Source organism: Mytilus galloprovincialis, chromosome 9, assembly GCF_965363235.1.
Source record: "Mytilus galloprovincialis chromosome 9, xbMytGall1.hap1.1, whole genome shotgun sequence".
NCBI classification, from domain to species: Eukaryota; Metazoa; Mollusca; class Bivalvia; order Mytilida; family Mytilidae; genus Mytilus; species Mytilus galloprovincialis.
In genome coordinates this window covers 61164206-61289148 of record NC_134846.1, presented here as the reverse complement: position 1 = coordinate 61289148, position 124943 = coordinate 61164206, and the positions used below count along the sequence as shown (strand labels likewise).

General features: G+C 32.7%; 5 protein-coding genes and 1 long non-coding RNA gene across 7 annotated transcripts; 4 read left to right on the top strand and 2 right to left on the bottom strand.

Moving 5' to 3' along the window:
• Nucleotides 1-4799: 4799 nt before the first annotated feature.
• Nucleotides 4800-10633, top strand: LOC143045526 (carboxylesterase 5A-like). Of its 2 annotated transcripts, none has more exons than XM_076218093.1 (3): nt 4800-4831; nt 8008-9508; nt 10242-10633. In XM_076218093.1, the coding sequence occupies exons 2-3, from the start codon at nt 8019-8021 to the stop codon at nt 10483-10485; spliced, it is 1734 nt and encodes a 577-aa protein (XP_076074208.1). In that variant the 5' UTR covers nt 4800-4831; nt 8008-8018; the 3' UTR covers nt 10486-10633. The 2 variants fall into 2 exon arrangements, with proteins under 2 accessions (XP_076074208.1, XP_076074209.1); XM_076218094.1 differs by lacking the exon at nt 4800-4831 and adding an exon at nt 5178-5283.
• A 13678-nt stretch (nt 10634-24311) lies between these two features.
• Nucleotides 24312-45570, bottom strand: LOC143045525 (tetratricopeptide repeat protein 38-like). Its single transcript, XM_076218092.1, has 14 exons — nt 45479-45570; nt 41938-42015; nt 40999-41080; nt 40067-40238; nt 39494-39667; nt 38737-38812; nt 36070-36189; nt 35258-35317; nt 29650-29688; nt 28595-28676; nt 28081-28246; nt 27104-27266; nt 26523-26596; nt 24312-24838 (listed from the first exon to the last, which is right to left on the bottom strand). The coding sequence occupies exons 1-14, from the start codon at nt 45506-45508 to the stop codon at nt 24757-24759; spliced, it is 1398 nt and encodes a 465-aa protein (XP_076074207.1). The 5' UTR covers nt 45509-45570; the 3' UTR covers nt 24312-24756.
• A 10191-nt stretch (nt 45571-55761) lies between these two features.
• LOC143047003 (monocarboxylate transporter 14-like) lies at nt 55762-60375 on the top strand. The gene is made up of 4 exons (XM_076220009.1): nt 55762-55901; nt 57656-57923; nt 58755-59422; nt 60080-60375. The coding sequence occupies exons 1-4, from the start codon at nt 55838-55840 to the stop codon at nt 60250-60252; spliced, it is 1173 nt and encodes a 390-aa protein (XP_076076124.1). The 5' UTR covers nt 55762-55837; the 3' UTR covers nt 60253-60375.
• A 5347-nt stretch (nt 60376-65722) lies between these two features.
• On the top strand, nt 65723-71482 carry LOC143047002 (uncharacterized). Its single transcript, XR_012969356.1, has 5 exons — nt 65723-65848; nt 67036-67323; nt 68942-69004; nt 69443-69518; nt 71072-71482. It is a non-coding gene; the product is annotated as an uncharacterized LOC143047002 (long non-coding RNA).
• Nucleotides 71483-72162: 680 nt separating this feature from the next.
• On the top strand, nt 72163-93737 carry LOC143045524 (uncharacterized). The gene is made up of 3 exons (XM_076218089.1): nt 72163-72752; nt 85529-85668; nt 92251-93737. The coding sequence occupies exons 1-3, from the start codon at nt 72698-72700 to the stop codon at nt 92482-92484; spliced, it is 429 nt and encodes a 142-aa protein (XP_076074204.1). The 5' UTR covers nt 72163-72697; the 3' UTR covers nt 92485-93737.
• A 9592-nt stretch (nt 93738-103329) lies between these two features.
• LOC143045523 (sulfotransferase 1B1-like) lies at nt 103330-113315 on the bottom strand. Its single transcript, XM_076218088.1, has 6 exons — nt 113145-113315; nt 109660-109829; nt 107261-107587; nt 105901-106001; nt 105457-105637; nt 103330-104826 (listed from the first exon to the last, which is right to left on the bottom strand). Exons 2-6 carry the CDS (start codon nt 109826-109828, stop codon nt 104699-104701), a joined length of 906 nt encoding a protein of 301 aa, XP_076074203.1. The 5' UTR covers nt 109829; nt 113145-113315; the 3' UTR covers nt 103330-104698.
• Between the last annotated feature and the right edge of the window lie 11628 nt (nt 113316-124943).

Genomic DNA, 124943 nt, shown 5'->3' with positions numbered 1-124943 from the left:
TTGTGTTTGAAATTACTTTGATTGTGCCTTTGTAAATTAATTTATGTCCTTGTATATATCTTTATTCTCAATATGCATAATACAATGTATATTATATACATATTTATATATTTGAACAATTAGGATAAAAAATATTCAAGGTCCTGAAAATAAACTAATGTATATATATGTAAAAACTAAGTGGCATGAATGCGATGTACATTACATACCAGTCAACAAAAGTAAGTTTGAATTCCAATTTACTAAAAATATAATAAATAGGAAAACACTGTTAAATTATTTAAAAATCAGTTGCAAAGTGAATGCATATCGATTAACAGGATCTGACAACATTGGAAGTAGAAAAAATACCGTGTTATTTAGCACAGCACATGCAGGGGTCAAATTTATTTTGCAGAAATTATGGTCGGCACTTGCTTTCGAAGATGAGAATAAAGTATTCAAATATCTGCATTGCCATTCAAAATTTTAAGCAGATCATTTTTAAAGTCATATGAAACGAGTGAGTGGTGGAAAAACATGTTTATCCAATTCTTAAACCAATGCATGTATATATCATAAACTAAGTCCTCTGTGCACGATTTTCTCATTTTTACGCAAATATATCGTATACTATAGTAATCGTCAATTTTTTTTCTCTCTGTCTGTTAGGATTAAAAAAATATGGCTGCTCATAAAATGCCGTGTTTTGAAGCCGAAGTTTACCGATTGTCACCTTATAGTAAACAAATAACAAAAGGCATGGGTATTTAGCACGTGTTTAACATGTACAATCAGATACTTGTTTATTTTATGACAGATCCATGCGTATTCACTGGGGTAAAGCTGATGACCGTAACTGCATTCACGGTCATCCCAAGATGTCGGACGAAAAATTAGGTCAGTTTCTGTATTGTCTGTTAAAGTGTTTCTATATCATTTTCTTTACAAATCATACATTGAAACGATGTAAATTTATAAAAGAATCACTCGGAAATCACTAATTACTTCTGAGAAATGTGCATGAAACGAGAAATTCGATTTGAAAAAATCGCCAAGATGACCGTAAATCACAATCGAGATGACCGTAACAGAATCAGCGATTCATAACAAGGCTGACCGTAACTGCTTTTAAGATGACCGTAATTTGTAAATGATGACCGTAACTTTTAAAGGATGACCCTCAATTCTAAGAAATATCCGTATGTATATAACTATCTTTTTGTATCAAATGATTAATCGTGTTGGTATACACATATTAATATGAGAGTTTTATCCTATAGGTAGAAGAAAATAAGACGTGCTTCAAATGCAAAGATTACCATATGTATCTTTTTTACAGTAGAGTGTTTAATTTTAAAAATGAATTTGCCAAAAGCCATGCAAATGAACAGGAAGGGAAAACATGCTACAAAAGCGCGATAAAATGACACCTTACAAGCATAATGAAAAAAAAAAATGCGGTGCACAGTTCAACTGCTCGACATAAGATTTTTTTTTTGTTTCTGGGATTCCTTTTAATGACATATAATAAATACACATTTTTAAAAATGTCAAAAAAAATGCATGTACACCCATTGATATTATATCGTCTTTCATTTTGTCGTGCAAATAAAATAACAGAAATATTTTGAAGATATCATTCGAATAAACTAGTGAAGTTGAGCTCCAGCAAAGTAGATTCTTAAAAAAGTATTGTACGAAAAGCGTATCACAAGGCGGAACGTTGTCAATTTGTATATACAATGTATACAGAAATGTTATTCATACAGTCAGGATTCTACTTCTTCAAAATTATCTCCCCATTACGCCAGTTCATGCTCACAATCGTAGAAATGGAAGCCAATGTAGGGATGACGCTCTTCCAATTTTGCTCTTGAAAACTGATAAATTTATCCACATAGCACCATTACGATCGATCGTTATATGTCAGTTATATTTTAAAAGACAAATGTATCTACTAGCTAATGAGCATTAGTTAATGATCTTGTCTGCATTGATTCAACTTAAAAATATTGTCTGTTCGGATGTCAGATGGAATTTTTGAAAATTCTTAAGCATTTAAAAAAATTCTAATTAAATATTTCGTGGAAGGGCAGACTAAACACTTTTAGTAGTTGAAGATTATAAACCCTAGTTATCACACACAAGAAAATCATATTTTTTTCGAAGATATCCATTTTCATCATCCAAATTAAAAGACTGTCGTCAAGTACTTTTAGAAAAAAATAGCTATTCGAACACACCTACTCTGTTTTTGTGATTCATTAGATAGGTATCTCACTTGACCCATATATTTCATCTTTTCGTAAGTCATTTTTTTACGTTATAAAGTCAACCTGTAGCTTTGATATATAATTATGATAGAATCTGAAGCGAGATGCTATATAAAATACTCTTGCTTTGTACGTTTTAAAGACAAAATATACACCCAAACATGCCCTAACATAAAAAGGTGCACTCGATTTTTCTCTTTTCGATACAATCGTTACCTGTTTTGGGGAATTTTTTCTTGATTCACATAATGGAAGGGCAGACACGAAAATTTCTGAACTATAAGATTGTTATGTTCTCCGTCCGTGATAAAAAAAAATCGGAGGTTATGCATTTTTTACATCCAACTAATATAGATACTATATATAAAAAAGATGTGGTATTATTGCCAATGAGACAACTATCCAGAAAAGACCAAAATGACACAAACATTAACAATTATAGGTAACCATAAGGCCTTCAACAATGAGCAAAGCCCATTCCGCATAGTCAGCTATAAAAGGCCCCGATAAGAACCATGTCGTCGACTTGATATCTTATTGTTTTGCATTACTATGTAATAGTTACATTGAAAACTTATGCAAATGGTGTTTTTAAAATAAGAAAATTGTCGTTTTATTTGTTTCTATTAACTTTTTAGAATTTTGTTACTATATCAAACATTACAGTTAACATTTATCGCTTTCTCGATACACACAGAGCTTCGATTATTTTGTTCTATTTCAAAAGTGTTTCCGCCTGCATATACCATGACAAATTAAGATTTTAATCTGCTTCCTCTGGGACCATACACATGGGCTCGATTACCAAATATTCGTATGTATTATTAATGTTTTTAATGCTCCATTTATTGGCATTATGTTTTTCTGGTCTGTGCGTACGTTCGTCCGTTCGTCTGTTTGTTTGTCCAGCTTCAAGTTAAATAAAATTGAAACTTAGTACACATTTTCCCTATAGTATGATCTTTTTAATTCTAAAGCCAAATTACAGTTTTATCCCTTTTTCATAGTCCACTAAACATAGAAAATGATAGTGTAGATGAGGTATCCGTGTACTAGGGACACATTCATGTTTCTTCAAATTTTCGTCGTATCGTTGTCAATTTGTGTTAAAATTTTAACGTCGATATCAATAAATATTTCATTGTTTACGAGAAATATGCAATTTACTATCATTGTTATAAATCCTAAATATGGCCAATTATATTATAGTTTAAAAAAGGAAATTTATGAAACATATTTATATCCGCTAACCGTGCCCCTATTGAGATCGACAAACTCAACAAAAAAGCTTTGAATACAATACGGATATTTCTTAGAATTGATGGTCATCCTATAAAAGTTACGGTCGTCCTATATAAATTACAGTCATCCTTTACAAGTTACGGTCATCTTTTTACCAATCACGGTCATCCTGGTTTTATGTTACGGTCATCTTGAAAATATTTTGATTATGATTTACGGTCATCTTAACGATTTTTTCAAATCGAATTTCCCGTTTCATGCACATTTCTCGGAAGTAATTAGTGATTTTCGAGTGATTCTTTTATAAATTTACATCGTTTCAATGTATGATTTGTAAAGAAAATGATATAGAAACACTTAAACAGACAATACAGAAACTGACCTAATTTTTCATCCGACATCTTGGGATGACCGTGAATGCAGTTACGGTCATCAGCTTTAACCCAGTGGTATTGCGATCACTGGATTTTTACGAGGAGGGTTTCGCTCAGGTCACTATGCATACGGAAAATAAAAATAAGTTAGTTTTTTGTAAATGTGGACAAATTAAAGAATTTTCCTCAGAAAAACGGTATATGTACATAAGTTGTATAATGAAAACTATCCATTTAGTTATAAAAAACATATGTATATTTTTTTTTAATTTGAGGTTTCTTATGACTTTATGTCTTAAGTAATATCGATTTTTTTTTGATTTTTTGGGTGAATATAAGATTATTGAAATAACAAAAATTGCATAAAAAATATTTTAAAATCGCGAATTTGGTTTAACTGTAATGATCAATGATTGTGTGAAGAAAACAACAGTTACACTGTCAATATAAGACCAATTGGGCAATTATTTACTTTGCTACAGTGTACATACAATTTCATTATATACGGGAAATACAATGCCTTGTATCATTTCTTTTGTTGACAAATTTAGTTTATTTATAAGCTGATGATATTTTATAACGAACAATTATAATTTTTAGATTCATATATTATGTTCCGAAATTAGATCTAATGGATATACGAAAACAAAAGATAGTAATTTTCTCCTAGCTATAACAATTTTGTTTACTAGAATCATTGCCCCCGTTTTGTTGATGAGGGTGCATTGTATGTAAGGAAGGTTTTAGATAAATGTCGATGTTTTATTTCGCTCAATATACACAGATCTATCTATCTATCAGCGGAATCCTTATTGAATAAAAATTGTCTTGCTTAATAAACCTTTTATTCGCATTATATAAGTTTAATTGCTAACATTTATTCTGATTTAACCCTCACAGAACCCCCAACTATTAATATAGTATAATAGATAAGTGTGTGGTGGTGTGTAAATAAAAACTGTAAGTATATTTTATAGTCTCCCGGCAAAAATATTATAATGTTAGGCCTTTTAAATTGACTGTATCCAAAATATGTGCGGTAGCTTAATTAACTTAAAAGTGTTACAATTAGCTTAAGGGGTATGTGTATTGCTATTCAAAAAGATACTCTTGCATCTTTAGGTTAACAAACTAACGTGATGCACCTTGTTGGATGTTTTAAACCAATGCCTTTTGTTTTCAAATGTCGGTCCACACAAATTTTCACATCCTTTATAGATTGAAATGATTTGAGAAACACGGAAAAAAAAAAATTTTCACATCAAGTAAAAAGGAGCATATATGCTTTTTATAAGAAAGATACGATGGAAGGACACTTTTTATACAAATAGGAATGCTTTAAATGTCAGCAATATATAGCCTTTCGAATTACGGATTTCTAGTAGCATTTTGTAATTGATAAACCGTTGCTTGTGAGTATAAATAGTGCAGTTTAGACATAACACACACTAATGTAATACTTAGAAGTAACTATATATATATATTATTAACCTTTTCAACCGAATCTAATGGATCGCAACATCAACGTTCATTAAAACTGAATTTGTATATAAATCAGAAAGAAAAAATCTTAAGATTTATTTTTTTTAAACATTTTTTGTAAACATGAATATGATTGACAATGTTTCAAAACGTTATGATTAGAGAGGTAATTCACGAAACCCTTTAAATAACCAGTATTCCATAAAAATGAATAACTAAACAACTTTGAAATTAAAATTGATGCAGGATATTGTTATAATTATACCTCCCAAAATGTCTTTAAAGTTTATAAAACGGATTTAACAATGTTTTAAAACTGGATTCGTGCCATTTAACAATTAGATAATGATAGTGTTTCATCCAACAAAATAAACGCGAACAAACACTTTATATATAGAATATAATAATATGTTAAAGATACTTGTTAAATAACAAAACCATACAGGAAGTGACATATGACACAATCGTCAAACCTGCCACTTTAAACAAAAAGGTACAGATATATTATAATACATGACTATTATTCTTTTTAATTCTTCATACATGTACACATATATAAAAAAAATCGACCAGAAGCGTCAGAGTGCAAGAAGCATATACAATTGGAAAGGTCTCTTTACACCAGGTTACATATTTGAAAAAAAAACAGTGTATAAATACAAATTTTCGGCTGTTATCTGCTCTTTGATCGAGTTGTCTCTTTGACATATTCCCCATTTCCATTCTCAACTTCAGATAATAAACTACAAATATCTATTAAGAAAGACAGACGAAAACCACAAAACTTGATGTACAAGAAAGATATCTAAAAAGCAATTTCAACGTTACCGATTTAAAGAGGACAACTAGCAACTAATATTTCACCTATCAGCACACATTATGTTCTTTTTATAATAATTTTTTACAGAACTGAATCAGAAACCAGAAGGACAGTCAATATTATGTTGCATTATACATTGTAAAATGTCGTTTTAAATAAACATTTTTAACTAAACCTACAATGTAAAGGGGTCATGTCAAAACAAGCAATATGGCATGTATGGGTGATAGACATGCAAAAATAAACATAAGTGGAACCAAAGTGATTTTCACTAAAAATCAGACAAGAAAACATGCTTACATTTGTCGCAAAAAAAATATGCTGCTCGTTACACCCAATAATTAAAAACAATAAAAATTCCTAAATATCTTTAACATGATGCATAGAAAAGAATAGAAAGAATATCTTTATATATTTTTGTAAGACCTAATCCTTTATTTGCGATGCAATCCTTATGTGACCGTCACTCTAATGTGTGCTAATGTAGAAAGAAATTCTGTTTATCCAGACTGTAGTTTAAACATGTTTATTTCTAGTGGATTGGGAAACAAGTTTTTGCAATTTATATTAATCCCTTTCCACTTTGCGGATGCGAGTGCTGCCTTGTAGCGGCATTAGCCTTCTCTTTTTCGAAATCTACTAAGTTGTCTTTAATGTGCAAGAGATATGGCTCTCTCTTAACACGGGTCAGTCATTTACCGTCCCCTTCCGATGGACTATCATCGTTTCCTCAAGACCATACTCGCAAATGGTGCCAAGGGAGAGCCGAAAATAAGACTGTAGCTTTATCACATTCACATTTTGTATGCATAAATATTGAAATATCAAACATAAAAACAAATACAACAGTACTGGCAGTAGTGGTCAACATTTTACAATTCAATTGCCGCATTTGGTAGGGACATTTAAGGTTATTTCGTTTTTCAATGCATACAATATATAGTGTTGCTGCTTAACCTTTCAAGATATCACAAAAATAAATGCAAACTCCGAGGAAAATTCAAAATGAAATTCCCTTAATCAAATGGCAAAATCTAAACTTCAAACACAGCAAACAAACGGACAACAACTGTCATATTGCTGACTTAGTACAGGAACAGAGAACTAAAAAGATATATTTCAAATGCAAAGGCACACAATATGCAAACAATAATTTAAAAATGCAATCGAGTTGAGATGACCAATGATAATCTGTTTATCGCTATTTTACCTATGACGACGTTGCCAATTTCATGTCAATTTACTTAGCAACGTCACGTGCCTCCTTAGTTTCTAGCGATAATTTTCCATCTCAAGCGAGTAGCATGATATGAAAAATTATCACAAAAAAAAGATCAAAGGAAAAATGCACAAAATAGCGATAGTTCATATAATCGTATATCAGATTATTTGGCATTATCATATTTTGAACAATTTGCTTTCTCCATAAATATTTATGAATTAGTCGATATATAGTTATCAAAGGTACAAGAATTATAATTTAGTACGCCAGACGCGCATTTCGTCTATATACGACTCATCAGTGACGCTCATATAAAAAATATTTATAAAGCCAAACAAGTACAAAGTTGAAGAGCATTGAGGATCCAAAATTCTAAAAAGTTGTGCTAAATACGGCAAGGTAATCTATGCCTGGGATAAGAAAATATTATTAGGGTGAATTAAAATCCAAATATTTTTGTTGTTCCGACCTCATACTAACCGACTGTTTCAATACTATATTGACCTGGGAACATGTTTCACAACTTCATTTAGCATGACTTCTAACATTATATACACCAAACACAAATATGATGTAATGATTGTTTATTTCTTTTAAATTTATACTTTTCAGAAGAAATCAACATGAGACTGATATTAGTGATATTTACTGTGAATATTTATTATTGTTTAGTTACCTGCGAACAAACCACATTAAAAACAAAACTTGGGAATATAACTGGTGTAGAAAGAAATATTTTAGATAACAAACTTTTGGAATTTCGCAAAATTCCATATGCCAAAGCTCCAGTGGGCGATTTGCGATTTGAAAAACCAGTGCCTTATGGGTCGTGGACAAGCCCATTAGACGCAACCACATATAGCCCATCTTGTTATCAGGTATTACCGGCAAATGTGAAGAATGTTTTGGCAAACAAAATCGTAACTGAAGATTGTTTATTTCTTAACATTTACGTTCCCTTTACAATTACTCCTAAGACCCCAAAATCTGTGATGGTATGGATTCACGGAGGTGGATACTCTACTGGCCAAGCGGCTCTATATGACGCAGGACGGTTTGCTACAACTGGAGATGTAATTGTTGTTACTATCAATTATCGTCTAAACGTGTTTGGATTTTTAAGTACTACCGATTTAAATGGAAACTACGGAATATGGGATCAGATTTTAGCAATTCAGTGGGTTAAAAACAATATTGAATCATTTGGTGGATATAGCGATTCTATTACGATTTTTGGCGAGTCCGCAGGAGCATTCAGTGTTGGACTCTTATCGATCGCTTCACTAAATGACGGACTATTCCAAAGAGCCATAATGCAAAGTGGTGTAGCCATCTCCCCCTACTCCATGGGCAAAAAAGCCAACTCTTCCCTAGTTTCGCAATTTTTAAATTGTACACATAATGAAGAGAATTTAGTCAGCTGTTTGAAGAAGAAAACATCGTCTGAACTGTATGAAGGATTGCTGAAGTCTAAGTTTAAACAGCAAGCTATATTAGAAATCCAATTTGCTCCAGTTGTCGACGGAGAACTGTTTCTTGACGACCCACTTAAACTTTTAAATGATGTTGATTCTCCAGCATCTAAGTTTTATAGGTCATTAGATGTCATAATAGGCACAACAAGTGGCGAGTCATCACTTTTTGTTTTTACGCTTCAAGAACTTCAGAAACTACTTCGTTTCAATATATCAGACGGAATTCCTACACTTGTTCTTACAAACTTACTTGCACCACAAATCGCTAATGCATTCTTCAATGGCAATCCTAAAGTCATCGCTGCTATTATGGAGCAATATGGTCAATCAAATGATAGAATGAGACAAACCTTTGACATTCTTGATCTGTTTACAGATTTGCTGTTTTTTGTACCGGCTGTACATTCTTTACTGTTACATGATCCAAACAATGCCAAGAAAAGTCGCCAGTTTCAGTATATTTTCCATGGCCTACCATCCTTTCCCTTGTTTGGACCACTCCCACCTTGGTTCAACAGATCTGAACATGCAGCTGACACTACGTATCAATTTGGCAATAGTTTTGTGTCTCTCCCAACTCTGGACACTGATCTATCAAACAAATTCATTAAGTACTGGACAAACTTTGCAAAAACTGGGTAAGTTCGTCATGTTGAAGTGTATATCAATTGTGCATGTACATGTACATTTTCATGATTAAGTGTTATCTATTAGACATGAACATATACAGTCCGTTTAGTATAAATAGCTCTTTAAATCAACAAGAAATAATATGTCCATAGAAATCATTTGTTTTGGATCATCTTATATAAATATAAGAAGATGTGGTGTCCGATTGCCAACAGAAAACTCTTCCCAAGAGACCAATAGACAAAGAAATTATCATGCAACTATAGGTTACTATACGGCCTTCAACAATGATCAAAGCATATACCGCATAGTTCATATGTTGTCTTCTTTATTTTACACAAAACATACGTTTATCATATCGCATTTTGATATGAAATGTATCTGCATGAGGAATTGTATATTGTATTGCGATTTCATCAATATGTTTGTCACTCGTTAAAACAACACACTTATGATATTAATATCAGTCATCATTTCACATTATTTTGAAAGAAATTTGGAAATACAGTCCCAAAGCTTTAGCTATTGGCAAGCTTTTTAAAATCAGACTCAGAAGAAATAAAAGAGGGAACAAAAGCTTACAAACTGACAATATACCCGAAAGGTCGAAATTTGTAATCGTTTGTCTACTTACTTTTTCATGAATACATATATATAAATAAAAATAATCATTACAAGCAGGTAAAAAAACATTTTGTGCCCTAAATTGGTTGAAGTTTTGATTATTCTTTCTTATTTCAGAGATGTAAATGACGCAGACCTACCAATGTGGAAAGAGTATGATGCCATTAAAGCACATTACATTAATTTAGATGCCAATATTACTCCAGGTCAGCATTTGTTCCAGGATCGTGTTAAGTTTTGGTTAAATGATATCCAACAAATTCATAACCCAACATCGAGTGGAACATGTCTAAGGCAAATTACCATTGGATGGCATATATTTGTTTCATTCATGTTTAGTTCTGTATTCTTCTACTTTTAAGAATTTTTTATTGCTTTGGTATTTATCATAGACTGAAGTTTCATGCTGTATTACCTAACTTAACAATGATTTTAAAGAGGTTTTGTTATAAGGGAAAATGATCGGTAGTTCGATTAAATACTTCAGAATAAATGTAAGAAATCGGTAAGTTCGTATACTTTTTAAATTTAACAAAAGACAGCAAGACCAAGTAAATTACTCGGTGTTCCCAATTAAAAGGAAGTAGTTGCCACGACGAAGACGACTAGGAAGAAGAAGAAACTTTTACGATGTAATCTATTTACCTCCTTTGAGTTGAATGTATTGTATGATTAATCAGATTTATATAACTATATATATATATATATATATATATATATGTCGCATGTCTCTGTCTTGTAGCAACAAGTAAAAAAACTCGTATCTCTCTAAAAATGTAGTATTTTATGCATGCTGTAAATAATGCAACTTCTTTTACTTGTGATTATTGTTCTTTAAAATTCAACCGTGCATGAATTTTCTGCTTTGTTATGATTTTCTAATTTGGTACAGGTTAAAACCATTTTTAAGCAATATTTTGTACATGTTACAACTTGTATTTTAACATTATAACATATTTTACCATATAGCTTACAAAATTGCAAAAAAGGGGTGAAAGGTACTAGAGGGACAGTCAAACTCATAGATTGAAAAAAAATGACAACGCCATGGCTAAGATATAAAAAGACAAACAGGCAAGCTCAACATGCAGACTTCTTATACGTTCAGGTATTTCACATCCAATTTTTTATGGAAATATTCTTTATAAAGCACAAAGCTGTCAGTATTCACCTTAAAAACTAACAAAACCTTTGAATAGACTTATTAAGAAGGGATATAGTTACGATACTGTTGTCAGGTTATTAAAGATTGCATATTTTGGCGTTAATATTGATTCACTTATGGGGTCTTTGCATCGGAACTAAACACATTTATTCAAAAACCAGTTGTTGGCATGACACGGGTTATGTTCTTCTCATATATGGTATGATGGTATGATACTAAAACCCTAACGGGAAGGATTGTGCCTGATGTTCATATGATGAAATCATAATCTTTCAGTCAGTTTAATTGAAGTCTGGAGCTGGCATGTCAGTTAACTGCTAGTAGTCTGTTGTTATTTATGTATTATTGTCATTTTGTTTATTTTCTTTGGTTACATCTTCTGACATCAGACACTGACTTCTCTTGAACTGAATTTTAATGTGCGTATTGTTATGCGTTTACTTTTCTACATTGGCTAGGGGAGGGTTGAGATCTCACAAACATGTTTAACCCCGCCGCATTTTTGCGCCTGTCCCAAGTCCCAATTTGGAAATTAGTATGGCGTTCATTATCACTGAACTAGTATATATTTGTTTAGGGGCCAGCTGAAGGACGCCTCGAGGTGCGGGAATTTCTCGCTACATTGAAGACCTGTTGGTGACCTTCTGCTGTTGTTTTTTCCTATGGTCGGGTTGTTGTCCCTTTGGCACATTCCCCATTTCCATTCTCAATTTTAAATAATAGTACAGAAAACACAACACAGAAAACTAAAGACTAAGCAACACGAACCCCACCAAAAACTGGGGGTAATCTCAGGTGCTCCGGAAGGGTTTAAGCAGATCTTGGTCCTCATGTGGCACCCGTCCTGTTGCATGCTTATGTTATTTCAAATCCGGTAAATTGTCTAATTCGGTAGGTCACATTCGTGAAAAGGGAAGGGTATCGTAGTAACAACATAAGGAACACATCCGATATCACCTGTGAAACGGTTATTCCATAACGGTAAACCAACTCGTGATGGCGTCCGTAAAATTGACGAAGGGATGACTTTAACTACACCATTTGGAACTCTTGGTTTAATAGCTTCCTTGTGAGCAGCAATCCTCTATCAAGGAAATCATGATAGGAAATACAAACCGGGTAATATCTAATCAATTGGGAGATAAAAACTCCGTATGAAGGCACTGCTGGAATGTTGCTACATAGAAATGAAAATTTCACAATTGGGAAGCTGAAATCATCCCTTTTGTCTCTAAGTTTTGTTTTCAACCGGTCCTCATCGTCAATTTCTAGATGCATCTTGTACACGACATAGAATATATTCAAAACAGTGTAGCTGTGGCCATTGATTGACAACCTTAAATTATCCCATTGACTGGGGTGGGGTCACAAAAGGTTCTCAACACCTAAATAAAGAAATTAGAAAAACTAATCAGGAATAACACGATGTTTTGATTTATATCAATAATATAAATCAAAACATAAAGTTATTCCTGATTAATTTTTCGAACTATTTTAATATTAAAGGCGTTAAGAACCTTTGGTGACCCCACAGTTTAAATTCTATAATAAGTAAGTAGTGAGCAGTTTTCGTTACAGACACACGTTCACCTAATCTGCCCCAGTCAATGGGATAATTTAAGGTTGTCAATCAATGGCCACAGCTATACTGTTTTGAATATGATTGTATTTATATTTATTTATAAACATAGACTAAGTAAATACAGGCTCATTTTATTGTGTTTTTCTTCTTAAATTTTGCTTGTTTTTCATATTCACTGACGGAAACAGAAAAAAACTTACACCAATTCGAACCAATCGGTCGTCAAGAACACTTGGAAATGATCATGTTTTAGAATCTATTCCCGAAACAATTCTTACCTTTTAGATATATAGCTCTTCAATTATTTGTGTTCTTTTACATCCTTGGCTTTCAAAAAAAACAGGCTTTAAGCGTAACTGATGAAGGTAAATCCAGACAAGCACTTCAACACATATGATTTATAACGAGTTGTTTTCAATTTTCACTAATTTTTAATTACAAATTTGTAACTGATGTTTATATTAATGTTTTTTTTTTACTCTTCGTAAGAATTCAGCATCTGTCAAATTTTTCCATACAACGGGGACACCACGCTTAATCTATCACAAGAGTTAAGTGACGTTGGTCTATAATTGCTGTTAATTCTAAACTAGAGGCTCTCAAGAGCCTGTGTCGCTCACCTTGGTGCATATTAAACAATGGACACAGATAAATTCATGACAAAATTGTGTTTTGGTGATCGTGATGTGTTTGTAGATCTTACTTTACTGAACATTCTTGTTGCTACAATTATCTCTATCTATAATGAACTTGGCCCAGTAATTACAGTGGAAAATATTTTCTAAAAATTTATGAAAATTGTTAAAAGATTACTATAAAGGACAATAACTCCTTAAGGGATCAACTGACAGTTTTGGTCATGTTGACTTATTTGTAGATCTTACTTTGCTGAACATTATTGCTGTATACAGTTTATCTCTATCTATAATAATATTCAAGATAATAACCAAAAACTGCAAAATTTCCTTAAAATTACTTATTCTGGGGCAGCAACCCAACAACGGTTTGTCTGTTTTGTCTGAAAATTTCAGGGCAGATAGATCTTGACCTAATAAACAATTTTACCCCGTCAGATTTGCTCTAAATGCTTTGGTTTCAGAGATATAAGCCAAAATCTACATTTAACCCTATGTTCTATTTTTAGCCATGGCGGCCATCTTGGTTGGTTGGCCGTGTCACCGGACACATTTTTTAAACCAGATACCCCAATGATGATTGTGGCCATGTTTGGTTAAATTTGGCCCAGTAGTTTCAAAGGAGAAGATTTTTGTAAAAGTTTACAGACGCCGGACGACGGACGATGGACGCCGGACGACGGACGCCAAGTGATGAGAAAAGCTCACTTGACCTTTCAGGTCAGGTGACCTTAAAAGTAGAAGATGTGGTAAGATTACTAAGGAAACAACTCTTCACAAGAGACCATATGAAATAGATGTTAAAACAACTGTAGGCCAACGTAATGCTTTGTTAACTTTTTCATGAATTAGGATGTACGTGTTCCTTATCTAATAGCTGTTAGCTTTAACTTCAATTGGTTGTTCTTAGAGTTGAGTAGTAAAATTTCGCAATTATGAATTAATCTACCGGCCTTCCCATCAGGTCTATGCCACCAAAAATTTCCAAAAGTTTGTAACAGCAAATTTTTAGCAAAGAAATCGGTTTTGTTTTCATGCCAGTACTGGCTACTGGCCTAGTGATACCCTCAGAACACATCAGAGGTATCGACCCGGTAATACTAATACCATTAACAGTACCAATATTTCTGCACCAAATGCGAGTGAATATCGTTTGGTTTGATAGCTATACGGAAAAACTAATAAACAAAATATGGGTCCAAAGAGTTATGATAACATAATCATTATACGATATTTACTAAGACTGTATATTTTTTGTTCACCATAGAATACTATATATATTCTTTATTCTCATACCGTGAATGCATAACATCGGTACAGAGATAACAAATACTAGAAATGTTTGAAAGAAACTGTAAATAGTAAGTTTTGATTAACAAAATGATAACTAAAATGATGAGAGGATACTAGTATATGGACAATTAGTGCACGTCTTTGGAAATAGTATCCACCGTAGAAATTCAGTGTTTTCTATCCAGCAGCCCACTTTCTCTATCAATTGAATTATTGCAGTTTTTCCAACAAATATATGTTTGAAAACAAATCAACACCTAATGGTCAACTAAAACTGTTGCGCAGAAACATATTTTCAACGTTTCAATAACAGATAAGTAAGAAATTATGACAAAAGCCTGCAGTTAGTGTTTGCTTATCACTGTTAGAGCTGTCAAACAAAATAAACCAACAGTAGTTTACCAATGTTCAAATCTCGAAAGCTTTAGTGTCTCCTGCTACAATGCATATGCATGCTGTGTATCCACACTCAGTAAAACTTTACAACTAAGAATAGGACACAATCGATTACAAAAAAGATCCAACGACAATACTGGTATTTGAAAATATATGTATATATCGCGTATGAGTTGACTTATGAAGTGTCAATTTCAGTCGGTTTTCCTCTTTTCTCTGTACTAGCATTTTTGATATAAGGAACATCACCTGTTAATGAAGTCATTTAAACGCGACTGAGATATGATAATGCAATACGATGGAACAGAGGCTATGTAACTGTTGAAAAATAATGGAAAGTTGACTATTGGAAAATTGAAATCATCATGTTTGTCATGTTTGTAAAACTATGAATTCCTCATATATCATACATCAAGTATAATCTAGGGGCTGAAATGTCCTCTCCTTTTCTGTTATGTTTCTTCTATTGATATACTTGAACTAGTGGGAAAATATCATGGTAACAAAGGTATTGATAATTAAACAAAATGCGAAAAAAAAGTCAATAGATAAAAAATATGAAGATTAAACCGAAAGGGTTAAGAAAATCTCCTATGTAAACTTTTGATACCAGCTGTTTAAGATAGTGAACCATTTTAATCTCATCACGCTGTACTTGTTGTCCATTTTGAGAAATAAAATTAAAATATAACAAAAACGAAGGTAATGCTATTTTAAATGATGACAATCAATAACAAATGTAAATAATCAATAAAGCAATACATATCGTAAAAGTTCACAATCACATATAAGTTTAAAATAAGACTTAGCATTTCGTTTTATTTAAATTCGATTGTTTAGCCGGTATCAAAATAAGTCTCCTTGGGATCAATAACATTATCGTTACCAATCTCACTACTCCAGATGCATATTTCGACAATAGTAATGATAAGGGACAAATATTTGAAAATTCTAAATGATTAAAAACAAATGAATAGTTTATATCACGTAAAATAATTGAATTAAATTGGATTAAAAAATTACAGACAGTCTACCCTCTCGGTCTTAATGATAATATCATGGGAATTGGTAATATATCTAGAACCGATTCCGTTAACATTTTGGATATAGTTTCTAAAACTGTTCGTAAAAATCGTTCTCACGGTCGTAGAACAAATCGCAATCAAAGAAAATTTCGGACCAATCATACCAATATTTCGGACCTAATTTCTATTTCAAAAAACAACGGCAGACATTATCTGTTAACAAAACTCTGTTCATTACCGGTTAATAAGTTAAATAAAATTTTGGAGGATTGCAACACAATTTCATATAGCAGTCCTAAGTATGAAATTGTTCAAATTATTATGGCATATTGTTATTCTAAACTTTTTCCCAAAATTGATCGCCCTGAAGATCATAAAAAAACATTTTATTAAAATAGAGTATGTCAATAAAGGTTTTGATTTTGTAAATATTGCCGGTATGTTTAACGACCATTCTGTTAAAGAACAAATTCCTGGATATTTTGACAATACTGAGCTACCTCTTATTTGTTATATTATAAGAAATCTACCCGGAAATTTGTGGTTAATTATAGTCAACTGTGTAAAGATGTTAATATCAGTGAAAATACACCTACTTCATGTAATTGTAGTACCTCCGAATATATTTATGGACGCATTTCCCATGTTATAACAGGAGATCTTAACATCGTTCAAGACCGAGAGTTAAAATCATTCCTTAGTAAAGGACCTAAATATCGTCCCCCGTCAATTATTAATTGGAATGAGTGTCGTAATATCATCCACGACTCACTCCATACTTACTGTATGAAATGGATAAAACGGGAAAAAGCTGACAAAAAATCTTTGGACTCTTTTTTTAATTCAGTAATGAAGATAGTTGATATACGTATTCAACATTTTAAAGAACATTTTACTATTGAATGAATGAATCTTTATTGCAAAGCATAGACATGCTATGGCAAAATTAACAACATATATTACATAATATAAAACATGAATAGACAACAGAGAACAATAGTAAAATACAATGACATATAAATTAAGTTATGAGGCTATATGAGATCGAATATTCCATGCAGCTTTTACATAATTACATAATTTGATCGTGAGAGACTTACTAGAAGCTTGTAATAAATTTAATAGTTTGATATTATTAGGCCAATGACAATAGTACTTTGGTAAAAATTGTGTTCGTACAGATCTATAAGATGGACAAACAAGAACAAAATGGTATTCATCTTCAATAACACACATTTTACAACATTCACATAAACGATTTTCTCTAGGAATATTATTATAACGGCCAACTTCAATATTTAACTTTAATGTTCCACTACGTAACTTTGTTAACAGATTAACATTATTGCTATAAGACAGATATTTTTCGATATAAAAAGTTAATTTAAATGAACTATAAAAAGACAGTTTCCTACATTCCTGAATAGTAGTTGACCAATTCTGCAAGTATTGATCTTTAATACGAGTTTTAATGTTATTTATACAAATTGTGCTAGCATCTTGGTTTAGCCACAAATAATTTAAACCAAGATCATATAACATATCACGAATATTTGAGGCCCAGTTTACATAACCATTGATAGCATCGTCATACAAGAGTTTATACACATCGTATACAACTTTTGGTTTATTTGTAATAATATGTAACCAATATTTCAATATATTTTGTTTTCTAACAATAAAAAGAGGTAAATGGCCAAGTTCGCCATATAAAAAGCATGTTGGTACATTTCGACCCAATTTTAACACAAATCTACAAAAACGATTATGGATAAGTTCGATATCTTTAGCACGATGGAAACCCCATATTTCTGATGCATAGCCTAAAATGGATCCGACCATACTGTCGAAAAGAAACATCTGTTCTTCTGGAGTGATGAAGAATTGTTTGAGAGAGTTCATTAAAGATGACATGGCTCTAGATCCTTGTTGTGCTAAACGTTTCTGAGTATGTAAAAACTTTCCGTTGTAATGTAATAATACACCAAGGTACACATATGAATTAACAACTTGCAGTTCCTTATTATCATAGAAAAAATGAGTGTCTACTGGTCTAAATCCATTTCATAATACCACTACTTTGGTTTTATCAGCGTTTACTTCGATATTCCATTTATTGCAGTAAAGTAAAAGTTTATCAAATAAGTGTTGCAGAACAGTCGGTGTTTTTCCAAATAAAACGGTGTCGTCAGCAAAAAGTATTAGATATATAAGGATTCCATTCAAAGATATGACATCTTCGTTTACATCAGTAGAGATATCTTGAATAATGTCATTTATAAAAAAATAAGAAAAGTAACGGAGATAAGGGCTCGCCTTGTTTTACACCAATATGATTGTCAAAAGCCTCTGATAGTACTCCACCAGACCGCACACGTAAACGCACAGATGAATAAATAGAATTAACCATTGATACGAATTTACTGCTAACTCCAGATTTGAGTAGTTTGTATATCAAAATTCTTCTGTCCACCTTATCAAACGCCCTTCGGAAGTCTACGAAACCACAATATAATTTTAATTTATGTTGAAGAGTATGTGAAATAATTCCATGCAGAGTAAATATAGCGTCAACAGTCGAACGTCCTGGTTGGAATCCAAATTGGTTGTCTATAAGATTATTTTCGTCCTGGGACCACGATAACAAACGGTCAGTTAGAATACTTGTAAACAACTTCGAAAGGATGCTCACTAATATTATAGGTCTATAGTTTATCGGATTTGTAAGATCACCACTTTTAGGAACAGGAATAACAAGGCATTCAGTCCAATTTTCTGGATATATTCCGATAGCAAAGATCGAGTTGAACAAACTTTTTAAAATAGGTGCGAAAAAGGAAGGACATGACGAAAACATCTCACCTACAATTTCATCGTTACCAGCACTTTTACCAGATTTGAGTCTCTTTAGTGCTTTAATAATTTCGTCTTCCGAAATGTCTGTATCTAGTAATTCTATATTTACACCATCAAAATAACTGTTATTTAAAAGATCTAACACTGCATCAGATAGCTCGGGTGGGTTCATACCAAGAACATTTTCAAAATAATTTAACATTTCATCGTTGTCCACTACACACTTTGATTTGTTTTTTGGCTTTAAGGTTGACCAAAATTTCTTCGGATTGGTTTTTGCAATACTGCAAAGTTCCAGACCTTTTTTCCTCTTATAGTTGTATTGGGCTTTTCGCTTCACTTTATTAAAATCATTTCTAGCAATCACGAATTCACTCCTGTTCGAATCCGTTTGGTGACGTTGAAAAAAGTTTCTCGTGACATGAAATCTTTTTCGGGCGTTTTTGCAATTGTCATCGAACCATTCATTATTAGGACGATTTTTACGATCTATGTTTTTATGGGTAGAAACTGAGTGTCCAAACACTTTGAAAGCGCTGTCGTAAATAATTTGAGTTATCTCTCTTACGGCGTTATGTATATCGACATCTGAAATAATATTATTCACAACTGACAATAGTTTTTCTCTATGAGGTTGTAACATTTTGTGCATATTCATCATTTTTATTTGTTTCCCATTTAATGTAATTGCGTGTTGTAGTATTTGTTCTCTTTTGACATATAGTGGAAAAGTTAAGTTCAAATAATAAAGGCATATGATCTGAGAACTCATTCATTTCTAGAACTTCAAAGTCACTAATAATACCAAAATCGTTCGGAGACACTAGAAGATAATCGTTGACACTCGTCCCTTTACTGTTACAAAACGTGAATTTACCATTCGTATCGCTTCCGAGTCTACCGTTAGCTACAGTTAATCCCGTGTTATAGCACACCTGTAATAATTTAGGTCCAAAGGTGTTTACAACTTTATCCATTGAGCATCGATCAGAAATAATGGGGTTTTCAAAATGATTTACACTCGTTACAAATTTATCTAATTGATCATTATACAAAACGTCACTCACTTCACCAATGCGACTATTAAAATCTCCGCATATTAATACAATGCCCTTTTTACTATAATCTAAAACAATACTTTCAATAATCTCATGAAAATCAATATCACAAATATTATAATATTTCGATTTCTCGTGTGGAATGTAAGAAAAACAAACAAAGACATCTTTAGTTGTATTGAAAAATGTGTTCTCAAATTTTAAAAGCAAAATACCATGGTTGATTTCTTTTTCAACAGAAATACCTTTACATAAGTGTTGTTTACAATATACAGCTAAACCACCTTCATTTCTGGTACCAATATTTTTATTTCTACAAAGACAAGTAATTTTTTCAAACCCTTCAATGTTTATAAAGTTATTTTCTTGTAACCATGTTTCACTAAATAATAAGATGTTATACTTGTCTATTAGATTTAAAAAGTTATTATCATTATAAACTGATGTAAGGCCATTGATATTCCAACATAAACATTTTAATGTCTCAGAAAGTTCCCTGGAAATGTCCTATGGTTTATATTCTTTACCACCAACAAATATGCGGTCTTTAACAAAATACGCCTTTATCTCTTGTTCGCGCAACTCCTTAAGTAAGGGTAGTTTTTCCTTCCTCCGTATCTGGATTTCTTTAGGCAATTGTTCCGAGACGCCAAATTTCGAATTTTTCAGATTTTTTGCGTTTTTCTTAACCAAATCTCTACTTTCAAATGTTGAGAATTTCACTAAAATTGGACGTGTTTTTTCACCCTTTTTGCCTAATCGGTGGGCATCTGAAATAACCACTTTCGTAGCAGCACCGTCTATTTTCATGTTAAGTTCACAGAACCTGTCAATAATTTCAGAACAAATTTCCTCCTCAGTTTCTTTAATATTATAAAAGACTAAGTTATTTTGCATCGACTTCATTTGGATATCAATCAATTCGTCTTTAAGTTTGCTATTTTCCTTCTTCATGTTGTCGACGGACACACTTATTTCGTCTACAGAATTTTTTTCCCACTTACAGATTTCATTTGCTTCGATACTTTATCAAGTTCGGTCTTAAAAGATCCAACTTTATCAAAATTGTTACTAATAAGCTGCGTCGATTTTTCAACTTGCTCCAAACGGCCATCCATTTCTTTGGCATTAACTTCTAGTTTTACAACCTTGGCATTTAAAGAAGTAACTAAGGAGCCTACTTTTTCAAGTTTATCAAGTTTATTTTCAAATGTATCCATTCTCTGAAATAACTCATCAACCCAGACTGGACGTTGTTGGGATGTGTATTGCATGACTGGCGATGAATGTTGTACCTGTTGCATAGGATATATTGTACCGGAGTTCGGAGTAGAGCATAGCTGTTGATTTTGAAGTTGAAACATCGGGTTAGGACTAGGCGAGTACATGAAGTTTGTATCTTGAGTAAAACGTTGCTGGTTCATATTGTTCATTAAACTTGGGTTGTCAAATGAAGGACATGTGTGATTGTTTACATTCGTTATGTCACCTGTGTACAGCTCACCTTTGTTTACATTTGTCGAACTGAGTATGTCTTTCTTTTTACTTTTCTTTCTGGATGGCTTTTTTTCTTTTAAGTCATTTACAATACTATTGTCACTACTATTGCTTCTGTTTGACCTTCTTCTTACTCCCCTTCTAGGCATGTTTCAACACGTAAACTAGAAATTTCATTCTCATTACTATTTCACTACTGACCACTGTCCGCCATGTTTATATTTTACAATAACCACAAAAAACCCATTTCTCGTTTCAAACATAAACTAAAAGAACTAGCCAAGAAATTTGTTTTTGTCTCGGCCGATAAAGCTGCTAATAATATTATTATTGTTTGACGTAAATTTTACATTGAGGTTCTGAAAAAAGAAATCACCAATTCACCAACATTCCAACTGACTCCATTTTCCAAACGACATCTGTAACAAACATAAACTTTTAGCTACCGCTTTACAAGCAGAACCAAATACAATGAAAGTCCCAACTATGCACTGGCTATGCACTGGCTTCCGAAGCTACACAAAACACCTTACAAATATAGATTTATTTCGTCTTCAAGCCATTGTTCCACTACTAAATTGTCTATTCTTCTTACCAGCACACTTGGTACAATTAAAAACCTGATAATAAATTGTTCAAATAAGGCCTTCGAAAATAGTGGAATTAATTACTTTTGGAGTGTCAAGAACTCGTTGGAAGTACTTGATAAATTGCATGCTTATATTGGTGATTTTGAATCTGTTCAAAGTTTTTATTTTTCTACCCTGTATACCACATTGCCTCACATTCTCATTAAGAAAAAATCCACACACCTAATTAAATGGGCATTTAAAAAGTCAGAATGTGAATATATATGTTCAAACTCTTTTAGGTCATTTTTTAGTAGCAATAAACAAAAAAAACTATGTCAATTGGACATGCTTTGATACTATATATGCCCTTGAATTTTTACTAGATAACATTTTTGTTCGCTTTGGGGATTCCGTATATCGTCAGATTATCGGAATTCCAATGGGGACTAACTGTGCACCACTTATTGCGGACCTGTTTTTGTATTGCTATGAGTTACAATTTATGACAAAAATAAGCAAAGAACCATCGAAACAACATCTGATAAACAAATTTAATAATACTTTTAGATATTTGGATGATATTTTGGCTCTCAATAATGACGACTTCAGTATGTATATTAAAGAAATTTATCCTGTTAAACTTACTTTAAATAAAGCTAATACTAACAATGACCACTGCCCTTTCCTCGATCTTGATATCTATATCATTAACGGAAAGCTGAATACTAAAATTTATGATAAAAGAGATTATTTTTCATTTCCTATCGTTAATTATCCATTTTTAGATGGTGACGTTCCCTTGTCACCATCTTACGGTGTTTATATATCTCAACTTGTACGATTCGCTCGTGTATGTAACAATGTTTTAGATTTTAACGAGAGAAATTTATGTATTACTGAAAAGTTATTACACCAGGGTTTTCGATATCACAAACTAGTCAAAACATTTACTAAATTTTATCATCGGTAAAAGGACATCATTCGTAAATATAGCTCAACATGCAGACTTCTTATACGTTCAGGTATTTCACATCCAATTTTTTATGGAAATATTCTTTATAAAGCACAAAGCTGTCAGTATTCACCTCAAAAACTAACAAAACCTTTGAATAGACTTATTAAGAAGGGATATAGTTACGATACTGTTGTCAGGTCATTAAAGATTGCATATTTTGGCGTTAATATTGATTCACTTATAGGGTCTTTGCATCGGAACTAAACACATTTATTCAAAAACCAGTTGTTGGCATGACACGGGTTATGATCTTCTCATATATGTTATGATGGTATGATACTAAACCCCTAACGGGAAGGATTGTGCCTGATGTTCATATGATGAAATCATAATCTTTCAGTCAGTTTAATTGAAGTCTGGAGCTGGCATGTCAGTTAACTGCTAGTAGTCTGTTGTTATTTATGTATTATTGTCATTTTGTTTATTTTCTTTGGTTACATCTTCTGACATCAGACTAGGACATCTCTTGAACTGAATTTTAATGTGCGTATTGTTATGCGTTTACTTTTCTACATTGGCTAGAGGTATAGGGGAGGGTTGAGATCTCACAAACATGTTTAACCCCGCCGCATTTTTGCGCCTGTCCCAAGTCAGGAGCCTCTGGCCTTTGTTAGTCTTGTATTATTTTTAATTTTAGTTTCTTGTGTACAATTTGGAAATTAGTATGGCGTTCATTATCACTGAACTAGTATATATTTGTTTAGGGGCCAGCTGAAGGACGCCTCCGGGTGCGGGAAATTCTCGCTACATTGAAGACCTGTTGGTGACCTTCTGTTGTTGTTTTTTTCTATGGTCGGGTTGTTGTCTCTTTGGCATATTACCCATTTCCATTCTCAATTTTATAAACCAAAAAGTACAAAGAGTATAATTCAGACCCGCAAAAGAAATTAAAGCCACTTGCGTTATCTCTCATTCAATGATAAAGTATTAAAATAAGATTGATATATTAAGAAATATTGATTTAAAGCAACAGTTATTTACTGATACATTTGATAATAAAACATTACAAGACGAAAAAACCATAGAATATTTTTTTTAGCATATCAGTTTCACATCGATACAAGTTTGTCGGCCTGAACGAACATAAAACGAATAGCGATTACTAGACGGTTTATTTCTTAGAAATGGTCGATATACTAACATTTTATTTTCATAAATTGCTGAATTAATTTCAAAATAGAATATTGAAAGACATTTTGTTTCAAATAGGAATCACACAGTTTATCATCCTTCTTGCATCATTTTTACAGTACGGTACCACCTCTGTATTCGATCTTCCACCGTCTCATTTTGTCGGAGGAGTATTATTTCTTGCATGGACATCTGATGTTACTGACAGGTAATCACATTAACTTCTATCGTTTTTTTAGAACTCGAGTAAGCGTCCTGCTGTTACAAAATGTTATTGGAACACGCGTTCACTAAAAAAATGAGAACCCATATCGTATCATACTAGTTATTCATGATTTGTCAATGCAAATAGAGGAAATTGTAGTTAAATTCCCTTGTTCAATTCTGTTGTATTATTTCTTATCCTTTTAAACTGTAACAAGTTTTGCAATTAATCGATCGGTAAGGGGAGAATTCTCTTTGAGGCTTTTCCTTTCATATATCAACATCCTAAAATAAAAACGTCATATTTTATACCAATACCAATAATAATGTTTTTGTTTTTTTTTTTATCATTTGTGAATCTGACTGCTTTTTGTATATATTTTTCAAATTATAGTCGTTATTGTTGTAACATTTTGGTTTTTTTAGATCAAAAGGAAAAAGATTGATCAGCCATATTTTTTAAACCCTGGAATACGAATATCAAAAAGATTTTTCGAATAACATCTTCAGATGTTCATGAGACATTATTATTTACATTTTCGAATTTTGTCTTACACATATGCATTTGGATTTCAAACTTCTTGCAAAAGCTTTACCTAAAAGAATGGTTTGCTGCAAAATGTATGTTATATATATATATATATATATGATGTTTAGACGAGTTGTATATATATACCAATTTTTCGATAGGATTTGATTGATATCTAATTTACTCACTAAACCACGTGTAAAATTGCAATTTTACGTCAAATACAATGCAAGTGAGTTATGTCTTGTTTGTAACATCAAAATGACATCAGTTTCATATGTGCCCTTTCTGCGCTATAATGTACAGGTTGTATCAACTTGTTCAGTTATCAAAGAAATGAACTGTCATCTTATCATGATTACTCCTTTTTGACAATTGCAGCAATATTTGCTAGACTAAACGTAGCACCTGAAATCATCTCCAGTTTATGGTTTGGTTCGTATTGCTGATATTTTTTATTTTAATTGGTGTTTTATATACGATTGAGACCTTTGTTTCCGTTTTTCTAGGGGTTATTGCATGTCGTTGTCAGTAGATATCAATAAGACGATGTGGTATGAGTGCTAATAAGACAACTTTCCATCCCAGTCATGCCGTATATAATTTTCTTACGTCAGACACGCGAATCAATGAATGTGTTTGTAGATAGATGTTTTTGTGTTCTGTTAAATTGTTCCTTTTAAAAATGTTACACGATGATGTCTGCTGTACCCATATTTTGACTATATTATTTATTATGTCCGTTTAGTTCACGCATCATTGTAAATATAACGGAATTTGATGAGACTGTCAACAAAGTGAGAGGGTTAGCTTTATAAAACCAGGTTTAATCCACCATTTTCTACGTTTCAAAATGCCTGTACCCAGTCAGGAATATGACAGTTCTTGTCTATTCGTTTTTTATGTGTTTTGTCATTTGATTTTGCCATGTTATTATGGACTTTCGGATTAGATTTTCCTCTGAGTTCAGTATTTTTGTGATTTTACTTTTATTTCACAATGTGTAACAAGTAAAGTTAGTTTGTTTCGACTTATAACTATGGATTTATGAATTTTCCTTTGTCATTTATTCTTACATTCATTTATATCGATGATATTTATGTGCCTAAATATAAAAATAAAAATATAAAATGCGAAACATTCACTGTCCTGTGTTCAGTATATTTGTGATTTGACCTTTTTCAGAATATACTTTGATTTCACATGACAATAAGGCTTATTTTTATTAATCATGTCTTGCCATTTTATGAGCGTTATTCCTAAAAGTAATTTGAGCTGATATCATCTCAATGGTTGTCTCTATTTTTTGACAACTTGTCTAAACTTGGGACTTTTGACAGCTTCTATTAAGGAGACTTGTTTGTAATTTTATCTTAAAGAGGACTGTATTATTTACAATCATTGGTTCATAAGCTTTTTCATTATCAACAAAACACATACTTTGCTAAATTTACGTGTCTCTTTTCTTCAGATTTTAATGCAGCTTGAATCAAAAACAAATTAATCACATCTCTCTGCAAAAGTAACAAGGAAAAAAGATCGTTAATTCATTTGGTATTAGCCATAAACATATAATGGAATCAATCAAATTAGTTATATTTATACCTTCCCTCTTAAAAAAACAATATTATACAATTTTTTTAATTCAAATTGTTGAATTTGAGAAACAAATTTGATCTGACAGAACCATATTTTCACTAAATAAACTGTATATTTACATGTTTTTTCATTCGTTATGTTATTTTGATTTCAAAAGTGTAAAAGGAGGTTTTTTGCAGTTAAAGCAAATTTTGTATTTTTTCAAGATCAACTGAGACAACGCCTTAGGCTATCCGACGAATCATTTGTACGTTGTATGAAAAATGAAATTAGTTATCAAAAGAAAGAATGTTTCCTAGTAGCTATAATTTTAATTGACTACTCCAATATAACTGTCAATCTTCTTTATATACAGAAACAGAGTTGACCACGACAAACCAGAAACCACAACGTTTGTTCATGTATCCAAAATGAATTATTACCTGAGCATTACTACCACCTAGGTTGACGATCTGATATCGTTTAGGATAAATGATATCCACAGCCTTGTCGAACTGTCCATCTTCAAATGCAATGAGTGCTTCACATAAATCTGAACCAACAGATTTCATACTCTCATATGTACATGTATTGCCTTTAGCATCACTGTGAAAAAGGATGTTATTTTAAAATATGTTGGTGAAAAATCTTTGTAATGATACAGATGAATTATAAATTTACAATAAAGGTTATAAAGGAAACCATAAAGATTACTTTTTTTTAACACGGCTTTGATATTAATCGCCTCTCTTTTCACAAGAATGTAGATATAATACAATAATACAATGATTTTGAAATAGCAAGTTTAATGACAACTTATACACACGAGCTGTATCAAACACACCATACAATAATTTGAATTTAAAAGAAGTAGTTAAAATCTAGACATGGTTATAAAACATATATGGTATCGATTGACAAACGTATGACACGTTTCTCTTGAATTAATTCAATCATCAAAGCTTATGCATTTAACGAAGTAAAAGCTGTAATCGTAGCTTGTATGTCTGACACCTGAAATTATCGATAGTTTCTTATATGGGTACACGGTCATATATGTTTAAATTGTTATATAAAAAATACAGTTACTTTTTTATAATGGATCTCGTTTCAGGTTTGGTTAGAGAAAACCGTCATTCAGTTTTGATACTATCCTTTAAAAACAAGTTGGCTTTCCAGCTTTAAAGAGTCCACCGTTATATTACCATATACTTTGTTAGGTGCTAGTCAGCGTACAACGACGTTTTGACGAAAGAAGACAAAAATCTGTACACGACTCTACCTTCACCAAAAGCTTTCCGTTTGATACAATATTTCGTGTTTTAATAAGGTATTTGTCAAATGGAAAGAAATATATGTAATTAAGTGAAGCTTTTTGACGAAGTCCTTAATTTGATTAGTAATCTAAATAGATCGTTACCTTAAAAACTCTCTAATAGAATCAGTTAGCCTTTTTGCTGAATCTCTGTCGTTTGCCCCAAGACATGCCATCATATAACAGGTATCAAGAAATCCAAGTGCATGATCGTCGTAATGAAAAGCACAAAGTGAATTGACGTCTTTGAATTTCTCAATTACAGGTACACCTAGTGGATAGTTATAGATAAATGAATAAAAAATACCCCTTCGTTATCAAGTTATGGAAGAAATAACTTTATAATGACCAAAGCGTACAGATGACAGCCTTTCATTTGAATAAAACATGTAAGCATTTAATGCTGCATAACGTGTGAATATCTAAAACAAAAATATCACTAATATTGCATAAAATGTTTGAAAATCGAATAAAAAATATCGTTACTGGTTAGAAAATTGGTGTTGAACTTCACAGTATGAAACATTTCACCAACCTTTTAATGTTTAAGAAAAGGACCGTTTTACGAGTAATTTTCACGTTTCGCTTCGAATACTCAATTTATTTTATGTATTTATACCTTCAAGTCTTAGTCTGTATAAGTATGATACGGAATTAGCAATCTCCGAGGTTGATTTTGATTTGAACGCTCTTCTTCCAATCTAAAAACAAATTTTTATCCATAATTTCGTATTCAGTATAGTATTCTTAAAAAGACTAAAGTTAAGTTTTTAAAGTCATCATTTGCGTAATGTTGAAGTTCTACTATAAAACACAGAATGTGTACCAAAAAAGAGATTTCTTTCTAATGTATTCACAATTTGTCTAAGCTGTGTTGATTAAGAGCTTGGCACATAGTCATGATAATGTAGTCACTTATATAAAAATGTGAAAAAGACAAATACTCCAAAATGTCGTGAATGTAAGCAACCAGAAGTCAACAAATATATGACCTTCATCAATGAACTATTAAGGTTCCCAATTATTCATAATGCACAACAATTAAAAACAATAAAAAAAAATAAAAATGAAACAGAAATGATTTTCAAAAGACAACCATTAAATTGTCAGCACCTGACATGGGACTATTACAAAGAGGATGTGGCTGGTTTTAATACGTATGCGAGTGTTAAACCATCCCCCTTGCATATAGTGTTGAAACGGCAAAACGAAAGAACAAACGGTATAATAAGAAATGGCTGATTCAACATATCTGCATGATGCACAAAACAACTAACACTAAGACAAACGATACCAATTAATTATTAAAAAGAAATTTGGCGTGTACTGGGAGAAATAAAACTTGACCTTGTGCACTGCCAAGCAAATTGTATCGGTAGCATGTTGGACCATAATTTTTCATAACATATAGACTTTTATAAGTTTTTTCCTATCTAATAAGGAACATTTGTGTTTATTTACAAATTTGTTTTCCTCTTTTTTCATTCCTATATTCTTATTTCTATGATTTTTATACTTTCTTTTCTACATGAAATTGTCACTGCAATGCTTTAACACGTCTCATTGGGTTCATGTTTAGCCTTTAGTTTATTATATGCACTATGTAACACAGGTGGAACTTTTAAAATGTTAAACAAAATATAACAAAAGTTCAATTCTGTAAATTTCCATTACCTCTTTTTCAAAGAGTCCAAGTGCTTCATCAAATTCTCCCTGAAAATACAAACGTTATATGCTTAATATGTAGCATTTTAAATGATAATGTACGGTCAGATAAAAGAATTGTTGCATGTCGTCATTCTCAAAATAGTATATGAATATTTGAATGATTTAGCACATATGACCAAAAAAAACATGAAAAAAAAGTTAAATAAAAGAAGTTGCCTTTGCCGGAGATGAAAAAAGTCTAAATTGATCAAAGGAGAATTTACGAATCAAAAGGTTTGTTAAAAATCATGTCATTACCGAAGTACTGATTACGGACATGAAGTTGATAATTCTTTCGGGGGGGGGGGGGGACTAGCAGTGCACGATTAGCTGTACTGACCAAGTGCACGAGAATGAAATACCAATAATATAGTGTTATTAACTGGCTGTTTCTGTACCAGTGCCAATACAGAAACAGCCAGTTCATAACATTTTTATTAAATAATCCAACTTTTTCAATACAGACTTGTTCTGAATGCTGTATTACATACACCAAATGTGAATATAGGGCCAATATTTCCAATACGGACTGGCAATGATGTGAAAGAGGGACGAAAGATACCGAAGGGACAGTCAAACTCATAAATCGAAAATAAACTGACAATGCCATGGCTAAAAAAGAAAAAGACAAACAGACAAACAATAGTACACATGCCACAACATAGAAAACTAAAGAATAATCAACACGAACCCCACCAAAAACTAGGGATGATCTCGGATTACCGGAAGGGTAAGCAGATCCTGCTCCACATATGGCACCCGTCGTGTTGCTTATGTGATGACAAATCCGGTAAATAGTATAATTCGGTAGGTCACATTCAGGAAAGGCAAGGGGATTGTAGTTACGACGTAAGGAACATATCCGATATCATTTGTGAAACGGTTATTCCATAACGGTCAACCAATTCGTGATGGCGTCCGTAAAAAAACTTCACCATTTGGAATTTTTGGTTTAATAGCTTCCTTGTGAGCAGCAACACTCTATCAAGAAATCATGATAGGACTTGCAAGCACGGGAATATCATATAGGGCCAATATTTCCAATACGGACTGGCAATGAATCCTGAATTACATGCACAATATATGTTTAAATGTAATTCAGAATTCATTGCCAGTCCGTATTGGAAATATTGGACCGGGCCGAAAAGCAATATAGATCATGTGATTTATATGACCAGGACGACGTCACCAGTATGACACATGCCGTGTTGGTAGTATTAGGGCTCTTTTAATCGTATTATTCAATAATACTATGTTATAAATTTGGTACGTTAGACGCAGTTTTTCTTTATTTGCAATAAAATATTTAAGTAGTTACACATTACAGACTTTCAATTTGTTTGTTTTGAGCGTTCCTGATAGGGATCGTTCAAGAATGAATAGTGCTTCAGGCGCAGCAGATTTATAAAGGGTTATTTTCATTATGGAGTGGTTCTACGTCCACAACAGATGAGCAGTAGTTATCTACAACCACTGTTTGGGCAATGTCCTTTAATAACAGTTTAAACGAATACTATTGAAACAATTTGAGACCAAAACGGTCATTTTTATCTTAACGTCAAATGAAAAAGCTAAATATAAAATGAGTAAATCTTCTTTTAGACTTTCGGTCAGCTTTCAGTCTTATCACCGTGGTTAACTAAGTACTGTGCGTACAATTCGGCTGCAGATTTTTTAGTGCCGTTCATACAATTTGCCTGCAGTAAATTCATTACTATTCAGTAGTTTTTTTAGTCAATTTTTATACTAGTTTGGCTTAATAAATATTTTGATATGAGCGTCACTGATGAGTCTTATGTAGACGAAACGCGCGTCTGGCGTACTAAAATATTATCCTGGTACATATATAATATGTGGTATGAGTGCCAATGACACAACTCTCCATCCAAGTCACAACCAAATGTACAGATAAATAGTAACTACATAGTGATTATATAAAACAGATCTTAATTGAGCTGTTCGGATCAAAACGACCGTTTCAGATCAAAATTTGAATTACTAGTGTAAAATTTATGGTTTAGTTGCTTCTATCTAGGACATTTTGTAGATTCAATATTAATGATAAACATTTCAAGCTAAAACTTCGTGTTTTTATGGTTTGTTGCTTTGACAGATATAATACAATGTTTCTAAGTTTCGTTAATAACGACTTTTTCTATTGGAAGCATTTGAAATGGTTGAAGGTTTTCAGATTCTTGTTTTTACCACCTGAAACCTCACATGAACTGTTAATATGGTCATGATTATAACTGAACCGTTTACAAATTTCTGAATTTTAAGTAAAAAGGATTTTCCTTTGTGGCATTTGAAAAAACCTTATAGATTTTTGGTTTCACAATGCTCTTCAACCTTTTGTATTTTTTTATTCGAGGCCACTGGTGAGTCTTCGGTATACGAAATGCGCGTTTGAAGTTCAAAATTGCAATCCTGGTATTACTCTATTTATCTCACTTGACTGGGCGGAGTTTAACGGATTCGCTCACAATAAACTAGTCCATCAATAGATAGGTGTTTTAGGATAAATTCATCAATGAAGTGTCCAGTCGTTGTTTTGTAAATTCCTTTGATGACACTGATAGGTGATTAGAAATCAGTAATGATTATAACGGCAATCATCCTTATCACACACATCTTCAAATAGACTGTCCTTATGCAAATTAAAACATAAGCTCCGCCCGATCAGTTGAAATAACATTGGTAAAGCTAGGTTCACACTGCCGATCAGATCAACTCGATGATCCCGATTGTTCAAATTTCCACGACCAAGCGGGACCAAATTCTTGATTGGTCCTGTTTACGACTTCTACCCGACTGCTATCAGACTGTACACCCGACCACTAATTGAATGCATATTCGATAATTCCGACCAATTCACGATCTCTACAGATCTTTACTCGACTAGCTAGACCAAATAAACTATACTCGATCTCAGCCTGATCTCGGACAGACTAGATCGACTTGATCGTATAGGGGTCGTAGGGATAGTCGGGCATTGGTCGGTTTAGTATTAAATTTCAGTATAAAAACATCTGTTTTTTTTTTTTTTACATCACTCGTTGCAACGGAGGAGTCATTAATTACCCTTGTCCGTCCTTGAGTACGTATACATACGTCCCAACAATAATTTTATTTTGCCTCAACCAAGTTTTATTAAACGCAATACCATAAAACACAGATCAAGTGCGAATTTGGGTGGTGTAACTTTTACTATTCTTGAGTAATGACTCTTCATAACGTTATATGCAAGTTGGGGCATTATCTGTGTCCAATGGACACGTTCCCCGTTTATTTGGTTAGATTCAGTAATACACAGAAGGTCTGAGTAAAATTTTACATTTAAAATATCTGCATGGAAATAAAGCAGTTGGATAGTTTGGCAAGGTAGTTAAGGCTCAGATAGACAGGTTAATAGCTGTGACGGAACTTGAAGAGAGCGTAGAAAACAAACAAAACGGGATAGACAGCCAAGGGTGCCGAAAAATCTAGATGATGCAGTGGCTGACAAGGCGACCACTGTGTGTGCAGTATAAATAGTAATCACAAAAATACTGAACTCCAAGGATAATTTAAAACGGAAAGTCAAATGGCAAAATCAAAAGTATGAGAGACTTGGAGGAGCTGAACAAAGAGGACCCCAATGGGTATAAAAACTTCTTGAAAGTGGAGAAGGACGCTGATTTGTTAAAGGAGTTTTACTGCTCTTTTCTTCAAAATGAGATTTGTCACTGGATAAGTACTGATGTTAGATAGCAATATACAAAAATATTACAATCCCCCTTTCCTTGCTTTCTTACAAATTAAGTGTACTGTTTGTGTCATAAATGTGCATTGGATGTAATCAGTATTTTCCATAAATCTGATACTCAGTAGTTGAATGGTTCAAAATATATATTTTAGGTGTATCCATGGTAATAACCTGCCTTTTTACTAATAATATTGCAAAAGGGGGCAAATAAAAACCATTTGTTGTTCGTCTCATTTTTTTTTAATAAAATCGTATCAAAAACTGTATGAAAAAAGTGTTTATAAACATTCGACCGTTACGGTGACATATGATTGGGTCAAGATCCCTAATGCGCCTCGAAATGAGGAACTCAAAAGTCATGTGTAAACAAAAAAATCTCTGTGTAGTGATATTGGACATGTTTCTATTTTTTACAAATGACTGAGCTTAACCATTTGTGGTGATTAGGAAAGTAGAGGAACATAGAATAAATGTGTAAAAACTATGGAGCTATTAATGTGCTCAAAGTATATAAATTTTCGAAAAACTTATTGTGTTAAAAAAGGGATTTTTTTTACCACAAGGAGCTGCATCACGAAAGGATGTTCGGGGTATGCTTATTTACGGGAAAAGTTATCTCACTTCGTACCCCGAAAATTTAACCACATATGTGAAAATGTCACAGCTATCATACATATCCAAGTTTACGATATGGACTGAGGTACAGGAAAAACGTTACCATTACCGCCTATAACTATGTAAAAACAATTAAAGATATTGGCCCAGTTGTTAATTTCTGTGTCATTTGGTATGCTGTGGAGAGTTGTCTCATTGGTAATTATATCACATCTTCTTATTTTTATACTAAAAACATTTGTGGACATATGGAAAATACGGACAGTCAAACAAAAATAGCCCGTTAAACAGCTAAAATATAATATTGATGTTCTTAAAAACTAACTTTGAAGACTAAATTAGTCATCAGCTGTCTAATAATGAATTTTAATGCACAAGTTCTTTCATATTTTGAAAAATCCTCTGGGGATAAAATGCAGAATCTACTTGTCGGCTTTCGTTTTTCGCTATGGCTGTGTCGGTTTGACCTTTGGGTTTGATTATTCCTTTGGTATCTTTGTTCTCTTTTTTTGAAATCTTACACCTCCTTGCAAAAGTACAGACGCGTACTGTACATGGAGGAGTTGGTGTACAGCTATAAATAAATAGTGACAATATATTTTTGCAGAAGCAAAGTTATAAGAGTTAATCAGAGCTGCACACATGTCTAGAGAATCGTGTAGCGGTCATGTATACTCGTGAATGGCCGAGTAGAGATCGAAGAGTGGTCGAATGTGGTCGCGTAGAGATCGGGTATTGATCGATTTGATCTGGGATGAAAAAAATATAGAAGTCACAGTGATCTTGAAGCAATCGGGAATTGGTCGAGTTAATCTTGACCACATATCGTACAGGTTATCGTTGATCGGGAAATGATCGGGTATAAGTCGAGCATAGATCGAAATGATCGAGTACTGATGATCGGTAAACTATTTGTAATCCGACCAAACTAGATCTATTCACGATCCTTTTCCGATCAATTCGATCGCTACTCGACGTATTCACGATCTCTTCTCGAGTGACTGGCTTCTCGATCCTTACTCGAATGTTTTTGACATGTCAAAAACTCTCGGGTAGAAAGTCAGATCGATGACGACCAAGGTAGACCACCTCGAACATTGTTGTCGATTCAGACAGACCAGTCTCCCGATCGCTTAATTTGTCTTGATCGAGCTTGATCGAGTTGGTCTGATCAGCAGTGTGAACCTAGCTAATATATATGAAAAGTTTACTTACCTTTTCTATGTAGAAAAGACCATAGTGCCAATAATTGTGACATGAAGTCATTCCACAAACCTGTAAAGAGAATTAATATGTTAGGAACACACATGAAACTTATATGTATATGTACCAAATGACATGACTGTGTTTGATTCCAGATGTACCCGAATTTAACTCCCTAAACTGTATATTGACCTTATCATGTTGGATTTGACTCCTAACTTTAAATGATCAATTACGAAATTATATATAATCTGTCAAAACGAGTAAAATTAATTAAGTTTGATTAAGCTTGATGCGTCTGTTATAATAATGTATGGATATATGACACTAGTTAACACCTGGGTCAACAATCAATTGAAGGTGTATTGATGATGTACAAAGAGCTGGGGAGTCTGCTATTTTACATTTGATTATTTTGAATCGAACTATTGACCTAACAGATGAACAAAAATACAGACAACAGCCTTCAAAACACTATACAGTAAGCAAATTAGGATTGGTAACATGAACCAAATCAAACAACCACGATGATCTCACATTACTTTGGAGAATGCATGTTATCCCTGCTCCACATGTTGCATAGTAGGGGAGAAAGTAAACCGCAGAAACTATAGAACTTGATATTATTCCTAATAATAACATGTATTTTTGTAAATTACCGGTTTTATTTTCTGATAGATTATTCGATAATCATTTAATTCTCTTTAATCGACTATTCGATTTCATGATAATAAATTAAATACTCCACAAAAATTATTTCGTTTGATCGGCGAACCAAAGTCGAAATTATAACTTTGGTTTTTTTTGGGGTTCTTTATATTTACCTTCCAATCATTTTCTGTCCTGGACATAAATTTAATGCCTTCATCATATGTTCCTGTCATCTCGTACACATGGGCCATAGCATGAGTAGCCCATGCATCATGTCTGTTTATTTCTAGCGCCTTAAAGTAGAATAATCATTGAAAAAATGAAAACATCTGCATTTTGCAAATGAATAGAAAGATGCGACAGTAGTTAACTGATGTTGAAAACTCGTAAATAAATCGTAGACTATCTTGACCCAGAGAAAACCCTTAAAATAATCGCATAAACTCTTATCAGGGAAACTATGTAGCGTCGACAAGTTTAGCGTCTTCCATACATGCGTCGTTGGCATTTCTGTCCATACTTTGTTAAAAATATCACAACAGGAGTAAAACAATTGGTTAGTTGGTGGTTTGAGATTAAAACATATTGTATAGGTCATCCAATTCCTACATGATGGTGATCGTAGAACTTGAGGAGTGTCAGATTTCAGCCGTTTTGGAAATGAACAAAATCTGCAACAGCAGATAACACGATGCTTAACTTCACTTAATATGAATAAAAGTTATAATCAAAGGAAAAGAATAACTTATTAATTATGAATTCAGGGCCGTAACTACATTGAGGCAAATGAGGCAAATGCCTCATGTTTTAAATTTCAAAAAAAAAAAATAAAACAAAAGATTGTCTTCATATGATTGTCTTTATATCAAATTGTTTTCACTGAAAGTGTCTTGCAAGAAGCAAGTTCACTTCACTCTCTGATGTCGCCCCTGCATATGTTTCGTAATCCATGTTTCTATTTTACTTTTGGTTCTCAGAGTTGGTGGTCTATTGTTTGAACTTCTGTGTCCCAGGTTTGTCTTTTGTTCATTTATTGTCCTACATAATGACTAGTCTGAGTGTTGATTTTCATTTGTAAACGTGTCACACTGTGTAATGTTGCCTGTCCATCGATGTCCAGGCATTATGCGAGAATATTTTAAGAATATACGATGCTACTGGACACAGAAAAAAGTGGTCGTTTCTGCATGGAGAATTGAATTGATATCAAAGAATACGAAACTGCCTTTCTTGTATATAAAACCATACCCAATTTTTCTTATATAAAAAAGAGGATGTGGTATGATTGCCAATGAGACAACTATCCACAAAAGACCAAAATGACACAGACATTAACAACTATAGGTCACCGTACGGCCTTCAACAATGAGCAAAGCCCATATCGCATAGTCAGCTATAAAAGGCCCCGATAAGACAATGTAAAACAATTCAAACGAGAAAACTGACGGCCTTATTTATGTAAAAAATGAAAGAAAAACAAATATGTAACACATACACAAACGACAACCACTGAATTACAGGCTCCTGACTTGGGACAGGCACATACATACATAATGTGGCGGGGTTAAACATGTTAGCGGGATCCCAACCCTCCCCCTAACCTGGGACAGTGGTATAACAGTACAACATAAGAACGACACTATAAAAATCAGTTGAAAAAGGCTTAACTCATCAGATGGACAAAAATACAAGTGGACGTGGCCCGATACTTATACATCCCGACACAAAAAGACACAATGAACAGATCTGAGAGTACTCGCAGTTATCTGACAGCTAGTTCAAAGCCACTAACAACTAATAAAAAAATCATGCAACTAAGACTAAACTATCAATCCGTACACATCCAACATCCAATGGATTTAGTATGGATTGCAAAATTAGGTATTTTAAATTATATTATTATAAATATAGAAAATTGAATATCTTAAATCAACAAAAAAATAAAAATAAAGTAACTGTATCGTATACCCAAGCGCCTGTGGATAAAACTAGATAGCTGACATGGTTTAAATTAAAGTAAGACCACCAATTTCCCGGTATCAAATCATTTGTTGAAAAAAACATCAATGTATTGCCATATGACCTTTTACATTCAAGGATTAAATTTGCATTAAGTCGTGTTCAGACTTTAACAGAAAATAAAGGAATATGAAGTACACGTGCACGGGAGCTATTCGCACACAATGTCAATGTATAGAAAAAAATACAAATGATCAATGGTCAAAGTTTTTATTCTTGTTCTTCATCTTGATAGTTGCTGGAGGGTCTTCAATAATGAAAGAATCATAAAAACCGTAAAACAAGGTCATGATATGGTCCCTATAGTGTCGACTAGAGAAGTACTAGTATTTAACGTATATTACTGCACTAATGACTGTCACTATATTTAAATATAGTCATAAAAAGTCAGCACAATACAAGACAATAACAGACAGACAGATCCGGTATTAATGATTATGAGAATTACGATTTTTGCTTTATCCTACATATCGGTCTTTTAATGTTTTGAATTTCCCTAAAACTTTAAAGTCTTAAATAACAATGAATCTATGTTTTTGCTTTGAGACCAGAATATTGTTGAAAAAAAAGCTAAAAATGATTTGCGTTTCTATGTAAGAAAGAGTCCGGGAAACGCTCAGAATGCACGATTTTGCGTTATTTTTCTCAGAGCTTCTGTGGGCCTTAAGCGGCCCCAGACCCCTCGCCAAAAAATTTTTCGCCTAGCTACGCTCGGCAAATATATTTTGCCTCAGTATTACAAGGGGCTAGTTACGGCCCTGGAATTGCTTAATAAAGGGTGTTTTAATATTAGGTGTGATAATATTCAAGTATCTAATTACCCTTTCGGCTTGTTTCTTTGCTTCATTATACAAACACGTTTCCTCAAGTCCAAATGCATGCATTCCTAATAGGTATCTATTAAAACATTATATATAAACTCTGCAAATATTTGAATGACTATATCAATGTAATTCTTGATTACATACATTTGATTTTTTTTGTGAATATTATTTTTTTGGGCAAAATATATGACCATGAATGCTAACTGTACGTTTCTATAATCATTTAACATATTTTTACTGTTACCAATATGACGAGCAAAATCAAAGACGAGCAAAGATTGCTTAAGTGTTGTATACTTTTGATAAACTTAATATATATTTTTTTTAATAGTAGTGTTTTCATTATCAAAAAAGAAATATTGTATTTTAGATGTATATTTCTTATTGGTGAATTTAACATTTTTGATCAAGCACTCTGTACTAAAATAATATTAGACAAAAGAAAGTCAAATGATATCTTCTAGTTTCCTGAAAAATTCTTATGTTCGAAAATACTTTTATTTTTATGTTATCTCATGGAATAACCAATTTTGGTTAATCTAAACAAAATAATAGTTCTGTTTACACTTCGAAAACTAAACATATTGGACTACAACATTCTCCCTATCTGTACATGAATATTCTTCTTATGATTTACATTCATCACAAACATTCAAACCAAAACCATTTTCTTTACAAATTAATGTAGACAAGTAAAGTGGGTGAAGAATAGATTAAAAAAGATATAAATTAATAATACGAATCTATGTCCTACCCATAAAGAGGCATAGATCGGTTCCAGAATGGTAGAATACGTGCGATGGAATCTCTCATTTGATGATGATGTGATAAACAGTAATAACCATCATGAGCAAACTTTACAGCCAACATATCTGTAGGATGTTCCATTAATATGTCTTCCCATACCTCACATGCTTTTTTCAGTTCACTGAAATATAAAAACATGGTGACTATCACGTGGTCACTATACCTCCATGTTAGATTTGTTAATGTTTTCTTATTCTCTTGATTTTAATTATTATTTTTCTGGTTGTTAACATATACGTATTTTGTTTAGTATCACCAACTTTTGTCTGATTTTTTTACTTTTTACTTTATGAGCGGAGACAAACCTTAATTCAAAGTAATATCAAAGCAATAAAATAACTTCATCAATTACTAGTATTGTTTATATGATATTTAGATTGTGATATTTCTTTACAAATTCTTTACTTCATTGTACGTTCAATGCATTTGTATTATGAATTTAAACTGTCAGCTTCAAATTTAATATGAAAACATCGAAATAGTCTTCCAAGAACAGTTTTAACGCATGAAAAGTAATAACCCTTCTGCCCAGAGATTAACTGCCGAAACATGCTTCTTCTCTCTTGTGGTTATATGTTGTTTTGTAGCTTTGTCAACCATGCATATTATATCTTCTCTTAATTCTTCATTAGCGTAAATGTTTTTACACAGGCTAGATAATTCTAATCCGTTCTTCATTACATAACCTAAAACTACAAGCAGAATCCGAAAAATGTTGAATATTTAGATATTAGAATTGTCATATATTATTCGATTGATATTATTTAATGTCCAACTCTGGAATAGTTGCAAATTTTTAGATTGGTGTATTGGTGTTTAAGTCCAAATCTTAAAACAAATGACTACGCAGCAGAAGTTGAATAAACGTATTTTCACTTTTGGCATTTAGCTGTATTTTGCCTCCGAATGACCTTCCATCGCCTCCGAATAACCTTCTGAAGTCAAACAACAATCACTTTTTAGTTGTGACGTCAAATGTTTTGAATTATGATGTCAAAGCTTACAAGAACCTGTGTGATTTTTTTTGTAATGGCGGACAATTTGGATACAATTGTAAAGACGTCTTTTGGTCCATTTACTCCCAAGTCGTGTACTGCACATGTTAGTATAAGTTTGGTGATGAGTCAATGGCATATTGTAAAATATGGTCATTGTAAAAATACAAGATTCGCATTGTTCTCCTACTTTTACTATTATTATACTAATTTTGTGTATACATGATAGAATATAAATAACAAGTTTTTTTCTATTTCTATTACATATGGTTCTGTTATCATCATTACTGCTTTTTTTGTTTGTTTTAGTTTTTGTTTTGTGTGACACGTTGTATGAATTTGTTGCTGTTTTTGCGTTCACTTGTACTCTACTTAACTTGGAAATATTCACCAAATTCTACCATTTGAATCAATTTTATCATTGTTGATTATTAACTTTAAGTTTATAAATATTTACCGAAATCTGGGTCTGCCTCAATCATTTTATTAATACTATTATCGATGCCGCCTACTGAGTCTTCTTCGTACCATCCGACATACTAAATAATAATATATAATAGACCATGTCTCAAATGTTGCGGTAATATATTACTTGCACTACTAGAACCCTTACAACGAGTGTCTCGCGGCAAATGCCAATCAAATTCCTCCTACCCAAAAGCTCTGATTCCGTATCCTAGTACTTTGACCTCATGAATATGTCAATTAGCATATGGCAATGTCGAAATATAAATAACAATCTAAAATAGCTATTTCAGCAGTTTTTTGCAAGTTTTGTAATTTTTTTGAAATGTTTGAAGTGTAAAAGCTGTAAGACAAAATTCAAAGATTAAAATATAGATATCTGTGTGACTAATATCTAGTGAAGATCGACATGAGGTCATTAGATAAGTTTGGGATAAATTCTAGTCGAACCTTTAATTTTCAAGAAGATAAGGTACCAAACGTTTCCTTTAAAAATGTCCCGTACCAAGTCAGGAATATGGCCATTGTTATATTATAGTTCGTTTCTGTGTGTGTTACATTTTAACGTTGCGTCGTTTGTTTTCTCTTATTTTTTAGTGTAAATTCACATTGCGATAAGATGTGTCACGGTACTTGTCTATCCCAAATTCATGTATTTGGTTTTGATGTTATATTTGTTATTCTCGTGGGATTTTTTCTGATGCTTGATCCGTTTCTGTGTGTGTTACATTGTAGTGTTGTGTCGTTGTTCTCCTCTTATATTTAATGCGTTTCCCTCAGTTTTAGTGTGTTACCCGATTTTGTTTTTTGTCCATGGATTTATGAGTTTGAACAACGGTACTCTACTGTTGCCTTTATTTAGAAGATAAAATTCGAATGAAGTATAGATACAAATATAGCATTTATTATATGAGTGACCCCTATATCTTACCTGAGTTAACACAGCATCGAACTGTTTACTGGCTTCATCGCTAGTAGTTGTCAATGGGATATTTAAGTCTGACCAATCCTTAAAAATGCATAAACATCTTTTGTTGATTACATACTATAACAATTTACGGAAACAAGTTATTTCCAGAAAATTATCTTATAAAATATATGGAAAACCATAAATATCAAAGCTAATAGTGAATTAAATGACACTGCACAGATAAAACGTGGTAACTTTGAACATGTTTATTCAATGTATGATCAAACAACAGAGAACAACCGTAGATAATTATGGAGAATGCAGCAATCAAAACCATTTTCCACTAAACGCAGACAACAAAATGATGAAAATAAAAAAGAAAGACAAAGCCCACTGCATATAAAATTATTAAAAACTGAGAAAGTTCGTTACCAGTCTAAAACCAGCGAAGATCCTCGAATTGTCCAGAAGAGTATGCGGTTCATGTGTAACTAATGGCACTCATGGCTTTAACAGCATAATGCTTCCTTCTAGTGAGACGTCAAATCAAATTTAGAAATTGCATAGACAAGGAGAACAAGAGGAATTATAGCCTCGCCAGGTTGACAATGTCCTTGGTTATTCTATGACAGGTATTTTATGACAGTAGAGCCAATCATGATGGCGTCCGTAAAACCTCAGAAGAGATGAGCTTAATCTTTACCATCATATGTGAATAAAATACCAATATATGCTAATCAAAATATGCTGTTGTAAAACTTGGGGAAATAATTCAAAATATATGTCTCTCGTGCACTATAAACTACATGCATTAATAGTAACTCAGTAAACATTTAATCAAAGTACTGAAGTACTGAACATCAGATGACTGCAAGTTCTTGTGGATGGTCAACAGCACTTGTCACAGAAAAAGATCACACCTATATACCTGAAGCTGAGGTTAATGTACAAATATATATTTTTTTTCTGAGACAAGTTCGTGCGTGGATGATGAATAAATGACAGAAAATTCATTCGCACCGTAATAACTTTTATATTGTAATGATACGATTCAGTATACACTGACTGTTTTGTTGTTATATATTATATTAATATAAAAGTTACATATATATATATATGTTTCATCCATTTGTATATATAAATATCTATTTTACTATTCTAATAATAGTGCAGTGCAAGTGCATGGTGGACACTCTTCTGTAAAAATTCGATTTTTCTAAAAGATTGGATATTAGTAGGCATTCATATTTTCCCGCAAAAACAATAACAGAGTTATCGGTCCTTGCCGATATTGTCGCAAAACGTTCTTGAGATATTTTTCCGCATGCTTTAACATAATTTTTCGGTACGTGTGCATAGATATATATAAGTCTAAATTGAAAACTACTTTCAAACCTAATTGCGTTGGATAAAAACCGAATTTTTTATACGGGTGCATGTTAAACAAATTTCGTTGTAGAAGGGTCTAAATACAGCACAAACAACATTTTCCAAAAGACCAAAAAAGTGAAAAAGTATATTTTAACAAAACGCATTTGACTAACAGGTCGGACAACTGATGTTCTTAAACCCTGCTGATTGCCATTGGCGATTGCCAAATAAATTGATCACAAGATGTAACATTATCTTAATACTAATTCAATACTAAACAGAAAACAATAAACTTGCTGCAAAGATGTTATACCACAAACATGGGGTGCAAAAGATTTGTACACAGGTTCCGGTTTCGACAATAAATGTCTCTTCAGTGATGTTAGGGATCGAAACGGTAGTTATATATATTAAGTGCCTAGAAAATCAACCAAACGATGTTAGAGTAGATTTGATTCGTAACTTCCTCCCCAGCGGGGGCTTGAACCTGTACTTCTAACTTCTACGACAACGCCGCCTAGCATTGCGCAGAACCCTTATCCCCTCCTCAAACTATAGCTTATAAAATAATAAGCTTTCGTTTCGGGAGGAATTAAACAAGGATCTCTGATACAATACACGAAGTATCCTTTTTGTGTACAGAAATGATAATCTATTCATCTCTTAAGTGTTATTACAGGATGCTAATCTGTATATATAAATAGAAGTCTATAAAAAGGACCAACCAGCAAATTTACTATGTACCGGGTCGTCTAGAATAGACGATACTATGCAGATAAGGAAAAAATTATATCAATCTAAAAATTTGCACAACGGTACTGATATAAGATGTTATTATACGAAAATGTTGTTATTAAATCATGTTGACAAATATTTCGGCTCAACAAATGGCCTTCCTCAGTGTCAAAAGTTTTAACAATACTGATACATAATGTATAAGTTGTAAAAATAGATCAGTAATAAAACACAGTTAAGTTATATATATATATATATATAAATCTTACGACAAAACATTTTCATATTATTTATTTATGTTCTAAACAAAAATATCTTAATCAGTATTCATTGAAGAGATGTATTTACAACAAACGATAAGGGATGTTAGTTTACACTAGTTAATATTCGTGTATTTATCATGTTTATAGATCGGTTACAAACCCAAAACGAAAGTTACGTGTGCAAATCTAGGCGATTGCAATACATCGAAATGCCATCACGGTCATATCGATGTAAAAATGCATTCAATGTAAAAGGTTCATAGCTTTTTTTTTAAATATGTAATTGTTCAAGAATGTAATGTCATTTTCCTTTAATATGTATGTGACAAGAAGACAATATAGGTAATGTCATTCTATTTTTTATTCTCAATAGTTGTTAAGAGAAGATTGTTTAGAGATATCCATCATAAAGTTTTCTTTAATTTATGAAATTAGCTTAGCCCTTGTGAATTCCTAAGAAGAAAGGGATTTTTACAAAATATTCTGCTTGAAGATGGTCATTTTAACATTTTTCTGCAATTCTGAAAACATTTTATATTATCAATATGGTTAAATAGAAAAACTCATTTTTTGTTTAATGTCCAACACTTCCCTTAATACAAAATAATAAAAGAAAATGAGAAATTTACGATGGGAAAACTAAGTTACGCACAGTTCAAAACCAACTTCGGCATATTGTAGACATCTGTCCATTGTTAATTAATTGCGCACATACTTTACTGGTCGATTTTTGTTTTTGTTTTTTTTTTTTTTTTTTTTTTCATATGAATCAGAATTCATATAAACCTTCCCAATAACATTTGTCCAAAAAAAAACTTGCAAATTTTTTAATTTCGCTTCCAGATATATTGTCCTGTCACTCAAGAATCCACTTTTTAGCGAGTGCTTGAATCTCATATATGCATATGTAAGGCGTAATCGTTGTAAAAACACAACATACGAACTACATATATCTGTAAAATCAGTTGAACACTAACATTAAAATAATAGACACAAAGTACCGATAGCGTTCCAATTTGTTTTACTTGTTTTGTGATTTACGAGAAATACTCCGAACACACCAATCCTAGTGAAGCAACTTACCAACATTTATGTTTATCAAACTTTAAGTTTACTATTGATACGAATGTACCATTAAAATCATTGAATATTTATGAAATGTTATTTTGATTTTCAAATGCTATATGTTTTACCTTACAAGCTCTCCAGTTCGTGTGCATCATTCCAGTTATTCTGATGTAAAGAAAAAGTATTAAACAGGATATATTATCTTACAGTTAAATAAATACTATCAAATGCATATATATATATATATACATATCGAATATATCCTTCATATTTCGACCAATAGTTTTCTACGTCTTTATTTTATCATGATTCAAAAATTCACGTGTCTACAGAAAGGTAAGGAGTGAAATTTTAGCTTCCTGTTATATAATTGTTTGTTTTTATTTTTGTTGGTGAATTATAATTCATGTTTATTTAACAATGCGTTTTATCCCATATTAAATGTTGTTAATATTTTTCCTATTTTATCTGATTCAATATTTGAAATTTTACTTTACATATAATTACGTTAAAATTAGCTCTATGAAAAGTATAATGTTATTATATGTGAGTGACAAGTACTTTAAAGAACTGAATGCTTCTTTTTTGTAAATGTTTTTGGTTGTAAATGAGTTGACCGAGGTCCATTTTATTCGCAACCCTATAAAATTACCAAAAAATCATAAAAGGAGCATTCAATTCTTACAATTACATTCTTTTGCTAGGATAATGAAAGTATGATTTCTCAAGTTCAAGTTTTTCTTTTATGTCCCTGTAAACTTTATTGTGGAAGTTCGTGTTATCATGAAAGTTACATATCATTTTGAAATGTGAAATGAAAGTTAATTTGAGATGACGCGAGTTTGCTGTTCGCCTTGGTTCATCAAAATAACGTATTAAAATGAAACATACAGATACATATACAGATTCAATATGTTATTAAAGTTTCGCCACTTGTATAGCATAAAACATTCAAATACACATATAAAACATACATTCACTGTTATATAAAATTATGATATAAGGGCATATAATTTGGTGTTGATGGGCATTGGCTGATGTTATAATTATTTTTAGAGACCTTTTTACATTACGCAGACATATATCTGTCGTTAAACAGCTCTAGATGTATTTTGTTTTTGTCATTTTTGTCGCTAGGTTGCTTTTAAAACATTTCACTTATCAAACTTCTCCTAGATCTCTAATATTGCTAAATGAAATGCCGAAAACAGATTTTAAAATTATATTTAAATTTCTACAGAACGAAATCTCCTTAAAAATGTCACCAAAATAATTCTGCAAACCATTGACGATTCTAAGAACTAGAAACAATTTTGGCAAAAATGCAGAAATACAAAATTTAAAAAAAATAATATTCAAAGGAGAAATTAGATAGTAAAAGTTAAAAACCTCCACCATTATTTTGTTTATACCCAAATTACATGGACCACAGCACTAAACAAGTAAGTGTGGTACTAAGCCACCATAACAGTAAGCTAAATGTGCACATTTTAAGTGGAAATTCTGTCTAGGTTTCTTTATATTGAATATTAGAATGAACTTTTCCCCCCTATATGTTTTTCATAATATTTAGTCTAATCCTAGTTACACAGGCATCTAGATAGACATGCTTAAAAAGATAAATTTTCATAGATACACAAATTCAATTTTGAACTTTGACAGTGTTTGTAGAAACCTCATCAAGAACAGGATATTACATCCTATTTTTTACAGTAATGGTGTTTGAGCCCGTTAACTTATATGCTTTCCTTAGAATAACACATTCTTAGAGGCTATCAAGTTAATTCATATTCGTTTATAAAAAAAAATTATGATACTGCATCCTGCTGATATAAAGTACTAAATTTTAGCATTGCGCAATGTCATACTGTTTATATATAAATAAGGAGATGGGGTATGCTTGTCAATGAGACAGCTATCCACCATAGTTCAAATGAAGTAGATATAAGCAATTATATACAAGCGTACGACCTTCAACAGTGAGAAAAACTCATACCTAATGGTTGGCTATAAAAGGCAGATACATGAAAAGTACGAAATAATTCAATTGAGAAAATTAACGGCCTAAACTATAACAAAACAATTTCCAAAAAACAAATATGACAGACATGAAAAAAACTGAACTTCATGCTCCTAACTTGGGATATGCACAACATCACTCTTAAAGATCAAGGCATTGTTGAACACATACCGTTGTGTTTAACCCCGCCATATTTTACCGGTATATGTGCCTATCCGAAGCCAGGAGCCTGTATTTCAGTGATTGTCGGTCGTTGCTGTCTGGTATATTTGTTTTGGTTTATTGTTTTGTCATAAATAAGGATGTTTTTTTCTCTATATTTTGAATCGTTTCATATCTTGTCATGTCGGGCCTTTTGTATGTGACTATAGGGTATATATTTTGCTCATTATTGAAGAACTTACGGTAGCTCAAATCTGCCTCGTTTCGGACACTGTTGTGTTTTTTTGTCATTGACAATCAAACAACCTCTCCTTATTTTATAAAATTTATAGAACACTTTTCATTAATTTTGATTCATTGTTTCACCTTATATATTATAACATGATAGTAAGTTCTGAAATGCATGTATGTACCTACATAAAAACAAAATTTTCCGCACATTTAATTTGAAGACCATTCATTGCCTGTATAATGATGACTATCATTAATTTAAGATACATCTCACACGGATGTATCATGTCTAAGTAATTGACAATAAAGATGACTTGCTCCGTTTTTCCTAGAAAGCTACCAGGATTTTGTATAATTCACATTTATCATAATAATTAAGTATGTATGTTCGTGTATTCAATTTAATGACTCTTTTCTCGGAATCATAATTATTTGATTATAATAACAACACGTTTTTAATCTATTAACTTATTAATTAATCACTGACATTTTTTCGTTACAATTTGATGGATGGCATGCGTTTAAATAATGTATATCTATACTATTAAACGAGAAGACCTCATTTTGTGTGTCGCTTCTCTTCCTTCCACAATAAATCAATCGTCATGCCTCTGTGTCCTATAGGTAACATGCATAGATTAGTCGCATTTGTCATCCATTCTTACGATTATTCAGATTGAGTTATTTTGGGAGAAAAACGTCAAAAAAGGAGTCCGGATATGATTCCGTCATCAGACTGACTTTTAGTGATAGATAAGATTTAAAAAAAAACATGCACAAATACAACCAATCGTATGATAGATCATAACAAAAAATGAAAATAAATAAGCCGGTCAGAGCGTTCTCCATATCATGGTGTGTAGATCGCAAAGCCCACAACTATTATACCTCCTTATAGAGGACAATTATTTTTCGCGTTTAGGGAATGACCATTTGATATTCTGGGGGGGGGGGGGGGGGGGGGGGGGGCAGGAGGATTTTGAAAATAATTAACTCAGCCTTGATAATCACAAAAATAAATGGGTTGTTCTGTGGTAGTTTGAAAATAAATTACCTGACTTGCAATGTATTGAAAATAAATAACTCAGCAGGTCTAATCGAAAGTATGAGATGGCACCACATTCTTCATAAATTCATCTTCCCCCCCCCAAAAAAAAATCTGGAAACTCTTCCCAATTTTTTTTAATAATAAAAGTATACATATTATTTAAATTTACTTAAAATGTCTGAAAATTGTTTTCGTGTAACTTGAAGTACAATTGTCTCAGGAAACCTTACCTCACTTTTATTTTAACAGGGCCGTAACTACACATTGAGGCAAATGCCTCATGTAGGAAATTTCAAAACCAACCGTTCGTCTTCATATCAAATTGCGTTTATGGCGAGTGCCTTGCAAGAAGCAAGACGAGTTCTGTTTTCCCTCAGACGTAGTCCTGATTTTTCGGGATCAATGCTTCTTATTTATTTGTCTTTTGGTCATTGATTGCCATTCCTTTTGTAATCTAGTAATTTTGTTATGAACTTGGTCATGAGTTTTAAAAAAAAACAGCAGCCACAGACTCAACTATATGAATCCCATTTTTGCTTTATCATGCACATTGGTCTTTTGAAGTTGTCCTTAGAAACTTAAGTTTTACACTGAATTTATACATTTTGCTTTGAGACCAAAATATTGTCAAAAAATTATTAAAATAAATTTTCAGATTAAGAAAGGTTCTTCAGAACACCCAGAAAGCATGATTTTGTATCATTTGTTCTATAGCTCCTTGGGCCTTCAGTGGCTCCAAAACCCTTAAAAAAAATTTGCCTCGCTCCGCTCGTCCAAATATGTAACAGTTTGCCTAAACTTTTAAAACATGCTAGTTACAACCAAACTTTAATATTACAATGTATGTATGCATGCAATACATGCACATGCAGTGGGGAATATAAAAGATACATTTCGGCAGAGGATGATGATTAATTCTGATTAAATGGTACATAATGACTTGATTATACATGTATTAAATCATTTAAAAAATTGTATGTTTTCGAATATCATAAATATAGTTGTGAAAATGAATAGAATCAGTCCCTTGCTTTAAGGAAAATGAAAAATCTTGCTTCAATAGTGCAGAAAATGAATAATCTGTCCTCTTAGTTTACAAAAATAAATAACCGATCAAAAACAAATCCTCCTGCACCCCCCCCCCCCCCCCAGAATATCAAATGGTCGTCCCCTTATCTACATGTAAACTACGATTATACTACTTTAATATATAGTCTAAGAGACTCTCTGTCTACTGTTTTCTTTGAAATGTTTACTATTTAAGGGTCATACCAGTTGCATATCACACGGATACAAGAATCACAACTATTATACCCCCTTGGAGAGGACAATTATTTTTCGCGTTTATCTACATGTAAACTACGATTATACTACTTTAATATATAGAGACTCTCTGTATTCTGTCAGGGTCTTTCTATGTTAGTAAAGAAAGTCCCTGATTCTGTCTACTGTTTTCTTTGAAATGTTTACTATTTAAGGGGTCATTTCATGGTGTTTAGATCGCAAGAATCACAACTATTATACCTCCTTAGAGAGGACAATTATTTTTCTCGTTTATCTACATGTAAACTACGATTATACTACTTTAATATATAGAGACTCTCTGTATTCTGTCAGGGTCTTTCTATGTTAGTAAAGAAAGTCCCTGATTCTGTCCACTGTTTTCTTTGAATCATACCACTTGCATAAATAAGTACAAGCTCAACTTAATCTAAAACTACCTCGACCAAAAACTTTAACCTGAAGCGGGACAAACGGACGGACGGACGGGCAAACGAACGAACGAACGCACGGATGCACAGACTAGAAATCAAAATGCCCATAAGTGGGGCATACAAATTTATTGTTGAAAGGGAAAATAGTGATTTGGCAAAAAGGAAAGTAAGGTAGAGATTAGAGGAAGGCATGACCTTTTCGGGGGCGACGGAATCGGGTGTTTTTAAGCTCCTGATTTTGGGATTGATCCTTACGTGATCCGGGAATATATTTCTAGATTTCGGGATTTCGGGATATGAAGTTTCATCTCGGGATTTCATGGTTATAAGCCCGGGATTTCGGGATCAGGACCCCTCCGACCACCCCTCAAATTAGCCTTAGTCGGTCTTGGTCATTTATACAAGATTCATATCCTACCATTGGCATGTTAAAAAGGCTCTCAAAAGAAAAAGCACTGATGGATTGACCTAGAAGCTTATTTTATTAGACTAATAATGGTCTATATATAAGCAGTTACATTTATTTCATGTTTGAAACGGTGCAAATTTTTAATTTGATTTAACTTTTACCAAAAGAAGCCTTGTAGCAAAGGAGAAGAATAATTGTGGTCTGAGGCCAGAAACACGAAATAATTGAATTTAACAGAAAGGAAACAAATATCGGACTTTGGAAAAAGGGAGTCGGTCTTAATCATTTATACAAGATTCATATCCTACCATTGGCATGTTAATAAGGTTCTCAAAAGAAAATGCGCTGATTGATTGTCCTAGAAGCATATTTTATTAGACTAATAATGGTCTATATATAAGCAGTTACATTTATTTCATGTTTGAAGCGGTGCAAATTTTTAATTTAATTTGACTTTTACCAAAAGATGCATTGTAGCAAAAGAGAAGAATAATTGTTGTCTGAGTCCAGAAACACGAAAGACAAGTAAACAAATATGGGAATTTGGAAAAAGGGAGAGGGCTTTTGATACCTTTTCTGAAATTCTCCATACATAATATCTTTTACAAAAAATCATCCTACAACAGTTCACAAGCTGTATATGCCCGCAGGTGTGTTCTAGTATAATATATGTGTAGATAAAATATATTAACCATTGAATTAAGTTTGTTTAACCTCAGTTACCCAAGAAATGTATCATCAGCTAGAGTGACACAGTTTTCACATATAAACAAACCTTATTGTGAAATATTAGAACACTTTTCGCCGATTTTGCTTCATAATATAATGTAAATAATCTAACTTAAAAAGTCAACAAATATTTATGTTATTTTGAAGAGTTCATTTAAAATATAATTTATGATCAATATAAGGAGCGACAAACAGATAATACTTATCGGTCATAAATTTTCTTACGTAAAGGCAAATGTTCTTACTAAGCTAGCTATGTTAACCCCTCTAAACAAACAAATGAAGAAATTCCATTTCAGTTGCATTGTTTAAATTTTTCCTCATGTTATAGCCTTTCTTGGGACTTGATTTCTTTATTGTGTTTTATGGTTTTTAGCAATTTAAAACTGTTTTCAGAGTAAATTTTTTAAATAACCTTTAATTTTCATTTGACAATTTTGATACCGCTGGTGTTTTCTCATTATCGCTGGGGCAAAAATAATCACGAATATAATGCCTACCCATGTTAAAACTACAATAAAGACGTATAGCTTGCATCAATTATTTCTTAAAGGAATGACTGTAATATTTTTTCTGTCTAGGAAGTAATAACATACAAAATTTGGTGCACACTGAATATTGCGCGTAGCGTGTTATTTAACAGTCTGAACCACATTTTTTTTTATGTTATTTCGAATAGACAGAAAAAAATATTACAGTCATTTCTTACAATTTTAAAATTCTAAATTCCATTTAAACCGTAGAAAACCATGAAAAAATGTTGATGACGTCACGGCCACATGACTTAATTATGTATATGGGTTGATAACAAAAGAACGTAAGCCAAGCAGAAGACGCGTTGCATCCAAAATTAAATTATTGATTAATAACAGAAAGGATACTATGCTCACGAACTTTATAGGATGATAAAGTAAATGACGGAAATAAACAGCTGATGACAAAAAGGATGCGAGACCCAAAATTATTACGACAGTCACGATGATGATATAATTAACTTTTACAAACTTTTAAAGACATTAAATCATAAATGTGTTACATATATATATGTCAAATATAAAAAAAAACATATATAATTTCTTTGCTGTACTTTTAAATATTCATTTTAATGGGGGTTGAATTAAATTAATCTACACATAAATTCATCATCTGAAGATGATGACGATACTAAAATAATTATCAAAGGTATTAGGATTATAATTTAGTACACCAGACGCGCGTTTCCTTTTCATAAGACTCATCAGAAACGCTCTGATCAAAATGGTTATAAAGCCGAACAAATACAAAGTTAAAGAGCATTAGGGACCCAAAATTCCAAAAAGTTGTGCCAAATACGGCTAAAGAAATCTATTCCTTGGATAAGAAAATTCTTAGTTTTTTTTTTTAAATTCAAAGTTTTGTAACAGGAAATTTTTAAACAAATGACCATATCATTAATATTCATGTCAACACCGAAGTACTGACTACTGGGCTGGTGATACCCTCGGGGTTGAAACGTCCACCAGCAGTGACATCGACCCAGTAGTGTTAATTGTTGTCAAAGGTACCAGGATTATAATTTAGTACGCCAGATTCGCGTTTCGTCTGCATAAGACTCACCAGTGACGCTCAGATCAAAATAGTTATAAAGCCAAACAAATACAAATTAAAAGAGCATTGAGGACCCCAAATTCCCAAAAGTTGTGCCAAATACGGCTAAGGTAATCTATTCCTCGAATAAGAAAATCCTTAGTTTTTCAAAAAATTCAAAGTTTTGTAACAGGATTTTTTTAAAAGAAATGACCATATATTAATTGATATTCATGTCAACACCGAAGTACTGACTACTGGGATGGTGAAAAACACTGGACTGACGTCATTTCCGGACAGTATTTCCTAGGCATTCAGTATAGCATACAAACAATGCACTTATATCTATCTCATATTAAACGAAATTATCAACAAACCCTTACACCTGTTTATCGGTGTGTCAATAATATACATTGTTTATACTTGTTTGTTTGTTTGTTTTTATTTTAACCTTTACCTCAGTACAGTTCTTTTAAAGCAATAATATTTTGATGTTATTCAGAAAATGTCGTCCGATAAGATTTATAGTTAAAATTTTACAAGAAACCAGATAAAAGAGTGACGAAAGATACCAAAGGGACAGTCAAACTCAGAAATCTAAAATAAACTGACAACGCCATGGCTAAAATGAAAAAGACAAACAGACAAACAATATTACACATGACACCAACATAGAAAACTGAGGAATAAACAACACGAACTAATCATTGCCACAAACATTGATAAAACTTTAAAACAACATGAATCAAGACCAATGAATTAAAAACACAACTTGATGTTGCTGTATATAACCAAAAATTTGTATGGTAAGATTTTGCCATAACTATCCTTGATAACAAAGAAATAACACGACGGGTGAGGTATACGGTGCAGGAAATGCTTACTCTTCCGGAGTACCTGATTTCACTCCCGGTTTTTAGTGGAGTTCGTGTTGTTTCTTATTTATTATTTATAATTGTTGATGTAAATGTCCTTTGGTTTTGTGAGTCTTTGTTTATTCCTTGGTTTTGATTGTTATTGTCTTACATTTTGGTTCAACTAAATTATAAACATTTACTATCCAGATATGACGATAACTGACGTTCGAAAAATGCCAACAAAGGAGGTTTCTACAATTCCAGATGTTTCAATCGCACATACAGGATCTGGGCCATCATCGAAAGCAGAAAGAGAAAAACTAAAAAACGATCTAACATTGGAAATAAATCCTTTCGACGAGACATCAGATGGAGGCTGGGGATGGTTCATTGTGGTCAGCAGTATGATAATCCATTTTATTGTTGGTTTGTATTTAAATTTAACGATATTATACCCTAGAGCAAAAAAAGTATATTCGTTAACTGTAATGTGGGTAATTTATTTAAACAATTTGTTTAACATTTGACAACATTTTATTTGCATAAAATATAGAAATATTTATTGTATATGATTGACAACTTTTTGAAAAAAATGTAAAAGTATACGAAGTAAATAGAATCATATTCAAAACAGTGTAGCTGTGGCCATTGATTGACAACCTTAAATTATCCCATTGACCGGGGCAGATTATGTGAACGTTTGTCTGTAACAACCGCTGCCCACTATGTACTTGTTAAAGGCACTTAAATTGTGGGGTCACAAAAGGTTCTCAACACCTAAATAAAGAAATTAGAAAAACTAATCAGGAATAACACGATGTTTTGATTTATATCAATAATATAAATCAAAACATAAAGTTATTCCTGATTAATTTTTCGAACTATTTTAATATTAAAGGCGTTAAGAACCTTTGGTGACCCCACAGTTTAAATTCTATAATAAGTAAGTAGTGAGCAGTTTTCGTTACAGACACACATTCACCTAATCTGCGCTAGTCAATGGGATAATTTAAGGTTGTCAATCAATGGCCACAGCTACACTGTTTTGAATATGATTCTACCAATATTCATACTTTTCATCATTTATTTTTATTCCAGCTGGTTTAAACAGGGCAGCAGGAATATTATACTTGCGGTTTGAAGAGAAATTCAACAAACCTGCTTCAATCACAGCTTGGGTTACTTCATTGTCAGTCAGTTTGACTTTGGCAGGAGGCAAGTACTTCACAAATACTTTAAGAATTATGTCTTCATGCATAGCTTTTATTCCTTTTCCAGGTTTGGCTATACTTTTTTTTTTCGTTTATATATGCTTACCAAACATAAAGAGGGAAGATGCCAAAGGAACAATCAAAATTTATAAATTGAAGAAAAATAACTTCCGATCAATAAACGAAAAGAAAAATGCAAGCCAATAAAAAATAAAGTCTACCAAACGCTTCCCAAAAAACTTAAGCGGATGTAATGTCAGGTGGGTCGGAAAGGCCAACACATCCTGCTTGGAGAGTATCGCAACTATAAAAACTCGCAATCCTATATCTGATACATATATCTATATGCATGTTTCGCATTTGTGTCCATACTTTAAAAAATGTCAATGGTAGTTGGACGCAATAGTTTCTGGATAATGAAAGTGATGAGTTGTATCTGATCATTTTCTTTTGCAGGTCCTGTTGCATCTGTATTATGTAACAGATTTTCCTACAGATGGGTTGTTGTAGCAGGTGGTATTGTTTTAGCTGTATCCATGGTGATATCGGCACTCTCTCCAAACTTGTACGTTTTGTTTGTCAGCTATGGGGTTATTGGAGGTATCATGTATAATAAATTATTTTAATTATACGATAGAGAACACACTCATATTTTTTTTTAATTTTTACTATCATGTATAAATCTCAAAAGAAGTTTTTTGGGTACCCCATGCCCAACCATGAAATTAAGAGAATTTGAAAAAAAAAATTTAATCCATTATTTTGACATTGTCACGGGAAGCACGTGCAGTCACTGCGGTTGTATTATATACAGATATTTTCATATTAAATGTAATACTGGGGTGCCTTTCGTTTGTTGTACGTAAGTCGATCTTTTATTTCCCAATTAAATCCTACACTCACGACAGCACGTACAATGTACTTCTTGAGACACCACCTAAACGATAGAAAGATAAAGGAAAGTTTTAATGAAATTCGTAATTGCATGGTTATACATATATCATATAAAGAGGCAAAAGATACCAAAGTGACATTATTTTTTAAACTTGTGAGTTTGAATGTCACAAACTCACAAGTTTAAAAAATAATTCTTTCGTGTCATGCTCTTACTCCTTTTAACATGGGTAGGCATTGTCTTTGTTTATATCTTAGCGAGGTGTTAAATGTTCACAAATATAATGCCGACACATGTTAAAATGAGAATAGAGCATGACATGATAGAATTATTTCGGTTCTAACAGGACAATTTTGAACAATTGTACTTTGAATCGGACCTATAGTACACACTCGAAACGCATCCATTTTGATTTAATGAACAAAACACATAAAACAAGAATGTGTCCCAAGTACACGGATGCCCCATCCGCACTATCATTTTCTATGTTCAGTGGACCGTGAAAACGGGGTAAAAACTCTAATTTGGCATTAAAATTAGATGGATCATATCATAGAGAACATGTGTACTAAGTTTCAAATTGATTGGACTTAAACTTCATCAAAAACTACCTCGACCAAAAACTTTAACCTGAAGCGGGACAGACGGACAGACGGACAGACGAACAGACGAACGAACGAATGGAAGAACGAACAGACGGACGCACAGGCCAGATAACATAATGTCCATAAATGGGGCATACAATCCAACAGTTTGACGATTAAAAAAAATTCACAGTCACATTTCACTTACTTTTAGAATGATTTTATTTAATTTCCAAGCGAGCAACACCAACACAAATGTCCATGTTGATCTCCGACTTTGTTCAAAATTCAACTGACGTTGCAATTCTAATTGTGACTAGCTTCAATCACGCGCAGCCCATGTTTTATTGCAATAAGAACATGTATTTGTATCCAAAGCCAAAGAAGAACGTCAAATTAGAAAAGAAAATAAACTGACATAGCCATGGCCAAAAAAGAAAATAACAAAAAGTACACTAAACACAACACAGAAAACCATATACTGGGCTTCATATTTGACACCCAGTAAACCAACTCGTGATGACGTCCGTAAAATTTAAGAAGGGATCATTTCCAACTTCGAATGCTTCGTTTTGTAATTTTGTAGTGCTGTAAAATGGTTGATCGCACATTTTTGTCGAAAGCGTGTCATACAAAATGTGTTTCGGTGGTCAACGCTTTTACTCCCCGATAAAATACCAGAAAGAAGCATTAAACTCTAGCTTAAATGAAATATGAATTGCATGCATGGTAAATAGTATAGATTAAATTTTTTGAAGATTTTTAGAGATACTACAAATTCATGAAGTTGGAAAAGTATAAAGAAAAAAATCGAATGAGGTTAAAACAAATAATTCAGACGATCTATATTAAACGCAGTGTTTTACTTTTTTCAGGTATCGGTAAGACTTTGGCTTACGGACCGGGTGTGGTTATCGTAGGTATGTATTTCAGTAGAAGACGCGGCATAGCAGTTGGTCTGGGTACTTCCGGTGTGGCACTAGGTGCCTTTGCTGTGCCAACTTTGGTTGAGTTCTCATTTTCAGAATACGGATATTTTGGAGCTTTTATAATCATGACAGGAATTGCTTTACAGTTGGTTGTGTGTGGATTTCTATTGCGCCCATTATCATTACACAAACAGATTACGGAATATGATAGAAGGTTTGTCTATTATATTTATACCATTTATAAAAACAACTTCAACCAAGTCACGTGTTAATGTTAAAGAATAATTTACGTACAAGTCATATTTACAATTTGACATATTCGAGTACTCTCAGATCTGGACTCTGTGTCTTTTGTGTTTTTGCTAGTTTTATTTTTTATAGTTTGTTCTTATGTTGTAGATGTCCCAAGTAAGTAATAGACAAATCATAATAACAAACGTATATTGAAGGAATAACACGAACTCTCATCATTGTAAATATAACGGAATTTGATGAGACTGTCATCAAAGTGAGAGGGTTAGCGCTATAAAACCAGGTTTAATCCACCATTTTCAACATTTGAAAATGCCTGTACCAAGTCAGGAATATGACAGTTCTTGTCCATTTGTTTTTTATGCGTTTTGTTATTTGATTTAGCCATGTGATTATGGACTTTCCGAATTGATTTTCCTCTGAGTTCAGTATTTTTGTGATTTTACATTTTTCTCATAGGAGAAAGCGCTGGAGCGTCGACAGGGCCGTTGTCTACTGCTATGAACGAATCACCTGCTATGCGAATTCACAATCAGTCAAAATGTCAAAATCGGGAAAAAAGACACAAAAAGTCAAAACTAACGACAAAAGTTAACCAAGTTAAATGTATTGATTATATGTGACATATTTTTTATTGGTTATATTGATTGATTGGTATTTGCTCTACGCCGCATGAGCGCAAAAAAGGCTGTATCGCTTCGAGAGCTTATTCTATTCGAAGATATATTACTTATAACGTCTGCACGTGCGATTGAAATGAAATCGGGTAATATCAATTATTTTTATTTTGTAGAAAACTACAAATATTGAAGTGGAATGAGGATAATAAAAGTCTCGTATGTTTGGCTAAGTCACAAGAACATTCTCAACCGTTACCAACGGATACAGTACACAGACCTAGTAAAATAATTGTTAAGGATAGTAACCGTTTTGCTAAAGCCAGTCTGAAAGTCGATGAGAAAAATAAAGAAACAAAACAAAATGGAAAGTTTTGTGACTTTTCTCTCTTAAGAAATAATCGTTTCAGTAGTTTATGCGCAGCAGTTGTGCTTTTTAACGTTTCTTACCAGTCCAGCATGATATTTCTTCCCGCACTTTCAGTAAAATTGGGAATCGATGAGTTTGAATCGTTTCCGGTTGTAGTTGTCGGTATTTGTGACGGCCTTGGGAGAATCATATCAGGATTTCTGTTTGACCGCAAGTGCATAAAGCCTATAAGATGCTATATTTACAATGCAGCGCTATTCTGTTTGGGAGTTACGACAATGTTTATCCCGTTGGTTCGAAATACCACACAATTCGGTATAGTATGTGCTATACTTGGATTGTTCCTTGGAAACGGTGTATCTCAGCAGTCAGTTGTTATTGTTGATATCCTAGGAGAAGAAAACTTATCTTGTGGTTTTGGAATACTAATACTGTTTCAAGGAATAGGAACATTTATAGGTCCTCCTTTGTCTGGTACGTATATACAAGGCAAGGTTATAGGTAAAATAAATAGCTTCAAATAAACAGCTGATAACAAGGAAACAATCAAATTCAAATATCAAAGTAATGATGGAAACAACATTAATAACTATATTCAAATCTCCTTCAATAAAAAGGCCGACAACTAGTATAACAACAACAACAACAACAATAACAATACACCTCTCACCCTCAATAACAAGGCCATCGACACCCACATTAATGTAACAAGTATATGCACACGAAACAGTCGTTCCATCTTTTAAAGAATGAAGTTTTGAAAGCTACAAAATATGAAGCATTGTGAGCGTAAATATCCCAAAAGGACTTGGAATGACACAACCATATTGATGAATTTCGTCTGTGGGAGTTTCACTCTTTGGTTTAAGTTTGATTACTAGAAGTAGAATAATTATACTACTTCTTTTACTTTTAATTACAGTATTGTGTAATATTAACAAATGTTCTTTAGAGTAATAGTTAAAATAATCTTCATTTTCTTCATCCATCTAAATGTATGTCCCTTTTGGTACCTTATCATCCTGAATTTATGCAGGAAACAAACTTATTTTAATTTCATAATTTTCAAATTTATAATTTTTTCCATACGTTACCATGAAACCTAAACTACACTCAACTTTCTCTTTGTAGGTTTACTAAAGGATATAAATGGATCGTACGATTATGCCTTTTATTTAGGTGGTGTATGTGCTATCTTTGGTGCAGCTATTTTTATGGGAGCCAATATAGTGCATTATGAATTAGAGAAAAATATGTACACTATAGATTCAAAAGACCAGTTGAAAAAACAAACACGCTTTTAATTGTCATAAAAAAAAGATCTTTAAGAAATTGGAAGAAGAAAATTGAAATGTTTCTAATGTATTTATTATTTATTGAAAATATCCATTGTTACTTTTTAATTCAAGGAGTAAAAGATCATACACAAGTCTTTTCTTTTGTGTTTATATTTTTAAATTCTTGGGATTCATGTCGTTTTTGGATTTGTTTTTTTTTTTTTTTTTGGGGGGGGGGTCGAGGTGTTGAGTTGCTACATATTACTTACAAATACTTACGTGCTTTGCTACAGAAACTTCCAGAACCATTTTGCAAAATGTAAGAAAACATGGACTTACATCATTTTACAAAGTGGTGAGTGGTCTGAAGTTATATCTGTAATTCATGCTGAGTAAATCACCGATGGAATATTCATAAACACATTTCTTACATAATTTCAGCCTTACATTGTGCAATTTCATTTTTGAGTTTTATGTGGCATTACATGTACACAAAAAGGATAGACGTGTCATATCTGCAGCTATTAACTGGATTTCGATAAAACTTTCATAGAACCCGTTTTACATAATATAATGGCTATTGTGCACTCCTTTTATCCGCATGTTTTGTGGTATTTCATAAAGCAAATGTTGGCTTGTCATATCGATGTACCAAATGGGAGTGGACGAAGGTTTATATTTGTGACCTCTATTCAGTTTCCAGTTATTTTTGCGACGTTAGTATCGCTATAAACTTCCTTTTTTTCTGTTTCATGTAAATTAATAACTCCTTGTACATATGTACTCGTTCTCCGAGAAATGCAAGTACGTCGGTATTTCGAAATGTATTATTTCAACTTTATAATACACAAATGAATACTTTTTTTTTTATTTTTGATAAAAAAAAAACACTTAAAAATAAGCGATTTCATAAATTTGTAATTTAAAACTTTATTCAAAAGTGACACTGATCTATTGTATCATTAAATATCAGTGTTGTCAAATCGTACACTTTTGCATAACCGGTTACTCGGATAATCGTTCGACCGATTAACCGGTTAACCGGTATAGTTTAAATTGGGGTTTGAAAGCATTATTATTAGTACCCTACATAAAGATTTAAGATGTGGTATGAGTGTCAATTTGACAACCTTTCATCCAAGTCATAAATTTACGCTTTTAGAATTAAATATTGTCCTTTGGCATTATAAGGCTTGTCTTTGAGGATTCCTTGCGAAGTTTGACTTTTAATAATCAAATACACCGTATCAACTCAGTCGGAAACCCGGTTGAAATAGATCAAAAGAATACAAACTCTTTGTTAGAGAAGGCGATAAATGTGTACAGTATTGTTTACTATAGTGACAAAAATTTTAAAAGTTAATAGAAACAAACAAAATTACAATTTTCTTCTCAATTACGAGGTGTTTTATTTTAAAAACACCATTTGCATAGGTTTTCAATTTATCTAGTACATAGTTAAGCAGAACAATTAGATTTCAAGTCGACGACATGGGTATCTTTCAAGTTGGATGAAGAAAATGCATAACCTCCCGATTTTTTTGAAAAAATTACCACGAACGGAAAACATACCAATCTATTAGTTCAAAAATTTTCGTGTCTGCCCTTCCATTATATGACTCAAGAAAAAATTCTAAAAAATGGGTAACAATTGTATCGAAAAGAGAAAATCGAGTGCACCTTTTTATGTTAGGGCGTGTTTGAGTTGAATATTTTGTCTTGATATCGTACAAAGTAAGATTATTTCATACATCGTCTCGCTTCAGATTCTATTATTTTTATATATCAAAGCTACAAATTGACATTATAACACAAACAAATAACAGTACTAAAGATGAAATATATGGGTCAAGTGAAATACCTATCTAATGAGTCACAAAAACAGAGAAGGTGTGTTCGAATAGCTATTTTTTTACTGAAAGTACTTGACGACAGTCTTTCAAGTTGGATGATGAAAATGCATATCTTTGAAAAAATATATTTTTTTGTGTGTGAAAACTAGGGTTTATAGTCTTTATACACTTAAACAAATCTAGTCTGCCCTTCCACGAAATTTTTAATTAGAATTTTTTTAAATGTTTATGAATTTTCGAAAATTCCACCTGACAACCGATCAGACAAGAGTTTTAAGTTGAATCTATGCAAACAATATCATTAACTGATGCTCATTAGCTAGTTGATACATTTGTCTTTTAAAATACAACTGACATATAAGGATCGTAATGGTGCAATGTGGATAAATTTATCGATTCCATGAGCAAAATTGGTAGCGCGTCATCCCTACAATGGCTTCCATTTCTACGATTGTGAAAATGAACTGGCGTAATGGGGAGATAATTCTGACGAAGTAGAATCCTGACTGAACTATTAAAGCGTCTGTACCAACTTCAGATTGAAAAATAAAAAAAAAAACTTCTTGATATCGTACAATTGAATAAGTCTGAAACCGATTATTCTTTCCTTTTCTCTTGTTGTCTCCGATAATAATTAGGAGTGTTTCAATTTGAAATGATTAATTATAAAAAAGAAGATGAAGTATGATTGCCAATGAGACAATTCTCCACAACAGACCAAAATGACACAGAAATTAACAACTATAAGTCACCGTACGACCTTTTGCTTTGCTTTGTTTGCTTGTTTCTTTAAGCATGTTACTCGTACTATCACGTATACATTGAGTACATTTACATTGGTTTGCATTTCACAATTTTTGAGTTAGCACTTCGTTTAAAGTAAGACTAAGCCTTGCACGACGGAGACTGCACATTTAGATGTAGGTCTACACAATATTAGATCAAAAACGAACTAATGAAGTAAATCGTAAAATTTAATCGCATTACTGATTTAAAGTTACTGTTAAAAAAACATGTATAATAATTATGTTTAAGATCCTGCCCCGAGCTGAGAGACAAGTTCTAATTCATTTTATGTTTTTTGGATTAACAATAGCAATCAATATACTGGACAATTGATCTGTCTAACGACGACAAATTCATTTGTAAATAAAACATAACTTTTTAATGATTTCAAAACAAATTTATATCGAATCTACCAATATTGAAAAAAGTCCTGTTAACCGTTTAGCGATTTTGGTATTCGGTATTCGGTCGTTCGACCGGTTAACCGGTTAACCGTTGACAACACTATTAAATATCCATAAACAAATTAAAATAAGATTTAACCTAGAAAACATTTCGGTTAAATGGTGAACAAATTTAATATTTGGTATTCGGGTGTTTATTTATCATTGTTGTCTCTTATAGTAATGTTGCATACTATTCTAAACTTTCCTCTATATCATAACGATGGTCAAGTGTATAAAAAAAATATAAACTTAATGCAATTGAAAGCTAAAAGGTCACAACTTGCTATTACGAGTATTGAAAAAGAAAATGGTATGGCTTGCACCAAGATTAATTAGACAAGAAAGTGAATATCTACACACTGGCTGGTGATTGTAAGGTTTACAACAGTTTTATGTTCCAGGTTCTATGTTTTGATGCGATTGGACATCTAAAGGCCTTCACAAGAGCCACCATAAGTATTTTATTTCACAGTTGAATCACACGCATATAAAGCTTTGTTTTTAAAACTCTTCATTTGTAATATATAACTTTAACACTAAACAAGGATGTTAAATTAACCGAATTAACAACTGACAACATTACAAGTAGATTAAAACATAATTAAATATACATTGCTATATGTGTACAGTTATGAGTTTTCATGATCCCAAGGCTATCGATACTGTAAATTTGTGTTTTGGGAAATAAACAAGGTCATGCGATTCTCAGACTGTTAGTGTGAATCATTTTGCTGCACTTTTTTCAAGAGATAAAATAAAATAAAGCAATGCAATTCTACCTTTTGTCGTTTTGAAAAATATTAGTTTGTATAAAATAAATCACATAAATTGTTCATTTGAACGAAAATTTTACTAGTGGTAAATAAATTGCATTCCTGCATTAAATTTTCTATAACACGCTGAAATTTCCAGTAATAGGAAATTTTACCCAGTTTCTATAGTTTGTTTTTTCTTCAAGAAATTAAATGTTGAACACCACTGATTCCGGTAATCTATGGAAAATGCATTGCAAATATCTTGTTATAAACTTAATATATTATAGATTTACATGTGATTCAAATTGAATTGTCTCCCCTTTACTAGAAAATAAAATCAACTGATAAAAAATTGTTAATCACAAATGTACGGAAGCCGGTAAGTGTTTTATTTTCAGTCGTTTCAACGAATCAAAATAAAACTGCACTAATCGGCTTCCGTACATATGCAGTAGATGTGTGTCAGGTAGGTTTGTTTAACTTTTTTCGCGGAGAGTTTTTGCAATATTGCATCTATATGAATTACCAAGTATTATAGGTGTCAGTGTATGTAAATATGCTATCTTTAATAAGTTAGAGACATAGAGACAGTTGCTTGTTGAGATAGACTCATCTCAATTTCCAATTACTAACTATTGATTCTAATTCATTATGTAAGAAATAGAGTATATAACTCTATATGAAAATGGATTTATAATGCTAATTTGCTTTTAATGAACAATATTGGCGTATTATCCATGACAATTATGTTCGAAAAGAAATTGAGATGACGATATAGAAAACACATGATGGCTTTCTAAAGCTATTACCTCCCTGTCCTGACTGTGAGACATAATGGATCTTGTAATTCATATCGTCAACAAGAAAATAAACGACACTGACATCAAATACTCTTAAAATAATATACACAAACAAGGATAACAGGAAAGGCAATTAAAACTGACAATACAACAGATCCAATTTACCACAAGCATACGACTCTGCAAAATAGAAGAACAAATATTACCTCAACGAACAACTTGGTACAGGCTCACAATAATGTATGATAATCGTAATTGTTACGCTAGCATAACCCTCTCCTTTTGCATATGTCGAACATACGTTGTAAATGAAGCACACAATAAATCTCCTGTATATTCCAGCGACAATCAGAAAGACTACTTACTTATTCAGGGAAGAAAAGATGGCACACACAAGTTAGGGTCTAAATGTGCTTGTTCATAAATCAGGCACTTGGTATTCTCTTTTGAATTGTTTAGCATTTTGTCAAGTCGGGGGTTTTTAAGGCTCATCGTTAAATGTCGTATTGTTGTTTACAGCTAAGCGTCAATTGATCTCTTGACTGGTGGATATTCATACCAATTCATTCCTGATATGTGAAAATGTTATACAATTTAAACGAAAAAAACGATGAATTTGACAGAAAACATCCAACGTCACGACAACAACTGAATGATAGACTTCTCACCTGGGACAGGCACATAAAAAATGTGACGGAGTCAGTTAACATGACTGTGAGCAATCGACCCTCTCCAAATTAGGCTATCGACAATGATGTAAATGTACACTTAAGTACATGCTGGATTATAAAGACACTTAAGACTTGTAAAACTTTTGGTATTAATAAAATTCACAATAAACAATATATAATCATTTCCTTCTTATAAATCCTGAAATCCGGGAATAATGAAGTAAATGTTAAAAACAACGAAAATGCGTTTGGATGTGGTAGGAAATATTGTTGTGTTGTTTATTTTAAACAATCGCTTTGCTTCTGGACATGGTAAGTCATTAAAAAAAAACATTACGCGTTCGTAATCTCTGTGAAGATTTTGAAATATTGTTATTTGTTTTTACTTGTGTAAAAATAGTTTGTTGTTGATATTTTTTTTTTGCTATATACAAAGCATACTAGACATATAAATGTATACATTATTTATAAATATATTTTAAATCTCTAAAACCAGTCGTAAAATTCATAACCACCAAGGGTGGCAGGGGAATCGACATATGGTCACTTGGTCTTCTTCCGACAGGCAGTAAAACGCTTGCCAAAGTTGGATGTCCGTTTGGCTGTGCGGGATGTATCAAGTACACAGCCACGTCCGGTCAGAATGAGGACGTTTAATCTGATGCCTCGTGTAAAGAGAGTGTTACGCTCTTATTCTTAACAATTTGAGAACCCATGCAACAATTCTTTGAGGGTCCGTAGGTGGCCTGTTGCAAGGCAAAATATCTGTCCCTATCTAATATACCCTCATTTTTCTGTTGCAGTTCAAATTTTCCCGACCATCATACGAGATCTACCTATTGAATTTAATCTTAATTTGTACTCGTCCTAAACATGCATGAAATATTTGACACTGGACGTTAAGCAACCAACAATCAATCAATCAATCAATCAATAAATTCCATAAAACTAGACATTTATGATTTTGGGGTAGTTGCCGTTTAAGACGCCATATATCACACGTGGTTAAATTGTTACTCGGTGTCTTCATCACAGGCACTTGTCTCAGAAAAAAAATTCCTATATATATACCTTAATATAGGGGGAAAAAATTCTGAGACAAGTGCCTGTGGTCTTCATAATAAATATTTGGAAACTACAAATCTGAAAAAAGTAACACAATATTTCATGTCCAGTACGTCCAGTGATTGATCGTATAAAAATAATAAGGTGAGATCCGTAAGATAAGAAAAACATTCTTTTCAACGACTTTTGTCAAATCGAAACAAAACAAAATACCACAAGTACTGCTTATACTGCTTCAGATAGATATGCATTTGGTTTTCATTACCACTATACCATTGTTTTACTGATTACATTTCCATTTTAAGATTTGTACTAAAACAAACATCGCTTCATACATTTTATAGTACATCCCTAAAAAATTTGCTCAATGTTTTCCATACTTCAATGCTTACTTTTAAATATAATTTCCGGTACATTTTTTATTTCACTTCCAGATGCATCATATGCCATTATATGTGAAGACAGCACATCAGCCTTAGCATGTAACGTGAATCACACGATTCACATAGTGTCGGCCATGTTTGGTAGATCAATGCTATCAGTGTGCTCGGACAATGAAACAGAACTTTGTCAGACACCAGATGCACTTCATATAGTACAAGCGTTATGTGAGGGAAAACTCCAGTGTCGTATACCTGCAATCAAAGCCTTATTTGGAGATTCGTGTGGAAACATAACGAGCTACGTCGAAGTATCCTACAAATGTCAATTTATAAAAAATAGTAAGTACCAGTTGTGAACTTTCAGTCTGATTTTAAGGGGGTGTTGTACAAAATTCAAGGCATGTAAATAAGTATACTGTTCTTATAAGGTTAGAAAACAAACTTCTCATAGGTAGTACAAGAAATAAAAGTTTTGGCCCAAAAATCAAATTTATTTCAAAACTGTCTTGTATGAAGAATAAAAGGTTCAAAAAATGTGTTTTGCTTTAGAAATACTGATTGCAGACATGCAATAAATTAAAAGATACAGATAAAAGCCAAACAAAAAAATAAGAAAGCAACGGGTAATGACAAAATTGTAAATGAATATACCAAAAAAGTCAATGGGTGATACTGATTTTAAACTAAGAGATTGGAACTAGAAAAATTTGAAAATTAAGACTCTTAATGTATCAAGAGTCGTGCAGAGAAATAGTTTTAAAGTTTTTTTCTGAGGAGTCAAAAAACATAGTCTATTCCCATCATCACTACAACCACGTCAAGCACAAAACTTGTATTCTATATCCTTTGCTGTGAATTCAATGTTTATAAAAAATAAAAAGTAGAATAGGGTGGTGTATTACTTTTGTAGGACTGTGTTTGTTTCTTTGTTTTCCTTGTTGATATATTTGTTTGTTTTTATAATTATTAATAGTGTAACGCAATGTTGACTGGTGTACCCTTATTTTTTACGTTTTTGTTCACACATTGCTATCAATATAATGGAGTTGTATGCAACTGTAGTACACAAGAGAAGGGTTTAGCTAGCTATAATACCAGGTTAAATTCACAATATGTAAAAGACTGTACCAAGGCAGGAATATGGCAGCTGTTTTTTATTCGTTTGATGTGTTTGAGCTTTTGATTTTGCCATGTGCTTAGGGACTTACCGTTTAGAATTTTCTTCGGAGATCGGTATGTTTGTTGTTTTACTGTTCATGAGCATAAAGGCTAAAGGGACAGCACAGTTATCGACTTAAAAAAATATTTCCTCTTTTAAATAGAATTTATATCAATAAAAAAAACAATTGAAATTGACAATTGTGGAGCAATGAAAACGACTAATTCCAGTTCTTTAAAGAATTATACATAATAGAATGAAATTCAAAACAGTGTGGCTGTGGCCATTGATTGACACATTAAATTCATCCTTTGACTGGGACAATTTACGTGAACGTTTGTCTGTAACGACCACTGTTCACGACGTACCTACAAGAGACATTTAAACTGTGGGGTCACCAAAGGTTTCTTAACGCCTTTAATTATAAAATAATTCGAAAAATTAATCAGGAATAACCATTATGTTTTGATTTATATAATTGATATAAATCAAAACATCGTGTTATTTCTGATCAATTTTTCTAATTACTTTATTAAGGTGTTGAGAACCTTTGGTGGCCCCATAGTATAAGTGTCTTTAAAAAGTACATAGTGAGCAGTGGTCGTTACATACAAACGTTCACCTAAATTGTCCCAGTCAATGGATGAATTTAATGTGTCAATCAATGGCCACAGCCACACTGTTTTGAATTTCATTCTAATACTAAAAGTTCACTGCAAGTTTATCGAATCATTGACATTTAAAATTATGATATATAAAAGTACATGCATCTTTATGATTTTTAACTTTTTTTTACAGATACGGTCTCAGATTTTATCTTAACAAACAACAAAGCTGTAACTATAGGTTCTTCAAATAATTGTAAGTAACTTAAACACAATACAATTGCATGTCCTTCTTCTACACGGGTTTGTGTATGCTGATAATTGCTATATCCAAGGTTTTGGACGTGTGTATTATAACGAAACAAAGCTGAGGATTCCAAGACAATTTTCAAAACAGAAAGTATAATGAAATAATGTCAGAACAATATAAATCAGGTGTGCACACACATAAGTGTTTCTAGTAGTTTGATTATAATGTTGTTCTGTTTCTTTTCCCGCCTTTTTCGCTACTTGTGTTTTTAAAAGCAAAATATGTCTTAGAACCATTATTTAATTCAGTAGCTGCGTTATAAGTACCAATGTAAAGTAATTCAACCTTTGGAATGTTTTACTCAAAACAAATCACAAACAATGATCAGTACAGAATTTATAAACAAAATGCTATATATTGTTTTTTTTTTTTTTTTTGTTTCAGTGGTTATAGCCGTCGGTATCCTTGCAACTCTCTTCACTGTAGCAACACTAACTCTTGCGATGATTGGAATTAAAGTGTAAGTATACAAACATATATCAATCATTTGTGTTTTACAAATTAAATGAAAGTTGTTAAAGAAATTAAATGCATTTTGTTTATTGTTTTCAAAATGAGTTTCATTTGTAGCGTTTTTTGTCGTTCCGTGTGGTGTAATGTAAATAAGCAAAGAAAAATAATTTAGTTATTTTTAAACAAAGATACCTACCATCATTTGTTGAATTGCCATTTAATATTTCTCATTTTAACAGTATTTTTATGTAAGTTTTTTTTTATGCTAAATTGATTTATAGTTATAATTCTTTGTCATTGGAAAAAAAGATAAATACTGTTGAAAGTCAAGACCAAAGAATATTTATTTCAATAATGTTATATTATTTTGTCTATTTACAGTTGGAAGAGGTAAGTCGGATAAAAATTCGCTAATCGCGTTCATACACTCTTCATTTTTCTATTCGAATTGATTCGTATTATCCAATTCGCATTAGAAATGCGTTTTTGTTATTACGAATTAAAAGTTAACGTTCGGACAGTAAAGCGAATTTAACGCGCATTGCAATTCGAATGCGAACTAAACTAATTCGAATTAGTTAATGCGAATTGAATTCGAATTACGTCTGAATGTTGCATTACATTCAGTAATTTTAAATATCAACATATAGATAAAATACTAGATAAATTAAATTGATATACTAGTAGTTCGTAATATTAAGAAATTCAGCACAACCAACTTTAAGATTATCCGCCAGTTCAAGACAATTTGATAAATTATAAGTAATTCAATCAAACTATTGTTCTTATTGTTTAGCATGGCTAAAATTGAGGATGGGAAATGGGGAGTGTGCAGTTAAAGAGACAACAACCCGACCAAAGAACATAAAATAGCCGAAGGCCAACATTGAACCTTCAACACAGCGAAAAAACGCACCCGGAGCCAGGCTTCAGCTAGATCCTTAACAAAAATGTGTACTAGTTCAGTAAAAATGGACGTCATACTAAACCCCAAAACATATAAATGAACTAAAATTAAAAATCATACAAGATTAACAAAGGTCAGAGGCTCCTGACTTGGGACAGGCGCAAAAATGTGGCGGGGTCAACCCTCCCCTTTACCTCTAGCCAATGTAGAAAAAAACATCAATACGCACAGTAAATCTCTGTTTAAATGAATATCAAAAATACAAGAGCCCCTGGTTGCCAATTATATACTAACTCAAAAATGATGTCTTTCATTTTATTTTATTTACAAAAATGTTTTTATAAAGAAAATGATCTCTCGTTGAATATTTAAGATAACCATGTATGTTTGTCCTAAGATAAATGTTAATCAAAAAGACATGACATGTCGCTTCATCTCTAATTTTTCTTTTATGAATATGTAATTCTGTAAACCTTTTTTCATACATGTAATACCAATCTATTTTAATAAAGTAAAACCAGTATATAAAAATAAACATTTTATTAATCACTAGTATCGCAAAATGACGTATGATTTTTTTTAATCACTTAGTAACATTTAATCGATTCATGATTTAGGTTTTTTATGTAGCTAGTGATTATTTTTTTTTTCAGATGGCGAGGGCGGATTGACTACACCCGTACTGATGATGACCATAATAACGACTTGGATTGGTCACTTTACGGAAATGACCATATTCAAAATGATCAGTTTTCATCAGACTTTCATAGCCCAATTTTTACTGGACGATTATCCGAACAAACAGTTGTACCAGATCTTATCTTTCGCTCGGATAGTGTTTCTTAATAAGAGACCATTTCATCATTTGTGTTGCGTGAGCCATTTCTGATGATATTTGATATAAATGCTATATGGTATTTGTTCTGCTCATTGTTCATGGCCTTTCGGTTATCTGTTGCCATTTGGTGTTAACACATCTTTGAGGTTTATTTATTCAAATGAACTTGACCACAATTAATTCAATAATTATAATAAAAAAAGTCACTTTTGTGGTTATAACTGAATCAATTTATTTGAGATCCTTTACTGCAAGCAATGATAGTTTTTGCTGATCGCACGAGAAGAGACAGACACCTTAATACTTTGTATCAACACTGTCTGTACTACATGTAAATAGCATTGTACAGATAAAAGAAATCAAACCATTTCGTGGTCTTTGGTTAGCATATGACAAGTAAAGGCAACAGTCGTATACCGCTGTTCGAAACTCATAAATTGATTGAGAAAAAAACAAAGCCGGGTTGCAAACTAAAACTGAGGGAAACACATCAAAGAGATTTATGAACTTTCAGCATGACATGTAAAGAGACACCCAGCCAGTTAACAAAATATGTTTTACTGAAAATTTTGTTAACTGGCTCAATTTAAATCGACAGTGTTTGTTAGAATTCAGTGAATCGATTCTAATTAAAAATCGTCAGACAGTTTGATTCCAAAGAAAAAAATATACTTCCAAAATTAAAGTCTCTGCTCCTCTTCAATACATAGCAACTTGTTGATTTCAAGTGACATAAATTCCTGATAATTTTATAGAAGGAAGAAGTTAAGAGTATCCGAATGTTTGGTTGGAATCTCGATGCTTTTGTTTCTACAGACAAACTTTTTTTTCGATAACTGATATTAAGCAAAGATTTTATTTTTTCCAAATTATTATTCATTTCTATAATGATAATAACAACTAAACCTCACAGAAGATGCTCTTGGTTATGTCCTTACTATATGAAACGCTTTTGGACTGTAACATTATTTTGGTGTCTTCAATTGAAAAACTTTAAAGACAAGGTGAAAACTGCGTTGTATTATTTTATGTTTCACTGTTAGCTATCGTCATGCTACATACCCAGATAAAACTTTTTTTTAGTTACACGCTTTCTGCATTTTTAAGATTAACTAATGGAAATAGGATATGTATTATTCGATTTTCAATAACCAAATAAATGAAATCACAGACATTGATTTTTACCTGTTAATTGAATGTAACCTCTCGCGCAATATTTACGGATTCTGAAAACCCATCCTGGAAACCGACCTAGAATAATAGGCAATCGATTAAAGACTAATTAAGATAAAAACCTTGCCGTTTATTAATATTGACAAAATAGTGGTCTTTTAAACTGTTGATTTAAGTTGATCGAACTTTTAAGCCGTTCTTTATTTATCGTTTTAAAAAATGGGATAAAGTGCGTAATTTTCGTATTCACAATGGAACCATAAACAAAATGGAGTCAAAACTTTTAATAATTCTGTGTTACATCTCTCTTCAACAAGTATATGGTAAGTAACAAATATATATATGATATATGAAAAAATTATGAAGTAAGTATAAAAACCTATTCATTTAAATAGTCATATAATATCACCTATCATACCGATGGGAGGTTTATATAGCTATAAAACGAGGTTTCACCCACCGTTTTCTTCAAAAAATGCCTGTACCAGGACACGAATATAAAAATTGTGTTTCATTCGTTTATATGTTTAAAAGTTTCTAGCGTTTGAATTTCTAAAGAATTTACAGATTTTCCCATTTTTCCATTTTTACCTTACCTTGGAATTCGAAACTTTAGTTATATGTTTTACAATACGGTTATATACTAAGTCCTATCATCCGTTCCCTAACTTGGTTACGGACAACACTTCAAATACGTATAGGCTATGTACAGAGAGAGATTTATAATAATTCATCTCTCCAAGTCAAACAATAAATTTGAAATAAAAGTGAATAAACTCATAATTGATATCAGGATTGAAATTTTGTATTTACGCCAGACGCCAGTCTACATTCATCAGTGACGCTCGAATCAAAAATAGGCTGAATAAAGTACGAAGTTGAAGAGCATTAAGGACAATTTTTTTTTTAAAGTTTTGCCAAATACAGCTAAGGTAATCTATTCCTGAAAGATACATGAACCAAAAAACACAAAAATGTTTGCTTATTCTCTATTTGGGTATAGAATCACAGTGTAGATACTATTCTGTACGCTATCCGGAAGTCGCGATTTTCGAAGCGATGACTACCAACTGGCTAACAGGACGGTTTTGCCTACGGTGACTTTTCTCATCATTTGTTTACACCTATATCTATAAAGTGCTTTGAACATCTTCAAGGTATGTAAAGCATCATAAATATGTGTAACTTTAACAAAAACATGCAGTAGAATATAAAATATACGTGTGCATCATACCAACTTCATAGAAAAAAAGTGAAATCGATGGACAATTTTGCTCTCGTAGTACAAAACAAATAACCTTTTATTGCAAATATTTGCATCAGTTTAAAGTTCAATATATACTGTTTCAATATTCGTTTCGTATTTAAGTAGAACATTCGTATTTCCCATAAAAAATATGTTTTCCTTGAGGATACCAAAATAAATTACTGTACGATCAGTCCATAACTGACTGTATTCTAGTAGCGATTTCAAATTTTTTTACTGTATGACCAGTCGTGATTTTGAAGAAAAAACAAAGGCAATTTGAAGGTATCTACGTATTTATATGATATTATGAACTGTCCAGGGAACTTTAAAGTGTAATATCGTTCATCAGACAATATAAATATAGATATGATGATTTTTGTAGACTGCAAAATAATTGTATTTTTGTTCCGTCAGTCTTGTTTAAAATCAAACGCCTAAAAAGCAATACTTGATTTGCTTGTGGACTTTGTAATAGTGTATAGTTGCAGTTATCTTTTTAGCTATAACATTTTAAAAGACTATTTACACCGTCCGCCGAAACATTCAGGTTAAAAGTTGATATTAGTCGACCCTGAGAAAAACTTTGGGATGGGGTGAAAAGGAGGCACATTGTTAATATTTACTGACTTTGTTATTTGAAAATTGTTAATGAAATGAACATGTTAAATTCAAATCAATATAGAATCATATTCAAAACAGTGTGGTCCTGGCCATTGATTGACGACCTAAATTATCCCATTGACTGGGACAGATCAAGTGAACGTTTGTCGGTAACGACCATTGCTCACTTCTTACTTATTATATAATTTAAACTGTGGGGTCACCATAGGTTCTTAACGCCTTTAATAATAAAATAATTCGAAAAATTATTCAGGAATAACCTTTATGTTTTGATTTATATTATTGATATAAATCAACACATCGTATTATTCCGGATTAGTTTTTCGAATTACTTTATTTAGGTGTTGAGAACCTTATGTGACCCCACAGATTCAGTGTCTTTAACAAGTACATAGTGAGCAGTGATTGTTACCAACAAACGTTCACCTAATCTGTCCCAGTCAATGGGATAATTTAGGTCGTCAACCAATGGTCGTAAAAAAAAAGGCAGGATGAGTAACTTGGAAAAAAAAAGGCAGGATGACATTTGTTGTAAAAAAGTCAGGATAAGCTAAGAAAAAAAGGCAGGACCGAATAGACTGAAAAATAAAAAGGCAGGATAGAGATTACAAATATAAAAAAAGCAGGAAACAATTTTCCATCCTAGCCCCCCCCCCCTAAAAATCAAATGGTAGCTTCCTAAGTTATATCACTGCTTCACTGCGTTGTCGTTTTGAATATTTGTGATTTTGTCCTCATTTTTGTTCGATGTTGTTTGCTTTAAGTTTGGCATTTTATCGGTCTGGCGAGTACAGCTTATTTAAAAGGGATTTAAACGTTTTTGTTTTTTTTCATATTTCAATTGTGCAGGGTTAAAAGGGTTGTTGGTGTGTATCGGTGTTTGTGTTGGTGTGTGTGGGTTAGATCTAACAAATACGTATTACCTCGCTGTATATAATTTATGGTCGTTGGTTTGTCTCATGTGTATTATTTTATTCAGGGAACATTTGAGACGCGGAGGGAAAGTTGTATAATTAAATTGGCAATCAATTGGCAATAATATTTCATCTTCTTTTTGAAGTAATATATGTAAATTTAAGTATTTACAACTCAATACAACATGCAGTGATTTGTTTAAAAACTTGAGGTATTGAGAAAAGAATTAACGAAAGTATTCTCCCGCCGCTTCTGAAGTCCATGTTTTGGAAAAAATACTCCCCCCCCCCCCCCCAAAAAAAAAAAAAACCAACTAAAATATAGGTGCAGAGTGGCATCATTTGATAAAGAATCTGAGAAAGTTTTATTAATATATGGTAAGTTTAGGAAAGTTGCGTATAGTGAATGGGTACCACCCAATAAGGTAGTGGAAAAGCCCTTATCACGGAAGGAGAAAACAGTGAGTTTTCTAAAAAAAAAAATGAAAATAAGAGGTGCACAATTGAATTAAATGATAAAGAATCTAAAAAAGATTCACAAAGTTAAGTGTCTGAAGGAATTTGTGGATATAAAATAGATACGCCCAATATAAAACTATGGCAAAGTCCGTATTTGAGATATAAAAACATGAAAAATATTTTCACCAAAAAATAGAAATAGAAGGTGCATATTTGCATTAATTGATTAAAAATGGAGCAATTCAGTTCAGAACTTTTATAATTGGTTTAGGAGGTGGTGTTGGAAAAACCTGATAGGTGCCCCATATAATGCATAGTCCGTATCTTATACAAAGAACCCCCATAAAAGATGTTTACTTTAATTCGAAATAGACGGTGCACAATACAGTCATTATAATTTATGATAAGGAATCCGGGAAAGATTAATTAAGTCATATCAGTGACGGATAAAAAAAAAAGGCGATCCGGCGGATTGAAACCCTTTTTAACTATCAATGCATTTGTATGGGAACATATATTTGGAATCCCCTTTTCTCCTGGATTGGACCCTCTTTCCATTTAAAAATGGCTGAAAACCCCATTGTATATTAAGCATAGGCGGATTTAGGGGGAGGCCCAGGGGGCCCGGGCCCCCCTTTTTGGGGAAAAAATTGGTTGCTTATATAGGGAATCACTGAAGCGTGACTGGAGCGGGCCCCCTCTTAGGTCAGTCAGTGGGCCCCCACTTATGAAAATTTCTGGATCCGCCACTGTTAAGTGGTAAATGAGGAGATGTACTTACAAAACCGGCCAAACATAGTATAAATGTCCAACGAACGAACGGAAAGACGGACTTCATTATCATTATAAACCCCCGCAGTGTTGTACAATTGGGTGTCACCGAAATAGCTCTACTCCCAAAACAAAGTGAAGTAACTGTGATCAATTATAGGCTACAGTACGGCCTCGAATGTGTGTAAATACATGCATTTTTGTATTACAATTAAATCTGTGCGTTTGTACAATTTTAAGTATAACGGAGGACAATTCTGAAACTTATACATACAACAAACCTTCCTCTTGTTTTAACAACATTTAAACATCCTTATACTGAATGTAGTAAGTCGAGTACACCCTATTAAGCTAATAGATATAGCAACATGTGGTGTGAGTGCCAATGAGACAACTCTCCATCCAAATAACAATTTAAAAATTAAACCATTATAGGTTAAAGTACGGCCTTCAATGTTTCATATAAGTTTTTTTCAGGATGTTAATTTATTGAAATATATTTGTGTTATTTCGAAAAATGACACCTTCTAAATGTATCGTAAATAACTTTGAAATCACTACTAGAATACAGTGAAATATAAAGATTTTAACAACATTTAACATCCTTATACTGAATGTAGTAAGTCGAGTACACCCTATTAAGCTAAACATGTTTCATATAAGTTTTCAGGATGTGAATTTATTGAAATATATTTGTGTTATTTAGAAAAATGACATCTTCTAAATGTATCGTAGATAACTTTGAAATCACTACTAGAATACAGTGAAATAACGACTGATCATACAGTTTCAAAATATACAAGCGAGACTGATCGTACAGTGAGAAATTCAAACAAGTGTTATTTTCTTATTTCTGGCTTCAAAGATCTGGTTGAAACTTTTACCACCACTTGAAATATATTTCATTTAGTTAATTAAGTCTGGTATTTACGTTAATTTGTACACTAAGAGGGTAAAAAGATTGTTTTTAGGTTCACAGACTGATTGTCCTTAGTGATGCACTTGAAAATCTATTGATTAAGACAGAGATACGAATAATGAATGTGCTAAATTTAATTCTAAACCATTTGAGAATATCGATGTCAGCTGAATTAATCATTCAGCAATGTACAGATGATCCACTTACCGTTAAATTCAGTATATCCATCAAATTTCACATACTATCCAAAAAGTTCTCGCTTCGAAAATCGCGACTTCCGGATAGCGTACAGAATAGTATCTACACTGTGAGAATTATTAGACCTTGTGTATATGGGATATACAAAATACTCACTGGATCTAGATTAGAGGACTAAATATATATCAAATTATTGCGTCTCTAATTTTTTTTAAAGAATTCATGTTGATATATAAGATCTCTGCACTTCTGTAATTCATCCATTTGTGAAATGCAAAAGGAAATGGGTAAAAAATGTTTTAAAACCATTATAAAATTGTACTATTTACATACATGTAAATTAAGTTGGTAAACTTTATGTAAATATTAGAAGAAACAATCCTTAATCGAACTTTTTCAAGTTATAACAATAAAACACTGAGTAAAAATCCTATTGAAGTAATATCGTTAAAAGAGTAGTTGAGTACTTAATAAAATACATATATTTTTTTCAAGAAGATAATTAAAAATCGAATTTAAAAAGAATGTAAAACGTAATAATTTTATTTGATGACAATTCGACGACAATAAATTTAGAAACCCATGAATATCTATTGACACTTTATTTGTTTACTTGATTGATTCACAGTGAGTCTGCCGCAAATATTATATGTTGTAACACCATTGGTTTGATATCAGTTGGTACGTTGTTTCACTATTGTTTGGATTTTAATTGGTGCAATGTTACACTATTAATTTGATATCAATTGGTAATTTATTTTACATCATTTGTTGTTTATCAATTAGTACGTTGTTACACCATTGGTTTTATATCAATTGGAACGTTGTTACAACAATTGGTTGAATATCAGTTGGCAGTGGCGGATTCAGAGGGGGCGTCGAGGGCGTACGCCCCCCCCCCCCCCTCCCTTTTGCTCTTTTTTTTTTTTGGAAAATGATTAATCAGACTAGACTTCGTGAACTTTCCCATGTACTCTTTATTTTATTTTTATGCGACAATTCTTTAATTATAAAGATATTTTTCGCTGGAATCTACTGATTTTCAAAGTCATGTGTCTGTGATTCGCTGTGGTGGAGTTTACCAGTGCATCGAAAAAAACGTCGCTCAGTCATTTTAATATTCAAATTACAGTAACACATTGCTTTTGCTGAGGATGACAATCATGACACCTTCAAAGCGACACAGGATTGAGCAAGAAGGTATTGACTTCTATTTCATTATTCCACCAAACAGAAAGTAATACTCTATATATATAGCCTATTACACTCTCATGACAAAAAAGTTCCGCATCAATATTAAACACCTACGAAAACATGTTTAACCCCAAACGCCCCAGCCTATTTTAAAATAACATAGCTGAAAAATGATCCCGTCAGTATAAATAAACTCATCATAAATACCAGGACTAAGTTTTGTATATACGCCAGACGCGCGCCTCGTCCACAAAAGCTATATAACAGGCTATAATTTGAACTTGGAATTATTTTTAATAATGGAATTTGCATAAATTCTTGTTCTGGAAACTTTTTGATAAATTCCATGTTTATTCTGAACTTATATGTTCTGTGCTGCGCACAACACTTTCTATTACAAAAAAAATAGTACATTTTCAATAGAATGTACTGTGCCGCGCACAACACTATCTATACAAAACACATTGTATGAAAAGTGTTATGAACCGCTCAAAACATTATACTTCCAAATAAACATGGAATTTATTAAAAATTTCAAGCACAAGAAATAATGCAAATTCCATAATTAAAAATAATTCCAAGTTCAAATAATAGCCTATTATATATACATTTAAAGTCTAATGTACGAACAATTTGATTTGAGGAGACAGTCTAAGATATTGGAGAGAAAAAAAATTGACTCTGATTTTTGCCTTAAACAAAAATTCTGGTCGTATCTGGATTGAAAACAATAATCTTGTCCACATTTTTCCTATTAGAAACGAAAATTTCCAACAGAATTATTAAGCATTCAATGAACATGATGAATAAAAACGAGCATATTTTATTTTGTGGCAAGAGTTTGCATGTCTGGCCGGTATATCTGTTTCGCCGAACTGATATATTAAATACTTTTTTCAAGACCAGACTGCAACCTGCATTTCAGATTCATTATTAGCCTTTGGTTGATTTGAAAACCCTCACTTCCCTTAATTTTGTTGGGTGAAATATATCAACCAAACATTTGGATAAAAATTGCTTGTTTGTCTTTTTTAACTCGTGACTGTCGTATTTTAAATTTTTATTTATACCGGCGAAAATTTTCCATATCTATTTTTTACTGATAAGTCCCATGCACATCAAATTTATCAGAACATAGCTTTGGATCCATACATACTACTAGTATCATTAATGATAGACAATAATAGGGAGAATACAGCATCGAAAATATCCAACCCTTACACTTTACCGCAACTACAAAATATACATGCCCCACGCCAGGAACCGTTTAAAAAGTGCATATTACATTTTATATTTTATGTTTATAGCCTCAAAAAGGTCCCAAATTTTTCGACTCGCTCCGATCGGCGAGAGTTAAAACCTTCACCCCCTTTCCAAATTCCGTGATCCGCCACTGGTTGGTACGTTGTAACATTATAAGTTTGATATCAATTTGTATGTTGTTTCACTATTGGTTGTATATCAATTGGTACGTTGTTACACCATTAGTTTGATATCGATTGGAACGTTGTTACACCATTGGTTGAATATCAGTTGGTACGTTGTTACACTATTGGTTGAATATCAATTGGTACATTGTAAACATTATAAGTTTGATATCAATTTGTATGTTGTTTCACTATTGGTTGTATATCAATTGGTACGTTGTTACACCATTGGTTTGACATCAATTGGTACGTTGTTACACCATTGGTTGTATATCAGTTGGTACGTTGTTACACCATTGGTTTGATATCAATTGGTACGTTTTTAAACCATTGGTCATTGTTTGAATATCAGTTGGTACGTTGTTACACTATAAGTTTGATATAAATTTGTATGTTGTTTCACCATTGATTTTATATCAATTGGTACGTTGTGCCACCACCATTGGTTTTATATCAGTTGGTACAGAGTTACACCATTGGTTTTATATCAATTGGTACATTGTTACATTATTGGTTGTATATCAATTGGTATGTTGTTATACCATTGGTTGTATATCAATTGGTACGTTGTTACATCATTAGTTGTATATCAATTGGTACGTTGTTACATTATTGGTTGTATATCTTGATATATTATATCAATTGGTATGTTGTTATACCATTGGTTGTATATCAATTGGTACGTTGTAGCATCATTAGTTGTATATCGATTTGTACGTTGTTACATCATAAGTTGTATATCAATTAGTATGTTGCTATACCATTGGTTGTATATCAATTGGTACGTTGTTACATCATTAGTTGTATATCAATTGGTACGTTGTAACACCATTGGTTTTATATCAATTGGTTGGTTGTTACACCATTTTGGATAGGCATTTTTACATTTTTAGCATTTTGTTTTATATGATTTGGTACTTTGTTACACCATTGGTAGGATATCAATTGGTACATTGTTACACCATTGGTTGGAAATCATCAATCATCCTCTTGTTCTTTAATAACTGAGATTGCATATCAGAAGCTGATTGTGCTTCTGTAATGTTAAATTTCAATTGAATCAAAGGAAAATAGAGAAAACTTTTAACTCCAATCACCGTCTCATCCATCTTGAAATGAAACCATGTTTTAATTATCAGTTCTACACCCTAAAAAGGATCGGTAATCTATCATATTAATTATAAAACGTGCAATTAAATTGAATCTGATTGATTTTGAGTTCGTTTTAAAAGCTTTTTAATGTTTTCATTTATGGTATTGACTTTTGATTGGATGACTTTATTATTTGACCTTTAAAATGCACTATATCATTTAACGATAAGCAATGCATGGTTATAAACTATGGAACAATGCAATACACTTAAATTGTTTAAAATGCTATGGAGAGTACCATATATTCCATAAAAAGACAATTAAGAAATTAATTATTAACTCACTATGTTTTGTTGTTTTTCATTGAGTCAGTTGTCAACGTTAGACATCATATTATTGCGTCCCCAAACATAAATTAAGGAATTTTTAAGTTGACATTACATGCATTTGTTTCTTTATATATCATATATATTTCATACTGTTGTTAAAACCAATGTACAAGCATGAACCTGAGATTTTAGTTATATTTATTTTAAAGACCTAAAAAAAAATATTTCAGTAAAAAGTGCTACGCACACTGAAATCAGAGCCTTACGATTAGTATGTGCTTCATCTCTTTGATTATCCAATAATACTTTCACCTTGTCTATCCGGTCATTTAAAAAATATTTCTGTCACTTTTTTCTCAGTACTATTGAACAGAATGACTTCAAATTTGGTCAGCAGCTTGACATTAACCAGCTAAAATGTGTGTGCAAGTCTTGTCTGATTTTTTTTCTAACACGTCACATATTTCTCCAATAAAATAAAACCACTAGTCCTGAACAAAACTGTTGACTTAATTCATTATATATTTTCAAAACATAATTCATAACTAAGAATAATTACAATTGCTTTCAATTAAAATGTTTATATAAAATATAAAAGATCGTGACCAGCGTGATAGTCAAACTCAAAAGTCAAAACCGAACAGATAATTCCATGGGGGAAAACGAGGGACAAGAAACCATGAATATTGTGATGACTTGATCATGAATCGGTACTTTTTCGTCCAAAATTGAATTTGGTTTGGGTTTTTTTTTTGTTTTGTTTTTTTCGTTTCGAAGTCTCTCCCCCTCCCCCGGAATACTTAAACAAAACTTCGTTCTACTCGTTGTACATATCTCTAATGTACTTAATCTATATATTATAGACATGGTTGAACAGAGAGTTATGTTAGACCAGCGATATTTATCATTTTAATTACATTTTTGTAACTTTTTTTATTGTAAATATCAATTAAAGGGGAATAAATCAATTCGAGTACCTTTGAGAATTTAAAAAAACAAATTTATTAGGTCGAAACAGCCTTAAAGAAATAATTAATTTTAGTTGAAAGGAAGTACATTGTACCTTTATCAAGTTGTGCTTTTGAATATTTGACCTCAAGAGCATGACACACTCAGTTCACTTTGTGGTACTGAATCTAATCTATAAAACCCTGTGTATTATTGCATTGTTCTTCTAAAGAAAATACTCCCATGTAAAGTAAAATAAGGAAGGGAAGTAACACTGCATCATTTGTAATTATACATTATACTGGTTACACCGTCATGTATTGCCTAAACTACGACGTGTGCTTAATCGTAGTGTTTTCTCCTTTGTGGGTGGCCGATTGGTGTAAGTAGTCTCACTACTGTAGTAATAGCCTGCCAACTCTGTTCGAATCCTGAACTTGGCAGATGTGTTCGACTCCAATATCAATTAACTTGGATTGTCTGTTTTCCTATCGAAATTCAGTGGTTCTCTCCTGGAACTCCGGCTTCTTCCACCAATAGAAAACTGATTGCAACGAAATAGCACAACCCAATTTTTGTTTTTGTTTTTATCAGAGAGCCCAAGTTCGTAACTATATAGCATGTTTTTGTTGGGATTTTAATAGATCCTTAACTCTCCTTACATGATGCACTTTATGCCGCATGGTGGTCTTCTGCTGTTTTTCTGCTCTTTGGTCGGGTTTTTGTCACTTTGACACAATTAAGACTAAAAGGAATTATAATATTTCTACTATGAAACATCAAGAATGGAATCAAGCAGATCATTTAAATGTGAAAGATTATTACATCGCTGAAGATAGTAATTAGGAAAAGATCAAAGAATGATATCACCGTTTCTATGTTATAATGGAATGCTTGATGAAGCGTACACGAAAATTAAATCAATAAAACACTATGATATTTAATTTCAGCTTCTTTAAAACTGTTGATATTCAAGAGTTCTAATGCATAAGTAATGTTTCTAAGAGGGCTTTTGCAAGGCAAACTTTCTTCCACTCTTCAACATAACCTTTTTTTCCAATGTCAGTCTAAATTCCTGCGACTCTTTTCACAAACAAATCTTGCGATTAAAATTTATCGTAGGTTTGAGATGAGTTATTCTATTTTTAATATATACATATTTTTTTTTTTTTTTTTTTGTGAAAAGAGCTTCTGCCCTTCATGTCGATAATCACAATGTGCATATCAACTATCGAACGATTTGCGGACTACATCATTTAATCAATGAAATGTTGTGTCCAAGATACCGTTACCATGTTTTATTTGTCGCTGCTAAGAATATACCTTATTTTCTCGTAATTTCTTTTCTGTCCTTTTAATTTTGAGTTATTTAATAGATGTTACTACTGGAGCATAAGCTGCTCACACTCCCAAAAGAACATGTTCTCATCGGGTTTTCAGTGGAGTCAGGTTCCATTCTTTGTTTTCTTCATAATAATATTTGGACTCCTCTATTTTCGCCTTTTAGCTGTATGTCCTGACTTATGATTTATTTTATTTCCTTAAAACATCTTCCATCATTCTTTGACTTACATTTTTTTCTTTATTGTTCTTCTTTTTTTCTTTTCACACTACGTAGCAAGAACGAATCCTTTTGAGAATCATTATCAATTTAATAAATCGCATTGAATTTTGAAGAAAAAACTTAATGACAAACGTTATTATTCATTTTTAAATGTTCACCAATAGTATCGTAAGGAGATAATTATTCAATAACAGTATTTTTTATCAGAATATTGTAAATCAACTTAGCGGGAGTTCCGGTGACAAGAACGCATTTCGCTTCTTTATTGGTCTTTTTGTTATTTAGCACGTTTTTTTCTAGTCGGACACTATTAATTTTTAAGTTCACTAGAACATAAACCTAAAAATGTAGGGGTTTTTTTCGTGAGAAAATTCGTCCTGTTTAATAAATTATCTCAAGAAAAATAAATTTAATCTTACAATGTATCTTCTACAATAGCCCAATACTATTGGAGTAAAAAATTTTACACCACACGCATGTTTCGTCTACAAAACACTGACCAGTGACTTTGGCTTAAGTACTCTATTCCTTTGGTAGAAAGTCCTTAGTATTTAAGATTAGATCGATTCAAAGTTTTTTAAACAGTCAAACGACCATACAGTATGTCCAGTTCCAGCTAATGGAGTTTATGAAATAATATACTTATTTGAACAGCAGCTATTTACTAAAAAAATTTCAGAAATAATTCAATTCTCTTTTCACGTTTAGATAAAACTTGACTACAGTACCTTAGGATCAGCTTTGCACAAGTATGCAGTGGGAGACAATAGGAACAATTTACTTCAATGGGAGTGCCCAATTAACACAATGCTCATTGAACAAGAAAGTGTCCATAGTACACGAATGCCCCACTCCAACTATCATTTTCGATGTTCTGTGGATAGTAAAATAAGGATGAAAACTCTAATTTTTTGTGCTGACATGAATTATCATTGATATGGTTATACATGTATTTATAAATTACCTGTTTACAAAATTTTGAACTTTTGATATACTAAGGCTTTTCTACCTCAGGCATGGATTACCTTAGATGTATTTGGCAAAACTTTTAGGAATTTTGGTCCATAATGCTCTTCAACTTCCTACTTTATTTGGCCTTTTTAACTTTTTTGGATTCGAGCGTCACTGATGAGTCTTTTGTAGACGAAACGCGCGTCTGGCGTATATACAAAATTTAGTCCTGGTATCTATGATGAGTTTATTGGCATTAAAATAAGAAAGATCATATCATGAGAAACAGGTGTATTAAGTTTTAAGTTGATTGGACTTCAACTTCAACAAAAACTTTTGAACCTGAACCTCTAAAAGTCAATGAATTATTTTCAAAGAATAACCAATCGTTTATGCCATCACGGAAGTAACTCATTGAATGTCGTTTTATATTATCTTTCATACTTTTTAAACCTTATTGTAGGATATGGAAATAATACAACACTGTCTTGTTTTGACTGTGAAGAAGAATTTGAAGAAAGATGGGATCCATATACTGATTGTCAAGTGTATCCACACAACACACCATTGAGACCTTGCTTAGATATTGAAATGTATTGTATGGTAAGTTATAACGTGGGATATATCATAAATATTGTTATTTTACAGGAATCTCTGATGAATTCAGAAATATTACTTGCAACTATAACTAAAAGTTTTGGTTTATGGAATTTAATCAGGTCGCCAATAGGTAGTGCTGGTATCTTCCCCTCAACAACTTTAAAAACGACGATCAGTATTGTTGACGTCTTCATTGTAAGGACGGAAGCTGAAATTCTGATAGCAATTTTGTCATACATCCTTCCTGTCTTCATTTGTAGACTTTGGTGAAAAATCTAGTACCTCTCATTTGTACGGATTCCAGTTTATCGATGTCATTTTTGCATATATGTGTCCCAAATAATTGATACATACTCCATAAGTGATCTTACGAGTGCTTTATATACTATTTTGTGGCATTCAATTGGACAGTGTTGTTGTTTGGTTCCTTCTAAGTAAGTATAGCGTAGAATTGGCTTTGTTACATGTATTTGTTCTTTCCATTTAAGGAATTCCTGTATGTGTTGCCAAATATAGCGTTGGATGACACTTGTTCTAGCTTGTGGTTGTCTAGGTTATAAAACTATTGGCTTCTACTTTTTAAACATAGCCTATGAAATGTTTGTGCATTGAAACGCATATACCAGTCGTCGGCCCATTTTTCAAGTGATTTGAGATCCTCTGTAGTTTTTTGTGATAATTTTGGTTTGATTTTCCTGTACAGCAAACAGTCGTCTGCAAATATTCAGACTGCCGAGTTAACTGCATCTGGTAGATCGTCCATTTTGTGCAAGAGTTGATCATGAGGTACAGTTTCAAAAGCTTTTTTAAAAAATCAAGAATCGCAATGTTTTCTTGGTGTTCTGTATCGTATTCATATGACTGGATCATGTCGTGAATTGTGATTGCAAGTTGGGACTAACACGGTGACCTATAGTTGTTTATGTCTGTGTCATTTTGGTCTTTTGTGGATAGTTGTCTCATTGGCAATCATACCACATCTTCTTTTTTATATGAATATCCGGATTTGAAGCCATGGTTGACCGATGTCAATGCATTATGCTTTTCAGATGTCAGCATATAATGTGCTCACATAGCTTACATGGTACAGATGTCAGTAAGGCCATTCTATAACTTGCAGCCGAATGTCAGTCTCTTTTCTTGAAGATGCTAGATATGTTGGCATTTCTCAAATCCTCTGATAGAGTCGCCAGAATATGGTTTTTATTATTGGTGCCAGATGTTCGCCCAATGTTTCAGTACTCTGTTTGGTATGTTGTCTGGACCCGGTCCTTTGGATGGGTTTATATTTTGTAACAGCTTTTTGATCCATTCTGTTCTGATGGTAAATTGATGTATGGAGTCATTTACCCTTTGGATCTTTAGCATCTTTCATAATGGAGAGGTTGTTCCTTGATTATGTCTTTGCAGTTGAATTCGCTTGCTAGTATAATATTATTAATTTTGTTCTCCTCTGTTGATTTTTCCAGAGATTATTTCAGTTCTTCTAGTTGGGATTTGTTTCTATGTAGCATATAGAATGAGCCAAAGCTTAGGTCTTGAGCAGTTTTTAGTTTAATCTTAACCAATTTAATCTCGCAGTTTATTAGAATGAAATTCAAAACAGTGTGGCTGTGGCCATTGATTGACACATTAAATCCATCCATTGACTGGGACAATTTAGGTGAACGTTTGTATGTAACGATCACTGCTCACTGTGTACTTTTTAAAGACACATAAACTATGGGGTCACCAAAGGTTCTCAACACTTGAATAAAGTAATTCGAAAAATTAATCAGAAATAACACGATGTTTTGATTTATATCAATTATATAAATCAAAACATAAAGGTTATTCCTGATTTTTTTTTCGAATTATTTTATAATTAAAGGCGTTAAGAAACCTTTGGTGACCCCACAGTTTAAATGTCTATCGTAGGTACGTTGTTAACAGTGGTCGTTACAGACAAACGTTCACGTAAATTGTCCCAGTCAATGGATGAATTTAATGAGTCAATCAATGGCCACAGCCACACTGTTTTGAATTTCATTCTATTAACTATTCAGTGATATTCATGCTGTTATGAACTAAGACAAATACACCTCCTCCTAGGCTTCCTCTGTCATTCCTATATGTTGTGTAGTTATCAGGGAATACTTCTGCTAATTTTATAGCATCTGTAGTTGTTTTTCTTTTCGTTTTATACCCCTTTCAGTCAACATTCTAGGCCAATAATGATATACAGCTTTGTATATTATAGTGTTGTTTTAAATTTAGAGCTTTTTTCTTTGATGTTACTGCAGTTTACAGTCATGATTCTAGATTGATTTTTATTGTTTATATTAAAGGATGGTGGGATGGTGGTGTTGTATCCTTTACACTGTTTTTTGTTTCTTGTTTTTTTCTTTTTTACATCAGACCGATTTCTGGTAATTGTTTTGTCTTTTGAACTACTTGTTACAAGTGGACTAGATGACCTAAAAGAGTCCATGAACCCTAAGGTATGTTGTTAGTTGTTTGCAATAGCTTACGTTTTCTATCTCTTGTATGGTAAATGAATGAAGACACATTTAGGCTGTCGCATTTGAAACACACCAATGGCGCATTTGTCCTTTATAGAACTTCGTAGTCTGTTGTGATTAATTCGATGCATGAGTGGTGGTGATAAATGGTGCAGCATTCGCAAAACACTCCCTCTCTTGACCATGTTACCGATCTTCCACAGGAAAAGTAAAAGTGCGTACTTCATTGTGTAATTAATATAGAAATGGAAATCTGACTGATTTTCTTATCTGTTTATACAGTTAAAGGGAGATCCTTATTGTTGTTGGCTTATAGTTTTATCTTACTGATTGTTCTCCTGTGTTAGTCCAGTGTAGCAAGGAAGATCCTTACCAATTAGTTGAAATTGTATGTAAAATGTAGCAAGGGAGATCCTTACCAATAAGTTGAAATTGTATGTAAAATGTAGCAAGGGAGATCCTTACCAATAAGTTGAAATTGTATGTAAAATGTAGCAAGAGAGATCCTTAACAGTTAGTTGAAATTGTATGTAAAATGTAGCAAGTGAGATCCTTACTGATTGTATCTCGAGTGGCTGTCCAATGTAGCAAGGGATATCCTTACTGATTGGATTAGTTGTAGTTGATATGTATAACAGGTAAAGCAGAGTAATCCTTACTGGTCTTGAATCCAACAGTTGGTTAATGCATGTACAGTTGTTTTCCAGACTTTAGCTAGAAGTGGTCCTGAGTGTATCCCGTCAAAGTATAGCCAAAAGTTAATGTTTTTCTTGTGTTTATGTCCCAGTTCTTTAGGTTTTTAATTATGGATGATGTCGTTGTTAAATAATGACGAGCATACTAATTCATTCTTGTTCAGTTTTCTGATCTTCTCATTTACCTTGTGGATTTGTGCTTTTAGTTTCTTGTCTTGTTCCCTGAAGTTTCGGGTGTTGTATGGTATTTGTTTTTGTTGTATTCTGAGAGTGAGTAGACTGGTATTTCAATGAAGATGATTCTACATCGTGGATATTGTTTGACCAGTTCTTTCATTTCCTAAGGTATTTAGCAGCTTTGTCTTTTTTAGTGTTTTTTTATGAAAGGTCGCAGGTATCATACCATATATATAACGAGATTTTATCGTTTCATTGTTTCGTGTCTGATGTTGCTTTTCAACCACCTGTTACCTTTTTCGGTAAAAACTAATTTTGTCCACCATTTAAGTTTGATTCTATGGGGCTACTTGTTTTCCTCTTTAAATACTTTCCTTTTGTAAATTAGGGCGGGGGATGCGCTCGTTCACCTATATACAGTTTGGATTGGTGCTCTAATTGCTCCAAAAGTTTGGTTTCTGACAACAAAGTTTATTGGTATTCAGTAAGTCGATATTGGTAAATATAAACCAATGGGTTTATGTAACTAAAGTTGATGGGAATCGAGGATGTTAATGAAAGTTGAATTCCACGAGGGTTATGTTGTTTGGGCTTTGCATATTTTCAAAGCGGTATAATGGAAAGATACACAACTTGACCCGTCGTAGTTTCTACATATCTCTTTTCAGGCTTCCAAATTGTTGATTTTTATACAAAATGTATCGGATGGCTTATAAATAATCGGATTAAACGCGATTTAAAATGAATAATTTCTCTCCAAAAAATTTATAAATTATAAGTGCATTCACTTTCAATAATGCATGCTGCTTCCGGTTAATATTTATTGATAATTGTTCTTAGTTACTTAAAATTTATCTATGTGTTTCAGTATGTGTAAAGTTTCCGAGTAGTATTAAATGAGGTACATTTCTACCGTTCAGATCATAAATAGTGAGCTGTTGTAAAGTATTTTTTATTGACATAATTTTAACAGAGATGTGACGCCCGTCCCGTTCGATTCTCTTGATATCATATCATACTCAACTAGTTTTTGGCTGTTTCTTTGTTATTTCATAATTTTACAATATACCTACACGTCATTTTTTACCGAAACATTAAGTTTGTTCGTTCGGAATTGAATATTTCAGATTGCTTAAAGTACCAATTCATATTTTGTTTTCTATTTAACAGTCATTTATCGTTAAAATTTACTGCAACCTCTGTTGACATTTTCTATCAAAGTTTAAGGTTTCTTGTAAATAAATAAATGTTTTCACCATTTTATATGTTTCTGAGTGCAGCGAACATGAAATAAAATTAACTAAAGGTCAATGTTGCTTTTTCAGTGTTAAAGTTCTAGATGATGTTATGTCGGTATAATAAAATTTTAATTTAAAAGCAATTAATTGTTGACTCGTCCTGTTTATGCCATGAATATTTGCCGTTTGGTGTTACTAAGCAAATAAAAGACTTGATTTTGACTTGTATAGTAAATAAATACAATTAATGATAGTGCTTTCTCATTGTAAGTGTGCATCATTTTAAAAAACAATGTATTGAAATAGGATGCAGTAATGTGGCTGTCCCGAGACAGGAATCTCACTAATGGTTTCTGTTAAAAATATCGACTTCATTTTATGGTTAAAGACCAAATTTTGATTCGCCTACGTAGTTAAAACACAAGGCTTATTATTATGGTGTTCTATTTATTTATATTGTAGTCCTGTAATGTATTGTTGTCATTTTAATGTTATATTTCACTTGGCCATAAAAGAGGGAGATTTGGCATGCCACAAAACCAGGTTCAACCCACCATTTTTTCCTTTAAACATGTTCTGTACCAAGTCAGGAATATGACCATTGTTATATTATAGTTCGTTTCTGTGTGTGTTACATTTATCGTTGTGTTTCCGTTGTGTCGTTTGTTTTCTCTTATTTTCGAGTGTGACTTCACCTTACTATAAGACGTGTCACGGTACTTATCTATCCCAAATTCTTGTATTTGGTTTTGATGTTATATTTGTTATTCTCAAAGGATTTTGTCTAATGATTAGTCCGTTTCTGTGTGTGTTACATTTTAATGTTGTGTCTTTGTTCTCCTCTTATATTTAATGCGTTTCCCTCAGTTTTAGTTTGTTACCCCGATTTTGTTTTTTGTCCATGGATTTAAGAGTTTTGAACAGCGGTATACTACTGTTGCCTTTGTTTATTATAAAGAGCGCCTTATGCATATTTTATTAACGTGTTGTTTTCAGTTTTTTACATCACTGGGTCGATACCTCTGCTGGTGGACTATCAGTCCCCGAGGGTATTATCAGCTCAGTAGTCAGTACTCCGGTACTGACATGATTAACTAAAATTGTCCGTTTATAAATTTTGAAATTATTAAGAAACTAAGGTTTCAACTCCCTCAGGCAAAGTTGGCTATAGATGAATTTGGCTATTTATTTAAGGTATTTTTGACATATAGCTCTTCAACAGTTTCGGTACTTATACATCTTCGGATTTTAAATGTTTTGCTTTGAGCGTTCCTGATGAAGGTAAATCCGGAAAAGCACTTCGGCCGCAATAAAATATTAAACATGTTGTTTTCAATTTCTTTTACACCACTGGGTCGATACCTCTGCTGGTGGACTATCAGTCCCCGGGGGTATCATCAGCTCAGTAGTCAGTACTCCGGTACTGGCATGATTTAACAAACTTTACTAAAAACTGTCCGTTTATAAATTTTGAAATTATTAAGAAACTAAGATTTCTACCCCCTCAGGCAATGTTGGCTTTAGATGAATTTGACTATTTATTTTAGGCATTTTTTTACATATAGCTCTTCAACGGTTTTTGGTACTTATACATTTTCGGATTTCAAATGTTTGGCTTTGAGAGTTCCTGATGAAGGTAAATCCAGAAAAGCGCTTCGGACGCAATAAAATATTAGATGTGTTGTTTTCAATTTTTTTATTCCACATTCATCAGTAACACTCGAATAAAAAAAAGAACGATAAAAATTAGTAAGGACGTTGAACAGGATTAAAACCAAACATTCTGGATTAACCTTTATTAAAAACGTACAAGCCAAAACATTTGATGAAAGCCAGGTATGTTAAATACATTGTATCTTAATGAGCTTTGTGACCAAAATAGGATTTCAGAAACGGAAAACCCAAATTGATATATTGAAAAATATGTATATTGAAATATTGATATTGCAGAAAAAGTATATGTGTCTATTTTAGGTAGAAAAAGTGACTATTTATGGAATGACGACGAGTATAAAACGAAGATGTACTTCCGAATGCTACTATGGCTGCAGAGCACATAACTTTGGTCTGACTACTATGAAATGTACGTCGTGCTGTCAGTATGCAGGGTGTAATATAGATGGATCAGCCTCGATTTCGTTCACGTTAGGAACATATATGTGTGTTTGGACTTTCTGTTTTCTAGTGACGTTATTGACAAAACAGTAACCAACCAATTGTTTTACCTAATTAATTTCTTTGATATTTTGCCAAATCTATTTACCGATCAAGGTGATGACATCATGTGCCTTTTATTATATTAAATTGATGATTTTTATGCTTTAAAAGAAAATAATGAGGCACATGGAGAACAAGATGACGTGTGCAAAGTGAAATCTTCGTATAACAACATTCACATGATTAAGAAGTATGGTTTCAAGACAAAAAAAAAATGTTAATCAGTCAATGTAGAGTGAAGTGTGTTTAGGCGATTATGATCACTTCAATCAACGTCATCAATTATATTATCTATTGGGATATATATAGTGACTATAGGATAGAACAATGACATATAACAACGCATTACCTTCAATCTCCTTCAATCTTATTCGCCAAACATCACCTTATGTAATATAAGTTGTTGCCAAAACAAAGTAAAACATGTACATTCATTTATCAAGCATTTCGTTGAAGACAATGAATCCTTTTTATCTGACTTTGTTTGAAGATATTTAGAATACACATATTTTTAAAAGAGTAGATACACATTTTACCAAAGTCTCGTGATATCAATTTTACATTAAATACAATTTTCAAAACTTCAGTTGACAGACGAAATAGATTATAAATGTATATTTGTCAAGAGTTTCTTATCTCGTGAATGCTGCTTTACATTTTAAACATTTCATTGTAAATGTTTGTCTTCTGAAACAAACATATGCTATGAACTGAGTGTATGTCAGTTGTGTGTAGACTTTGTATTATGTGTATGTCAGTTGTGTGTAGACTTTGTATTATGTGTATGTCAGTTGTGTGTATACTTTGTATCATGTTTATTCGAAAGCCGAGAAGGATCATTCAGAATTCAAAATTCAAAATTCAAAATTCATAATTCATAATTCAAAACATCAAGAATTCCGATTCCGATTCCCGCCGTTTCTTTGTCACGTGGTCTCTGTGCCTCGACTTACCTCGGTGAAGGATGGCTGCTGGTTAAGATGTTATATAGTGTTTATTATAATGTTTAGAAATGTATACTAATTTATTAATTGAAGTAATGAATAATAATTAGAAAAAGGCTAAAGAAAAGTAGAAAAACCGCCTAACAATTGTTTTTTAATTACACAAAAAAACTTAGGATGAATAGGACTCTTTGCAAAACGGTATTGAAATATTTATGTTTTGTAAATATTTACCTCTTACTCATTTGCTTTATAACTGTTTATTTGTGTACATAGAAAATTTAATGACGCAATGCTTATTTGACAAATGGCTAGTTTTATTATCTGCAGTTAAATTTGAACTGTCAAATTAATTAAGACAAGTAACGATGTTTTGGGGTGTAGAGTAATAAAATAAGTTATGCCTATTTGTTTTGTCTAAAGAGAAAGTAATTAAACTCTATGATAAAGGTCAGTTGGTCAAGATACTAGAAGCTGTAGTACTGTCACGACTGTAAGAATTTTCCTTGATTGTTTTAATCAGTATATATACTGACGGACTTGGTTTTTAAAGTTTATATGTTTAAACTTTGTAGCTAAGTTTGTCAATGCATCTGAAGTAATGTAAATTTGTGAATGAACAGATAACGTATTATTTAGTTCATGGGAATTACCATAGGATACATTGTCGTATTGTTGTGCCATAGTATGATTATGTCTGTCCGTCTGTGTCGGTGTCGTTCCTCCCCTCGGTCACGTATTATACAATATTGAATGTATTTCTTTCAATAAGTTGTTTCAAGGTCATTTCTCATGACATCTCCTTTCTGTTACAGCATTTCTTTCCTATAAATTTGTGCTTGCAGTGGTGGATCCTGAGGGGGTGTAGAGGGCGTAGCCCCCCTTTTTGCTTGCACTTTTGTTTTTTGTACAATGATTAATCAGACTAGACTTCGTGAACATTGCGATTTCCCGTGCGTGTATCTAATTTTTATGCGACAATTCTTTACTTGTAAAGATATTTTTCGCTCGTATTTACTGTAATATATTAAGGATTATGTCAAAGTCATGTGATTCGCTACGGTGGAGTTGACCCGTGCGTCGAAAAAGTGGTACTCAAGTCATTTTGAAATTCAAATTACAGTAACACATTGCTTAGGCTGAGGATAAAAAGCATGACAAAAGATTTAGCAAGAACATATAGACTTCTATTTCACAATTTCACTAAACAGAAAGTAATACTCTATTACAATCTCGTGAAAAAAGTTTCACGTCAATATTATTTACCTACGAAAGCAATGCTTAACCCCACACGCCCCAGTCTATTAATAACACAGCTGAATAATGATCCCCAGTCAGTAAGTTCCAGATAGATTTTGATTCTAAGGTAAGAACCATTTGATTTACGGAGGCAGTCTGATTTTTGCCTTAAACAAAGTATCTGGCTGTATATATCTGCAGTGAAAACAATAATCTTGTCCGTTTTTTGTTGTTTTTTTTTTTTTTGCTATTAGAAAAAAACATTTCTAGCAATAAATGAACATGATTTTGTTGGGGGGGGGGGGGGGCGGTGACTGGTTTCACGGTTTGAATGCAAATCCCATATCTGACCAGAGTGTCTGTTTCGCCTCACTTATATATGAATACTTTTTCAAGGCACGACTGCAACCTGCCTGCTTGGTGTGGTTTTTATGTCTCCATTTGTTGACCGCCATTCATAAATTCGTTGTCATTTTACTCATTCGTAGCCTTGGTTGATTTGGAACCCTCACTTCCCTTGTTGGGTGTCAAACATTTTTGGATAAATATTACTTGTTTGTCTTTCTTAACACGTGTCGGATAAACATTGCTTGTTTGTCTATCTTGTCTCATGTGCGGGAGTTTCTCACTACATTGAAGAACCTTTGGTGGCCTACAGCTGTTGTCTCCACTATGGTCGGATTGTTGTCTCTTTAACAAATGAAAATCTTCCATGTAGATTTTTACTGACAAATTTTATGTTTTTTTAGCGAAAAAAAGGTTTCAATAATTTTATTATAGACAAGTAATGGGGAGAATACGGCATCAAACATGTCCAACCCTTACACTTTAACTATAAGATATACATGTCCCGCGGCAGGAACTGTTGCAAAAGTGCATTTTACACATATTTTATATTGTTTTAGCAAAAGAAAGTTTAAAAAAATTTTTATTATACCTCGCCCCCTTTCCAAAATCCTAGATCCCCCTAGCTTGTCATGCCGCAACTATTTCTTAATCGATCGTATTTCAAATTGATTCACCTTTCAAGCAAATTTGTTGCCGACGCACTAAAATATGTACGTCTGCATTCTCAGGTAAATTAAGGTCAACAGTCGACCTGGCGTAGAGTTCAATATTGATTGCATTTAGTTTAAGAACAATCTGATCAAGATATTCAATTTTAGCTCACTGACCTAAAAGGTCAAGATCAAGTGAGTTTTTCTCATCATTTGGATCTGTCGTCGTCGTCTGGGCTAATTTAAAACAAACTTGACCACACTCATCATTGGGGTATCTAGTTTTAAAATGTGTCCGACGACCCCGCCTGCCAACCAACATGGCCGCCATTGCTAAAAATACAACGTAGGGGTAAATGCAGCTTTTTGGCTTACTGTAGATTCATTATTATTCGGTGGATACATATATTTGTGGATTTCGTTGGTTCAAGTGAACCATGAAATTAAATGATCAACGAATGTCAATTTTTATATAGGCGTGTACGCAGACTTCCACAAAACCACGAAAGTAAATATCCACGAATATGCAAGTTTTCCTTAATCCACGAAAATTGATACCATCGAAAATAAATGAAATTTCAGTATATCTTTGAAACTAAAGCATTTAGATTAAATTTGACAGGGTAAAAATGTTCATCAGGTTTAGATATATCTGCCCTGAAATTTTCAGACGAATCGGAGAACCCGTTGCTGGGTAGCTGCCCCTGAATTATCAATTTTAAGGAAATTATGATGTTTTTGGTTATCATCTTGAATATTATTATAGATAAAGATAAACTGAAATCAGCAATAATGTTAAGAAAACTACGATCTACAAATAAGTCAAATGACCATTGTCAATAAACCCCTTATGCCCCAGTCACACTAGACCACGATCGCACTACGCTCACCACGATCTAAAATAAATTCAGATCGTGGTGAGGTCGCGATATGAGCGGCATGAAAATGTGAATTTTTGTTGTTTCCACTATGCTACTATGTTCTCATTACGCACTATGTTCTCATCGACATACCACGATTTATCCGATTGCAATATGGTCTTGCCACGCATCTTCTGCAATTATAGCACGTTCTTATCAAGATCATTATACGATCTTAGCAAGTGTATACCGCGATCTAATTACGCTCTCATCAATAATGTCAACATCATGTTCCATATTAATACTGTTCCATTCCTTCCAACTGTCATTAATAAGTAGAATTCCAGAAAACAACACTGACATGCCACCAACATCCACCAGAACTTGTGTGCGTGTTGGTAGGGGTAGTAGTTTAGTCAGATGGGCCTCTGATACGAATCCTTATCCAGTAGAGATGTCGGATCAACAATCCAACCTGAATTAACGTATACTGCTAATCCATCTAGATCAAATGACGATATTTCATAAAGTAATAGTGATACTGATACAAAAACAAACCTGAGGAGCTTTTATATATTTTATAGACAATGACAATGAGCATGACTAGAACTCGAAATGGTTGTAGTATGAACGTAATCAGGTCGTAGGATGAGGACTGCATGAGCGTGCTAGAATCGTACTTAGGTCTTGAACAGCGTAGTATAATCGTGGTATAGTCGTAGTAGAAGCGTTGTTGGGTCGCAGAGAGAACGAGATGGTCGTTGTGAGGTCGTAGTAACGTCGTTTTGAGATCGTAGCGCAATCTCTCCGACTAGAATCGCGCATTTTTAAGCTAGGTTCACACTGCCGATCAGACCAACTCGATCAATCTCGATCAAGACAAATTAAGCGATCGGGAGACTGGTCCGTCTCAATCAACAAGAATGTGCGGGTCGTCATCGATCTGACTTTCTACCCGAGAGTTTTTGACATGTCATAAACATTCGAGTAAGGATCGAGAAGCCAGTCACTCGAGAAGAGATCAATAATTCTTCGAGTAGCGATTGAATTGATCGGGAAAGGATCGTGTAGAGATCGAGTTAGGTCGGAATACAAATAGTTTACCGATCAGTACTCGATCATTTCGATCTTTGCTCGACTAATATCCGATCATTTCTCGACTAACGTCAATCTGTAAGATATGTGGCCAAGATTAACTCGACCAATGCCCGATCGCTTTATGATCACTGCGACTTCTATATTTTTTTTCATTCCAGACCAACTCGACCAAAACCCGACCTCTACGCGACCACATTCGATCACTCTACGATCTCTACTCGGCCATAAACGAGTATACATGATTGTTACACGATCCTCTTAAAATGTGTGCAGCTCTGGTTAGCTTCTGCAAAAATATATTCAATAAGTGGTCGGGTTTGAGTCGTAATGGAGTCGTTAAGGAGTCGTGAATGGTCGGGTTATGGTCGTGTATATTCGGATAGCAGTCGAATAGAAGTCATAAACAGGCCCGATCAAGAATTTGGTCACGCTTGGTCGTGGAAATTTGGGCAATCGGGATCATCGAGTTGATCTGATCGGCAGTGTGAACCTAGCTTTACGCTTCTATCTGACCTGATTTCGTCACGACCGAAGCACGGTTGTTTCGAACATGTTCAAAGTTGGCCATGACCATCACGATCCCGAAGACCTCATGACTACCGTACTACGACCTTACTACGATCTACACGATCGCATTACAATTGTCAAAATTTGCATTTTTGTTCAGAGATCGTAGTGCGATCGTGACCTAGTGTGACTGCGGTATTTAGCAGTAATTGTCGTTTATAGTCAATTTTTAACAATTTTAAGTAAATTTTTGCATTCTTTTACCAAACATTCTCCTGTGAAACGACGGAGACAAATTAAACCAATTTTGACCACAATCATCATAAGGGTATCTAGTTTTAAAAATGTATCTGATCACCACACCTTCCAAACAACATGGCTGACATGGCTAAAATAGAACATAGGGGGTAAAATGCACATTTTTGCTTACATCTTTGAAACTAAAGCATTTAGAGCAGTCTGAAATGCGGTAAAAGATTCATGTGGTAATGATATATCTGCCCTGAAATTTCCAGACAAATCAGACAACCCGTAGTTGGGTTACTGTCCCTGAATTGGTAATTGTTAAGACAATTTGCAGTTATTGGTTTATCTTGAATATTATTATAGATAGAGATAAACTGTAAATAGCCAGTGGCGGATGCAGGAATTTTCGAAAGGGGGGGTGCTAGCCCAGGGCAAAGGGGGGGTGCAGGGGGGGTGCAAACATATGTCCCGATTCAAATGCATTGATCGGCCAAAATAAAGGGGGGGTGCGGACCCCCGGAACCCCCCCTCTGGATCCGCCACTGATAGCAATAATGCTCAGCAAAGTAAGATCAACAAATAGGCAAACATAGCCAAAATGGTCAATTGACCCCTAAGGAGTTATTGCCCTTTATACTTAATTGTTAACAATTTTTTGTAAATTTTGTAAACTTTTACAAAAAAAAAATTCTTCACTCAATCAACTGGGCCACATAGAATTAAACTTAGCCACCATTTTCAGTAGAGTATCTTGATTAAAAAAATGAATCCGATGATCTTGCCATCCAACCAACATTGGCCGCCATGGCTAAAAATCGATTGATTATTTGATTATTAACGTCCAGTGGTAAATATTTCATGCATGTTCAGGACGAAAATAAACATAGGGGTTTTCTGTATAGAAGTCCATAGGAAAATGTTAAAAAACAATTTCAAATGGTCACATCTTGAACACTTATTTAAATAATGATAAGTGGTCTTCAGTAACTAATGTAAGACTACACTGCAGGAATGACCTACTATTAATTTAACTATCAGGGCAAATTAAACCAAACTTGGTCTTAATCATTATATGGGTATATTGTACTATTTGTTATGATTTTCACCTTATTTTACATGATTTCCAAAACCAAAAAACAAGGTGAGCGACACAAGCTCTTCAGAGTCTCTTGTTTCATTCATATTGTGCTTTGTGAAGAATTTATTTTGCTGCATTACAATTTTCAGCTCTCTTAGACCCTTTTGCCAAATTAAGGATTTTTTTTTTAAAGAAACAAAAAAAAAAAAAAAAAAAAAAAAAAAAAAAAAAAAAAAAAAAAAAAACATTCAGCAACTGTCTCTCATACCTCTCATACAAGAATCGACGTGTCAGCTAACTGAAGCCTCACACATATTTCTCGGCGTCGTTGCTTCATGTTCATTTTCTTCGCCACAATTCAAGTTTAGTCCACGGGACACATAAATCTATGATGACCCGCTATTCCAACTTGATCTGAGTTTTGGGGTTATAAGTATTTTGTAATTTTCATAACATTTTGTTGAGGCAAACATAACTTAGAAAATGGAAACAAAAAAATCGGCTATTTTTTCATTTCTAAAGGGGCATAACGATAGAACGGAAAAATTGACACAACCCAGATTATTTTTTTCTGTGTTTTGTGGTGCAAAGCATTGCATATAAGTTTTATATACTATTGGTTGGGGAAAGCTAGAGTTATACAGCGTACGGACTGTCGGGCGATGAGACGGACAAGGGTAATACTTAATATTTTCCTCAAATGTGGCGGGGGCTCGAAAATAAGACATTTTATTCATTGTACGTTTTATACTGAATATGTTCTCAACCGACCAATACCGAATATTTCTGCGACCAATACTATTAAACGATCATGTCGATCGGGTCTGGTCAGGATCGTGTTGAGATCGAGTATTGTTTATTTATAAAAAAAGACGATGTGGTATGATTGCCCATGAGACAACTGTTCACAAGAGACCAAAATAACACAGAAATTAAGAACTAAAGGTCACCGTACGGCCTTCAACAATGAGCAAAGCCCATACCGCATAGTCAGCTATAAAAGGCCCCTATATGACAATGTAAAACAATTCAAACGAGAAAACTAACGGCCTTATTTATATAAAAAAAAATGAACGAAAAACAAATATGTAACACATAAACAAACGACAACCACTGAATTACAGGCTCCTGACTTGGGACAGGCACATACATAAATAATGTAGCGGGGTTAAACATGTTAGCGGTATCCCAACTCTTCCCCTAACCGGGGACAGTGGTTTAACAGTACAACAAAAGAACGAACTATAACAATCAGTTGAAAAAGGCTTAACTCATCAGATGGACAAAAATACAAGTGACGGTGGCCGGGTACTTAGTCGAGTAAAGATCATGTAAGGATCGTAAATTGGTCGGGATCATCGAAAAGATATTGAATTAGTGGCTGGATTCCGTGCTCAGTCGTGAAGAAGTCGTGAAGGAGTCGTTAAAGGTCGAGTTTGAGTCTCTTACGGTCTGGTAGCAGTCGGGTAGAAATTCCAAATGAAAACAGGCCCGATCAAAAAATTGGTTACGCTTGATCGTGGAAATTTGAGTAATCGGGTATAGAATTGATCTGATCAGCAGCGTGAATCTAGCTTTAATCTAATTTATCTTGCGATCGTGTCAGTCTATTTTGTGTAAATATTTGGTCATAAGCTTTTGCTCTCATCGGAAGCTTTCAAGATGTTAATGAAAAGTGTTAAAGAACAAATTAAAAGCGTTTTTGTTTATTAAAGTTATTGCCCTTGTACAGTGGAGATCACTTCTAACCTCTCATTAGAACTCTCAGAATAATCTGTCATAGAACTGTTCTAGACTGTCCTAAACATATCTACATAGAACAGTTCTACCCTAGAACTGTTCTAAGTAGAAATGCCAGGATCAGTTCGAGGGTAGAACTATCTAAAACTGTTTTAGGTAGAACTGCATGTCCAAAATCAGTTCTAGTCGTAGAACTGTCAGCAGAAATTACCAAATTAGTTCTAACCTTAGAACTGTCAGCAGAACTGTCAAAAACTGTTCTAGCCGTCGAACTGACCAAACCGGTCAGGATTGTAGAACAGTTCTAAATGACGTCACTGCAGTTAGGGCATATCACTGGTCACCATTCAGTGTTATAACTATCGTTGATAAAGCCAGACGCAAATATATTATATTCTTTTGATTTATCTATATTTAAGACAAAGAGTTCTTAAAACTTTTCTATGAATAGAACTAAATCAATTCTAGCAGTAGCACTGACCAAATCAGTTCTAATCGTAGAACTGTTTTAGTCGTAGAACTGTTCTAGTAGTAGAACTGTTCTAGTCGTAGAACTGTCTAAAACTTTGGCCAGTTCTAGGTAGAACTGCCTAAAACTGTTCTAGGGTAGAACTGTCTAAAAGGTGTCAGGATGACAGTTCTTCATACCGGAAACACGTGTTATGATTTCGCAATATTTATTTTTGAGTTTTGAATTTTGAATTTTGAAATTTGAAATTTGAATTTTGAATTCCGAATTTTGAATTTTGAATGATCCTTCTCGGCTTTCGTATGTTTACTTCCTTAGTCGGAGTTTAAAAAGAGAAATATGCATCAGGCCTAAATACATTTCGTATTACCAATGGTATTTCAACTGATCGGGCGGAGCTTACGTTTTAATTTGCATGAGGACAGTCGATTTGAAAATGTGTGTGATTACGATGATTGCCGTTATAGTTATTACTGATTTCCAATCACCTATCAGTGACCTGAAAGGAATTTACAAAAGAATGACTGAACAATGCATTGATGAGTGTATCCTAAAACACCTATCTATAGATGGACTGGTTTATTGTGAGCGAACTGAATAAACTCCGCCCAGTCAAGTGAAATAAATTGAGTAATAACATCTAATTAAGAATTTAGTAGTTTGCAAACACAGAAATATTTGATACAGCTTGATCTTTTTTACAATTTAGTTGGTCAATACATCCGAAAATTACAGAAGGTATTTGTGAAATGTTTCACAGAACGATATTGAATTGAAATATCTTTAAATTGAATATGTCTCTTTTGTGGTAGTTTTATATATTGGTTAATTTGTTTTCCTAATTATAGTAATTGAATATAAAGATGTCTCTTCAGAAAAGTCTTGAATATCCAAAAGAAAGAAACAATTGTCATGAACTTTTGTGCTTTTTTGTTTAGTGTTTGTAAAAGGGAGATACCAAAGGGCTATTTAAAATCATATGTCGAAAACAAACTGACAATGACACCGGGAAAACGTAAAACGACCAAAAGACAAACAACAGTAAACAAAACACTACATAGAAAACTAAACAGTGAACAACACGAAACCCAACTAGAAATCGGGGTGATCTCATGTGTTTCTGCTCCACTAGAATCACCCCGTGAAACCAGTGTTTTAGTTGTCTTTGTATTGTTTTGTGGACTGTTGTTTGTATTTTGGCCACGCTGTTGTCTGTTTTCCGTCGAACTATGATGTGACTACATTTGGGATCGTATCTTTTTATGTATCATAAATATAATAGCAAAATACAATTATGTTAAATAATCGTATCCCATATTTATATTGTATGTAGATTTGTTTTTACATTCGTACATGTTCAAATATTTTGCGGAATTTCATATAAATATTCGAATAAAAGAATTTCGAATAGTGGTATTATTACTTTTGGATTGTTAGGGACGACATCAAAAGTTCAATGAAGGATAAAAAACTTAATTCAAATAGTTTTTTCACTGACCCCCCCTACCCCCTATTAACTTAATTTGGGGAAAATTGATTGACCCATATGGATATATGTAAAAATCAATGTCGGATAACCAAATCTTGTAGCAGTTCAACCCCCCACCCCCAAACTATTTGAATAAAGTTTTTTATCTTACATTGATCTTTTGATGTCGTCCCTTATTGCAATGACCTTCAAAATATTTTATTTTGACACTTTGGTTGGTGAAGTGGTGATTAAATTAACAGTAATGTGTAGTTATTGTTGACAATTGTTTGGTTTTAGATGTTACAGACTGGGTTCTATCTACAATAAAACTCTTTTATTATGAAAATACATACAATTCTGAATTTGAAGATGGGCTTACAAATATGAAAAATGTATGTTGAGGTATATCAGAAAAATCAAGGAACATTTTTAGACAAACTTATGTAATGCATAGTGTTAATAATAAAGAATCTATTCAAACACTTTAGTGCAAGTTTTTCAAAATTCCCTGAAGAGTTTATGAACAAAGTTTTAGAACTATTCAGTGATTTTGTAAAATTACTAATTAAAATCAGGGGTTTCAGAAGTTCCATAATGTATTAGAAGCAATATAAAACGCTTGAAATTTTTATGGATTTTACAAATTCGATGGAACAATAATATCATGTATTAACTAATTATATACAGCAGTAAGATATAGATAGCAAGAATTACAAGATATGTATAATTTATCATAATCGAATTCAGCCGGGATCATACACTGGCCCCTTTGTACTAAAAGCTTGATGAAAAATAAATTAACTTTTTTTAATAAAGAATTATTATTGTATTGCACTTCTGATGCATTATTTGCCTTTATATATCTTAAATCAGTTCATGCGTTACCAGGGAAGTAATTCAACAAATTATTTAACAATGTTAGTATAAAATAAAAAATGTAAACATAATTTAAACAATATATGTATTTGCAACTGTATTTCTTTATAACTATCCAAGTTTGATGACTAAACACAGTTTTGGAAGTATAGATTCAAGTCTTTAGAATTTCAAATTTATGTATATTTGGACGTCTTGAAATACTTATTTGGAAAATCAAATTCGTATATTAGATGTCAATATGATATGAGCTGCGTCGGATAGAAATCGACCTTATGCAAGTGCATGTACACATATACATATCTAAGACTTTGATCGATTTTGGAATAACTAAGATATAAAAGTTGCATTTTGGTCCGTTTAAAAGGGTTGTCTTCTTATGAAAACCTACTTTTGGAACAATAACAGACTTTCCGTAGAAATTATTTTAACCCAAAATAGGTTAACAGAGGTATTGATTTTCGTTTGCATAAGGTCGAGTTCCACAATATATATGGATTACACTATATACATTATTTACACGCTATCACATAATATAGATATACATGACATTATGAACATATACACATAAAGTCAATGAATGAGTATTAAACATTAATATAACCATTGGTCTATTTTCACGAAGCAAAATATCAAAATATATTTGTATAATGCAAGTGTGCTTATTTTATAACAGTCTTTAAACGAGCTGATGACCTTTTGTGTATCTTCTTATTAGATTGGACTTCCCTTGCTTTTGCACAATTGTTTGTTCAAATTCTTCTGATTGCTCGTCTGAGAGTGTATTCTTCCAGTCACCGACAATTCCTAGAAGGGGAAGATAAACATTTAGTTTTATGTATAATCTATCTATTGGGAAGTATCGTGCATCGTAGTTTTAGATTCCGTTCGGGTTTATAAATTTATTGATTTTAAAAGTATGAATAATTCGAAGAACTAAGGGTTTTCTCATCCAAGGCATAGAATACCTTAGCCCTATTTTTCTCACCTTTATGGAATTTTGTTTCCTCAATGGTCTTCAACTATAAATTGTGAGGCTTTCTCTATATATTGATCTGAGCGTCACTGATGGGTCTTATGTAGAAGTATCGCGCGTCTTGCGTATCAAGTTATAAGTCTGGTAACTTTGTTAACTATTGTGCATGATAAATGAAAGACTGCTTAAGTTTTCTCAAAGTTGCCATGATAAGCTTTAAAGATATAATATTTAAAAATTGTATTCATATATTCATGTTGGTCCTTTGACTGAATTTTACGTTAGCTTATGATTCTATAATTAAAAAAAAACTGTCAACTATGGTATTTAGAATCCTTACAATACTTAAAGTTGAACATAAACTTAATTTTGATAGTATTATAATTATGATTACCGTGTATGAAAGTATCACTAGCATTGATATTATTACGGAACTTTCTCAAAATTGTCTATTATATTACCTTTTCTGAAGTAAGGATCTTTTCCATCTTTACTGATCGCTGTTAACTTATGGCCCACTGATTTAAGTTTTTCTGCCTTGAAATTGTCAAACTGGGTATTCTTAACGATACCGTGGATTGTATCATCCGTTCTAGATAAATCCAGAAATTCTGAAATTTTCTTTACTTCTTTGAAGCAGTCCTAAAATAAAAATCAAAATTAAAAATATTTTTCAGTTTTATGTTATAACTCAAAGTTTTAAAATATTGTAAGATATATGAGGTTGTTTGAAATTTTCGATTTTCTTCCACATAATAAGCATATCATAGTGTATGTGATCCGCAAAGGATTGTCAAAAACATGGTAGTTAGTATTAACCCAATTACTAGTATACATAAATGTTTAATCAAAGTTAATAAATATCAGATTTATAGAATATTTAACAGCCTTTTCTATGTACTTACTCGATGAAGATCTTCATAAGATACAAACAGAACGGGATGTTCCTTGTCCAGCTGCAGTTCTTCCCAACCTTTTACATGTTCATACCAAGACCCGTATCCAACTGCAAAAGACAACAAGACGATTTTAATACGTTTAAAAAAAGGATTTAGAACTTTTGGAAAATGCGTCAGATGTTTTTGTGTTTAAATAATTTATCACCAATGAACGATAAAGACTCATGATGTAAATTATTCATATCTTTTACGTTATATACATAATATGATTTTGATAGAGAAGGTTTAACTGGATTTTTGACAGAAGAAAGACAATTTTAGATTTTCTTACGCATAAGACCAATCTTTTCATAACTCCTAAATGAAAATAATCAGTCATATGTCAATTCATTAGGTATATAGTATTGTCACCATGTGCTTGAAAAGAAACCACATTTTACAGGGAAATGAAAAAGATATGAACGATAACATTCACATGGACATAGCATTTTATCTTAACATATTCAAAATTCAAAAAGGGAGTAAAATTTAAAACACTTAAAGAAGAATCAAATAATTAAATGCCAAATTCTGTAGGTGACATCGAATATAAACCGAAATACACACATTGACGTGCTAAGCACGCATCCCTCGTGATTTAGTGTAATTTTGAAAACGGGAAGTAGGTGTTTAACATATCCGAACACGTCACTGTCAATCTGCTGCCCAAATATGAAACACTTCTTTTATGCAATACACGAGAAAAGTGTTACAGAAGTATTTGTTGGACGAACGGACAAGACGAATGGAAATGTTGAAATATAAAAATATCGTACTCAAAGGAAATATATTAAAGGAAAGTCCCTTATCAAATAGCAAAACCAAAAGCTCAAAGACATCAAACGAATGGAAAATAATAGTCATATTCCTGACTTGGTACTATCATTTCCTTATTTAGAAAAAATAAAATCACAAAAATACTGAAATCCGGGGAAAATTCAAAAAGGAAAGTCCCTAAGCAAACGGCAAAATCAGAAGCTCAAATAGATCAAACGATTGGACAATTGTCATATTTTCTTGACTAAGTACAGACATTTTCAAATTTAGAAAATGGTGAATTGAACCTGGTTTTATAGCGCTAAACCTCTCATTTGTATGACAGTCACATCAAATTCCATTATATTTCTGTAGAAAATGTTGGATTTTATAACTAGCTACACCTCTCTTTTTTATGACAGGCGTGTCCATTTTAATGACCACAATGTATGATCCATTATTAAACCACTCCTAGAATGGTAGTGATAAACAAATGTATTTCATTAATTATTAAGAAAAGACAAGGTTTTAAAAACATAATGATGATCAGAAAACAAGTGAAAGAACTTACGTGTTCCAGTTTGAAAGAGTTTTAGAAAGTTGTCCCATGATCCTTTGTAACTTGACCAGCTGTCATGTAACTTCAACATGAAATGATACATTGATACAGCTACATCTCTTGGATTCCTGATTCCATAAATTATCTTGTTTTTCTTCTGAATAATTGATTTAGGGAGGAAGTGTGGTGTCATGTGAGACTGTAGAACTCTAGGAGATTGTAATTCGTCCAGTTTTTCTGTTCCATTAAGTTCCAAGTTTGATGTATCAAACACGCGGTCTAAAACTTCTGACTGGTTACTAATAAGCAATGACACGATATCCCAAAGCCATAATGTACCTATAAGACATTAAAAAGTAGAAGATTGAATTACCAGTTTTTATTTATACATATGCAACATATTTTACATGTAACCATTCTCATTAACTATAATTTCCTGTCATCTTTCCCTGTCTCTTATGCACAACTTGCCTAACCTAAATAATGATTTCAAGAAAGTCGTCAAATATTCTACAATACTTATACAGGTTGCAAATCTCATACTGCATCTTTTGATAAAAATCATTTAAGGGATTTCCAATAGCATAAAATTGCATTTATACATTCTTTGAAATCTACTGCAACTAAATAAAAAGTAACTCAAATTCCTTTGTATAAAACTTGATAATTCTAATCCAAGAAAACACAAGCCCTGGCATTTATTTGCTTAATATCTAGGTTTTGTTGGGATATTTTTACTAACAATGGAGGTTATGAAGTATGGACTTAGCAAACATGTCTGCAAAAAGCAGGGTTAAAAACCATGAATCGACAACACATGATACCTCTTTGTTATCATTATAACGTCACTACAAATCTAATTAAATAATTTTGGATCTCTTTCTTGACATTCATGTTACTCACTAGACACGATGTTAATTACTGGTCAAAGAACAATTTATCCGTAAAAAAAACACACAATTAGTAGATGGTTTTAAGTAAATTGCTAAATCACTTCTTATTACGTAAGGTTTTATTTATTTGTTATAAAAAAACGTAAAATTACAAAATACAAAACTGTGAGGAAAGTTTAAAACGAAAAGTCCTTAATCAAATGTCCGAATCCAAGCTTAAACACACAAATAAAGGCAACAGTAGTACTAGTATACCGCTGTTCAAAAGTCATAAATCGATTGATAGAAAACAAAATGGAAAACAACCTTCATAATCCGGACTTGATGCAGGAATTTTTTTATGTAGAAAATAGTGGATTAAATCTGGTTTTATAGCAAGCCAAACCTTTCACTTGTATAGCAGTCTCATCAAAATTCCATTATATTGACAACGATGTGTGAACAAAACAAACGAACATAAAATGTAAAAATGTAAACATTAGGGGTGCTGCAGTCGAACTTTGCGATAATAATCTTAGAATGAAATTCAAAACAGTGTGGCTGTGGCCATTGATTGACACATTAAATTCATCCATTGACTGGGACAATTTACGTGAACGTTTGTCTGTAACGACCACTGTTCACGACGTACCTACGATAGACATTTAAACTGTGGGGTCACCAAAGGTTTCTTAACGCCTTTAATTATAAAATAATTCGAAAAATTAATCAGGAATAACCTTTATGTTTTGATTTATATAATTGATATAAATCAAAACATCGCGTTATTTCTGATTAATTTTTCGAATTACTTTATTAAGGTGTTGAGAACCTTTGGTGACCCCATAGTTTAAGTGTCTTTAAAAAGTACATAGTGAGAGGTGGTCGTTACATACAAACGTTCACCTAAATTGTCCCAGTCAATGGATGAATTTAATGTGTCAATCAATGGCCACAGCCACACTGTTTTGAATTTCATTCTAATTACCATAAAACAAACAAATGTATTACAAAGAAACACAAATATGAATATAGACAAAAGACAAAGCACAAAGAACGAGTCCATGGTTTCACGTTGGTCCTTGTGACACATTATGTTTGAATTACTAGAAAGTTATTTATTGAATAATGATGACTGCAGTAGTATTTTGTTGAATACGTATCTGATCAAAAAGAGAAGCGAAAAATACGAAAAGTATATTCAAACTCATCAGTCGAAAACAAACTGGCAATGCCATGGCAAAAATAAAAAAGACCATACGACAAATAATATGATACTAGTAGTATACGAAATACAATATAGAAATCTAAAGACTGAGCAACACGAAAAACGAGGAGTGATCTCATGTGCTATAGAAGAGTAAGTAGATCCTGTTTTACATTTGGCACCCATAGTGTTTCTCATGTAAGTACACAACCGGTGATAAGTATGAATATGTAGGTCACATTCGAGGAGAAGATGGATTGTGGTGGCGAATTATCTGACGTTGTCAGCGAAACGATCAACCAACTCGCGATTTTAATATATAACTAACCTACCAGATTTCGGATATGTACAAACTAACACATCATCATGTCTCGTCTCCCAACTCTGCAGTTCTTTCAAATGGTCTGGTCGTGCTGCCATTACTTCAGGAAAATAATGACCATTATCAACCCATACCCGTATTTTCATATCATCGCAGTCTTTAAATTCTTGTATCGACATTCTGTTGATAATATCGAAAAAATAGTTTAACCTCATAGTATTAAAAAGCTTTGCCGATTAAAAACAACTAGAACACACCCGCGAATCGCGGGGAAATAGAGCGTATGTAAAGTGTAAAAAATAATATACTGACTGGAGAATTTCAGGAGAGGTATCAAAATTAAAAGGTACTTAGGGACTGGGCACATTTTTTTGCCCTCCTCCTATTTTCCAAATACAGATTTTTATACCTTCTGTTTTTCTGTACTCTATGAACATGCATATATACTTTAATTACTCAATACAGAGAATTTCAGGAGAGGTATCAAAAGTCAAAGGTACTTATATATATATATATATATATACATCAGTGAACGCCATGAATAGTAAAGAGTCCCCCCCCCCCAAGATAACCATTGGAATTTATAGTAAATTATAACAAATTCAGTAATTCATAGTAAATGTATGTAAGTATATAGAAATATAGAAATATATCCGCAGTGACCGCCGTTAATAGTAAACCATAGGCGGATCCCAGGCGGGGATGGGGGGGGGGGGGCTGCCCCCCCCATTTCGTTAAAAAAAAGATTGTTGATTATATGGGGAAGCATGAGAGTACCCCCCCCTTTATGTCAGTCAACGCCCCCTCCCTTATAAAAAGATCTGGATCCGTCACTGTAAACTAATTGATAGTAAATAGCAAATATTATTCATTTTCGTTTTCCTCCCAAAATAACCCAAACTGAAACACGTTCAGCAAGGATGATACATGCTAGAACTCAAAATGATAGCAGAAAGCAAATTCATATACTTTATTTCATAGTCTTTGTATGTTCGAAGTCAAAAAACACAAACCGGAAGTCTAATCTGACTTAAAGTTTTGTCCAATGACGGGAAAATATCCGGACGTATTCTTTTTCGTTTTTTATCCCAAAATAACCCAAACTTAATGATCATAAGAATGGATGACAAATGCGACTATACATGTTACCTATAGGACACAGAGGCATGATGATTAATTTCTTGTTAAAGGAGGAGAAGCGACACCAAAAATGAGGTCTTCTCGTTTAATAGTATAGAAGATGATTAAAAATATATAATATAAGTATATAACAGATGATGGACAATGCTACTACAACAGTACAACAGATGCAAAATGAAAAATATCCAAAGGGCAGTTAGTTGCAAGACCGTCAATAATACAAAGGTTTTTACCAAATGTCAAGTTCTGAGAAACATTCCTCGCTGATTTACAGATTAAGCAAAAGTAGCTTATTGATGTTCAATCTAATATAAACAAAGAAAACCACTGATAGGATTCTTAACCTGAGACGGGCAAATTAACATATGGCATTGTAAAAATAGTTTCTGTGCACTCAACCTGGCTAGCGGTTCAGATTCCATTGCACTTATGATAGTTTTACCAGTACATCATATACTTAGTCTTAAGCAGCGAATAACAATATATGTGTGCACAGAAAACAAAATAAACATGCCTATCGTATTTTTCAACAGCAAATAAAGAAATTCCTTCAAGTTGAATAACACTTGCTCAATAAATGTCTGATTGCAATCGAATTTTAGTAAAACATTTGATAATTTATTACATTCAGCAATGCTGTGAGATGAAATCTGAGACGTCTTCTCGAAAATGTACGTATCGAAACAGCTGAAAAATATGAAATGCACGAAAAATGTACATCGTCTCAGCTTGCTGAAGGAAAATTCATAAAATAAAGGGAAATTATTTCTGCGTGTTACTGTATTAAATTTTGCTGTAGATTACCATGATTTATGGTTACCTAAAGGTCTGAAACGACAAAAATATCATTGGTTTGTCAAAAATTTAAAATACGCTGATAATAAATATTATGAAAAACAGAATTTCCGAGGTATCCGCGGTCTTTTTCCATCTTTTCGTATGTGTTTTATGAGGGAATAGTAAATTATGATTTTCAGAGGCCAAACATGTATACAGATTCAGTATATGGATAGTTAAGTTCATATCAATTTCTTCTTCTATATAAGGAAATGGAATCAAAACTGCATGTGATTGGTTTCCACTACTCTCATTTTAAAAAAAAGTTTTGAAAAAAAGGATGCAGTAACAATGTCGGGAAAATTCACAGAAAAATGAAAATAACGTGTTATAAATTTATATGCGACCGACGCACTTTTCCTCGATTTACCTTCGCCAGTAACGCTCAAAATCGAATATTCGAAACACCAGAATGTATAAGAACAGAAACAGGTGATGAGTTATATAACCAAAAATGACAAAACAGATAGCCAATCCATCTCTGGTCAACTTTGCTTGATAGAGTTGAAACTTTTGAAGTGTTTGTTATAATTTCATAAACATTACGAATATTGCCAATATATGTAAAGTTACTGTCTTTGTTATTATCATTTATGATAAAAATAACAATGATAATGATAATGTTAATGTTAATGATGATAATAATAATAATATTTATATCAGATTTATTATTATTATTAAAAGAAAATATAATATCATATCCAATGGTTGAGCGAACAAATGTAATCGGTAAAAATTGATATAATTAATTTTTATATTTTCAAAAGAGAAACTTAAGAGGTTTGTTATCTTTTCTGTCAGTCATTGGAATAAAGAAATGTTCTAATCTGTTTCTGGTATTTGATTTGCTAGATCATTACTATATGGTTGTACATTTAAAACTATTAGAGTTTAGATTTAAAAATATATAGGCCTCGAGCATCATTGAGGAAACATTTATTGTCAAAATGCGAATCTGGTGCTGTTAAATAGGTACAGTTTATAACATAACTAGACATATGTTCAAGAAAAATAAGATAAGAGCTCAGTTGTTTGACATAGACTTGTAAATGATAAAGCAGGCCTTGGTGGATTAAATATTGGACACCACAAAGCGTTAAATGAATTAGATAAACAAAAGTAGTTGTCTTGTACAATTTGAGATCAAATATAATTTAACATCCATGCTAAACGGAAAGCAGGGTTCATTGCACACATTTCTTGTGAATATAAATGTTGGGGTCTGCATTAATTTATCTATTTATAATGTTTTTTATTATTTTTTTCAAATATAAACAAAATGTATTTCTAGATTCATTTTTAAACAATATAGATTTGAATTATTTCTAACTTTCTTTTTTTCTATTTTCTTATTTATAACTAAAAACCTGTTCTAAAATTGACTATTTCAATTATGTATCTTGAACTATTTTTTTTTAAGTTATTTGCATAAATTATAGATAGACACAATTGATAATAGAATACAAATATATAAATACCTCAGTTAAATGTATTTTATACTCATTTAAGTATATTTACCTAACTTCCAGTTTATAAGAATTAAATTGTCTTCCTTTTATCCAAAAATCTCCAAATTAATTAGAAGTCACCAAATGAAATAAAATTATAAAAATGCATATTTATATATATATTACTCTCACGTGGTTTGATTAAATGCGCACAGGTTTTGGTACCTTGACAATTTGCTTGATTGCAAAGTACCGAGTCACCCCAAAGTAGTATACACACTAGGAATTATTTTCAGACCTAGTGACCGATTCTTAGTTCAGAATATCAAAATGTTTAACTGATCCGGGTTATCATTCTACCTAGTATATTTGGCTAAGTCAATCAGTTCACATTGCAGTATTGGGGAAGTCATTTACGCCTCAAATTATGTTTTTTATAAAATCATTTAGTGCTTTTACATTATTTGAGAGTACTGCTTAGCAATATGCGTTATTTCAAGGATGGTGATAATTTAACAAAAGCATATTTTATAACTAAGCAAATAATACATAATATCAGGTTCATTGAATCGGCATAGGAAAATGCAAGAATTACAAGCTTGCCTAGTACCTACATGGTACATCCGATCGAACATTTGGGCGTCCCTGGCGATGGTTAAACATGAAAAGCGCTTCGTACTTTTAATGAGTAAAGGCGTGCAATGCTATAAGAGGTCATATTCTGTCAAAGTGCTAGAGTAAATTTAGGCCGAAACCATTTTATGAATATCTTTTGTCTCAATACAAAACAACAGCCAAATTGACACTTTAATGAGACAATTCACATTCGGTAAAGCAAGCGAAAACTTAAAAACAACACGTTTTAAATTACAGGCATTCAAAAGCTAAGAATATATGAGAACTTCAACAGTTGAAGATCTTTATAACAAAAAAGGACCTAAAATATAGCGAAATCTATCTAAGGTCAACTTTGCAGTAGCGAGTTAGTTTAAACCAATTTCAAAATTCATTAACAGGCAGTTTAAGAAAGATTTGTTATAAATCATGTCAGTACCGAAATACTAACTACTGAGCTTATGATACCGTCATGATATTCCACCAGCAGAGGTATCGATCCGGTTGTTTGAAAACTGATTAAAACAACACGTTATAAATTTCAAGCGTCTGAACATTTTTTTTATTTACCTTTATTAGGAACGCTCATAGCCAAATATTTGAAATCCAAGGATGTATAAAAAAACAAAAATAAAACGTTAATTATCTTTGAGTAGCTGTAGATATTTCAATAGAAGTGGAAATCACGTGTATCCAACTCCCATAAAAATAATGGTAATATTAAAAAACCGGACTTACTCAAAAGCAATCACACATATTGTTATCTGATAATAAAGTGATTTTTTTTTGTTGGTATGTTTTGTTTTTTTTCTTGTTTTGTTTTTATCTTGTTTTATCTTGTTTTGTTTTTTATTCGGAGAGAGGGAGTATTATTTTAAGAAAATTGTTATCAATTGTTAAGCATAAGAAATTAATGCAGCATTCACCAACTCACTCGCTATATAGATGATGTTCTTTCACTAAATAATTCAAAATTTGGTGACTATGTGGAACGCATCTATCCAATCGAGCTAGAGATAAAGGATACTACAGATACAGTTAAGTCGGCCTCATATCTTGACTTACATCTAGAAATTGACAATGAGGGTCGGTTGAAAACAAAACTTTACGACAAAAGAGATGATTTCAGCTTTCCAATTGTGAACTTTCCATTTCTAAGTAGCAACATTCCAGCAGCACCTGCATACGGGGTATATATCTCCCAATTGATACGATATTCCCGTGCTTGCATTTCCTATCATGATTTTCTTGATAGAGGGTTGCTGCTCACAAGGAAGCTATTAAACCAAGAGTTCCAAATGGTGAAGTTGAAATCATCCCTTCGTAAATTTTACGGACGCCATCACGAGTTGGTTGACCGTTATTGAATAACCGTTTCACAAATGATATCGGATATGTTCCTTACGTCGTAACTACAATCCCCTTCCCTTTCATGAATGTGACCTACCGAATTAGACTATTTACCGGATTTGTTATCACATAAGCAACACGACGGGTGCCGCATGTGGAGCAGGATCTGCTTACCCTTCCGGAGCACCTGAGATCACCCCTAGTTTTTTGGTGGGGTTCGTGTTGTTTATTCTTTAGTTTTCTATGTTGTGTCGTGTGTGCTGTTGTTTGTTTGTCTTTTTCATTTTTAGCCATGGCGTTGTCAGTTTGTTTTAGATTTATGAGTTTGACTGTCCCTTTGGTATCTTTCGTCCCTCTTTTAGTGAATCGTAATACATGTATATGTCTAGAGATTTTCTTGTTGCGTTGTAGATCCATTGGTGGCCTTATTCTGCAATACCTATTTGATGAATTATTTCAGTCCAGAATATATATTAAATATTTGCCACTGGAGCAAACATAAATCATTCAGTTAATTTGATATACTAAATTTTTTTTTTTAATACAATTCATTTTCAAATATTTCAATTCGCCGAGTTAGCTAGTTTGACTTTTGTCGATTTTTAGAAATTATAATTGCTACATTTAATGTTTTTGTGACCTTACTTAAGTATTGTCATGGTTAAAAATAGATTTTAAACATACTTGAGATATTTCGTTTAGAGTAAGAATATATCACAACTGCACTACAAAACCTGGATTCAGTGAAGTGTGTTTGTACTGAATGAAATTGTTATACTGGAATTTAACCTCGTATTCTTGATTATTTTTATGAATGGTAAAAGTCTACCAATTCATATGGGATACATGATATTCTTGTTAGTGCTATTATTCAGAAACTTATTAACGTAAATCTTGTTCTGATATTGGATGGAGGATGAGTTTGTGGGATCGATCCTGATCGAACCAAATCAATGTCTTTTTTTTTATTATTTGTTTCTCCTTTTTTTATGTGAAGTTGATTCTTCCTGTTTTTTTGTAAAAAAAAAATAGGCCAGTGCTGTTGTCCTGCAAGTACTCCTTTATAATACATTTTCCAGTATGTATATATCCGTTTTGGGTGACAAAACATTTCTAATAAATAAAAGGAAGCGAGGAATCGCGTTAAAAATAGATTTCATCTATAGAAATCAAGGTCCAACGTTTATCCATTTTTGTTGTCGTCAAAAATATATTCCCTTCATTCCGGGCTGTCAGTAGAACCTTTTTATTTAATTTATCAATTTGTTCTTGTCCGGACTTTCAGCATACAGCCAGCAATATTTTCTTGCAAGTCAGCAATACCGTGTTTGAAAATATACAAGAGTGTTTACGATTTAAAGCTCGCATGGGATAAGGCAAGTTGTGAATAAACTAAAAAAAAAGCTTCTTAAATATGCAAAAACTAGACAAAGTAAGAAACAGCGATAACAAAAAATGGCGTTTCTTATTTGGGGACAAAAATAACAAATTAAACTAGATTTTATATTATTGACCTTGCAGACATTTTTTTAGACTGTTTATACACTAAATCTATTGAATGTGTGCTATTTGATTTTTTAGTCTGGGGAACGCGATTTGTTTAGTTATTTGCAATGCTTTAGGTAACTGCGAAATTTTGTGTTTTTGTTACAGTTGCTTTTGTGCTGTGGTTCGATTTGATGAAACAAACATTTTTCAACTGATGCTTACAGTTTGTTTTCACACAACTGACTTATCTTAGGGAAGGGTTAATCTTACGAATAATTCATAACCCCGTCCCATTATGTATATAAAATTGAGAATGGAAATGGGGAATGTGTCAAAGCGACAACAACCCCGACCATAGAGCAAACAACAGCCGAAGGCCACCAATGGGTCGTCAATGTAGCGAGAAACTCCCGCACCCGGAGGCGTCTTTCGGCTGACCCCTACACAAATATGTATACTAGTTTAGTGATAATGTACGTCATACTAAACTCCGAATAATGCCTGTTCCAAGTCAGATGCAAGACTGTAATTCGGATACTGTCCATTATATTTGTTAATGTGTTGTACATAAAACAGGCCCTTGGTTTTTTCGTTTGGATTGAAATCAAGAGCATCTATATATACATTTACCTATTATTCTATATAAGAGTACATGAACAAAACACTAAGTATATTTGATCACATATATTTGAAAACAACATTTTGATAAAGGAATCAGCCTGATTATCAGGAATATCAGCAATTATAGGCTGATATATAGCCAGTACTATAAGCCTTTTAATAGTGTATTTCTTGAGATTACATTATACGCTTTTATCAAAGACTATTCTGACAAATGCCTGACTTTAATATTTATTCTATTTTACCAATATTTATTTTGTTGGGTGAATAAGGGCATGTACTTGGGTGTATTATACTGTACTGTATTGATATCGTCGTCGATGGTTGGTTTCACACTAAAACTGCTTTCTCATTATTAAAGTTAAAAATAGCTGAAGAATATCAAGAAGATTTAAATAGATCACTATTACAACTGTACTACAAGACGTGAACCCATTGACTTTGACGATTGTAAATAAGTGAAGATGTGTAGCCATTTATCTATATACAAATCAGGATATCAGTACTGAATGAAAATGAACAGATTGAAGTTGACCTCAAACTACTGTTTGTAATCCAGTCTGATGTCTTCCAGTGCAACCATCAATCAGTTCATAACTATATGTTAATCGTGCAGGAGGGTTGAACAAATACACAGAATGCTTCCTGACATTCTTAGGCAGAGACAATTTTATTTTCGGCAATTTTATTTTCGAACTGATATGGGTCTAGCACATTTTCAATGAAAAAAGATTTTAATAAATTATTTCTTGACTATAAAGGAAAAAATCGGTTCTTCTTCCAAATTTTGTAATCGATATTCCACCACGATTGATTTGTAAATTATACGCTTAAAATATGAGGTTAAGTAAAATATCAACGACTGTAAATTTTAACATTGAACAAAGTGCAACATTCTACAGAAACTAGCTCTATAAAGAGTAGTCCCACTTCCAATAGGATTTCTTGTATCATCCTTAGATGTATCCTTTCTCATGGGATTAGATTAACTAAGTGAAAATTTTATCTGAAAATTATAAATATCCGAATTTCTAATTAATGTATCGTTAAATTGATCGCATAAATTTTGTGAAAATATATTTTTTTTTTTATTGTTTTTTTTTTTAATTTAGAAGACTAATACATTGTTTACAGTGTTTTTTATGATTAATTCCCAAAGTCAATTGTAATACTTTAAAGTTTCAATTATTTCCAGAAACCTAAAAGGATAGAATTTAAATAAAAAACGATATTCTGCTTTTTAAAATAAATTTGGGAAAATAATACATGGTTTAGAATGTTGCATGCTTTGATTTTTTTCTAATATTCAACATAACTTTTAAGTTTAATAATTCAAGAAAACTATTCCAAAAAAAACCTGTTTTCCGTATGGGTGATTATTAAAATATTAATTTTCCTTTCGAGTTAGCTGCCACCTACAACGTCAATTCATTGATATGACTTTAACAGTGGAATTCTAAGTTTTCCACACAAAAACAACCGGCGACAAGAAACGGATTTATTATGAGTAATGAAATTCCTTTGATGAAAAATTGAAAAAGCAATTGAATATCAAATTTTGAAGAAGAAAAAAAAGAAAACACAATTAAAAAAACCGACAAAAGATCCAAATACCTAACTATAAAACACAACAAAAAATCCAGAAATACGAACACCACAATTAAAATAGAGTGTTCTTTTTTGATAATAAGACCAACTGTAAATTCTAATCTTTTGTCCAAAACTATACTTAAAGTCTGTTTCGCTCGCCTGTGTATATATTCAACCATGGCCATTCTCCAACAATGTACACTTTAATAGAGTTGATGACTAAAATTTCTTTTTGTTTATCATTTATTGCTGACAATTCTTTCTTTATATAAAAAAAGGAGATGTGGTATAATCTCCTATGAGACAGCTACCCACCAGCGTTCTTATAAAGTGGATGAAAGTTTTGTTAAGTTTCGAGCTCTTTGCTATAGTATTTGCCAAAAACACTACAATAGGTAAAATTCATCATTCACGGACATTTAAGTAAAGAGTTACTTACAGTTTTTTAAAAGTATTATAGTTTTATTTAAGTTGATATACCCGGGTAGGCAAAAACACAAACAATTTGTGAAAGAATTGAGTCAGACATTTAAAGACAATAACGAATAAAGGCTAAAGTTTTGGCAATGTCTTTTCTTGTGGATCAATTTAAATCACTGGTTAGAAATCTCTGTTGGTCGACTATCATATTATTAACAATTCTTTCCAAAATCCCTTTGGATGGATTTGGTAATTTTGTTAGTTACTTGTTGGTTACATAGCTCTTCAACTGTATAGGTTCTGATATATCCATGGCTTCCAAATTTTCGTCTTTGGGCGTTCCTCCATAAAAGTGCTTCGGACGCATAAAATTTATACCGTATTGTTTTCATTTCTTTTTTTATTATTATTATTTGCTTATTAAAGTTTCTGGCCACCTAGCATAGTTTTTTTTAGGTTACTGTAATGGCAAAAAATAAAAACAAATGGTAAAATTCCTTCTTTTTAGATGGCAGGCGGAATCGTCGAGTCTAACAGAGATGACTAAATATTGTCGGAAACAATTTATTAAACTATTTTCCCCAATGATGGTTTGGATACATTTGCCGTTGGAATTTTTGAGAAGAAGATTTTAGTCAAAGTTTAGGGACTACGATGATGGCGGACGACGATAGTCAATGAAGTAACCCGGCGGAGAACCGCCACTTCACTCTATGGTTACATAACCACTTATCAAAGATACACCGTATTTAAGATGGATGGCTGGTTGTTGAACGTCCAGTGGCAATGTTATTTAATAATGTGATATGAGTTTAAACCTGGCTTTGTCCAGGGCCGACACGATGAGCCGGATTTTAACGTGCTTATTCACACGGGAACAGTTCACATGAAGATATGTCACCCTACCCGGGAAAATTATTTTGACTTTGAATCGACAATTCTTAGATCGTGTGCTAAGCGGACAAGCAGCAAATACCAAATTTAAGTCACTGATATTACAAAAATGTATTATTGCGTATCAAAGATTAAAAGCCACATTATCTGTTTATAGTGAAATCTTATTATATTTCCCACAGGCTATATATACTCTAATATATGAAACCGACAAAATAGAGTCATATCAGAACTAGTTCTTTAATTGAATAAATTACGCTTTTAGTTAAAGGACACCGTTCTGATATTAATACGTATTTTGTACTAGATGTTGGTCGCTTGAGTTAGATAATGAACTTTTTGTGTACTATTTGTATTTATTTTAATGTCGTTGAAGGTTGGCTTAAAGGAAAACTGCTATCTCATTTTAAAAGTTAAAAATAGCTGAAAATCTACAGATATACATATATAACTATTACATCTGAACTGTGATCCGTTTACTCATTGACAGTCACGAAAAGATGTGTAGTATCATATGTTTATTTATATTATATAAGTACTGAACGAAAATCTAAAGCCTCGGTCACACCTTACCGGATAGCACGAACGGACGCCTAACGGATGAAAATAAAAGTTGTAGGTTGACAAAATTGTTATCCGTTGGGAGTCCGTTGATGTACTGACCGAATAAAACGGACGTGTAACGGATGCATAACGGACACACACCGGATATGCAACGTACGAGAAACGGAAACGTACCGGACAGAACGGATGTCGAACGTACATCCAACGGACGAGTACCGCATAAAACGGACACATAACGGAAGCGTACCGGATAAAACGGATGAACAAGATATACGGAAAAATTAAAGGCGACAATAATAATACATGTAAATCGCATAATTATTCAAAATGTTTCTGTGTAACTGGTTTTGGTTTGTTCTTCAAAGTGCCGCCAAAGGGCAGTGTCTGGTCAGAATAAGAGCTGCTAATTGATTGTGAAGACGTGCATTTACGTTATGAATAATAAGAATTCATGAACCTTAAGAAATCTGACATACAAATAATTGGCATTTCTGACGCGAACTTTTCAATTGGCATTTATCCGTTTCAGATCCGTTCATCATCCGTTTTATCCGTTATACGTCCGGTAGAAGTCCGTTTCTTATTAGTTCAACGTCCGTTTTATCCGTTAAACGTCCGGTAGAAGTCCGTTGGTGAATTTATCTTCCAGACCTCCAACGGATGAATAACGGACACGTAACGGATACAAAAAGGAAACAAAACGGACGAGTACCGTACAAAACGGACACATAACGGACGTTCAGCGGACATTTTATCCGTTGGATGTCCATTCAAAGTTTTGAACATGCTCAAAATTTTCCACCGGACAGAACGGACTTCGACGGATAAAACGTACGCTTAACGGACATGCAACGGATATGGACGGACGTCTAACGGATAAGAACGGACGTCTAACGGACATGAACGGATTGACAAAAAGTTATTCGTTAGGCGTCCGTTCGAACTATCCGGTAAGGTGTGACCGAGACTTTAAGAATGAAGTCAATTGACCTTGAAATGTTCGTATTCCAGTCTTAAGGTTTTTAGTGCAAATGTCCACTCTACATGAAATTCTTGCAAAACAGTGTATAACATTGAATAATATTGTCTTGTGACGATAGCATTTCATAGAAATTAAAGGAATTTCTTTCGCTTAACAATTAAAGTTTGTGCATATTCAGCAGCGTTAGATGACCTTCTGATTGTATTGAGTAATGTTGAAACAAACACGCAAAACTTTGATATTATATTTTTGGAATGCGGTTAGGTTGTTTTCTTTTAACTCTTTTGCCAAAATCTGGTACACAAGTAACCAAGGATTTGAAAATAAAACAAATTTGATGCCATCTCAATCACAAACAAACATTGCTAGAATGGTAAAAGCGAACATCTTAGATATTAAAATGCTTTTATAATTTAAGGAACAAAAGAAATTATTAAATCATTTTATCTTGTTATTATTTTTTAGCAGTGTGAAAACGTGTACAAAAACAAGCTCCGAATATCCAGGAATCAAAGCTGTAAATAAATACAAAGATTGTAAATCCTTAATGAGCACACTCATGTTGGTATTTACAAAGTTGACCATTGACAAAACTCTTCCGTCATTTATTTAACTCTACTCCCGTCGACGCAGATGTAGTCATGGTCATCGTCATTTTACATCACCTACTCTCAATCATGTCTCTTTTAATAATGTTTTGCCATTTATACATTATCTTTTCTATTTAATTCCGCTATAAAGGTGGTGTTCTCTCGCTAAAAAACTCAAAATGAGTTAACTCTGTTGAACTCATGTATCCCAAATTAAAAAAAAAATAACGGATACAGCAGACACAGTTAGAATGAAATTCAAAACAGTGTGGTTGTGGCCATTGATTGACACATTAAATTCATCCATTGACTGGGACAATTTAGGTGAACGTTTGTATGTAACGATCACTGCTCACTATGTACTTTTTAAAGACACTTAAACTATGGGGTCACCAAAGGTTCTCAACACCTAAATAAAGTAATTCGAAAAATTAATCAGAAATAACACGATATTTTGATTTATATCAATTATATAAATCAAAACACAAAGGTTATTCCTGATTAATTTTTCGAATTATTTTATAATTAAAGGCGTTAAGAAACCTTTGGTGACCCCACAGTTTAAATGTCTATCGTAGGTACGTCGTGAACAGTGGTCGTTACAGACAAACGTTCACGTAAATTGTCCCAGTCAATGGATGATTTTAATGTGTCAATCAATGGCCACAGCTACACTGTTTTGAATTTCATTCTAAGTGTGTCTCATATCTTGACTTGATTCTAGGTATTGACAATGAGGGTCGACTGAATACAAAACTTTACATCAAAATAGATGATTGCAGCTTCCAATTGTGAACTTACAATTTAAATGTAGCAACATTGAATCAACATTCCAGCAGTGCTTGCATACGGAGTAAAGCTCCCAATCGATACCAAATTCACGTGCTTGTATGTCCTGTCATGTTCACAACGAAGCTATTAAACCGAGAATTCCAAGTGGTTCAATTGAAATCATCATTTCAAAATTTATGGTCGCAATCACATCAGTTGGTGGACTTGAGATCATGTCCTATTTTCGTGTTGCTCAGTCTTAACTGTTCTGTGTTCTATGTTGTGTTTTATGAACTGTTGTTTGTTAATCTTTTTTCTTTTTCAGTGATGGTGTTTTCAGTTTATTTTCAACTTATGAGTTTGAATGCCACTGACTTTGGTATTTTAAGACAAAAACAAAAACAAGCTCTCAGTAAAACATTATAGTTCCGAAACAAAGCTTGTTCCTAGCTACTGAAAGCTTCTGGGAAAAGAAAACTTTCTTTCGCTATATTATATACTTTCATATTTCATTTGATATAAAACAATTTATTCATGCAAAAAATGTCATAGTATTTAGTTTTCAAAGGACTTTCTTGCCATCAGTTCAATATAAATAATAAAAAAAGTCGATAGAATTGATAGAAAATTCCATTACTTTACAACAACCATGTACGGATACAGCTTTATCAGTTAGTTTATTCATATCAGAAAGAAAATTTGATGGCTATAATATCAATCAGCATATTGAATGTTACTTACAATTTAGTTATTGTTTTCTCTGACAAGTATACGTATATGTCACAGCCTAACCAACCGAGAAATGAACACGCCAACTGAAGAATTCATCAGATCAACCCCATTAAGAACAGAAAAATTAAACGAAAGGTACGAAATTGTTTCATATTACATTTTTTTTTTTAACTTTAAGTCTAGTGCTCAAAATAAGGAAAGCAATCATTTTAGCGTTGGATTTAAGTGACTACCATACTTGCAGCTATTTAGTTGATCTATAAGATCGAGAATGGAAACGGGGAATATGTCAAAGAAAAAAGAGTAAAATAACAAAAATTTCGAACTTCGAGAACAATTCATAAAGAAAAGATGGGTCTTTTCAATCAAATGGCAAAAATAAAAGCTATCAAACGATTGAATAACACCATTCTTATTTCTGACTTGGTACATGCGTTTTTCATGATGGAAAATTGTGGATTTAACCTTCTCATGTGTATGACAGTTGCAAATATTCCATTATATTGACAACGATGTGTGAACAAGACAAACACACATAAAAGGGGGAAAATGTCAAAAGTAGGGATTACATCATTAAACATTGTGTTATAATCTTAATTACTACAAAAACAAACAAATATATCAATAAAGAAAAACAAAAAGACGTATAGGCGAAGCACATTAGCAAAAACGATTTTTTTTTTATCATAGTACAATAACACAATGACAGGATGTATAAGTACCGAGCCACGTCAAATGGATGTTTCCAAAAATAAACCTAACAGTAAATAGTTATCAAAGGTACCAGGATTATAATTTAATACGCCAGACGCGCGTTTCGTCTACATAAGACTCATCAGTGAATCTCAAATCGAAATAGTTATAGAGCCAAACAAATGCAAAGTTGAAGAGCATTGAGGACCCAAAATTCCAAATGTTAACTTACGGAACGAGCAAAATTTCGCTTAAACTAAGAAAAAAGATAAACCATTTAGTTTGCTTATCGTTTTAGGAAAAACTTAAAAACTTCTTGTAAATAGTTATCAAAGGTACCAGGATTATAATTCAGTACGCAAGACGCGCGTTTCGTCTACATAAGACTTGTAATAAAATTAACGGTACCAATGTTCTTGCACCAGATGCGCAGATTTCGACAATACATGTCTCTTCAGTGATGCTCGTGGCCAAAATATTTGAAATCCAAAGCTTATATAAAAGATGAAGAGCTATAATCCAAAAGGTCCAAAAAGTATAGCCAAATCCGTGAAAGGAA

Coding starts and splice junctions, on each gene's coding strand:
- LOC143045526 (XM_076218093.1), top strand. CDS start 8,019: ATGAGACTGATATTAGTGATATTTACTGTGAATATTTATTATTGTTTA. Junction 9,509..10,241: donor ACAAACTTTGCAAAAACTGG/GTAAGTTCGTCA, acceptor TTCTTATTTCAG/AGATGTAAATGACGCAGACC.
- LOC143045523 (XM_076218088.1), bottom strand. CDS start 109,828: ATGTCGATACAAGAATTTAAAGACTGCGATGATATGAAAATACGGGTA. Junction 107,588..109,659: donor TTGTACATATCCGAAATCTG/GTAGGTTAGTTA, acceptor AATGTCTTATAG/GTACATTATGGCTTTGGGAT. Junction 106,002..107,260: donor ACTCTTTCAAACTGGAACAC/GTAAGTTCTTTC, acceptor TGTCTTTTGCAG/TTGGATACGGGTCTTGGTAT.
- LOC143045524 (XM_076218089.1), top strand. CDS start 72,698: ATGGAGTCAAAACTTTTAATAATTCTGTGTTACATCTCTCTTCAACAA. Junction 72,753..85,528: donor CTCTCTTCAACAAGTATATG/GTAAGTAACAAA, acceptor ACCTTATTGTAG/GATATGGAAATAATACAACA. Junction 85,669..92,250: donor ATATTGAAATGTATTGTATG/GTAAGTTATAAC, acceptor TGTCTATTTTAG/GTAGAAAAAGTGACTATTTA.
- LOC143045525 (XM_076218092.1), bottom strand. CDS start 45,508: ATGATGCACACGAACTGGAGAGCTTGTAAG. Junction 36,190..38,736: donor CAAAGAAACAAGCCGAAAGG/GTAATTAGATAC, acceptor TTCTACTTTAAG/GCGCTAGAAATAAACAGACA. Junction 35,318..36,069: donor GGACAGAAAATGATTGGAAG/GTAAATATAAAG, acceptor TTCTCTTTACAG/GTTTGTGGAATGACTTCATG.
- LOC143047003 (XM_076220009.1), top strand. CDS start 55,838: ATGGTGATATCGGCACTCTCTCCAAACTTGTACGTTTTGTTTGTCAGC. Junction 55,902..57,655: donor CAGCTATGGGGTTATTGGAG/GTATCATGTATA, acceptor TACTTTTTTCAG/GTATCGGTAAGACTTTGGCT. Junction 57,924..58,754: donor ATTACGGAATATGATAGAAG/GTTTGTCTATTA, acceptor TTTATTTTGTAG/AAAACTACAAATATTGAAGT.